Source organism: Myiozetetes cayanensis, unplaced genomic scaffold (genome assembly GCF_022539395.1).
Source record: "Myiozetetes cayanensis isolate MyiCay16 unplaced genomic scaffold, myiCay2020 scf26, whole genome shotgun sequence".
In the NCBI taxonomy this organism is placed as follows: domain Eukaryota; kingdom Metazoa; phylum Chordata; class Aves; order Passeriformes; family Tyrannidae; genus Myiozetetes; species Myiozetetes cayanensis.
Window position 1 is genome coordinate 1,040,590 of NW_026087477.1, and position 122,538 is coordinate 1,163,127.

The 122,538-nt window shown below is 49.3% G+C and overlaps 1 protein-coding gene and 2 long non-coding RNA genes across 7 annotated transcripts; all 3 read right to left on the bottom strand.

Annotated features, from left to right (window-relative positions):
- Positions 1-23,601: 23,601 nt before the first annotated feature.
- Positions 23,602-86,467, bottom strand: DNAAF9 (dynein axonemal assembly factor 9). Of its 4 annotated transcripts, none has more exons than XR_007629640.1 (38): positions 83,230-83,931; positions 77,854-77,933; positions 73,235-73,354; positions 72,359-72,483; positions 69,853-69,949; positions 68,721-68,827; positions 66,246-66,323; positions 64,403-64,501; positions 64,043-64,098; positions 63,344-63,479; positions 61,704-61,785; positions 60,885-60,921; positions 57,982-58,069; positions 57,490-57,566; positions 57,153-57,197; positions 56,639-56,684; positions 56,161-56,272; positions 55,634-55,704; positions 54,877-54,927; positions 54,045-54,132; positions 51,290-51,393; positions 48,386-48,532; positions 45,351-45,439; positions 45,022-45,120; positions 44,685-44,802; positions 43,913-44,001; positions 42,511-42,669; positions 40,511-40,636; positions 38,525-38,562; positions 35,891-36,026; positions 35,477-35,563; positions 33,956-34,062; positions 33,184-33,258; positions 32,835-33,037; positions 31,268-31,333; positions 30,803-30,896; positions 28,478-29,341; positions 23,602-27,527 (listed from the first exon to the last, which is right to left on the bottom strand). XR_007629640.1 is itself a non-coding variant. In XM_050321030.1 (38 exons), exons 1-37 carry the CDS (start codon positions 83,622-83,624, stop codon positions 29,229-29,231), a joined length of 3,840 nt encoding a protein of 1,279 aa, XP_050176987.1. In that variant the 5' UTR covers positions 83,625-83,932; the 3' UTR covers positions 23,602-29,116; positions 29,224-29,228. The 4 variants fall into 4 exon arrangements, 2 of the variants coding, with proteins under 2 accessions (XP_050176987.1, XP_050176988.1); XR_007629639.1 differs by having other exon boundaries at positions 23,602-28,405; XM_050321030.1 differs by having other exon boundaries at positions 23,602-29,116; positions 29,224-29,341; positions 83,230-83,932.
- Positions 86,468-94,578: 8,111 nt separating this feature from the next.
- LOC126642994 (uncharacterized) lies at positions 94,579-98,740 on the bottom strand. The gene is made up of 2 exons (XR_007629648.1): positions 98,448-98,740; positions 94,579-94,724 (listed from the first exon to the last, which is right to left on the bottom strand). It is a non-coding gene; the product is annotated as an uncharacterized LOC126642994 (long non-coding RNA).
- A 12,980-nt stretch (positions 98,741-111,720) lies between these two features.
- Positions 111,721-120,746, bottom strand: LOC126642992 (uncharacterized). 2 transcript variants are annotated; one of them, XR_007629647.1, is made up of 3 exons: positions 120,639-120,746; positions 119,785-119,886; positions 111,721-112,594 (listed from the first exon to the last, which is right to left on the bottom strand). It is a non-coding gene; the product is annotated as an uncharacterized LOC126642992 (long non-coding RNA). The 2 variants fall into 2 exon arrangements; XR_007629646.1 differs by lacking the exon at positions 119,785-119,886 and adding an exon at positions 113,379-113,573 and having other exon boundaries at positions 120,639-120,736.
- Between the last annotated feature and the right edge of the window lie 1,792 nt (positions 120,747-122,538).

The window sequence follows — 122,538 nt, forward strand, 5'->3', positions numbered from 1 at the left end:
AATTTCATTTTGAAACCATTTTCTGCAAATTAGAAGAGGTCCCAGAGCTGGAAGGCCGGTGGCACAGCGGCTGCTAAATCCCAAACAGAGCCAGCCCTGCACTGAGAGGGCTTGGAGAGACCCCAAAGGATCAGGAACCTGTGGGTTCCAAACCCCAGGTACAGGGAATGACCCCCTGGAGGGGTGAGATCTGGAGGGAGTTTAAATGAAATGTTTCTCTTCTTTCCCAAAGTAATCTTTTCATTCCTTTTTTTTTTTTCCCTCAGCAAAAAAGTGGGGGGGGAAAAAAAAATCTTCCAAAAATACATTTCCCTTCAGGTGGCAAACATTTTCCCTCCCTTATTATTTCCTGTCCGCTCGATAAAGAAAATCCTCAATATTTGGAGACGGAGCTGAGATGAGTGAACAGAAACAAGGGATATGATGCCACTTAGTGGATCACAGATAATAATAAAGAACAATATCCCAGCATCCACGTTCCCAGTTTTTGGTCACCTCTGTGAGACAGTGTCCTGAATCCTCATGTGTGGGGGGGGGCACTCCCCAGGCTACCATCCTGAGTACGAGGGTTGCAAAGCCAAATAAAAGGGTTACAAATCGAGAATAAAAATCCTCCCAGCCCTGCAGAGGCAGGGAATTTTGCAGAGGAGCAGGAAAAATCAGGGCTGCAGTGAGTTCAGGGAGGATGCAGAGGGTTGCAAAGGTGTGAGTTGCTCCACGAGCATCTCCCAACACGCTGAAGTCTTTCCAAGCTAAGGAGAGAGGCAGAAAGGACCACCCCAGCATCTCCTGCCTTTCCCCAGATCCCTACGGGAGCAAATCCAGGATGGTGACACTCAAATAACCCTGAGAAAGCCGTGAAAAGATACCCAGAAACGACACCAAGGCGGGAGATCCCCAGAAACACCCGGAAAACACCCGAACCATCTGCACCTCCCGCCTCCAGCAGCTGCCCTGCCCAGAGAGGGGCCAAGGACACCATCCAGCCACTCTGCCCTGCCAAACCCCGGCCACTGATGAGGGAAAGCCTCTTATCTCCCGCCTGGCCCTCCTGCAAACACTCCCTGAGCTCGGCAGCAGTGCCAGGGCTGCGGGGGCTTTGCTTGGCGGCTCCCCTGGCACATCCCTCGGTGCTCTCTGGGCTTTTTAGCCCTCCTGGCATTTGCAGGGTGCAATAAAAATAAAGGGAAAATAAAACAAAGGCAGCCAGGCTGGGTTTGGCACGTGGATAAGAAGGGACCAGGCTGGTGGGAGCCACCTGCCCTGTTGCAGGAGCCGTGGAGCCGTGGCTGTGTCGGGAGCAGGGTGAGTGGGGACAGCCCCCTTTTCCAGAGGCTTTGCCGACTCGCTTTTAGCCCCACGTGTGCTGCTCTGGGTCTCTCCAGGGACTCCTGGGGATCTTCTCCCAGGGGTTTTTAATTTATTCTGCATTCCTTCGTTTATTCTGCATTCCTTCATTTATTCTGCATTCATTCATTTACTCTGCATTTCTTCTTTTTTTTTTTTTTCTTTCCCCACCTAACGTTTACTCCCTTGGCTCCACCCCCTGTGCCACAGCAGGAAAATGTGCCACATCCCCAAGTGGAATGGCCAGATTCCAGTGTGGCTCTGCTTTGGTGGCCTCTTCATCGTGGAATCACAGAATGGTTTGGGTTGGAAGGGACCTTATGGATCCATCTCATTCCAAACCCCTGCCATGGGAGTCTTCCCCCCACCTCCTGACCATCTCCACCATCCTCACCCTACAAACCTCTGCACCCCAACAGCCCCTTTTAGGAGCTCAGCCTTTCCCAGGTCCTTTCCCTTCCCTGGCCAGGCTGGTTCCCATGGCAGGGATGTCAGATGGTCCCTTCCTGCTCGTCTTGTGGAAGTTTTCCCTTGGATCCATTTTCCCTCTGAGCTGCTGCCCCTACAGCTCATAAAGGCAAAGTAAGGAAGGCAGCAGTGCCCTGTTATCCTCTCCTCCAGCTGCTGGCAAGCAGGGATTTAGGGATTTCTCAGCTGGAGGTTGTGTATGAGGCCTCACTTAGGGGCATGAGGATGGAAAGGGGTTAGGTTGGTATCAAAGTGGTGCTTCTGGAGCCACAAATGCAGGAGCAACGAGGAACCGAATTGAAATGCGAGATCAAAGCCGACAAAAAGTGCTCAGATTGAGGAATAAAAGCGGGCAAGTGAGGATTTTCACATTTTCAGTCATCTGGAGACAACACAGAGGAGAGAGAGAGTTTTTCCAGTATTTCAGGGATGGGCTCAGTGTTGGAGAGGGGGATCTTCCACCCTGGTCCCAAACTATTTCTCTCCCAAATGCCACATGGGGAGGCAGGGCAGGGACTTGTGCTCAGAAAGCACAGCTGGGTAAAAAAATTTGGCTTAGATTCTATGTTCAAATATAGAGTGCACCCTGCAGAAGCCAGTGGAGAAAGGCTGGGGCTCTGGGCTCTGCTGGGGTTTGGGGGTTTTTTTTGAGTGGCCAAAAGTCTCAGTTCAGATCAGGTAATGACCACGAAGGATTCAGAAGGGGCCTCTTGTTGCTCACTCAGGTGAAATCCCTCTCAGCCTGGGACAGGGGTGTCTGAGCCCAGGAGCCACCACAGCTCCCAGGAATGAGGACAACTTGAATGTGCCAACATCTGGGCATGAACAGTTCAGCTCTCTGAGCTCAGATGTGGCCCAGGGGTGAATGGAGAACCCAAAACACCCCCATGGCACGTGGTGGGCTGGGCTTTAGTGCAAAGAAAATCATCCTGTGCACTCAGGACCAACCCAGGGCACGTCTCGCTGCGGGGGCATCCTCTGGGTGTGGGATCAGAGAATCAGGTTGGAAAAGACCTCCGAGATCAAGCCCAACCTTCAACAAATCCCCACCATACCCTCTAAACCGTATCCCAAAGGGAATCTGAGCACCCAGTGTGGATTGACCCGTTGGTGCTGTTTGAATCCTCTCAATGTTTGTGTGCGTGTACATCAATAAGATAAAAAATTAGGCAAGTCTGGAGCTGTCCCAATCTCTTACCCCACCTGGACGAGGCTGTCCTGCCTCTGGGAGCCTCAATCCCAAAAGCAAGAAGGAGAAAAGCAGGGTAGCAGAGACAGAGAGAGGGATGGGTGGCATCCAACTTTCCTGGAGGAGCCAGGCCCAGCGCAGCTGTTGAAATCCCAGCATGGGAGAGGCCGGATGAATGCGGAGAGTGACATTTCTGGGCTGTGCTAAGTGGCTCACAGCAGGCTCTGGCTGTTTTGCATGGCACAAAACAGTCATTTCATGATTAAAAACAACAACAGCAAATAGAAGCTAAACCAAGATAAAACCCAGCGACGTGCAGATGTCGAGGGAGCGCAAGAGCTGCCTCTGCCCACAGCTTTAACCCCAAAAACCTCAGCCATTCCTGGATTGAACCTTTCCTTCTGCCTTTTTTTTTTCCCCTCCACGTATTTCCACCTGCAGACAGGCACACCCACATTTCAAGTGCAAAGCAAGGAGGCCAAAAACCTGACATTTTCCCTCAAAACCCAACAGGCAGAAGTGAATCTGAGCAAAGCAAAAACGCAGTTGGGTGGGAGGTGGGGGTGCTCCTGGAGGAAAGATTTCCATGGAATCACAGAATCATTCAGTTTGGAAAAGACCTCCAAGGTCATCGAGTCCTGGCTCTGGGAGCAAGGAGGGATATTCCATGATTAGTCCTGGTTTCGTGTAGGGAAACCGAGGCACCCACTGATTCCCTGCACCCACCTGCAGGCCCTTCCAAGCCATGGAAATGCTTCTTTGAGGAGGGAATTACCCTGATTTTTCCTGCTCCATCCGAGTGTAGAGAGGGAGCTTCCACCAGGCCACCGCTGATCCTCCAACTGTCCCAAAAACCAAAAGCATTTACACTTGGAAATAGGGGTTCTCCATGGCATTGTCATCCCACTCCACCTCTGGAACAGGGAAAACATCAGTACTTTTGGTTAAACCCGAAAGACCAAATCCTGATTTGCTGTAATTAAGCACAGGGACAGGCAGGCTCTGCAGCAATTGGTGTAGAGCTCATTTTTCCCTGGGGAAAAAAAAATCACCTGTCTCTCCATCCACAGGTCTCTGTGGTTTCTTCACCCCCTTTCCCGCTGAACTGAGGGAGGCCAGCTATGGCAGAGGCAACTCATCCAAATCCCACCTTACCCAAGCAAACCAGAGGCTTCCCCTTGTGTCATTGCAGCAACGACAATCACCTTGGAAAATGAACAAACCCAAGGATTCCCTCCATCCGAGGTGGTTTTCACGGCTTGGGCCAACAGAGTTGACAACAGCAGCAAAACAAATTATCTGTGACCTTGGGAAGCTGCTCTCCAGCCCTCCCTCACCAGGGAAGGACCTGGCAGCTTGGAAGAAGAGAAGCAGGCTAAAAATTCCCTGGGAAAGACCAGGAGGGAATTTCTCCTCTAAGGTTTTCGGCCGCAGAGACACCCAGGTCCTACCCAAGGGCCAGCAGGTGGGTCCTGGGGTGGCTCAGCAGGAGCACAGGGGGTGCCACCAGCAGAGAGGACCAGAGAATCATTAAAATTGGAAAAGTCCTCCAGGATCATCCAGTCCAACCATTCCTCCAGCACTGCCAAGGCCACCACAGACCACTGTCCCCAAGTGCCACATCCACAGGGATTTGAAATCCCTCCAGGGATGGGGACTCCACTCCTGCCCTGGGCAGTTCCTTCCAATGCCTGACCACCCTTTCAGAGAAGAAATTTTCCTCAATATCCAACCTGAACCTCCCCTGGCACAGCTGGAGGCCGTTCCCTCTCCTCCTGTCCCTTGTTCCCTGGGAGCAGAGCCCGACTCTCCCCCGGCTCCCCCCTCCTGTCAGGGAGTTGCAGAGCCAGAAGGTCCCCCCTGAGCCTCCTTTTCTCCAGGCTGAATTTCCCCTCCTCCCTCCCCCAGTTCACATGGAGGGCTGGTTTCATCACGGGACAGGAATTTTTCAGGATCTCAAACAGGATTGCAGAGGGACCCTGGAAAACCTCCCAGAAAGGGTGCAAGGGGGGAGAGGAAAGGACTCGGAGCACAGGACACCCCCAGGCAGCACAGGCTGTGTTTATCCCGGGAGCTGCTGATTCCAGTGTCCTTCCTGCATAAAAACCACATGGATCCAGCAACAACCACAGTCTGGCCACGCCCACCAACCCCTTCCCACCTGGGGCATCCCAAATCCTGCTTTTCCTCAAGCAGGAGGCGCCGGCTGTGTCCTCCTTCCAGCCTGCCTGTCCTTACGTGATGCTCCCACTTTCCTGGATCCTCGGGAGCCCAGAAGGACAGCACAGGATTTTGTCACTCCTCCCAGTTCCCCCAGCCCTGATGGTTTAATTCCTCCCCCAGGGTCAGCACAGTGTCCTAAGCAGCAGATGCCGAGCCAGGGCAGGGTTTGCAGCTCTCACCTCAACTCGTTAGCGAGAGCCAAGAGGCACAGGGGGTAATTGTGCTCTCCCTGATTGCTGAAACCCGTAATTTGTACCTGGCCTGGGGCTAATCTCCCTCAGGAAAGAGGGATGCTTGAGGATTTCAGAGTCTACCTAGTCTATTAGCGAGAGAAGAGAGGAGGAGGGAGGTGGAAGGCAGGAACAAGAGGGTAATAAACAACCAAAAATACCTCCGAGGCAGTGGGGAGTCATAGGAACAAGTTGTTTCCCTCTTTAGTCAAAGCTGCAGCTGCACTAAAAGCCGGTGCACTTGGAATTACTGGTGCCAGCAGCAGCAGTGGAGCAGTTTGCTGACCACCTCTGAGTTGGGGTTTGCCCCTCTGGTGGTGGCTGTGGAGCTGTGGGTGGGTACAGGATTGTCCCCTCTCCCTGCTGCCCATCCCCAGGGAGGAGATGACGATGGGAGAGCCCCAGGAACTGCAGCTTGTCCAAGAAACTTGGACCTGTTTCTTGGCCATTTAGGAGCAGCCTGCAGGTTGCTCACATCCATCCATCCATCCATCCATCCATCCATCCATCCATCCTTCCATCCTCACCGTGTGAACAAGCCCTGGTGGGATCATTCCCTGCATGGTTTTGGGGGAAAACAGCCCCACCCTTCAGCCCCAAACACTGGAACCAGCAACACAAGGTGCTCTGAGCCATCTCCTCAGGGCCTGCAGGCACTGCCCACCTTGGAGTGGGAGGTGGGCCCTGCCCAGGGCAGGGGGTTGGAGATGGATGATCTTTAAGGTCCCTTCCAACCCAAACCGTTCCGTGGTCCCCTGACAGTCAAGACCAGAATTATTTGGGAATACTGGAACTCTCAGCCAGGCCTTACTTCTGAGCACCTCTGAAACAAAGGATAGCACAGCCTGGGGATGAATCTGAGACGTTCAAACGGGTACTTGGGTGTCTGATGTTGGAGCTTTTTGGTTTTCTCTTGGGAATAACTGATATTATTTCCCTGCCTTGCAGCTGCACAGCCAGAAGAGCCCCAGGACAGAGGTGTGGGGGAGCAGCAGGAGCACCAGCATTCAGGCACAGGGGCTCTCCTGGCTGCACTGTCCTTTCCAAACCCACACCCCGAGGAAAACCTGCGGGGGCAGCACCTCCCATGGGCTGAAAGAGAGGAATTTCCACCCATGTGAAACCATCCCCGGATGGCTGAGGCAGGAAAGCCTTTGAGGAATGAAATAGCAGGGGCAGGACAGTCAGAGGAACGAGCTGGGCTAAATTTAAACCCCCAGGGGAAAGAAAAGGCCGCTGCTAAAAATGCTTAAAGTGCACAAAGGAGGGAAGAGCCTGGGAATGGGAATGTTTGAATGGGAGGAAGGGGCAGGAAGGGCTCAGGTGGGGGTTTAACAAGTGAAATTTTAGTGGTGGGGCAAAAAAACAAACAAAAAAACCCAAACCAACCTTTCCACTCAGTTTGGTGCCCGGGGTTTGATGGAGCTTCACAGCCAGTCTGGTTTTATTCTGAGATGTTAATGGGGGAAGGACTGGAAACCTGCTGTCCACAGCTGAGTGTTGCAAAGTGGCACCACTGGAGAGACCCACCTCGGGGCCAGAGGACAGGCTGGAGTGCACAGAGAGATCACAAGAGCAATGACACTTCACATCCTGACCAGAATCTCCAAAGGAATTTCAAATTCCACCTTCCTTTCCTCCAGCCTGCAGCTCCAGCCCTCAGGCTTTCACAAACCCACGCCTAGGAAAACGGGGACAACATCCCATTTCACCACAAACAGTAGCTTTGCATTTGAAATTCGAAGAGTTGGGGGGCAGAAATGCATCTCTGGGGGGTTTCTGTGGTGCACATTTTCTGTCCAGCGAGCCCAACACGTGGGGTGCTCACCCACTCACCCAGTTCCCTTCGGCTCACCCATCCTCTCCATCACAGAGGGAGTCTGGGCACGCCAGGTTGTCCATCCAGGCCATCATCTCCCACCTGGTCACTGCCAAATCCCACGGAAAGCTGGAGGAAGTGCAAGGGCAATGTGGTTCTGGCTCTGCCACGACGTCTGGAAGTCTGGTCCCGTGGTTTTCAGGGACATGAAAAGCCCCCTGATCATAAACCACCTCCTGGATTCAGGCTCGGAATCACTGAGGTTGGAACAGACCTTTCAGATCAAGTCTAAACACACAGAGCAGAACAGAATCCACAGCCCTGAACTGAAATGCCCCCCTCTGGAACTCAGGAGAGTGCCTGGGGTAGGGATTGATTCCCACCATCCTGGAAAGGGCACCTGCACTCAGGGGGAGCCCCAGAGACACCAGCAAAGCCCACCTGGCCCTGGTGCTTCGACAGCCTGGGAGCCTCTTTCCCTGATCACGTGAATCCAGTGGATCTGAGGAGTGCTGGGAGCGGTTCATCCGGGGGCACAGGAATTCCAGCACAATGCAGGGCCTCCCTGGTCCTTTTCCCTACCACATCCATGTGTTTGGGAGACAATACCAGCGTCCCCTGTACCTCGCCTGAATGGGGCCGTGGCTGTTTCCACGCTCTGGGAATGGCCCCGGGGCTTTGGCAGCTCTTCCCTGGCATGGGGAACTGTCAGACTCCTGAATAAAGATGGAAAGAAGGGCAGTCGTGGCTTTCCAGGGTGGGTGGGCAGAGAAATTGGGCTGGGCAGGACAAGGAATGGGATGGGTTTGGAAAGAATAAGCCTGCACGTTGGCCTGGCATTGCGTGGCATTTTCCCTTTCCTAGAACACGATGTGGTTGGATTCTTGGGGGTCTCTCCCAGAAGATCCACACGCCAGAGAAAAGGTCCTGGAAAACGGGAAGAGCTGTGTGTTCTGGTTATGGCCATTTACACCAGGAAAAGGGCAGGGAAAACTCACCTTGGGCTTTCTTCTTCTTCTTCTTCTTCTCCCTTGAAGACCTGAGGTGGGGATGGACACCCGGCTTGGGGTTTGCCACACAAGCAGGGTCATTTACGCTGCCAGAGGGCAGGGATTGATGGGATATTGGGAAGGAATTGCTGGCTGGGAGGGTGGGGAGGTCCTGGCACAGGTTGGGCAGAGAAGCTGTGGCTGCCCCTGGATCCCTGGAAGTGTCCAAGGCCAGGTTGGAGCAACCTGGGCTGGTGGAAGGTGTCCCTGCCCATGGACAGGGGGCAGGCACTGGATGGGCTTTAAGGTCCTTTCCAATCCAAACTTTTCTGGGATTCTGTGATTGTCTGGACCTCCCACATCCCTGGGCACAGCAGCTGCCTCCCCCTCCTCCTCCTGTGCTCGGATGGAGGAGCATTTCTGGCTTTGCCAGATTAACCAGAACCAGAGATATGAGGGATGAGGGTTGGGAATTGCTGTGAGGAAAGAAAGGAGCTGGATAAAAGCTGAATTTGGCCAACAGTGGGGCCTGGCTTTGAGAAAAGGAGCTTGTCTTTACCACAGAGGTTGAGTTGCTCTCCAGGAGAGCAAGTCCAAAGTGGGGTTTGCTCTGCTTTTCTCTCCCCTGCTGACTTGTCCTTGGACAGGTTTGGGCTGGGTGGAGATCCTGGGGTTTGGCCAGATCCCAGGCTCTGTGGAGGTGCCAGGAGCAAAGGAACAGCCACATGTGGAACACCATGGAGCTGGAAGGACAGTGCTGCTTGCTGGGGTGGATGCAGGGGTGTCCACGCCCAGGTAAGACACATCTTCGTGTCCTGCACGGAATCATCGAGGTGGGAAGATACTTCAAGATCATCAAGTCCAAACACAGAGAGCAGAGCAGGGGCCCCCCCAGTATATTCCTGTGGCAATCCTGAACTGGAATGTCCCCCTCTTGAATTCAGGCCATCACTGGTCCCCAACACAAACACTGAAGGCTCATCCTGACTCTGGATACACCTCGGAATGGCCACCCCAACCTTCCCCTTTGCAGCTCGTTTTTAATCTGCCACTGAGCGTCACTCACAGGGTGGCAAACCCTCCTTTTCACAGCATTTTGTGGCTCCACATGTAATTACCTGGGATTTCTCGGCAAATAACGACTCCCATGAAAGTTATTTGTAGGGCTTGGTAATTTCCATTAGCTGCAGGATGGGATTGGGGGTTTTAATTCTATTTTTTTTTTTTTTTTTTTATTCTGTAATAATGCATAATGAGATAATTGTGGAATTTCTAGCAGGTAATTATCTCGCTGAGAGCACGCCGGTGAGTGTGGGTTGTTTTTAGCTGAGCAGGGGGGAAAAAAAGAGAAGGAGAGTGAAACATCACCTGGAGCAAGAGGCAGAGACATCAGCTTCCTGTGGATCCAACACAGTGTCCTCGAACCTCCAGGTCAACAGCAGTGCTCAGGATGAACCACAGAACTGCTAAGGGTGCAAAAGATCTCCAAGACCATCCAGTCCCCCCTGTGCCCCATCCCTACCTTGGCCCCCAGCCCAGAGCACTGAGTGCCACGTCCTGTCATTCCTGGGACACCTCCAGGGCTGGGGACTCCACCACCCTCCTGGGCAGCCCCTCCCAATGCTTAACAACCCTTTCCATGAAAAATTTCCTCCTGATGTCCAATTTGAACCTCCCCTGGCACAGCTGGAGGCCGTTCCCTCTCCTCCTGTCCCTGTTCCCTGGGAGCAGAGCCCGATCCTCTCCCGGCTGCCCCCTCCTGTCAGGGAGTTGCAGAGCCAGAAGGTCCCCCTGAGCCTCCTTTTCTCCAGGCTGACCCCAATACCCATCTGGGTGACCCTCTCAGCAAACCCCTAACCAGGGTTGATGTTGGGGAGTCCAGGTGGGCATGAACGGGAACCAAGAGGCGTTTTGTGCATTAAATCACACATCAATCCTTGGAAGAGCTTTGAACCCAGGTCAGGTGTCACGCTGGAATACATCCCCAAGGGACAGGCCCGGGTAGAGGAATCACTGGGTAAAATCACTGGGCATCTCTGCAGGAAAAACAGAGGGGAAAATGAGGGCAGGAGAAAACGAGAGGAGAAAACAAAAAGCCAGATGAGAGCTCAGTCCTCCCGTGCTGCAGTGCTGAAGCTCTGCTGGCGTGGAGGAAGCTCCTTTCCCTTCCCATCCATCCCACCTTTCCTTACTCCTCCCACGGTTCCTCCCCTCCCACCTCGCAAACTGGAGGAGGTTTTTTCCCTCCCTTGCCGACCCTGAGCTCTTCACTGAGACCCCACCGGCCCAGGGACCCCCGTGGGCAGCTCCTGCATCCCCTCCACCTCACTGCAAGACCCTGAGCAGAGAGTTTTTAAAAACACCAGAGTTTTTTTCAGGCTCCCCCGCCTCCTTTCCCTGAACTCTTCCCTCCCCAAACCAGGCAAACTGAGGGCTCAGTTTTGGGGGTATAAAAAGCCAGTTTGCCCTTAAGAAATGAAGTTTGGCTCGAGGAAAACATTTTTCCCCCCCTTCCAAAATGGCCCAAAATCTGTCTATTTTTATGCACATGTTTAGCATCAAGCAGGAGCAGGGGCACATATTTGAGCCATTTCTGAAATCAGGGCCATTGTGTGATACTCTGATTAGTGAGCTGGGAATTAGGGTCCATAAATTACACTTAATCGAGCCCAAATCACTTAAAGCCCCTTTTTGTGCCTGAACTTTTCCCATCTCAACTCACCAGCAGTGGCAAAATAGCTTGGACGTACCTGAGGCACAACCCCCGTTGTGTCCCTGAGCTGGGCAGGGAGACTCCCAGAGAAAAATCCCTGAAGTGCTCCTGCTCCAGTTTTTAAAAAAGAAGGGAGGGAGGTGGGCATGGAGCTGCTTTTCCCTGGCTGTGCCTTTATAATGATTTTTTTTTTTTTTCCAGAGGGAATCAAAAGAATATTCATTTTTGAACACCCATTCCTTCCCCTGGACGGACCCGAGAGCAGATGGATTTTTTCCTGCAGTTTATTTTAGGGAAAGATAAACTGGGAGATAAAGCAACCTCAGAGTCACCAGCCTCACAGAAAACGAGTGGGCAGCAGACAAAAAGTCCCCTAGAAAGCTTTTGAGTGAGGGAGGTTATTCCTTACCCAGAAATCAAACCCCTCCAGTGTCTCCAGGGTGCTTTGTGGTGCTTATCCAGGTGCTGGGGTGGGTTATCCCGGACCTCTGGAGCAGAGAGTGGCCTGAGCAAAGCAAAATAAATTGGGAAAAGGTTGATTCTGCCTGAAATAAAAGCTCTGCAGAACCTCAGGGCGCCCAGGGGAAGGGATTTTCCCTCCAGCCCAGGTCGCCCAACACCCACAGGGCAAAAGCAGGAGCCTTGGAGAAACTCCTGCCTGGATTCCTCATCTTGTGGAGAGGAAAGAACCATATTCCTGAATGGCTTAACCAGTGCAAGGAGCCTCAACAGCCAGCCCTGTATCAAAAATGTGCTTTAAACACCACACTGGAAACCCAGAGCTGGGGGGGGAGGAATTCCCAGATGTCTAAACCAAAGCAGATCTGGATGCAGAATTAATGATGTACCTATCTAGGTTGATGGAAAGAAGAGATCACCTCACAGGGCACACCTGAGGCAACCTCAGTCCCAAAAATGCTCAAGGTCTCGGTGCAAAATCAGCCTGATTTTCCTCTTTGACCACTATGGATCAATTCCTGACCTGTCAAATCTGAGCAGCTCCCATTTCCCTCAAACTCCTCCAAACTTTCAGCCAGGATTCCTCCCACAGCTTCCTCTCTGATGGGAGCTGGAGGTGGGACACCTTGCCAAGGGACCTGATTTTCAGGGAGTATCTCTGGCACCCGTCCCCTGAACACCCAACCCTTTTAATTCCCAACGTGGCCCAGGCCAGCAGGGTTGGCAGGGGCAGCAGTGAAGGCATCACCCACGGAATTCAGGCTTTACAAGGCATTGATTTTGTGTAGAAAGGCTGTCACTGGTGCTGTGCTCTCCATACAATAGCTGGGAATGGGGAAAAGGGAAGAGTTTAAACGAGGCTTGGAGAAATTAGAACCATGCCTGTGCTTTGTGGTGGTTTTCCTTCCCCCAAAAAACCCAATTTAATGCAACATCCATTGCCCCCCTGCAGCCCTGAGCGTGCTGACATGGGAACACACCCCCCCAGCCCCACCTGGAAACCAGGAATCTCCAAGGCATGGCTTGGATTAACTCAATAAAACAAACAAATGTTTGTTTTAAAGGCAGCAATTAATTATCTCCCTGGGTCTCCCTCCCCGAGCAAAAGGCATCGCTGGCTTCCCTCGCCCATCGTCGCTGGCTCTGCTGCATGAAATGTTCTGTTCTTTCCTTTCTTCCTCAAGATCCCAACAGGGCACATCCAGCCAGGCCAGCAGCTCCAGGAAGCAGCCCAGAGCGAATTTAATCACAGGCAAACCTGCACTTAATAAAGCCTGTCATCAGCAATGTCCCCGCTGAACCCTCGCCAGGAGAGAATTGTTTGCACTTACTGTGCGAGCCAAGTCACAGCTCTGACAGGCCAGGCACAAACAGAACCCAGCCTTTCCCATTCTTTGCACATCTCTGTTTCGAACCTACCAACAGGAACCGCGGGGCAAACAATGCACAAATCCAAAAAAAAAAAAAAAAAAAAAAAAAAAGAAAGAAAAAAGAAAAAAAAAAAAGGAGTGGTCGTGCGTCGTGTCTCTCCCCCTCTCCCCCCATTATTCATTACATTACGAAACACATTTCATAATCTAATAATTAGCGAGGGGACAGCTTTGTCCAGCGGGGCTCTGCAGTCCTTTGTCACTCGGTGTCAGCACCCCGAACAGATGGACACTGTGCCCCATCCCGGCCCCGGGAGGATGCGGAGCAGCCACACGCTGGATGGGACCCGCTCCGTGCCCGGGGCAGGAGGAGCAGCTCGGCCCGCACGGCCCCGCAGGGCGCTGGCTCCGGGCACGCAGCATCCTCTCCGTGCCAGGGACGGGCTCTGCCAGAGCTCAAGGGCAAAAGGACTCCAAGTCTTGCTCTCCGGGGTGGTTTCCCCCCCCGTGTTTTCACCTAAACCTGCAGGAAAAAAAGGTGGAAAACATCATTAAGGAGGTGTTTTCGAGCCAGGCTGCCCCGTACTTGGATCTGGTGATGAGTTTGGACAGTCCCATCTTCAGGGCTTGCGGAGCCTTTCTCTGTCTCCACTGCAAAGCCCAGCCCTCCCCGCTGCCCAGGAGCAGGGGGAATTCCCTTGGGAAGGCTCTCTGCTCCAGGAACTGCTCCCTCCTGCTGCTTGCAGGGAGCAGGACATGGAATGTGGGGGTGAATCCGAGGCAACCACGGCCCTTCCCTGGAGGTGCTTCGCTCCTGGGAGGGGAGGTGGGTCCAGGCTGGCTTTGAAGCCCGGGGGAGAAGGTTTGGTGGCTGCTGGGGAGGCCTTGGGTGATCCCAGGTGACCCCGAGCAGGAGGTTGCTCACACCCACCCCAGGAACAAAAATCCTGGGGAAGGACTGCCAGCACCCATCCACCCCCAGGCAGCCTTCCCAAAGGATGTCCTGCTCTCCCCTCCTTGGTCAGCACACACTCCAAGCCAGAAGCTCCTGAGCTGGGGGGGGGGCAAAAGTTTAGACCAAAATATTTTAATCATACTGCTACTAATGGTAAAATAAATTAATTCCTAAAACATATCAGTGATTTGGGATCTCCTGCAAGCCAGGCTGGGCTGTTTTGCTCCTCCCAGTCTGTGTGTTGGTTTGACCCCCCAGTATAAGGAATGACTCCAGCTCAGGAAGCCAGGCAAGAATTTCCCCCACACGGGGACATCGCGAGCTCTGTTTTGGGTGCCTCAGGGCCCAAGGGACAACTGTGCCTGTCCCCCTTCATCTCCAGACCTAGTGATACCTTTTCTCCCTTTCAAGAAGAGGAGGAAGAAGGTGAGGGGTGAAGAAAAATAAGGTCCTTCAGCAGATTGAGGCCACTGAAGCCACAAAATTCCTCCCTGGAGTCTGAGGGGGGGAGTGGCTCACCTGCCCCCTGGATGTGCCGGGAACGACCTGAAAAAAACCCAAGGAAGGAGTGAAAAAAAAGCTCTCAAAGCTTTGAGGACGTTGAGGAGACGTGGACAAAACCCCCAGAATTTTATGGGGGACCGTGGGTGTTCCCCACAGAGCTTTTCTCCCCTCAGGATATCCAGATACTCGCTGGGGCCTCCCGTCCCTCTCGGATCGGCACCGCCATATGGAAGGCTCCTCGTATTTTTGCTCCTGTCAGAGGGAACCATTGTTCAGCCTCCCTCCAGGAAGGATGTCTCACTGCTCATTAGCAGCTTGAATAATTGCCTGGAATGTTTTTATTTGACATTTGTTCGAGGGCTTGGAAACCCCGAGCAGTTTCTTTCTCTCTCGGATAACAACAACAAAACAACAAACACACACACACACAAACAAAAAAAAAGAAATAATAAAGACCCCAAGGAAGCCCAAACTGGAGCCAAGAGTTTCAGATGGCAGCAGGATTTTGAAGGTGGAAATGCAGAGTAAAGCATGTAAGGCCTCCTCACAGAGAAACTCTGGGCTTGGGCCGAGGAAACGGGGAAAGGAGAGTCCAAACCTCTTTAAAATCTCTTCCAGGCCTTCATTATCAGGGATGACACCTAGATATCCACTTCAGGGGATTGAGGGCTGGGAACAAAGAGAGGGAAGGAAGGCAAGGAAGCAGCTCTGCAGCTGAAACATCACTGAGGAAAAAGCACGGGCAGCTCTTCAGCTCTGGCACGGGTGGGGGCTGGAAGGCACCACAAACACCAAAAGCAAACTGAAATCCTGGAAGCAAAGCCCCTGTTCACACTTAGGTGGGCTAAAAGGAAAATGTGGAAGTGCTTCTCAGTGCTGGCACTGGATTGATGCTCGAAAGGAGGATTCCTGTCCTGCTTTCCAGGAATTTTGGGTTATTTTGGGATGCTGCACAAAAGATGGGGGGGGGGGGAGAGCACAGTTTGCTTCCTTCAGGTTTGGCAAGTTAAATTTGACCTGTAGAGAAAGTTGAAGTGGATTTGAACCTTTCCTGGGCTGAAAATCGGTTCCTGCACACGATGTTTGAGGGTTCCCATCTCACACCAAGCTTGCTGGAGCCACCCTGGTTTTTTGGGAAGGTTCCCCTGAAGAGCAAAGTGCAAGGAGTGCTCTGAACTGAGGGGAAGTGCTTGCAGTGACAGACACAGGCTGAGCTCCTGCCTCTGGTGCCAGAGGAGAGTTGAAGAAGTGCAGATCCCCAGACCTTTCTCTTCTAGACCCAGGTTCTGGCCACTTCCTATTCCATCCACGTGGAGGGATAAGGGAAAGAGGAGCAGGGCTCCTGATTCAGACTTCTTGTGTGCCTGTCAGAGTCATGGAATCACAGAATCACAGAGTCATTTGGGTTGGAATTAACCACGTACAAAATGGAGAATTATAAACGTTTAAAAATAATAACCACATAAAAAACCCCTCTCTGCTCCCCACGAGGTTGAGAAGATAATCCTGAGCCCAGCACTAAAAGCCACAGCCTGGAAAACTGTTGGTGGTCACTGTTGCTGTCCCATCAGCTGAGCACCAAACTGACTGGCAAGTGAAGTGACTGGCCCAGGTTGGGCAGAGAAGCTGTGGCTGCCCCTGGATCCCTGGAAGTGTCCAAGGCCAGGCTGGAGCACCCTGGGCTGGTGGAAGGTGTCCCTGCCCATGGCAGGGGGTGGGACTGGATGAGCTTTATGGTCCCTTCCCACCCAACCCATTCGGTGATTCTGGGATTCCACGGCTCTCAGTTCCCAGTTCCATCCTCCTCTCCGTGTCCTTTCCCCTCCCAGTCAGTTCTGCTGTTAATTTTGTCAGCTGTGCCCCCAACCCCCTTTGTATCTGGGTGTTCACACCCTTCTCAGCTGAACCTGTCCCATCTCTGCCCAAATTCCAGCAGGCAGGTCACGAGCAGGAGCCTGCAGGGAAAACCCAGCGTGCAGCTCGCTGATCAACTCCCCTTTACCCATCCTAAAGAGCTCCACATCAGAGTTACCTTCAGCTGTGGTCCAAACAGCTCGTGTCAGAATGTAATTACCTGGAGGTGCTGAGAACTCCAGTGATCCTCCCAGGGGGGATATTTTGCTCCAAGGCTCTGGAGTCAGCCTGCTCCTGTTTCCTCTCCGTGCACGCCTGGGTACAGCCCGTAACCTGTTTGAAATGTCAACCCTGGTTAGATTTACACCCCTCAAATCCCGAGCCCAGAGCTCCAGGAGCTTCTGCAACAAACAGGACCACTCCCCCCCCACCCCAAGTCTCCAAAAATAACAGCCCTGGGGTGAGAGCCACTCGTGGAAAAACAACGATAAGCAGGGAGGACAAACCCTCTGCTCCCCTCGGCCCCTCTGCCAGTTCAAATTGAAAGGATTAAATCAGGCCAGGCTGGATTCCAACACGGACCTGCAGCTGCAAAACACACCCAGTCCACCCCCCAAAGTCAGGGCAGCAAGTCAGGAGGAGGTTTCCAGGTGTGCAGGGAGCTGTGGATGGCTGGGAAAATGAAGAGGAGTGGGGTGGGGTGGCCTGGGATGGGTGTTCTCACTCTTCCCCTCTGGCTGCTGCTGCTGCTGCTGCCCACAAATCTTTGTCCTCTTTTTCAATCTCATCCCAGTGGGGCTCCCACTGTCCCTGCTGGAATCAGCCTTGGATGGCACTGGCTCCATGGACAGGGAGGAGCATCCCAGCAGCTTCACAGGAGCCACCCCTTGCAGCCCAAGGGCTACACAGGAGGATTTGGAAGTTCACGTGGGGTGAGAGACTCCCCCACACCCAAAATCTCGGAGGAGAGAGACTCCCCCACACCCCAAATCAAAGCAGGTGAATGTCTGGGAAGGGCTGAACCAGATCCCTGCACACCCTGAGCCTGTGCCTGGCCAGGGTTTGGCCAAACAGGTGTCACCAACCTTTGATCTTCCCCCCACGGACCCACAGGGGATGTCCAACAAATTCCGAGCCCCAAACTCTCCTTGGATTTGCACATTTCCCTCTCCTGGACCCGTCTGTTTATCTTGCCTTCAGTGTAATCAGTGTTAATGACATTAACATGGAATGACACCTTAATTGCAGGAGGATGTTAATTACAGTAACGTGTTCAGGCTGAGCTTATCCACTGAGGCTGCACCGGTGAGTTTTCCATGGAAATTGTGTTTTCCTCGCCTCCTTCTTGTGCTCCTGCACTCCAGTGCTGGCAAAACCTGGGATGCCCATCCTTTGCCACCCGTGTTTGGACTCCCTGGAGTGTCTTTGGTGGGGCAGTGAGGATGTTTTTGTTATCAGGACCAAACCAGGACACCGGGACAGGAGTAAAGTGAAATAAATAAATAAATAAATAAAAATAATCTACTTCAAGTTAAAACCCAAGCAGGTTTCAAACGTTTCCCTCTCTGGCCTGACAACTGGGATTTCATGGGGAAAAAAAAAAAATGCCAGAAAAACAACCAAAAAAATTGGGTACAGCCAAGAAAAACTCATGTCAAGGGGTTTATTTCTGCAGGCACAGGAGATGTTGTCAGCGAGAACAGGCTCCATCAGCAGGTCCCCAGGGATCTGGCTGGGAAGACAAGTGGGAGGGAGGAAGGGTTAAAAATATATGGCTGTGGAAGTCCCACTTTCTGCAGGAAAAAGGGATGAGCACAGGCAGGAGAGACCTTGCAGAGCCAAGGGATGGTGGGAAAGCCTCAAAGGGCACTCCTGTATCAACAGAACCCAGAGATTCTGTCCTGGGCAGGCAAACACATCTCCCAAATCCCACATGAGGAAGGGTTGGAGCTGCAGCCCCCTTTTAACAGAGCTACCCAGCCATGGATCCCTGTGAGGGATTTCCTGGCACAGCCAGGGATGTTTCATCCCCAGGAGCTGCAAAAACAAATCCCCCCGGGGCGTAAATTGGGGCGAGAACAAAAGAGGAGGAACAACTTCTCCCTGTGTGGAGGAGCAGAGTTCCTCGGGAGAGGCTTGCCAAGAGCACTGGAGTGATGAGAGACCTGGGGCATCACATTTACAGGGGTTTTGTTGCTTCCCCCAGAGCCCTCCTTGCCCTGGCTCTGCTGTTTCCCCTCCCTGGGGACACTGTGTACTCCAAACATCCAGAAAATAAAAATTAAAAAATAAATAAATAAATAAATAAAGGACTTCTGCTATCAGCAACTCTGTTCAGCAGGAATAAAACAATTCCTTCCCTGCCCTCTGGCAGTGGGAAGCCATTCCCTGTGTGCTGTCCCTCCATGCCTTTCCCCCAGTCCCTCTCCAGCTCTCCTGGAGCCCCTTTAGCCCCTTTAGCCCTGGAGCCTTCTCTTCTCCAGGGGAACCCCCCAGCTCTCCCAGCCTGGCTTCATTGTTTTTTTCCTGAAGGATTTTCTTTATTTAAAAGTGAGTTTTACCTGCTGCTGATGGATTCACGGCACTCCTGACCCTCTGGATGAAGGGTGGGGTTTTTTTCTCTCCAGAAATGCTTCTTCCCTGAGAGAACTTGGTCCCCTGAGGTCGAGGTGGCACCACAGGGTGGGACAGCCAGGCTGGGTCAGGTGGGGGGGGATGTTTTCAGGTCATGGTATTTATTAATATAAAAGTTCAGGTTTTACTCCAGTATCTCCACCAGAAATGTGCTGATTTGGGGGGCCTGGATTTATCCCCTGAATCAAAGGTTGTGCCCTCCTTGCATCACCTGCAGGCTCGAGTAAGAAGCAGCATCAGGCAGGAAGATTTCGGTGCTCTGAGCTGAACTTTTCCTCCCAGGCTGGACAGGAGATTCCCTCACTTTTCCAGCACCAGGGCTGGGCTTTTGCATCATCAGAAACCACTATTTACACCCCTCCAAACCCCATCAACTTTTCTTTCTGAACAGGCTTCTCCAGCTCCCTTTCCTTCCAGCTGCAAATGGAAGAGGAAATCTGGCTCTGTGTGATATGGAAAGAGCTGAAAGGCTCTGACACTCGGGCAGAAGAGAGGAAAAAAGAGAGAGAGGGGAAAAAAGGCAATTTAATTAAGTTACAAAAAGGAATCTGTCCTGGTTGGCAGGCTGAGATCAGTCTGCCGTGGACTTTAGGCTTGCACAGGTGTCAGAACTCTCCAAGGATGACTGAAAGCCTCAGGGATGGCTCCAAACCTTTAAGGAATGTTTTCCTCAGTAAAGCTGAGCATCCTCTACCAAGCTTCTCTTTTGCCTTGGAATCCTAGAAAGATTTGGGTTGGAAGGGACCTTAAACACCATCTCATTCCACCCCCTGCCGTGGGCAGGGACACCTTCCACCAACCCAGGTCATTCCAAGCCCAATCCAACCTGGCCTTGGACACTTCCAGGGATGGCAACTTCCAGTAATGGCAACTTCCAGCATCCTCATGGCAGCTGCATTCCCTGTGGGAGGCTGGGAGGGTGGGCAGGCCCTGGCACAGGTTGCCCAGAGAAGCTGTGGCTGCCCCTGGATCCCTGGAAGTGTCCAAGGCCAGGCTGGAGCATGCTGGGCCAGTGGAAAGTGTCCCTGCCCATGGCAGGGGGTGGAATTGAGGTGATTCTTCATCTCCCTTCCATCCCAAACCATTCTGTGATTTGCTGATTCCAACTGTAAGGAAGGAAACTTGTGGTTTGTTCCAGGAGGAAATGGGAAGAAAGAAACCCCATAAGAAGGTGTTCCCTCTGCTTCCCAGTGCCACAATCCCTCCCTGGATGTGAACACCCTGGGCTGGGAGCATTCCTGGTTCCCCTTCCTCCTCCTGCAGAGGAGCTCTGCCCTCCAGTGCTGCTTTGGGATGTCAGACCCATCCCAACGAGGCTCCTCCACGGTGCTGAGCTCCTCCATGCTTCCAGCACTGAATTCCAGCACTCCATGCTTCCAGCACTGAATTCCAGCACCCTTCCTTCCCACAATCACCAAATCACCTCCATGGTGAATGGTTGGGTTGGAAGGGACCTTAAAGTTCATCTCAGTTCCACCCCCTGCCATGGGCAGGGACACCTCCCACCAGCCCAGGTTGCTCCAAGCCCCATCCAGCCTGGCCTGGGACACTTCCAGGGATCCAGGAGCAGCCACAACCACGTCCCCAACCTGTCTCAGTGCCTCAGGATGGGTCAGGGACAGGCACGGTCTGGGTGGGGGTGAGGAGCACCCACCCCACCTCCCACATTCCCTGCAGGATCCCATGCCCTGCCTGGGGCCGGGCTGTTCTCTTTCCCTGAGCTTCCTGAGAGCCATCACGTTCCCAGGAAAGGTTATTATTGGAGCCTGCACCCCACCTCACCTTCCCAAACAAAGAGCCGGCGGAAGGGACACCCTTCCCAAACCAAAGCCAGGCCTTTTGTGTTTCGTTAGCTTTGCAGCCCCGATTTTAATCTGCAGCACGAGCCAAGCCCAGGCCACGGCTTGGAGAAGTCTCTGATCAGCCCCACTCTGTCCTGAGCACATCCCACTGCCAGGGAGCAGCTCCTGGGGCAGGGGGGCAGCAGGGATTCTGGATTTCTTTTGGGGGAGGGAAGAAAATCGTAATTCAAGGAGTTTTTTAACCCCATCTCCAGAAGAAGGGAAAGCTGCAGGGAATCACAGAATCACAGAATGGTTGTGGTTGGAAGGGACCTCAAAGCTCATCCAGTTCCACCCCCTGCCATGAGCAGGGACACCTTCCACCAGCCCAGGGTGCTCCAACCTGGCCTTGGACACTTCCAGGGATCCAGGGGCAGCCACAGCTTCTCTGGGCAACCTGTGCCAGGGCCTGCCCACCCTCCCAGCCAGCAACTCCTTCCCAATATCCCATCTCTCCCTGCCCTCTGGCAGTGGGAAGCCACTCTCTGTGTGCTGTGATCCTGGTGGTCCGTTCAGGATGGAACCCACCGAGTGGGGCAGCTCAGCCCGGACAGCACAAGACACAAAAGGGGCTCCACAATTTGTAATTCCATCTTTGTGCTCTTCCTGGTGCCAGCAAAGGCAGCAGGGGCTGTGCCTGCTGGGACAGGATGAACTTCAGCCTGATCTCAAGAGGTTCCACAGGGAAATCCAAGAGAATTCCCTGGGGACAAGGGATGGAGGGACAGGACTCCTGACCCTCAGGTATCCTGGCTCCAGGGCTCCAGGGAACCAGCAGAGGTGAAGGAAAGCCCGTGGCCAAAACCCTCGTGGGGGGCTGACAAGATAAAGAGTTAAAGCAGCCGAGGCAGAGCTTCGGGAGCACCAGGGCCCTGCAATAAATCCGATTTTTTGGAGGCAGGAAGGTGAGTGCAGGGGGGGAGTCAAAGTCAGGAACAGGATGTATATAAAGCAAATATTGAGCTAACTTTGATAACAGGGGAAAATGGCAGGGTTTTGGTGGGGTTGAGCTCAATCTGAACTGTTGGAAGCTTCCTGCTTCGCTCGTGTGGGGCGGATTTACAGCGACCCACACAATGAATTGTGTGATTTCCTAGCCCTGAATGGGGCACCCAGATTTTTCCATGCTTTTTTTTTTTCTCCCCCCACCCCTCTGTCTGCCCTGGAGCAGTAAAGCCATTGAAACCCTCCAGGCCTTGCCCATTGGGTGTTTTCTTTCCTACCAAGACATCAAACTGCCCCGAGAAAGGTTTATTTTAAGCCAATTCAATAGGAGGGATCACAGGAGCACCTTGTGGAACGTGCACAATGGGAGCCAAGCCCAGGGCTATTCAATTAACAAGTGCTCCATTTCCATGCAATTCCTGCTGGGAATTCATTCCTTTAATTAGGTTGGAGAATGATGAAGATTAAAGAGGGGGCCGTTTGTCGGGTGGACACGTAGGCAAAGAAATTCCAGAGGAATTCACAGGGAGCTGATGGAAAGCAGGGCTTGAAACCTCTCCAGATACAACCAGACTCATCAAAATGGGAGTCCCCATCCCTGGAGGGATTTAAAATCCCTGTGGATGTGGCACTTGGGGACAGGGGTCAGTGGTGGCCTTGGCAGTGATGGGGGAATGGTTGGACTGGGTGATCTCAGAGGGCTTTTCCAAACTCATCATTCCCTGATTCTCTGATTAGTTTTGCTCTTCACTGACTCCTTTTTAAGGAGTTTCAGGAGAGCAGGATGCTCCCATCATTCCAGCCCTGCCTCCCAGCATCCAGTCTGTGTTTATCTTTGCCCACTGCTCCACAAACTTTGGGTTTGGGACGTTCAACACCTGAGCACAAGTGACCAGAAAAAGCAAAGGTTACCCCAGGGATCTACAAGGGGGGCTTGGAGCAACCTGGTCTTAGTGGAATAATAATTCCACTTCTGAATAATCATCCCTCTGATCCTGCAACACAGGGATTTCCCCCAAACACTGTTTTCCTGAGGCCACCAAGAGCAGAGTCAACCCTGATCCCCCGTGGAGGAAGCGCTGCTGGTGGCTCAAAGCTCGTCGATCATCCCACCACTCTGGGAAAGGTTTCAGAGTCCTTGGGATGGGTCCTGTTTATTGACCCAACGCTGAACTGGTGACTTCCATCCATCACCAGGGAATCACAGGGCTGTGCAGGTGGGAAAAGCATTTGGAGATCATCGAGTCCAACCATCCCCCAGCACTGCCAAGGCCATCACTGCCCCATGTCCCCAAGTGCCACATCCACAGGGATTTTAAATCCCTGCCCTGAGGCTGGGACACAAATTCCTGATTTACAAGTGGAAGCTGCTTTCCCAAACCCAGCTGCACAGCCAGGGGACACTCCTGGATTTCAGGAATGCCCCCAGAAGCTGCTGTTTTCTTGTGTGCCCACCTGGAATACACAAACCAGGCTGGGCTTAACATAAACCCTTCCTAAAGATCAAATGGAGCACAAAACCTTCCCACAGGAAATCCAGAAGTGATGCCAAATGCAGACAGCAAATCATCCTCAGGTTGGATTGAATCAGCAGAGCTGCTCTGAGTCAGCTCAGCCGCCGAGGCAGGGAAAGGAGGGTAAGGTGGGATTGGCCTCTCGGTGGCACAGCCTGATTTCAGATCCAGGAACTGATCCTGGAGCTGATCCTGGAGCTGCAGCCTCGTTTTTATGGGGCTGCCCCTGCATTTGTGTGTCTGCAGTGATCAACTGACACTCACGTGCAGCTGCTGGAAGGCAGGGACAGCAGCACAAAGCAGGGTAATGCCCTTCATCCTACAATTACCTTCAAACTTCACCCCGTTAAAAGCACAAGCAGGAAGGCCTACACTGAAAACAGCAGCTAAAAAACCTCCCAGACCCTTAAATCTTTATATTCTAATTTAAATATAAACTACTCACCTTTCTGCCTGTTTAAAAAAAAACAAACAAATTTTGAATGAAAGTTTTAAAAACTCCAGTTTAGGACCCAGTGAGTTTCTGGAAGGAGTCAAGGCCAGGCCGTGGATGGATTGTGTTTATTGGTTCTCTCCATCACATCGGAGTTAACAGGTGTAAAAGTCACGCACAAAACCGCAAGGTATAAACATGTAAAACGATACAAAAATAAATGGAAAGGTCAATCTTACCCTTTACTGACTCGAGTCGTGTAATAATAAATACGAGAGGCAAAAAAAGCTCCAATCACACCGTTCAGCTGGACTGAAGTTACAGCAGTGTTGGTAAAAGAACACGTGGGGTTTAACTGGATTTCATCTCATTTTTCACTCGGAAGCTGCGAGCGTTAAAGCATCGAGAACTACCACAAAAGTGACTTTTGGCACGTTGTGGGGCGGGAAGTGTTACAAAGTGTTACACACCGAGCGCTGGGGGAGGACAAGCAGCTTTCTGAGGTACGTTTTGAACCGTCTAAGGTGAGATCGGCCACGTGGTTCTACCAACTCACAGTTTACAATTCGCTCCGCTAGCCACAATTTGTTTCTTTTTTTTTTTTTCTTCTCTTCTTTCTTTTCCCTTTTCAGAAAAATACCAAAGTATTCCAAGAGCTTGAATCTGTGCAAATTCAGACAAGTTTTCGATTAAAAAATAACAATAATTAAAAAAAAAACAACAACACAAAGACGACAACTTAGGGAGGGAACTGGACGTGCAGCTTTAGTGCCCCAGCCTGCAATCGGGTCGTGTTAATGCGAAGTGTAAATAGCGGATTAAATAACCAAATTGCACGGATTAATCTCAAACACCCCCCCGACTGCAGAGCAGCTCGAGCTGCAAAGGTTTTCCTCTCCTAAGTTTCTCACATTTTTTTTTTTAATTTATTTTTTTATAATTTATTTTTACTGTCCCTATAACTTCAGTGACCTCTGATCGCACTCATTCCTGGTGAGGAGAAAAGAGATAAAAACGACGACACCGACAGCACCACGAGCCGCTGGCGTGGAGATCAGCAAAGCGTGGAAACCCCTTGAGGACTCTCAGCACTTTTTTTTTTTTTTTTTTTTTTCTCCCCCCCACCCCGGGATCAGAAAATGCCTGGACACAAATTTTCCATCTACGTCACAAGAGAAAGGAAGCGTTAATGGCACTTTTGCTGTATCCAAACATCGGTGGGTCCCAAAGGTGTTTTTTGTTCCGTTTTTGTTTGTTTGTTTGTTTGTTTGTTTTAGTTATACAGTAGCTAAAAAATATTCAAAATTAGATCCTTGGGAGTGGCTCTGCCCTCACCTCGACTTCCAAAGAGGGAGGAATCAGATTGCCCCTTGGCTGGGGGTCGATACAGTACAAACAGCTCTGACCAGAGTACAAAAGTTACACTTTTTTTCTAAAAAAAAAACAAAACCAAAACAAAAGCGCTGCTGATTGTTAAGAAATAACTCCCAAGCAATCAGCAGCTGCTCTTGAATATCAGCAGCATCAGGCATTCATTGACACATTTCAGTCCTCAAAGAGTTTTCTTTTCAACAGTTTAACCAGTTGTGCTAATAATATTTGTCACTAGGTTAAGTTTGAAGTCCTTTCACCAAAACTGTTTTTCCTTTAAAAAGAACAAAAATGGGGAGGGGGGGGGATTCACCCCCCCCACCCCGACTCCCATTTATTTGGGGAATAAATGGGGTCACTCCAAGGCACTACAACGTTTTTAAAGGATTCCACTGTCACAGTTTCACCATTTCGGTATTGTATTTGTATTTTTTAGTTTTAAATTCTGGTTGAAAGTCACAGTTCGACAAAATAAAAAGTAAAAATTGAGGTAATTCCTTTCAATACCAAAAAATACATGAATTGAGCTCTTCCCAGTCTGGTGAAAGGTCTTTTTTTTGTAAATACACAGCTATGACCATGAACATGCAGCACAGCAGAGAAGGACACTAGGCCTTTATTCCGAGCTCTCCTGCTCCAGTTTTTAAGGAACAGCTCAATTTGCACAGTAAAACACCCAATTTTTGACATTTATTTCTTATTTGTTTTTTTTTTTTTTTGCTTGCAGGGGCTTTGGCTCAGCCCCAGCAGCTGCACAAATTGGGAGTTCTTAAAAAGAGTTCAGCAGAGCCCCGGCAGCTACAGCATCTTCAGCTATTTTCAACCAATTGCACTTCAAAAATCTACCTCTGGGCTCCCAGGAGCTGGGACAAAGCCTGCCCCGTGTCCCAGCCTCTGGAATTTTTTTCCTCTGACCTTACACAAGTCATCCCACTACTCTAGAGATATGGCTTTGCAGATGAGACAAGCGGGGCTGGCAAGGAGCACGCCCGGGGTTCTGTTTTTAAATCGACGACGCGAAGTTGATTTCGATTCCCCGGCGCCCCCTTTTTTATCGCAGCCAGGATTCCACAACTTCCAGGAGTTCTGGAATAAATAACTCCACGAATTTGAGCTGTGAACACCTGCCAACCCCCCCTAAATCCACTGCTTTGCTACCTTTGCTCTACAGGCACTACAGGATAATTAAGACTAAAGTTTAGCCATGCATAGATAAAACTCACGAGCCTTCTCAGGATGCTCCACCCCTGGGTGGTATTCCAGGGAATATCCCAGGAAGCCTAAAACACGAACTAATTGCTGGCTTTTACTGGCCTCTAACAGGACAACAAGGAGTTTATATCAAGTCTCGTGGTGTGCAAAGAAAAAAAAAACAAAAACTTAAAAACAGTATCAGCTTTTTAAATCTAGGGAGGGAAAAGCGGGAATGGAACCGTAGCGAGGTCTCCATCCCAGCCTGCAGCACCTGGAATTCCAGGGTGAAACCACCTCAAAAAAGGGCTGAAACCACCTGAAAAGCATGTCAGGTTATTGAAATTTCAGCCAGTTCATGTTCCAAAGGTAAAAAAAAAAAAAAATTCCATCTCCTAAGCGAGGCATAAACCAGGATCAGCCTTAGGTTGGACGGTGAAATCCCATTTTCCTACCACGGAATGAGACCGTGCAGACACTTGGGAAGTGTTTTAAACCCTCTGAGAGATTTTTTCATTCCATTTCTCACTGTCTTACACGGATCTGACCAAAAAAATAAGAGCTGCAGTTGGTATTAAAGGACTGAACTATCCCTCAGGGGCAGGGAGATGAAAACAAAAAAACCCCTCCTGGGCTCTTCCCACCTGAATTCTGCTCATTCCCACTAATTAATACCTGTAATTAATACCTGTAAGGAGCTGCTGAGGTGCTTTACAAACCTTCAGTCAGTGATTTACAAGGCCTGACTTAAAATTAAACTGAGTCAGGCCAAGCTGCCAACCCTCCTGTTGCAGCATTTAGGAACCGTAAAAGCTGACTCAGATCAAATCCTTCTGAGAGCCCCACAAACAAGTCCCTCCCTACTGATATTTTTTTACCTTTGGAAATCAGTGTTTTCCACGAAAAGGAAGCCTTTTCAGCTAAAGGATCTTCCCTTGCCTTGCTCAGAGGACTGGAATAGGATTCCTTCAGGGATCTGAGCAACAGCCAGGGAGTATTTCCTAGAACCCCACAAAGAGCACTGGGAAGAAATTGGGATTTCTCCCCTGATTTCCCCCTGAAATGTATAAAACCCTTTCCTTCAGAAAAGTCAGAATTTCGGGTGCAGATCAAACTGTGCAGAGGGTGAGACCTCCGAGGGCTGTGCCCTCGGGAATGCAGGGCTGGAGTGTTCCCTCACTCCCTGCTTTGGGAACACCCCACAGCTGTGGGACTGGGGGCTCTTCTGAGTTAAGTGCTCCCCAATTTCTCACTCTGGGAACACCCCACAGCTGTGGGATTGGGGAATCTTCAGAGTTCTTCCCACTGTTCCCCATTCCTCATTTTGGGAACAACCTAAAAGCTGTGGGATTGGGGGCTCTGCTGAGATCTTCCCATTGTTCCCCTATTTCCTGCTTTGGGAACACCCCACAGCTGTGGGTTTGGGGACTTTTCTGTAGTTTTCCCACTGTTCCCCCATTTCTCGCTTTGGGAACACCCTGACAGCTGTGGGATTGGGAATTCTGAGGTTTTAAAATGTTCCCCCATCTCTCGCTTTGGGAACATCCTACCAGCTGTGGGACTGGGGACTCTCCAGAGCTCTTCCCACTGTTCCCCCATTTCTCGCTTTAGGAACATCCCCACAGCTGTAGGTTTAAGGATTCCAAGGTTTTGAATTGTTCCCCCGTTTCTCGCTTTGGGAAGAACCTAAAAGCTGTGGGATTCTTCTGAGTAACTGCTCCCTCATTTCTCACTCTGGGAACACCCCACAGCTATGGGACTGGGGACTCTTCTGAGTTTTTCCCACTGTTCCCCCATTTCTCGCTTTGGGAACATCCCCACAGCTGTGGGATTAGGAATTCTTGTACATTTTTTAGTTTTCCCATTTCTCACTTTAGGAACAACTCACAGTTGTCGGATTGGGGACTCTCTAGAGTTCTTCCCACTGTTCCCCCATTTCTCGCTTTGGGAACAGCCCAACAGCTGCAGGTTTAGGGACTCTTCTATGGAAATTTTTTAAGTGTTCCCCCATTTCTCGTTTTGGGAACACCCTGAGAGCTGTGGGATTAGGAATTCCCAGTCTTTAACTGTTGCCCCATTTCTCGCTTTGGGAACAACCTCAAAGCTGTGGGATCAGGGACTCTTCTGCATTTTTCCCATTGTTCCCCCATTTCTCGCTTTGGGAACACCCCACAGCTGTGGGATTGGGAATTCTGAGATTTGAAAATGTTTCCCCATTTCTCGCTTTGGGAACAATCTAAAAACTGCAGGATTAGGGACTTCTTCAAGTAAGTGTTCCCCCATTTCTCGCTTTGGGAACACACTGACACTTCTAAGTTTTTCCCATTGTTCCCCCATTTCTCGCTTTGGGAACAACCTAAAAGCTGAGGGATTGGGGACTCTCCAGAGTTCTTCCCATTGTTCCCCCATTTCTCGCTTTGGGAACAACCTAAAAGCTGTGGGATTGGTTATTCTTCTAAATTCTTTAATTATTCCCCCATTTCTGGCTTTGGGAACATCCTGACAGCTGCAGATTAAGGGATCCTAAATTTTTGACTCGTTCCCCCATCTCTCGCTTTGGGAACATCCTCACCAGCTGTGGGATTGGGGACTCTCCAGAGCTCTTCCCACTGTTCCCCCATTTCTCGCTTTGGGAACATCCCCACAGCTGTAGGTTTAAGGATTCCAAGTTTTTGAATTGTTCCCCCATTTCTGGCTTTGGGAACATCCCCAATCCCACATCCTGATATCCAGCACTGCCCACTGATGCTCCTGTGCCACAAATTCCAAGGGACACCCAGAGCAGTTTGATTTCTCTGCACAAAGCCCAATTCCACAATTACATTCCCAAACAACCACAGGAAATAAATCAAGTTTTGCTTCTTTTCTTCTTCTTCTTTTTTTTTCTTCTTCTTCTCGTTCTTCTTTTGAACAAGTTCCCCCTAAACTCCCCAGAGATTCCAGGTGATGCTTTGGACAGTCTGGAATTAAGGTGAAGTGGAAGCAAACCTGACAGCACACACAGCTAAGCAGATCCCGTGTTCAACGCCAACCTTACAGGAACGACCTCTTAGTTTGGAAAAGAGCGCTGGGAAAACAAAAAAAAAACCCAGACAATTCCCTCACAATTTCTAGTGATGACCCAGCGAGGACAAAAGAGCATTTTGGGGTGGTTTGGAAAGCCCGAGGACCCACGTGCTTTATGTCTTCTGCTCGAAGAGGTCGTGGTACTCCTGCTCCTCCAGCTCCCTGTTGTACTTCTCGATCTCCCTGTTGGCTTCTTCCAGGTAATCGTTCATGAATTGGTCCATCACTTCGGGAAAAATTAAGGACAAACATTTGGTGCAAAGGGCATTTAGGAGAAAACATCCAGGGCTGAGGGATGTGCCAGGTCAGGGATGCTCAGGGAAAGCAGGAATTCAGTGTGTGACTTTCTGGAGTGGAGCAGTCGGAGCTGAGCACGACTGCTGTGGGAGCAGGGAATAAAGGGCTTGCACTGGGGTACTTCCCAGGCAGGAGGGAGGATTTAAGAACTATAGCAGGGTTAGATGGGATATTGGGAAGGAATTGCTGGCTGGGAGGGTGGGCAGGCCCTGGCCCAGGTTGGGCAGAGAAGCTGTGGCTGCCCCTGGATCCCTGGAAGTGTCCAAGGCCAGGCTGGAGCACCCTGGGCTGGTGGAAGGTGTCCCTGCCCATGGCAAGGGGTGGGACTGGATGAGCTTTATGGTCCCTTCCAACCCAAACCATCCCATGACTCTGTGAATATATTTACAGGTATTTTGGTGATGCAGAAGTCCAAAAATTTTTGGCCTAAAATTCAAATCCCGCTAAAAGGATTGACCAGGGCCTGGAGCTTTCACTGCCAAACACCAAGGTGGAGGGGGAATAAGGAATCCCAGAATCCTGGAATGGTTTGGGTTGGAAGGGACCTTAAAGACCATCCAGTCCCACCCCTTGCCATGGGCAGGGACACCTTCCACTAGCCCAGGGTGCTCCAAGCCCTTTCCAACCTGGCCTTGGACACTTCCAGGGATAAACATTCCTAACTTTTCCAGTGAATCCTGAAGCCCAGGTCTGCTGTTTTAATTGCTGAAGTTGTCCCATAGGACACAGAAAATAACTGTTTGCTCTTATTCCAAAGCAGCATCACAGAACCCATTTGGATTTTCCTGAAGTTCGTTGAATTTGGTGAAAAGCAAAGCTGGAACATGAAACCAAACTGGAAATTAGGAATAAAACAACGACAAAAGCCACGGGAAGTGATGAAAATGAGAGGAGCACAGAATCATTAAGGTTGAAAAAGACCTCTAAGATCAAGTCCAACCATTAACCCAGCAGTGCCGAGGCCACCACTGACCCATGGCCCCAGGTGGTAACCAAGAACAGGAATACACTGGAACACTGGCAAGAAATGCCAGAGTAACAACATTAAAGCCAAAAATAGGATTGTTCTCAGTGCAGTGTGTGCACACACAAAATTCCAGCCCTTTGAAAGCTTTATCAATCGTGCCCAGGCACTCAGGGATATTACAGCACAATTTGGGTTGAAAAAAATATCCCTTTGACAAGCTGTGGGCCCGTAAATTATTTTCCCTGGGTGAGCTCATGGGCAGTTTGGGGATTGTTTTGTTGGTTCCATTCTGCTCCTCAGATCTTATCTCGGAGGAATTCAAGGCTGAGCTGGAAATGGCAAGGAACTGGCTCTTTACCACGGGTGCTTTGACACTCTACAGCTCAAAACCTTCCCCAAACCCCCCCTGTTTTGAAAGGATACGGGGATGATAATCCATTTTGTCCCCAAAGAAATTCACAAACTGGGTGCCGTTGTAAAAATAACCGGCTGGGAGCGGATCCAAGTGACGCTTCACCTGCATGAGGGAGTAAATACCACAAACCATTAACATTTCAGACCTGATGTGGTGCAAACACAGGCCCTAAAAACTCCACTAGGTCAAAGAAAAAGGGGAGGACCATTCCAGATGGCCAGGATCTTACAGCTCCTCCTGCTTTCCAGAGGAACTGGAAGCTCGAAGATTGAAATCTGAAACCCCTCCTGGACGGCTCCAGTTGTGTTCCAAGGATCAACAAAGACAGCAAGTCTTAATAATAATTATAATAATAATAATTCAGTGCTCAGCACACTCGTTGTGGCAGGTGCTCTGTCATCCCAATGGATTTTTTTTTTAAGAAATCAGCCCAGAAAAAAGAAAAGGGCTTGTAAGGAATTGCTTGCACTCACGTGGATGTTCTTTATTTCCTGAAGGGTCAACATTCCTCTGGTTTTCAGGGCTTTCCTCTGAGGTTTCTGTAGGAAGAATGAGACAGTTGCATAAGTACTGAGTGACAAGGGGATAGCACTTTTTAAAAAAAAAAAAAAAATCCACAAAAAACACCCCCAAAACCAACCAAAATAGAAGTATTTCAAACATTGATTTCTAAAGTTATTCAGTTACACTGAGGTGCTCACAACCACGTTCTGAAAGCAAAAGTCAAAATTCACTGATCTTACAGAAAGCACTTAGGAAAGAAAAATTCAACATGTATTTTAAACACTGGGATTTAAATGCAGCTTTAGTGCAAGAAATGAAGCAAGCTGGCACAGGGACAGAAAAACAACTTCACTTTGAGCCTGAGGAGTTTTCTGATTCCTTTCTTTCATGCAGCAAGTGGTAACTCTCAGAACCACCTGAAACCCTAAATTAGGACTGGGGAGATTGCAAAGACTATTTATTGTCTTGAGCTGCTCGAAGAGGAAACACTTCATACTCGAGAGAAGCATTTAAATCCCAACTTTTCCTAAAATTAAGAGCATTCTCTTATGTGGGAGAGCAATTCTTTACCCCTGGGAGAATGGGCAGAGCACGAGGCAACCACAAAAAATCCATGATTTCCCTGAAGGGACACCCCCTGCCAGAAGTGAGGTGAGAACCTGAGGAGCCTTAAAAACTGCTCCAACAGTATGTAGGAAATATTTTCCCTCCCTACACAAATTTTTAGAGCTACTGTGTAAATCCTAAGATAAAAAGAAGTGATTGGGAGTATTTTAAATTAACAAATGTTCCAAAATTTGCACTGGCACAGGTTGGCCAGAGAAGCTGTGGCTGTCCCTGGATCCCTGGAAGTGTCCAAGGCCAGGGTGGATGGGGCTTGGAACAACCTGGGCTGGTGGAAGGTGTGGGGTTGGAATGAGATGGCCTTTAAGGTCCCTTCCAACCCAAGCATTCTGTAATTGTGTGAATTGATGATTCTATCAATCACTGGGTGCACACTGTGCCTTCTGGGCTCCTTCCAACGGGCACATCCCCATTCCCAACCCCAGCTCCTCCTGCAGGACTCCAGGCAGCCTCCCAGAGCTGCACACTCGACTAACGAAGGGTGACAGAGCGAGGAGAACCCTCCATCTCCTCAGTGGATTAAACCCAGGAGGTTTCATTTAGCAAATCCAAACAAATGTTCAGCTCTGCAGCGTTCAGGTACTTGAAGGAGATTTATTTCAGGCTGCACTCGAGCTCTTGACTATCCCAGCTCAGCTGCATCACCCCGTGTTTACCCTGGACACAATCCACACTGCTCCAGCATTCAGGGGCACAGCAATCCATGAAGGAGCTGTAGCAAGTCCTAAAACAATGCAGCAGTTACAGGAACTCCTGGTCCCCTTTCTGAAATGCATCTGCACCCTGGAATGGCGACACCTCGGCAGAATTAAAAAGGGATTAAAAATGGAAATGTTTCAGGGAGACGCTCGGATTTCTCTCGTTGGGAAGAAACGCCAAGGGCTGAAGCAAAAGGAAAACCTGCCCACAAACCTGTTTTGCTGTTTCTCTGAGCCAATCTTTGATATCCTCTTCCTTCAGGGAGCAACCAATGAACACCAGGAAGTATTCCTGTTGGGTGCTGCAGTCTCTGGGATCATTCCTGGAGTCAGGAGGAGTTGGCCCCTCCGGGACAGGCAGCAGGCTCAGGGAATTCGCTGAGGTGTTGTGACAGACCTCGATCACTTTATCAGAGTCTGACAAGGAGAAGGCAGAAGGAAGAAATGTCCTGGTAATTGCTGATCTAATTCAACATCACCAATCAGAATTCAACACAGAAATATGTTTTTAAATGGATATAGTGAGACCTCAAAACAACCCTTCAACAGTCATTTGCTCTTACCTGAAAACTTCACTTTGCCCATGATGTGATAAATGTTCCCAGAGAAAGGGCTTGGCTTGAGCAACGACTTAATGGCTGTTTGAAACAGAAGAAAAATACATTATCTCACCTATTTTTCCTCTCCTTGGTGCAGCTCCTGCTCAGACCTGAGCTACTGATATCCCTAATCCACACCCCAGCGTTTCCAAGGGAAAAGCTGCTGTGTCCCTGGAGTTCCACCATGTTAACATTTCTCTGTGCTCCCATTTCTTTGCTCTGGGGTTTGGGAAATGTCATGTATTTGGCACAAGGAAGTGGTTCCAGTGTGTGTGGGAAGGAAAATGATCCTCCTTAAACTGCTTGGCTGAGGAAAGGCATGATTTTATATCTACTCTACTTGCCTAAAACAGAGCTCAGCCTATTTTCCAGTAGCTACAAAGAGTTATTTTGGCATAAAAAGCTGATGGTCACTTATAAACTGTATTTCAACACCACCAAATAAAACTGAACAGAAAAAATAAATGGCAAATAAAAAAAATTCGAAAAAGCACAAATGTCTCAGTCCTGGAAACCAAAAACTACACGAGATTTTTATCTGAACAAAATCACGTGCCAAGTTTTCCCGAGCAGACACCGAGGAACAGAATTTACTGCACTTTTAGGAAGGAAAGCTGAATTTTCAATCAAAAAGTGGACTCGGGCAGTAAGTAAATACGTCAGTGCCTTCCTTCCCCTTCACTCCTCGGGCTTTCAAGGCTGGATTTGAGTCAAGTGGGGCAAAGTTCAGCTGCACCTTTGCACTTGCTGACGAATCGTGTCCTCTCCAGGGGGCGGCTGAACCACACGCAGATCTGCACCATGGGGGGGAACACGGGCCCAGCCCCGTATCTGCCTTCATACCTGGCACAGAAACAACCACAGAGACACAGAAAACACCTCAGCTTGTGCCTTTCACCCACCAAAGGAACACCTGGTCCCTCCCACCCCCAAGGGGGAAAAGCACCGAGCTTTCCTCTCCAACACGCCCGTGAAAATGCGGCATCAACAGCACCAGGCTGGTCAAAGGGCTCGGGGCTGCTTCTCATGGAAGAGTCAAGGAATGGTCTGGGTTGGAAGGGATCTTAAAGATCATTTCCACCCCCCTGCCAAGGGCAGGGACACCTTCCACTAGCCCAGGGTGCTCCAACCTGGCCCTGGACACTTCCAGGGATCCAGGGGCAGCCACAGCTTCTCTGCCCAACCTGTGCCAGGGCCTGCCCACCCTCCCAGCCAGGAATTCCTTCCCAATATCCCATCTCAACCTCCTCTTCTACTTTAAAACCCTTTTCCCTTGCCCATGTCAAAAGTCACTCTCCCTCTTCTTCACAAGCCCTGTTGAAGGCTGCAAGATCTCCCTGCATGTTTTGATGCTCCTCCTGCTGCCTTTTCCTTTTCCTAACACGCTGCCCACAGACAATTCCTTCCCACTGTCATCAAACAGATCAACAGCTGCCCTAAAGCTTTAAATAGAATCAGATCCTGTGATTCTATGAAATCCTTTCTTTGCCTGCTTTCTCTCCCTCTGGCTCCACACAATCCCCAGGCAGCTCCAACATCCCAAGCCTCGTGCCAGTTTTCTCCAGGAGCCTCCAATTTACAACCAGATTTATGAATAAAAAGGCACACACACACACAAATCCAGGCCTGGCAAGGTATGAGAAATAAATCAAGTTTCCAGCACAGGAGTTAGGAGGGCTGACAGGTTTTTCTATGTCTGCCAAAAAAGGTGCAGCCCAGATAACTGCAACAAGATGTGGAAAGAGCCCTGATCCATGAAAAACCTCCTTGGAGCTCAGTGGAAATCTTGGTGCCACGTGGTTTTTGTGCCCTCAGCCTGTGCCAAGCCTGTCAGTGAGGCTGTGCCTTTCGTGAATAATTGTTCTGTTAATGGCTCCACTGACAGAGCAAGTTCATTCCAGAGAGGCTGAATAGCTGTCAGGGTGAAATTACTCCAGTCATTATTGACCTCACCCATCCCAATCCTTCCCAGCTAATTCCCACAGGGTTCTTTCCCATTCTTCTGGACAGCAGCAGCAATCTTGCCACTGATGTAAATGGTGTCCAGAAAGGAGCCTTTTTCCCCATCAAAGGGCAGCAGTCGTGTACCCGCTAAGAAAACTCGTCAGCTGCCTCAAAAAATGATTTACAAAGCTGCTGCCTGTTCCAAGTGAGTAGTCTTGGGGAAAAAAAAAAGTATCAATGAAGTCAGTGAAACATTTTAATCTTCAAGTTAATTAGAAAAAGAGTTTTAATACTTCTCAGTCTAGATACTTGCCAGCCAGGGTACATTAAATACCGAGCTCTCATCATCTGAGGACTTGAAAAACTGCTTTCTGAGAGAATTAATTCAATGTCCTCATTCCTGTAAAGAGATGAAGATTTTTTTAATTTTATAAGTTCAATAAAACAGCCACTACCTCCTTACATAAAACCTAATGTGTTAGTGACAGTAAAATTAAGAGTATTTTTCCTCTGGCGGGGCAGTTGCAGTAACATAAATCACACTCTGCAAACAAAACCCATTTCCTAATCCTCTGTATTTATATGGCCATAAATCTAAAGGGGAAAATCCCTTTTGGATGGGAAGCAATTAAGAAAAAAAATCTGCATTTCCTTCCTATAAATCACCAGAGTACAAGAAGAGAACACGAGTTTTTTCAGATAAATTTTGGGCAGGGCTCGTTGTTACCTCGTTACGATCCCGTTCTCTGCCAGGATGAAGGAAACCTTGGGATTTGCTGCTCGGATCAGGCTCTGCAGCTGCACCAGGAGGGGATGTCTCTGCTCTGTGGCGTGGCTCGTGAAAACCACATTGCTCACCAGGCCTGGGGAAGGACATCAGAGCACAATTCACGTGTAAGCAGCGGTACAGAAGTGATTAAAGTGATACATCAGCCATTCTTCTCTTATTTCCCTTCCCTCTCGCTGCCTTCAGTCATGAAAGAGCAAAAACAGAGCAGCAACAGCAAAAAAAACCCCAAAGTACCTTTCATCTGACAGAGGCAATTCAGACTCAATCAAAAGACTCAATTAATTAAAAGAATAAATTCATACAGGAATCAATTTGAGCAGGACTAGTAATAAAAACCACGAACATGTAAAGCCTCTTGGTGAATTCAACACGTAGTAAAGAGGCTGAACAGCTAAAAAATCAGTATTTTGGACTCTGACAGATGCCACTTTTACAAACAAGAGAAGGGTGTGGGGTTATTTCTTGCCTTGAAAGAAAGACCCACCCCCAAATGGTGTTCAGACAACAAAGGTGAAGCCACGAGGCATCAAAAAGGTAACAGAGCAAAAAAATTCCAATTAATTTCAGTGTTACAGGATCCCTCCTTCCCAATTATACAGGATTTGAGTTCCAGCCCAGCTCCCTCAGAGAAACTGCAGTGCCAACACTCTGGGACTGCCCAGGATGTCAGGATGGTCTCAACGTGGAAGGAACGGAGAGGAAACGTAAAGGAAAGGGCCTCAAGTTGTGCCAGGGGAGGTTTAGATCAGATCTCGGGAAACATTTCTTCGTGGAAAGGCTTGGCAAGCACTGGAAGTGGCTGCTGAGGGCAGCAGTGGAGTCCTCATCCCTGGAAGTGTTAAAAAATCTGTGTGGATGTGGCACTGAAGGCCGTGGGTCAGTGGTGACCACGGTGGTGGTGCCTGATGGTTGGACTCGATGATCTTGGAGGGCTTTTCCAACCTAAATAGTTCCCTGATTTTAGGATGACTGTTATTCCTTTGCTCAAGGTGGGCAGCTCAGTTCAGACACCTTCCCATCAAGCAGAACAGAAACTCTCCAGCATCCAGGGACAACCCATCCAGGATTTATTTCTCCTGTCCCCAACTCATCACCCCTTAAAGATGTCATGAAGTTCACACCACCATCTGCTGCCTGCAGCTATTCCTGGTCTTCCCAGAAGTCCTGCAGAGGCTTCTTCACACAGAAATTCCTCCACCAAGTAATTCTGGGGCACCTGCACTGCACCAGATGCTCCCCATCACTGCTCCTTCCATCCCTGACCCTTTCAAACTCAGATTTTCGTAACAGCCCAAGCAAATCCCCATCACTGTATTTCTCCTTTTTTTTTTAAACTCCCACAGAAGTCTCCACTGCAATTTCAGGAACATCCATGTCCTCTCCCAATATCCAGCTGCTTTGGAAGGGGGAAGAACAGCAAGGATGATTCAGAATTTAAGTTCTGTGCAGGCTGGAAATGATACCGAGTTTGGGGATATTAATCATGTAATTAAGATGGAAAGTATGAATAGGCTGAAATATCAATAAGCTCAAGGATGGATCAGCTCATAATCCCATCCTGGAAGTGTCCAAGGCCAGGTTGGACAGAGCTTGGAGCAACCTGTGCTAGTGAAAGGTGTCCCTGCCCGTGGCAGGGGGTGGAATGAGATGGGCTTTGAGGTCCCTCCCAACCCAACCCATTTCTATTTACACTGTCACTTGCCATCCCTGTTCCTAAGAGATGCATTTTGGAGACCACCCAGTTTTGTTTAATTCTTTATATACTGATTTAAAGAAAAAATTCCTTGCAGCCTGGGGAACAGCACGTTCAACAGGGGCAGGAAAGGCAACAGGAGGGATGGATTAAAAATGCATATGCTTTAGGAAAATAATTCTTTATGTTCTTAATATTCTCCTTCCCTCTGCAAATTCACCCATGGTTATAACCAGGACAGTTTTCCCCCAATTTTCCCCCAATGTTCCCCCACCAACATTTTCCTCCAAATGAAAATAAAATAATGACCTACATGACAGCACCTACGTACTTTCCAGCTGCAATGCAACAGTGGCTTAAAAATACATATAGATAAATATACATATATGGATGTGTGTGTGTATATACATGTATTTATTTACACATATATGTATATATACATTTAAATATATATGTGTATATATATTTACATATATATACACATATATATGGACAACCACATCTAAACTTAAAGAAAATACAGCAAAATATGGAAACCTCTGCAAATATTTGAGTTACCTGTGAGTGTTTCTTTAAATTGCTTTTAATAAATAATGTCATTTTGCTTCTGTATTACTTTTGTTATTGGCTTGATCTATCTCACCAGTCCAGCAGTGATATTTTCATATTTTCATCCTGAAAATATGTGTTCTATGGTGAGAGGGAGCAGAGTGCCTGTGATGTTTGATAGTTTAGGCAGAGATTGTCTCTCCTCCAAGAGTTTATCCTTTGGCTACATGAATTTATAGCATAAATATACAATATAAATGCATTCATTGGGCCACGTGGCTCAGCTGCTCGTCCTGGAGGTGCTCAAAGTCAAGAAAAGCAACACCTACCTTGGGAACACTGGTCCAAGAACTTGGGAAAAAGAAGCCTAGAAAAACCAAAAAGTTTGTAAATCAAGGATGGATATTGTTATTTAAGTAAAACATGCACATTTGTTGGGACACTGACAGCTACAGCCTCGCTGACCAAACCATCTCCACGCTTCCTTCCCTCACTCCACACAGCTGGAACATCCCCACAGGTTGTGTCTCTCAGGATTTCCTCCCCAAGAACTATTCTGGTGGCTGGTTTTAATTCTCCAGTGGATTTAAGAGCTGATTGCCACCACACAACCCATTATGTGTTCCAGAGAGTCAAGAAGGGCTTTGAGGTCACCGTAATTCCAATTTAAACAACGGGAATTTTAAGCTCATCCTAAAGAATTTTGCCTCCCAAGCATGGTGGGAACTCTCCATGGGAAGACTGTAATAATGATGTCAATTTCTGGTGTGCTGTCAGACAAGTGACAATTATTTTTATAATTATTTTTCTAATTTAAAAGCTTTATCATGCACACAAAGCTCGAGGGAGAATATTTTTACCTGTCCCCCTTTCAACTTCCTCTCCCCCCTGCCCTGGTCTGCTATTCAGAGATAATTTTAGGGAAAACTTCTAAGGGCAAAGCTCCATCCCAGGCTCATGGAAGAGCTGGATCTCCACAGGAATGAGCTCTGAGGCAGGAAAGGGCTTTGATTTTCTCAACTGCAAAAGTTTTCAAGCCGAACACCGAACCCACTCTTGTCCATTCTCACGGTGAAATCACCAAAGCTGCCCAACTGCAAGAGCTGCCATTGGCACTGCTTGGTAAATTCGGATCAGAACCAACTTCAAAGCAAGACACAAAGAACCCACAGCACAGGCTGAGCCTCTTCCTGCACCTGAGGGACAAACTCTGCTGGTCAAAGCACCGCAGGCTGTGCTGCTCTAAATGCTACTCAGGACCAGGGCTAGTGACACGTTAGTGAGCCAAACCCAAAGAGAAATGGAACTTGTCTTGCCTCTAATTATGGAAAGCACGAGTTTAACCAGCACTCCAGCATCAAACCACCCAGAGTTTATAACGTGGGTTTTGTTATTTATTGCCAACCTTTGGCACGGAGACATGAAGCAGCAGCAAGATAAGGTCTATTTTACTGACTACTGCAAAGCACAAGCAGCGCACTGGTTAGTGGTTAAGAAGAGCCAGGAAACCTCAGGAATGCACTTTTGGAAACTGCCTGGGCAGTTCAGCTCTAAGCTGTGGTGCACAGAGCTGGATCACAAACAGAAGCCACGCTAACAACTCCGAAAACTCGAACTGCTTCCACTTACTTTGATCAACTCAGCTGCAAGGCATAATTGGAAAATTGCAGTGTTACAATCTCACAGAGAAATCTAAGGAATCATCCCCGTGTTTGCTGAAGTTTCTGGAGCACACACACACACACACACACACACACACACTGCTATGAAACAGCAACCAGAGCACACCGTTTGAAAATGTCACCGACTTGGCTTGGCCGGCGTTTCCTCCCCACCCTGGCTCTGCAGTAACCCAGGACAGGTTTTAACACTTGCAACGCTTTGGCTTCCGTGCTTTGTCATTCCCTTCCACTCAGTTGGGGATTGTTTCCCTCAAGTTCCACATTTACAAGCTGCAAAGTCTTTCTTTAACGCCCCAAAGCGGTGGCAGAACCAAAAACCCGAACCGAGACGAACGTCTCGATGATTTTCAGTCCAACTTCCAAAAAAGGTCTTAAGAAATCAAATGATTTAGAAGGATAAATCTGTTTAAGCAGATTTAGTTTGTTCTTTCAGAAGCTAAACTTTCATTCATACAATATATAATTATACACCAAGTGCCATCCTGATAAATCAAAGAGCACTTCCGAGTTTGATGAGATTTAAGACACTTCACTGGCATTTAAACTATCATACATCACTGATTATTATAAAAATGCCCTCATAAACTTATAATATATCTATTTTGAACCCAGTAAAACTACTTTAAAACACACCTGTGCTCCATGTAGCAGCTCAGGGGCTCCACACAGGTGTTCACTGCTCCAATGAGGAAGGAAGATTTCACATCGGGGTCAGGGTGAGTCTGCAGAGCTTGCACAACATCAATAACATCGGAGTACCTGCAAGGAAACAAAAGGAAAGGGCACGTTCCACCATTCAGGAATAAAGCCAAGAAGGTTGGATTCCCCAAAAAAAGCCCACTGAATAGTGGGAAAGCAGCTCAAAACTTGGCAAAGGCAAATTAAGGCAATCCAGACAGATCAAGCTGATGGAGAGTTACATTAAAATTAATTATTGACAGTACAGAGAGAAAAGCAAGATAAACCTGGAACTGGAAAGTCCAGCTTTCAGGAAAGCACAAAAAGCATAACGTAACAAAAATAAGTTATACTTAATGCCAAGCATGTTAAACACAATTCAAATTAAAAAAATTAAATAAAAAAGCAACACCCTCTCACTTATCAGCATCTCAATTTAAAATATGCTTCTGTAATTCATGTGTTTATTAATATTAATATAATCAAAGAGTTTATTTCTTATTCACTACTCCAGACACTGCTGGGTCCTATTTCTGTGTGAGCACAAAGTTTCAGTGAACCTGAGTTTTAATTCCAGGTGTTTATTCCTCAGCCAGCCACGACCTCCTCTCAAAACTGTGCTGGCAGTTATCAAGTTAATGGATTGTTTAGAGAATTCCAGCTGTCTGTGCCAATATCCAGCTATCCAGGAAGGATAGAACACCTCCAATGAGCTGTTCCTGAAGCCACTGCTGCTACAGTTTATCAGTTATTATACTTACAGAATATCAGTTATTTGGCACATTGCTGGACTTCACACCACTCCTGCTAACTTTGAGGGGGAAAAGAAAGTAAATCTGGCTCTAACATGGAAAAAAATGATGATTTTTAGCACTATCAGAATGGTTTATAACGAAGGAAATGCTGAGCTCCCTGTAGTGGAACAGATGAACACTCTGAATCCTGGGAAGCAAAACCATTCCAGTCAGGTCAGGGTGGTGCATCCCTCCTGTTGGTTCAGTTTGGGTCACCTTGTAATGACTCAGAGAGGAAAAGCTTAGTGCAGGTGACCCTGGTTCTCAAATGCTACCCTGGAGATGGAAATGTCAGAGTCTTCAGCTTTATTCCACAAGAAAACTGGCATTTACCCAAAACATGTCAGTAAGTGTTGCTCCAACAGCACCTGTTTCATTAGGCAGAGAGTTCTGCCAGCCCTGCTCTGTGCTGGCAGCTCCAGAGGTCACAGCCATGGAATCATGGAATGCTTTGGATGGGAAAGGGCCTTTAAAGTTCATCTCATTCCATCTCCCTGCCACAGGCAGGGACACCTTCCACTAGCCCAGGGTGCTCCAACCTGGCCTTGGACACTTCCAGGGATCCAGGGGCAGCCACAGCTTCTCTGCCCAACCTATGCCAGGGCCTCCCCACCCTCCAGTCCAGCAATTCCTTCCCAGTAGCCCATCTCTCCTGCTCTCTGGTAGGAAACCATTCCCTGTGTGCTGTCCCTCCAGGCCTTGTCCCCAGTCCCTCTCCAGCTCTCCTGGAGCCCCTTTAGGCCCTGCCAGGGGCTCTCAGGTCTCCCTGGAGCCTTCTCTTCTCCAGGGGAACCCCCCCAGCTCTCCCAGCCTGGCTCCAGAGCAGAGGGGCTCCAGCCCTGGCAGCATCTCCGGGGCCTCCTCTGGACTCTCTGCAGCAGCTCCACGTCCTTGTGCTGTTGTTCCCAGGGATCAGCCCAGAGCACAGATGGATTCTGGGCTGAGTTCCCATGGCTTCCATATGACTGAAGGAATCCTATGGATACTCCTTCCAAAGGAGCACCAAGCCATAAAATCAAGAGGTGCAGAAAAGCTGAGTTTACACATCAACCAGCACTCCCAGAGTTGCCACCCTGCAGCTTGGAATTTTAAAGGGAAAGTTTAAAAATGCTTGGAAAACAGGAAGGGAATAGAAAAATTCCCAGGGTTTCAAACACTTACCCCTGCAGGACCACCAGGAGCCTCTTGTTGTTTTTGGAGAACACAGACTGATGGCCCTCCAGGTTCTGCTGAGCCTCCAGGACCCCGGACAGGAACCTCTGGAAATGGCTGGCACTGAAACACTCAGGACTGTCCATGGTTTGCCTATAAACAATCCACCTGAACAAGAGGAAACAAGGAAAGGGGTTCAGGCTCTGTGACATAACATTTCTGTCCTCTTTTGATTTTGAACCAGCAGAGCTAAAATAAATCTGACATCCCCAGGATTCCACATCTCTCACCATCCCATCATCAGCTCATTCCACCTGACCACGTGGCAAAGGGGGATTTATTTGGCTTTCTGTCCTTTCCAGCACAGGCACATTCTTTACATTAGTGCCAAAAGGTTTGTGTTTTTTTAATTCTGGTTGGCTGGCTTTTTAATAAAACAATGTTGAACAGCTTTGTTTCCAAGCTGTACATCCCATCAGTTAACTCTGCTCACTGCCAGCGAGGCAGTAAACAAAAACGATACAGATCCAATTCCAAAGACTCTGGGAGTGAAAATATAAATATTTCACTGCAAAAAGGGAAAACAGCACTGACATTTTGCAGGGAACATGATGAAATGCATCATCACACAACCTTCAAAAAGTCACCTTCCCTGTCTGCCCTAGAACAGAACCACAAAACTCTTCTGAACAAACTTGATGATATCGAGACACGGAGTTAAAAGTGAGGAAGACCACGACTAAGATTAAACACTGAGGTGGCTTTGGCTGCAGGACTGAAGAGGATAACAATTGCTGCTTTTGCTTTTCCAGAAGCTCTATCATCAACACACAGAATGAAAAAAAAACTCCTCCTGCAGATTTATCTTAGTGCCACACAACGTCCTGAATGCACCTCCTGCTCCTGCAGAACAGGAATCAGGTCAGGTTAAAAGCAGGGATTGTCAGGAGAGTCTTTTCCTCAAAAAAAAGGGAGCTCTTCACTTATTTCCTTCAAGTTGTGACACCTTCTAGCCTTGCTTAAGGCAGGATTCATTTGGCCCTCCTAAGATGATTCCTGACTGTTGTAACCTCAGTGGCATTTCCAGGTCCACGTGAGATCTGCAGTGATTCCTGTGCTTTTCTTAACGTGGAATGACAACAAAGAAATCTCCTGGGCTATTTTTTCTGGCTAAATATCGAAAATTTAAGGGCAAATCTACCTGGAAACGCAGTTAAATGAGATACCTGAAGTCATAAACCTGAAGTAACAGACCCTACGGGACCTCAAAAATATTTAATTGGATTTATTCTTATAACACTTCTCTTTTACAAATTAGAAATGAGGTTGAAAAATAACTATTGAACCTTGATAATTTAATCATGTCAAGTTGGTTTTTTTTGGTGATTGATATAACCAGGACTGTACAAACCTTCCATACTCCTTGGTAAAGGTGACAAGGAAAGCACAGAGATCACTGGAACGACATCCTGGGAGTCCAGTGATGATGGTGATGATCACCTGGAAAACAGGGAAGGAGGGGACAATTCCACAGCCTCTGAAGCAGATCCCAGGAAATAAGTGCCACCAGGCTGCAATATTCCAGGAGAATAGCATTCCTGCTGCTTTGACTTTGTTGCTCTCAGCAGGTTTCAAATGCTGGGAAGTTACCAGGAAATATTTTCTCTGCAAGTGCTATTTAAAGCAGGCCTTAAGTTGGCCAATTGTTAATTGCCCCTATAGAGAAAGGAGTGTTCTCCAGATAATATCAGCAAATGTTAAATATCATGTGCTCCCTCCATGCTATTTAAAGGACTTTTCTGTTCCAGAGAACAATTCAGTGAAATTATTCAGCAATTCATAAAAACAAGCTGCTGCTTTAGAGTCAAAGTCTCTCTGGACAGGAGGGAGAACTTGGAAGATTTACACCTCATTTTCTGCCTTTATTTCACCAGCCTGCACTTCCAAAGACTGTTTAAGTGGGGGAAAAAAAATTAGCTGTGTATCCAGGAAAATGATTCTTATTCTAAGAAACCAGTTCAGTGGGAGCTGGTGGTGCTGGAGGAGGAGGAGGAGGCAGAGCAAGGCTGGACACCCAGCAGTGCTTTTATGACACCACCACAGGACTAATGAGAATATTTGTTCAATATTCCACACTGGGAATGGTTGTGGAGTTCTTATGGAATTACTATTACTGTCCTCACCTTCTCACTCTCTGCTTTGCTCTCAGGGATGGCTTCTGACTGGTGCAACAACACAGGCAGATGTGCCCTCATCACTGGCTTGCTGCTGACGCTGCTGATGGTGAAATGCCTCACAAACCTGGCCAGAATTAAAGGGTTATTTCCTCACAACCACGAGCTAAAAGGTTTCATTCACAGAAACAGCTGGGAAATCGTTAAAATAAGATTATCCAAAGGTCAAACTAGAGGGGAAATAACTCGTCAGAATTATTTAATAAGCAGTTTTTAGGTGACTGCAAAACAATTTGGTGTCATTTCTGACAGAACTCGTCCCTTGAGCACAAAAATGGTTTCTCACCTCTCCAGTTCTGGAAGGGCAGCAGATAATTTCAGCTCCCTGCATCTTTCCCCAGAAGGAAAGGACAAGGCATTAAAGAGCTTCTGAACACTGGAATGCCTGAAAGAAGCAAATTAATGAATTGGTTGAAGGAGAGACCCAAAAATTTAAGTCCTTTAAACCACATGGCTACTTATTAAGTGGTACCAAAAAGAAAATAAATAAAGGGAGTGTTGCACTAAGAAGGCAACAATTCTCTTTTAATTGTTATCAAAATCCATGAGTAACAGCATTTTCCTGACTGCAGCACAGGGTTCATGTGGAATTGCACTGCACTGCCATGAACTTACATTCTCTTTTGTTCCACAGACAGGAATTCTTCCTGGACAACCCTTAAAGATAATCCTGAGCTCGTCTGGTTTTGCCACGAGGAGAAAACCTGGAAGAAAGCAGAGCTGTGCATGAGCATCGTGCACATCATTTTCCCAAAATGTGCTTTCCATTTGTTCAGGGGTTGCTTCTGGCCCCATTTTCACTGGCCATGAAATACTGCACAATACTGGGCTTGCTGCAAGAACTGCCCACAGAAGCTGTGGCTGCCCCTGGATCCCTGGAAGTGTCCAAGGCCAGGTTGGAGCACTCTGGGCTGGTGGAAGGTGTCCCTGCCCATGGCAGGGGGTGGAATGGGATGATCTTCAAGATCCCTCCCAACCCAAACCATTCCATGAATTCCAAAGTCTCCACAGATGGGATTTTGTGACCTTCTCTTTGGCTGGACTGGAGCTGCTCTAAGAAGTAATTTACTGAAATGCTTTAGTTTTCCCTGATAAAAATGGAGGTGTTTACAACCCAAGTGCTGCACAGCAGGAACTGAATTAATTCAAGTCTCTTTTAAGTACCATTATCATTTTCACGAGGTGAGACTGCAGCAAGCCCTTCTAGAAATTTAAGAGAAACTTCCCAGAAGCAAAGGGAGCCCTTCATTTCCTCCAGGGGATGATGTTTTGGCTCCCAGCCACGCTGCTCCAGCCAAGGCACATTAATCTGCCTGGCTGTGTGAACCTAGAAATCAGATTCAGATGAATCACCCAGTCAGTGTTTGGGTATTTCCCTTCTTTTCCTAAGGAAAGGCAACAACCATTGTCGTTCCTCACAATGACTTTGTGCAAGACAAAACAACTCAGGAGGGGAGACAACTGCTTTCCATTAACAAATCAGCATCCCAAACACCAGGCTGGGAGATAAAAAACCCCATCAGAAATAAAAAGATGTTTCTGATCTTAACAAAGGCAATATTGCCTGTGCAACTGAAAAAAATAAACCCAAACAGCCACTTCAAAAGAGGTAGGAGAGGCTAAAAGAAATGCCTGGAAGGGATGGAAAGAAGAGAAAATGGTTTTCTGTAGGAGGAAAAGGGCTGGGGGTGAAGTGAAACCAGAGGTCAGGCAAAGAACTGGATGCAAATAAACCTTTTGGTGGAACTTGATGGAAGTTTAAAAAAAAACAGAGCTGCTGTGGCTTTGGAGGAGGTGGAGAAAAACAAGGGAGAAAGCAACACATCCCAAAGCCTGGACAAATCTTCCTCCCTCACCCATCAGAGGGAGGATGGGAAAGGTTTTGTTCCATTTTCACTGGATCTGCAAACCAGATTTCAGCTCTGTGTGTGCTCAAAAATGCTGCCACCATCTCAGTTTTTAATAAAGCCAGGTCTGCAGGAACAGGGAAGTGCCACTCCCTATTTCCAGGGGGCCTGGAATAATCCAAGCTCAGGTCCAGTCAGTGAGGGATAATAACTTGGAAGAGTAAAACCAACACCTCCATCTCAGTGAATTTTTGTAATCTGTGAGATTTGTCCCAGAGGAGAAACTTGAACTGCAGAAATTGAAGCCCAGGGTGGATCTGTGCAGCAAAAAGTGAATTTAAAGGAGGACAGGGATAAATAACTCCAAGAAAAACCAGCAGAGGCTGGGGAAGTCCAGCAGCAGAGCTGTTTAGGGAATGCCCTGGGACATCCTTTGCAGTGAATTTGGGAGGCTGAGGAGAACTGACAGCATTTTGGGGAACTGAGCTGGGAGATGCCTCATAGAAAAGAGCAAATCTAAGAATGCAAGAAACATTCTGGGAGGAAATGGAAGGAAAAGTAAGTACAAAAGTAAGAAATGTTTCCAAGATCAATGGGTAAGAGAGGAAGGACCTGAAGGTCTGTGAATCTCTGAATCCAAGGCAGAAATGAAAAGTGAAGGCAAACCAAGGGGGGGCCTCAGGACATTTTCAGAGCACAGAATTATTAATGCCTCTGTGTATGAAACAAACCCCCTCTGCAACATTCAGAAGAGAACTTTTTATATAGCTCAAAAAGGATCTGGTTTTATTTTATTGGGCCAAATAAGGCAGAAAGAATAGGTCTGAAATTTCTGGATATCTCAAGGGTGTCTGCTGGGAGAGGAGAGGAAAATAAAACAGATATAAAAGTAGAACTCGTAAAATAGGCTGAAAATCCCAAACCAAACAAACAGATTCCCAACCATTCACAGAGGGGAACAGTGGGAGGAATTTAAACACTTCAGATAAAAGGAGGGGACAACTTTATGGTGCCATTAATACTTCCAGTGGGGATTACTCACTGAGCTAGGTGGTCTTTCCCAGTGCAGTGTGACGATCCCATCCTAAAAAACCCCATTGTGAAGCCCTAAAAAATCTGCAGGCTCCTTTCCTCAAAAGCACCATTGTTCCCAACCCTGCTGATTAAAATCCTCTGCAGCCCCATGAAGGGGGGCCAACCCATTTAGGGGAATAACACAATGCCATATGGGAGACTTCCCCAAGAACCAGGAATCTCCCAACGGGTCTGACCGCAGAGAAACCCACACAATGGAACCTCTGCCACCGCCGGAGTCGCTGCAGCCAATTTACACCCACGGAAACGCAGCCCCCAGGGAAGGAGCTCTGGGGAGCACCCACGTCACCAAGCCCAAAAATTCACACACAAACTGCAGCTTCTCCCACGGGCAGGTTCCTGGGAGCAGGAGCAGTGACAGCCCCTGGGAAGGGCTGGGAGCTTGATAAGCCACTCCTTGGTAAGCAGAGTTTCGGAGTTCCCTGCTGGAGGAGAGACTCTGGAGATGTCAAAGCAGTAGATTTTATGCTGATTCTGTGATGGAAAGGTTTTGTTTGTGAAGACTGATGATAGAAAAGCCTTGAATTTTAACTCTTCCTGTATTTACTCATCAGGTATCAAGCTTCAGTGGCTCAGTTTATGTGAGGGATAAACCCCTTCTCTCCAGACTCTAGTTAAAACAGGCACCAAACTCACCCTCGTGTCTCATCCTAAATGATGTGGGTTTCCTCCACCCACACACCCAAACCAACCTTTTCTTGCCTTTACCTGTGAGTAAAAAGCTTTATAAATCTTTCTTTTGGGGAAAAGTGCAATCATCAAGAAGTTGTTGTGGGTATGGAATTCCACGGGGAGGTGAGGGAGCAGGGAGCTTTTGAAGTCTACGAAGAGAGCGGCAACGACACTGTTCGAATCCTGGAAATGGGAAAAACAGGACAGGTTATCCCTAACAGTTCTTGAAAGTGAAAAAAGGCATTAAATGGAAGAGATGAGGAAAAAAAAAACCCTGTCACAGTCACCCCCAGGCATAAAGAGCTGGGCATTCCCCATTTTCCATGGCCCAGGGATGGGGCACAAGGGTCAGCTGAAGACACTTGCAGCTCCCCTGAATTCCCACTCTGCAGCTACTGGAGATATCAGAAGCTTAAAATCAAGGATTTGAGATGGTTCTAAACCTCTAAGTTTTGTTTTGTCTTGTCTTGAAAAGAAAACCCTGCATTTTAATAGCTACTCTTTCCCCCCCCCCAAAATAGGCCTTTCCACTGTTAATGCTTCTGAACAAACTCTTCTTCATCCACACCCACACCTCTGACACAGGGACAGTGAATGAAATGCCACCTAAAACGACTTAAATGCTTAAAAAAATAACTAAAAAGACTGGAAGTTTGGTGCTACTGCAAACTTTTTTTTGTACCACGCTCTTGTTTCTGGCCTGACAGGAGCCGTTCTGGAACGAGACACAACTCTCAGGCCTGTAACTCAAAGTGCAGCTCATGTGCCTGCTGGAAGTGCCCCTTTTCTCTCAGATTCTTTACTGAGCACAAGTTCTACCAGATTTCTTGCTTTTTAATCAGAACTGTCTTCACCAACAGGACCCTGAAGCCCCAGGTTGTGTCTCCCTCAGCAGCACCGAACTGGGGTTGAACGATTTTTGTTCTATAAAACGCTGACCCTTGGGTTTTTGGGGGGTTGTTTTTTTAGTTTGTTTTGTTTCTCCCAGATTAGATCCATCTGGATCCCTGGAAGTGTCCAAGGCCAGGTTGGACAAGGCTTGGAGCAACCTGTGCTAGTGGAAAGTGTCCCTGTCCATGGCAAGGGGTTGGAACTGGATGAGTTTTAAGGTCTCTTCCCACCCAAACCATTCCCACGATCCTGTGATCATGGATTTCAAGACAGGCCCAAGCTTTGACTTCCAACTCTTTTCACACCGAAGCATTTAGAAAATCAGGACAATCTGCCAGCATGAAACATCCCTGGGAAAGAGGGATTCCATGCCTTAGGGTTCAAAGCAGAAAGTGAGTGGCATCCACCTCCCCTTCCAGAGGAGAACTGGGCAAGGAACTCCATGTAGGAATTCTTCTGGAGGAGCAAAAGCTCAGGCTGAGGAACTGTTACATAAGACATTTGCAAACAGAATCTTTATCCTTTGCTGACTGAGGGATTCATTATAAAAATAATCCTCTCAAAGTCATTGAGGTGACTGAGGAACATTTAAAAAAATATTCTCCTATGAGGGAACAAATTCTCTTAAGAGAAAACGGCTCTGGGGACTAAGAACCCACGGATCCCGGATTCTGCAGGATGGCCCAGAGATTTCCTGGGAAGTGGCTGAAAGGCCAACTCATACATCTGGGAAGTGTCCAACAAATGTGCTCCTCCTCCTGGAAAACATCTGGGGTTCCACAAAATGGAAAAAAGCTGAAAAGCAGCAGCAATAACCCCCAGGGACGTGACATTAAAAGGATCCGGTGCCAAGTTTTACCAAGACGCTGATGTTGTGAAATCTAAATAATACTTGGTGATATTTGTTGATGAATGGCCAAAATCTACTCTGTGTCCATGCCCATGAGGATTCCTGAAGGATTTCAGGAGCTCAGGAGCAGCTCTGTGCCCAGTTCCTCCATGCTGGAGCAAAAGTGCAGGTATTTTCAAGTTGCATCACTTCAAGTCTTTGGATCTTTTAATTGAACCCCAGCATTAAATCCTCCTTTCTTTTGCCATTGATGCTGCTGCTGTAACAATTACCCTGCTTCTCCTGTCACTGCTGAGCATTTAAACCCTCCAGCCCTGCCTTCTGCCAAGTCAGTGGGACAAGAATATTCCCTGTGTCAATGCTTCTCCCACAGCAACCTGGCCCCAGTTCAGCAGCCAGGGCCAGATCCCAGAAATAGCAAAAGTGTGATGAAAATTGAGTGGCTTGACTCAAACAATAGAAGGAAGGTCAGGGTTAAAACAGCTCCTTAAACTGCAAGGGGCAGCCTGTGATGCCCAGGGAAAGGCAGCTGAGGTGAGACTGCAGCGTTTCCATCTCGCTTCAGTCACACACTGTGCGGGTGTTTTGCTGCCTGCCTGGGTTACAGGATGAAATCACACCTGGAGGGAGCTGAACAAAAGAGAAACTAAAGGAAATTGGTTTTTTTTTTTCCAACCCAAAGAACCTCTTTTGCACTCTGAAGAAGGGATGGTTAAACCCAGAGTGTCTGCCTCGAGCAGGGAAAATCAGCTGAGCTGCCACCGAGAACCTCTCGGCTCCCACTGAGCCAGAGCAAGTGATACTCAAAGATAATGTGAATTGAAGGCAGCTTTTCACCCTCCCAAACACCAGTCTGACAGCAGAACACCTTGACCTTTCCTCTGTCCATCCCCTCCCACTGGTGGATGTGTCAGAAATGTCACGCTCTGCAGCTTTTCCTTTCATCAAAAGCAATTTTCCCACTGTTAACACCAAACTGCTCCCCCAGATTAACCCCAAATCCCCTCCTCTTTACCCACTAACCACGAATTTAAGTTAATCAGCACCACAAGTGTGGAGATTTGCATCAGTTAGTACAGTTGCACACACATGTAAAGCTGAAATAAGAAATAATAAGAGATTTTGTACCAGGGCTCTACAGAATTGTTGATAAAAAGAGATAAAAAGTTCATGGCAGTAAAACCAGACCAACCACTCACCCCATCATAGAGGGAGATGGAACTCATGTGGTTCTTGGAAATGGAAATGCTGCCGTGGTGGGGATGGGAAAAGAGGATGCCATCAGAAAAGAAGTGCAGTTTACCTACAGGTAAAAGGAAAAGACTTGTGTTAATTATATATCAACATTTCAGCACCTTGTGATGGAGGTCGTTCCTTTCTGAGGGGAAAAAAAAATCCATGTTCCTGCAGGATTTGGGGGTTTATGAATCACTATGATTGCATTTGGCTTCGTTTTACCCCCTGGAGCCTCTTTATCAGAAATATTCTGAGGTGATTTTTTTTTCTTTAAAAGCTAAAATAAAACTTCCATCCTGTTGAATTTCAAAATTCCAGAAATATAATAATACAATACAAGAATTTAAGAAAAGCTTACATCTCAAATAACTCAGAATTTAAACACTGAACCAACAGTTTAGGTGGCAAAACCAAACACTGTTTAAGTTTGATTCAAAGGGAAAAAAATAACTTAAAAATTAAGTCCTAAATGAAAAATTAACGTGGGATTTAAATTAAACTGAAGAGTTAATTTTAAAATTTAAATAATATTTAAATATTCCCCTTCACCATTTAAATCATGGTTCTGAACAAACCTGCACCAAGGAGAGCAGCTGGAAATGAGAAGCAGCAAGGCTGGGTGGGGTAATGGATAAAAGAGAATTCCATCCAAGGGTTAGAAAAGTGGGATCAGCAAACAGCTGATTCCTGACAGGCTGCAGAAAGCCACGACCAAATGTGTGAGCAGGGACTGCCAGCTGGACCTCTGCATTTCAAAGCAGCATCACATCCCACACACAGGGAAGTTTGTGAGTCAGCAAAAGGGAAAAGTGGAATATTTTCTTTAAAGGTAAAAAGGAAAAAAGAAAAAAACCCCAAGTTTTACTCGGTTACATTTCAAAAAAAAATCAAAGGAACTAAAATATATGGCTGGAAGGGCCTGCACAGCTCCCAGAATGAGGCTGGGAAGAAACAATAAAGACTCCAAGGTGTTTTCCTCTTGGAATGGCTGCTTGGAATGAGATCTTCACAGCTGTTCAGTATTAAGGTTTTGTTTTAATGGAAATGGCCTTCAGCTGAAGGAAGGTAGGGATAGATGGGATTTTGGGATGGAATTGCTGGCTGGGAGGGGGGCAGGCCCTGGCACAGGTTGGGCAGAGAAGCTGTGGCTGCCCCTGGATCCCTGGGAGTGTCCCAGGCCAGGCTGGAGCAACCTGGGCTGGTGGAAGGTGTCCCTGCCCATGGCAGGGGGTTGGAATGAGATGGGCTTGAAGGTCCTTTCCAACCCAAACCATTCCATGATTTTATGCACCTTTTGCACCACAGAGCTGCAACCTCAGCAGAGCCCAAGTTTGAGCACAACAGAAAGAGAACGAGCTCAACTCCACTTTCACTTGAGAGCCAAGAAAATCCCTCGCTCACATAACGGTCCTGACACCACCCCATTGCAACCCTCCAACCCCGAAGTTATCAAGACATTTAACTCCCTAAATCCCACCTACCCCAAAAAAAAAAAAAAAAAAAGGAATAAGTAAATTGCTCCACAGGTTTTAACAGAGCCTAAAAGAATCCACCATTCTCTGGTTATTTCCTGAGTGAACACCACGTGCCCACAGCAAAACAGCTGAATATCACGTTCTGAATTAAGATGGTTGCTTCAAAATCCAGTCAGTCAGAGCAAAAGCAGGTTCCTCTCTCTGACAGCTGCTTTTTAAGTGCCTTGTACCTCCTTATTTATCCTGGACACCACCTGGCAGAGCCACAAAGCTGCAGATTCTGCTCTGGAGATCATCAGCTCACCCTGAGAAACTCATGTCAGATATTCATTGTCTGCTGTGCACCAGCACTGACACAACTGCACACCCTCTGCACAGCAGGATATCAAATATCAGGCCTTAAAAATATCTGTTGGTTCAAGGCACTGGTGAGGGATGGGACGGAAAACCCTCCCAACAATCCAAATTGTCTTTAGGTGAATTACTGGGATATTCACGTGCCCTCAAGTTCTCAAAGGAAAAGGTGCCCAAAGAGGAGGAATAATCCAAGATCCCTGTGGGTAATTTTGTGTCAGGAAGCAGTAACTGGATTAAACCTGAAAAGAACCAGGATCAAGGATCTTTCCTGTAGCACAGTGAGAGCCTGGGCTGGGAAACACCAAATTCCTGAGCAGAAATACAAAGGGAAGAAGTGGGAAAAGCACCATCAGCTGTGGGAAGAGCTTTTGGCAGGAGCAAATGCAAGGCTGTAAATGAGTTGGGAACATCCCCTCCTACATCACAGGCAGTGGAAAGGTCCATATTTGCCTTCACTTCCAGAGCTGGAAGGGCTGCAATGCCCAATCTTTCCAACCTCGTGTTCATAGAGATCCAGAAAAGGCAGGGAAACATCTGGGACATCATCTATTAACAGACACTTTGGGCATGTTTTGAACATTAACTATGGGGGGAAAAAGGCATCTCCATCAGGGAAGAGCCTCCAAAGCAAGCCTAGAGGAATCCTCCTTCCAGGATTAGGAGTTTCAAGGAGAGGTTGGGGATAAACAGATGGAATTTAATTTAGAAGGAATTTAATTTAGAGAGATGTAAAGGCAATGGAAAGAAAGCTCAGGATGATGGTGCAGTTTGGCTCACCAGAAGTATGAACCCCAGAAAATATCTCTCTCTCTTATGGTTAAGAAACAAAACAAAAACCACCAAACCAAGAAGAAACAAGGGGAAAAAAATCCCAAGCACATCTCACCTTCTGCAGGCATGGCCTGGGGATTGCTGGAACAAAGGTACACTCCATCCCCTCCGGCGAGTAAAGTGCCCAGGAAAGATTTCTCTTCCTAAACAGGAACAAGCAAACAGGAACAATCACAGGCTGCATCAAGGACTAAGGACATTTCCTCATGTTTTTTGCTCCAGGAGAGAAGATTTTATTTTCTCTAATGTTTCTCTAATTTTCTATCTTCAGCAGCCCTAAGAGCTTTATAAAATTGGGGATTTATCCTGGATACAGCAGGGCAGGATGGTTTGGAAAATCCTTCCCCCCCACCCCCCCCAATTTTAGCTTTGCCAGCAGCTCCAAGTCATTGTCACAACCACAGGGCAGAGCTTTTTGTTTGCAGTCTGTCAATCCACTGAGCTGAAAGTCCAGCACAGGAAAACAAATCCACTCCTAATGAACATTCCCGGGAGCCACGAATTCAACCACAGATGTGAAACTCGTGTGATTTGAGACGTTCCCAGACTCTAAAAGCCTTTTTCTTTCTGGGGTGTTTTCCTTTAGACATTTAGCAAGCTAATTAAGTTAAAACAAAGTTTTATGTCGAGTGGCACCGAGCTGGGGGGGTGTTTGGAAACACGTGAGCTCCAGGAGTAAATGCTGAGTGAGACTTCCATGAATTTGTGGCTTTCTTAGAGCTCTTTTTGCTCTTGAGGTTTGCCATTCTTTGAAAGAAAGGAAGCCTCAAACTTCTACACACAATGCACTTTTTATAGGTCAAAGTTTCAAAGAACAGGCAAGTCTTGGGGAGAGTAATAACACAAAGTGTAACTTGTTTGGTTGAACAGAAAATGTTTAATTTTACCTTCAGCGCCTGCTGTGCCTTTTCAGAGAGTTTCACGTCACTGTCTTCAACCTGGAGCCAGAAAAGAGTTTCCATTTGCAGTGTGATTTATATCACAAATAAAGCAAGGCTAATGTCAAATAAAACCAGTTAAATGAAGCCAGTCTAAAAAGCATTAAGGATGTTTTGAGGCAAACAAGAACCTCAGGTTACCAGAGTGCTGCAAAGGCAGTTTTTGTGCTCCTAATATTGTGTTAATTATGGGACCAAAATAGGTCCTTGCATTAAATTAAATGCATCACACTCTCCCCATTAACTGCTTTTATAGACTAAAATAGTATTGTCCAGACAGAAAACAGTGGATCCCATCCAGGCTTATTTTATACTACTGGTAAATTATGGGATGCCAAAGGCAGAATGTTGTCCAGTTTTATTAAATTCATTGGAATTCTACCTCCAACACAGGGGAGCACATTAGAGGGCTGGAATAATCAGACCTTGCTTCCTGTTGGGGTGACCTGAAGTGCCTCACAATAATCAGAATTTTCCAGAAGTTACCCTGTGTGCTTGTACCAGCTAAAAATAATTTCAACCTTGGGTCAAGATCGGATCCATAACCTGGTTCCACCCATGAGTGTTTCCCTCCATGTCCAAATTCAAAAACCAGAAGAGATTCATGTATTAACATCCTGCTTCAGTGCCCAAGTTTTGTATTATCCACCCTCCCCTAAGCAGTGTTCCCTGGTGAATAAAGCCAGGTGAGGGGGTGTGGACTCACCAGCCAGGCCGTGAATCTCGGGATTCCAGCCGTCAGGATAACGTGGCTGCTTTCTGGATTGATGCTGCCATCTGCAGGGAAACCACGGGAAGCAAAGCAGGACAGTCACGGAAAAGACCTCCAAGGTCATCAAATCCAACCTCAGACCTGACACCACCAAGCCCACCAGACCATAATTCCACCCAAGTACTTCAGAGTGCCCAATAAGCTGCTTTTAAGAGCTGAAATTACTTTAGGAGAGATGAAAATGTTCTCATTACTTTAAGGATTTACGAGTGTTTAAGTGATGCCACAACAGCCCAGCTCCCAGTTTTCTGGTGCTCTGGCACACACAGAGCTGCTGGGCAATTCCAGAGAAAGCCTGATTTACTCTGGTGTTTAAATGGCTTCTTCCTTTGCTCTCCTTCCCACCAAAAGTGCTCCAAACCCACCGTGGCAACACCACCAACAACATCCACAGGAGTCCCTCGTGCTCTTCCAGCACAGCAAAGCCAGACAGAATGACAATCAGAATTCCAAATAGTCACCTTTTTCTTTGACTTGTATCTGAGATGTCAGGAAGGACTCTGAAAACACAACAGATCCCAAACATCCTCTTCCCGTGAGCAGGTCCGGAATGTCAAACACCATCATGGACGCCTGCAGCGATCCCAGAGTCGGAGGGAAGGGAAGGGAAAGCAGAACTTGAACTATTTGAAGTGAAACAGCAAAATCTCTGTGTTGAAAACACCCTAAACAACCACTTCTACATCGTGGTGGGAAGTCTGAGGTCATAAACCTTAATTCACGTTAATGTTTTATTCCAATTTCCACGGTCTGACTCAATATTAAAGCTGTTGCAGCACCTGAGACCTCTCTTTGTCTCCTCTTAGAGTGATGTTCACAGAGATAAAGATCTCAGCAGGCCCCAGAAAAACTGCCACTTGAGCTCCATTTTCCAATAAAATCATAAAAATAAAATAAAACCCAATAATAATAATAATAAATAATGAAGGGCTTACTCACCGTTTTGATCAAACTCAGGCTGTCCTCGTTATCTAACGGGGTAATTCTAGAATGACAACAATTAAATATTTAGAAGTTAGATCATTTTCAGGCACTCCAAAGCAGCCCCCCCCCCAAAAAAAAGCTATTTTATTTTAAAATAAACTCTTCTTTGTGGAGATCATTTCAATCAGAAATTGAATTGGGGGTTGAGAAGCACAAGCCTGCGATATCAACTAAGTCAAAAGCAAATTTTAAGAGGAAACTCTTGAAGAGCTCACGCTGCTTCTACTCATTAACAGGTTAATAAAACTGCTCTGCCCAATTGCTTTTTATTTTTTTTAATGTTTTTTAGGATTCCACAGAGTTACAGAGAGGAAATCATTCAGCTGTCTCATCCACAAAAGCACTTTGCACATCTCTGTGTGACATAATCAAATGCAACGTTCTCTCAGTTCTGAGAGAAGAGAAATAAGTTTATCATGGCATTAAAAGCACTAATTAATAACAAGAAGTGTAAGGCAGTGGTACAAACCTTCCATGATTGTTCACAGCCTGAATCTGGAAAGCAATTCTGGAGCTGCAGGAAGAGAAATTTGCACTGGTGAAACACGTGGTTTGTAATTCTTCTACACGTGAAAAACTGACAGGAGTGGGTTTGAAGCAAAATAACTGAAGTGTTAAAAAAAAAAAGCAGGAAAATGGGATAATTATCATTATTTTAAAAGTCTGAGTGTACCATGAAGTGTTTGGCAGCCAGTTTTAAATCAATATTCGATAGATTTTTCCCCAATGCATGTGATATTTTGATATATTTGATATTTTGCCCCACTGAGACCCGAGATCCATCGATACCTGCACGAAACACCCACCGTAAAGCAGATCTGAGCTGGGTCAAGCCAAGGGTGTCCAACACAGCCAGGAGCACCTGCTCTGCCACCTCCTTTGCCTGAAAACAAAGGGAATGGAGGATGAAACACCTTTCCCCCCCCATCCTTTCCCAAATCCCAGGAGCACCCCAGAGGTAAACGAGACACTGAACAGGAACACACTGATGCACCAGGCTAAAATTTGCTCTTTCACAGCTTTTATTTTCCTCACTGTGAGAGGGTCAGGAAAATCCATGACAGATGGAAAAACACTGTAGATGGATAACAGGAACACTGTGAAATGTGGGGGTTTTTTTTTTTAAGCAGAATTCAGACTTCAGAATTCGGAGGCCACAGGGCCGAACTTTGCATTACGAGGACGAACCATGACATGAATTCGGGTGGAATTGTTTGGTTAATTTGGGCTTGCACGTCATGGCACACCGTGAGCAATCCAAATGAACAGCGGAGAGAGACAAGGGGGGCTTCATTTACCTTGGATTCAGTGGAAGTTTTAGCATAGCACTCAATGCCAGCAAGCACAGCCTCTACAACAGCAGAATAGATTTGCGACAACAGAGCACTGAAGAGAGAACCAAACACAACATTTACTACACACGGAGAGTTTTTCTTCCTCCTCTCCCTAAAGGAGCAGTTCTCCCTCTCTTAATAAAAAAAAGGGGTCCTGGCTCAAATGAGTGCAGAAGCAGGTTTATAATTAAGCTTTTGGTTGGAGAAAATGAAATTTGAATTACGGAGTCTTTTGGGGAGGTATCGCCTGACACAAATGCAGCCCTGCTCAGGCAAGAAGAAAAACATCTTTTCCCTGTTGACTTCCACTGTAGTGGGGCTAGGAATCACATCCCAGTGTTTTAGGGAGCTCCATGTCAATGCAATCAGTCTCCTTGGAAGCAGCCTCGGAAAGGCAGCACACACAGAGCCCTCCAGGTAATTTGGGTCACTGATTGTTTGTCCAAGTGAAGCAACTCCTGAAGGCCATGAAAGGAGCACTAACCTGGCCCAGCCAGGCTGGGAGAGCTGGGGGGGTTCCCCTGGAGAAGAGAAGGCTCCAGGGAGACCTGAGAGCCCCTGGCAGGGCCTAAAGGGGCTCCAGGAGAGCTGGAGAGGGACTGGGGACAAGGGATGGAGGGACAGCACACAGGGAATGGCTTCCCACTGCCAGAGGGCAGGGACAGATGGGATATTGGGAAGGAATTGCTGGCTGTGAGGGTGGGGAGGCCCTGGCACAGGTTGGGCAGAGAAGCTGTGGCTGCCCCTGGATCCCTGGAAGTGTCCAAGGCCAGGTTGGAGCACCCTGGGCTGGTGGGAGGTGTCCCTGCCCATGGCAGGGGGTTGGAACTCGATCACCTTTAAGGTCCTTTCCAACCCAAACCATTCCAGGATTCCATGACATCCACACCACAGCTTAGTCCTGTTCCCTTCTGAAAGAGGAATTGAAAAAAATTGCCCAGAAATAACCAGAGTTGGTGGAGCCAAGAGTGACTTTCAGCCTTTACACATTTATAGCTCCAAAACAACTGGGAAAAAAACCCACCTGTGCCAACCAAGAAACATTGGTTCAAAATTCCTGCTAAATTGGGACTCAAAAGATGTGTAAATCGACCAAAAAAGTCCTGCTTGCCCAAATTTTAACTCCTCTCATTACTCCTCTGCCACTGCTTGGTGTCAGGGGAGGGGAGAGGGGGCAGGAAAGAGGAGGATCCAGGATTTGAGCCACAGGCAAAGCATTCCTGAAGGATGGAAAAACAGCCTCAAATAGACCTCAAAATGCACCAAAGCCTGACTCTGATCGTCCCCAACAGCACCAAGTGATTTGAAAGTTCAAACTTACTTCTTTTTCAGGTTTCTTCCATCTAATTTCATATATTAAATATGCAGGCAGGGTATTTTGAGTGCATCTGCTACAGGAAACATGTCTAATTCTTTCTAATTCTGTAACCATTCCCATTTTCTCTCCAATTCACATAAATATTTGCAAGAAAACACCTCAGTGGGCTGTGCTTTCCATCAGGCATTAACAGTTAATATTAGTGTATAATTACTCTTCTTCCCATTTTAAAAATTTAACGCTAACAATGCAAACCATAAAATGGCATTTTCTTTAAAAAATTAGAAAAATATGAAGTTTACCCAGTTTACCCTCAGAGTTGCAGTCAGTTCATGCACTCCAGCCCATCTGCAGTCCTGCTTCCTAAATACACCCAAATTTGGACTGAGCAGTGCTTATGAAAATATTGACAAATTTAAGAACCAGTTACAGGACTCAACTGCACAAAAAGCCCAAACCCATGAGATCAGGTTTGCCAAAAAGAAAAAAGCTAATTATGCTGCTGTTGTTGATTATTTGATCCAACACAGGGATGCTTCCAAGAAAAACAGATATTCTTATAAATTCTTACAAAAACACTGCCTTTATCAACTGCTTTGTTTAGAGCTTCTCTCCTCATCTCGGTTAGAAATGCATTTAAAGTCTTTCAGAGATAGGACAAGAAAATATTTGAGCCAAAAAATGACCTGTTGGGAGTTCAGTTTCCCATAAAAAAGGACAAATGTGCTGCTCAGGGCAGTAATTCCACTTTTATGTCTCTGAGAACAGCATTAAATTCATAAAAATCAACAGCAGTTCAGTTTTAAAAGTACTGACACATCTTTAATTTCTCTGCCAACAGGTCAGGCGGGTTTGCAGAAGCAAATCCAGGCTCCTGAAGTGATCCCAACTAGCAAGGAGGACAAAAATCTCGAAGGAAAGGGGTGGTTTGTCAAGAGAAAGAGCAGGACCAGAGCAGTTCTCTAAGTTCCTAAAGCTGGACAGGATCTACAAACACGCAGGACACGGACAGGGAGAAACACGCTGGGATCTGGAGAGGGTTAAAATGCTCTGCAGCTTCCCAGCTGAAAAAAATCAGCTTTTATCTGCCTTTCCAGAGTGGATTCCTCTGCAAGTTGGAGTGTTCCCTGTTGGTATTTCACTGCAAATCTTACAGTGAATTAGACTGGTCTGAAAATCACTTTTCCTTCTGTGTGTGGATGATGTTCCTGTTCTGTTTGAGATACTTTCCCCCTTGGTGTGTAAGTAGTACCTTTAAAAATTGGTCAAGCAACTTAAAACTATTTTTTAATTCAAATTTAGCAAAATTTAGTAGTATTTCCTTTCCTACTCTGCTGCCCAGCAGAAGGGATGGTCCCAGCAAATTCCTGATTTGCTCATTGAAACCCTCCACGAGCACTTTGCCTTTGAAACCCTCTCTTTATTCACTTTATTCTGGATAAAAACATCTCACTGCAAATGCCAACAGCCACTAAAAGCAGGTTTGATCAACTGCCACGAGGCAAAAAAAAGAGAAGAGTTAAGGAATAATATAATACAAAAAGCTTACACTTGGTCAGCTTCCTTGTGCACCTCGTTGTCATTTCCTGTATGAAAACAAAACAAAACAAAAAAACAAGGGCTGGTTTAAGCACTTTGGGGACGTTTCTGCTGCCCAGGCCAGGTGGGATTGTCCAGGATTTTATGTCAGTGCAGTTGGATTGCAGGTTGAAGGCAGAGCTTGGTGCAGGGCAGCTAAGATTGAGTCCCCAGTCCCCTAAAATCATCAGAACAAGGAGCCCTCTCCCCCTGGATCCTGGATCCCAACGTGGCCATTCCTGCATGCCCAGGAAAAATCACAACCAGAGCAAATCCCCCCTTAATTCCAATGCTCCAAGCATCTTCTCTCCAGCTGCTTTGGTTTCCAGATACACAGCGACCCTAAGGACTGGCTTTATCCAAGGATTCTTGCAGGCCATTTACAAGAGGGAAGAAAACAGGTTTTAAAAATTCCACGTGGCTTGTTTTTATTTGGTTTATTTTTTATTACCCGCTGTGTTGGGCCCAAAGCAGAGGATAAAGGAAATTAATTTATAAATAAATAAATAAATAAATAAATAAAGTCTAAAAACCTAAACACAGAGTGAAGGAATTTCCTGTCCTTTTATAAATCCTGTTATCTCGAGATAATAAAGAGTTTGAATTACTCTATTTTTGGAGAGTTTTCTCCTAGCAAACTGTAAGGAACACTGACTGAAATATTTGTCTACCTCCCACTCCTGGGGCTCAGAGGGGAATCAAAGCCAGCTTTTTTTTTTTTTTTTAATTGCTGCAAATTTTAAAATAATTCAAGAGAGTAAATGCCTTGGCATTTTTGTCACATACTCACCCAGGAAAGGAATGTGACTGGTCCCAAAAAAATAGGTCCTTGAACAAGCCAGAGGTCCCTTGGGAGACACACACTGCACTACCTGGTAGTCAGCATTAATGAGACACAAAGACACATCAGCAAAGCCAGCTGGTGCAAGGATGGACAACAAACTAAAACTCCCCTTTAAGTCCTCTAAGCACCGACAAACTACAGGAAGTTTACGACACACACGGAACTGGAGTTGGAAAAAAGCAAACTTACGTTTTTCAAAGGTCTACTTTCACTTTTGACTCGACCTGAATGGCTGAAAGACTTTGGGAAGGAGATGAGCTCTGACTTGGGTTTTCAATTTCCTATGCCAACTGCTCTTTCCATGGAGAGGAAAGTGGGTCAGGTTCCCATAACTAGGCTGGTCTTATTTACTATTTTCATGACACCCTATCACAACAGTATCACCTGTACCTGTAAATAAACCACCTGTTTAGGAACAGCATCAGAATCTGAGGAGAACAGATGGAGCAAGCACATCAGAAGAAAACTGCACTTGCACTTGGAAAGGCAACTTGAAATGGTCTCAATGTTATCAGGGGGGAGAAAAGACAAAGTTGAAAGCGTTTTCAGAGAGAGAGTGTGAGAGCAGCAGATGGAGGATGAGATTTCAGCAGGATGCCACAAGAAAAACCAATCCTTCCTCAGGCTTTTGATGCGTGCAGAACACCCACATCCGTCCATCCATCCCTGAGCCAAGTGCACATGGAATGTCGTCACGGACTCATCCCCTCACTCATCCGTCCTCTCCACCATGAGCTGGACTCAAGCACATCCACCTGGACTCACAGCACTGGGGGACACTCCCACAGCCCCAGGAGGGAGCAGGGAGGTGCCCACACTCTACCTCTCCTCCTTGGCTGCCTTGGGTGTCCTTCTGGAGCCACCAGGCCCCTCCAGCCAGAGGATCCCAAATGCCGGGGGTCGCTCCCCCAGTCAGGGCCCCTGCGCCGCCTCCGACCTCAGCAAATGTTTAACAACTACGTTTTTACTTGGAAATGGAAACAAGTTAATCTTTACAACTTCATGGCAACACCCTTGGAAACCCCACAGAGCTTTGGGACAGCATTTTTGGAACCCCACAGAGCACTGGGACAGCGTTCTTGGAACACCCCAGAGAGTTTCGGCTTCATCAGCGCTCGCCGAGCGCAGGTTGGAATTTGGAGACGTGTAAAAATCTCCTGTCTATTCACAAAATTCTGTTATCAAAAGAAAAAAAGGTGTCTTTTCCCTTCTTTCTTAAGAAATCTGATTAACATCAAATCTGTGTGTCAGGATTAAACAAGTTGTAGAAGGGTTTCGCTTCAGGACTTGGCCAAATGTCCTCACAGACAGCGTTTCCCTCTTCCCCACCCCACACACAAGTGTTTAAAAAAGTTGTGTTTTTACAGGAAATAAATCATTCATCAGCCCCTGATTAAGCATCTTTTAACTTGGAAGAAGAAGGAAAAAGAAAATTTCCTCCTTGAACTAATTGTTAAAACTAACATGTTTTTATGCTAAGAACTAGGTGTTTAACTGAGGCAAGCACAAAAAATACAGGAAGAAAAAGAGAAAATCTGCCAAAAAAAAGGCTCCAAAAATCTCAGGTAACTCCTCCAAAGCCTTACCATGTGCTTGGCAGTGCTCCCACCCAGGCCAGTGTTTCGAACGAGGTGTCCTTCTGATGGAAAATTGAAGTTCCCAGAGTTCAAGTTTTCCTTGGTGGAGTGGCTGCCAAACAGGACAAAGGGCTGCCGGCTGGGGCTGGGGGAGGAAACAGGGGATCACCACCAAAACACTTGGCAGAGAGATTAAAAACAAGGGAAATTAAAGCTTTCAAGTCTGAGGGGACTCAATTTTACCAGAGCTCACAAAGCTTCCCGTTGTAAAGACCAAGTTCCAGAATAAAAAGCTGCTCGCAGTGAAGAGATGATCATTTCTTTCAAGCACAAGAACAAATCTCAAGGCTGTTCCCAAATTATATTAGAAGGGGTGGGGGTTTTTTTCCCCTCTTTTTCAAAGTAAATTGCCCTGAGAAGCTGATTAGGCTTAAATTAAGCATCTTTGGAAAACTCTGGGATGGCTGTGTTGGAATGAAACAAAACTTCTGTTGGGTTTAGTTCTGGCTTTGGACACAAACTCAGCTGGAGAGGGCAGGGTTTTCAGCTTTACCCTCCCAGGAAGTGCCTTTGCATGTTGGTTTTATTTCAAGTGAGATGTGATACACTGAGGGGGTCCCAAAAGGAATTAGAACTGACACATTCTGGCACCAGGGATATGGGAATAACCTCTTGAAGTACTAATTAACAGGGAATAATGAGTAATACCTGTTATCTGTTATGTGGCTGGAGATCATGCCGTGGCTGAAATAACTCCTGAAGGGCTGTGGAGAATTAAAAAAAAAAAACACAAAAAACAAACCACCAAAATTATTATTTTTGTTTAAAAATCAATATTAAATTTCAAAATTATTATTATTATTAAAAAAAAATTTCAACTGAATTATCAGCGAGCAAACACTGCACTGAATTAGCCCCAGCAATCCTAACCCACCATACCAGGGATTTTTCAGGGGAGGTGGTGACTGAAAAAAAACACAACCCCAAACCACAGGTTTTTACTCCTGTGGTGATGCTGAATCCTTATTCCTTCCCCAGGAATTCCAAGGATTACTGAAGCACACTTACCTCCCCTGCCTGAGATTCCGAGAGCTCCAGGATGAAGGGAATTTCTGTGTCAAAATTAGCAAAGAAGTTGGTCCACTGGCGCTCAAAAATGGTTAAATCCTGGAAGAAAAACATTTATATATTAAATATATAAATAGGAATAATATTCAGTGTTTTTCCAGAGGAAGGAGGTCAAAGGTTGCCCAGTGAAACAATAAATACAAGAAAATAAATATATTTTAAAAGGTAAGGACTTTGCTGTTCTTTTTTTGTGTGTGTTTGTTTGGGTTTGGGTTTTTTTTGGATTACTTTTCTCCTCACTGAGAAAAGCAATCATCTCTAAAATCACCAACTTCCAGGAAATTCAAGTTGTACAAACCCTTCATTAATTGATGTTTGCAGAAGATCTGAAGGCCTTTTAACAACAACTTTTGGGTTTAAAACTTCGAAATAGGATAAATAAGCCTGTTTCAGGATAGGCTTATGAGGGGTAGGGAAAATCCCAATTATTTCTCTCTCTTCCACACAGGGAGGGGGAGGTGAAATATCAAAAAGTGATTACTCAGGCTGAGAGCCTCTGCCATTTAAATTTTCATGACAGCAGTTGATTAAACAACCAAACTGATGTAAACTATCAATATTTTCTTAATAAGGGATAATTACTGCTGAACTTGCTGCATTTTAAAAGCCTCCTCTGCTGCCAAGCTGAAAACCCGCTAAAAAATTATCACCAAAACAATATACCCTAATACTCATTAAATATATCTATTAATAAATTATAAATGCTCATGCACTGCTTTCTCCTCCTTCCCCGAGCATGGAATCACTTCCCAGGGTTTGTATTTCCCAAAGCACCAGGGCAGCCACTGAGTGTCACTGTTACCCACTCCGAGGAGTTACAAAGCAGCCTGAAAAGGGCTTTTTTTTTTTTTCTCCTGGAATCATCAATTTTTTTCCCCTGGAAGAATGGCTGTGTGTTAAAGTGGATTTGAATTCCCACTCCTTGCTGCAAAAGGAGGATTAACACACACAAACAACCCGAATTCCTGCACTCTGGACGTGAAGTCACATGTTAGGGGAGTTTTTTTGAGAATTGCAGGTAAATTAAGGAATTAAAGGAATCCAAGGAAAGTTATTTTAGTGTTTTGTGGAGTTTGTGGGGGATTTGAGGGGAGGGGGAGGAAAAGGAGTTGGAAAAGGAGGGAAAGGGGGAAGGAGGGAAATGGGGAAGAAGGGAAAGGGGGAAGGAGGAAGGAAAAGGGGGAAGGAGGAGGAAAAGGGGGAAGGAGGAGGAAAAGGGGAAGGAGAAGGAAAAGGGGAAGGAGGAGGAAAAGGGGAAGGAGGAGGAAAAGGGGAAGGAGGAGGGAAAGGGGGAAGGAGGAGGAAAAGGGGAAGGAGGAAAAGGGGGAAGGAGGAGGAAAAGGGGGAAGGAGAAGGGAAAGGGGGAAGGAGAAGGAAAAGGGGGAAGGAGGAGGAAAGGGGGAAGGAGGAGGAAAAGGGGGAAGGAGGAGGAAAAGGGGGAAGGAGGAGGAAAAGGGGGAAGGAGGAGGAAAAGGGGGAAGGAGAGGAAAAGGGGGAAGGAGAAGGAAAAGGGGGAAGGAGAAGGAAAAGGGGGAAGGAGGAGGAAAAGGGGGAAGGAGGAGGAAAAGGGGGAAGGAGAAGGAAAAGGGGGAAGGAGGAGGAAAAGGGGGAAGGAGAAGGAAAAGGGGGAAGGAGGAGGGAAAGGGGGAAGGAGAAGGAAAAGGACCCTGCAACCAAGAGCAGGTAGAACCTGCAGATTAAGTCCATACAGACTATTAAAACCAAATAAAATCACAACTTTGCTCCAACTGCGAGCTGATTCAGAACATTTCACTGCCTTCACCTCAAAGAGCAAATCTTCCAAGGAAACAGGATCCATTTTGCTGTAGGTCCTCCACAAATCAACGCTGACATCCATCAACTGCAAGAGATTTCAAAAAAAATGAAAGACTTGAAACGCATTTCTGTGGAAAACATCACCAAGAAGGGCACAAGTTTAGGTTTGAGCTGCCCTGAGAGCCTCCTGGACTCTGAATTTAGAAATATTTTCCCACCACTGGTTACCAGTTGAAAGTGTTGTGGATCCTGCTGAGATTCATCTCCTCCAGGGAGGGTTTTTCTTTGCATCTTCCAAACAAATCATTTCATAAAGTTGCTCAAACTGAGTTAATTGCAAAAAAAACACATCAGAAAGAACTGATGTTCATTTAGGCTAAGCCAGTTTAATTCAGCAACACCTTGTCCCAAGCAGTAGGATGATGAATAGGAGAGCAATATTCCCTGAAGGGACATTTGTGTCTGAATGATTCCTGCATTTCCAGGTTTCCCCACCACCCACTTAATGCAAAATGCAGCACCAACTGGGATCTTCTGAACCCACTGTTTCCATTCACACATCAGCAAATTACAGCAACTCTGACTTGCGTAGTAAGAGAGGAAAAGTCCTTAAAATAGTAGAAAAAAATCCTGAATTATCATCCTTACATTATACTCAAATCTAACAGAACACACAACAGAGGGTAAGGCAGCCTGAGGAGCCAAAAATGCACCCAAATACCCCCTTTTAGTAATGGCAGGAGTATTAATTTATAGATAATTTACAGTCTTTCCTGCCCCTGGTTTCCTTCCCCAGCAGAGCCTGACAGAGAACCTCACCCAAACACCGAGGTGAAGAGTCAAGAATGGCATTTCCCACTTGAAAGCCCCTTTAAGGAGGAAGAAAACAACAACTGGCTCAGCTGCCAGAGATTCCAGGGTTGCTCTTAAATAAAACAGGAGGCCAAGGATCTTCCCTGCTCCTTTTTGAGTGCTCCAAAAAAAAGTATCAACTCCCTGAATGGAACAGGAGAGGTTCTGGCTGGGCCACACCCGTGTCTGCACCTTCTTCCAAGGATTTGGGAAATGAACTGGGGTAATTAAAGGGCAATTAAAGAGCCAAACAACTCCTGAATGGACAAATTGTCACCGAGTGATGTCAGGCTTCAACAGGGGTTGTTGATCTTCCTCCACAAGGGTGCTCATCCCTTTGCACTCTGCATTTAATGGGGTTCACACAGGGTGTTCCAGCACCTCGGTGCAAGGAAAAAGAGGGAAAAAAACCCTGTGGAAAGGGATCAGTGGGAAGAGAGAAGTGCTCAGAAAGACCCAGGCTCACAGAGCAGATTTCTGAGATTCCTGAGAGAGTGGGTACAGTTCTACGTGTGATGGGACTTGAACAATGTGCTGATGATTCTTTGGGGCTTTTCCAGCTGTCACAAGGCAGACAAAGCCTATTCTGGCTGTGAAAAAGGAGGAGTGACAAGAAAAGTAGGACATCTGCAGTGCTGGGGCACAGGCTCAAGAGAATGAAATAAAAGGCATTTCAAACAAGCAGAGAAATGCAAAGCTGTTCTCTGAGGATGATGTCAGAGTAGAATTAATAAATGGGCAAATCAAATGGCACGAGTTGCTCATTATTAAATCCAGGAGCAAACTAATTTTGACTGCTCTGCTGACCCAGGGATAGAAAATGTCAGGGAGAGAAGCAGATGCATCTCGTGTGTCAAAACCAAGGACCCAAGAAATACAATCACTTCATCTTTTCTCAGCTCATCTCAAGGTGTTGGCCACCAATCAGCTCCTCCTGCTCTGAAGATCTTGAACCCACCTGGGAAGATCTAGAACTAACCTGTGAATGTCTGGATCCAGTTTAGGATAATAGAGAACCTGTCTAGGAATATCTAGAACCCATTTAGGAAGATCTGTAACCCATCTAGGAGGATCCATAACCCATCCAAAAGGATCCAAAACCCATCCAGGAAGATCCATAACCCATCCAAAAAGATCCAAAACCCACCCAGGAGGATCCACAACCCATCCAGGAGGATCCATAACCCATCCAGGAAGATCCATAACCCATTTAGGAAGAACTATAACCCCTCCAGGAAGACCTGTAATCCCTCCAGGATGATCTAAAACCCACCTAGGAAGGTCTGTAACCCACCCAGCAGAGCTAAAAACAAAAGGGTTCTTGGTAATGTTGACTCCAGAAGGAAAGGAAAACAGTTCTCAATCCCAGCAGGGGTTGGAGAGGTGACCCAACAATCCTGGTTTCTCCAGGACAGAGTGTTGTGGAGCTCAGAACAGTCTCCCACCAAGACTGCAGCGTTTCCTTCCTGGCACACTCCAAACTCACAACACCCCCACCAACTTCATTCCATTCAGAACCTCCCCGGAGCGGTGAGTCAGGACTTGATGACCTCAAAGGGGGCTTTCCAAGTGAAGTAATTCCATGATTAACTCCTGCCTCAGGAAGGGAATGAAAACGTGAAGGCCTCACCTCGTACTTCATGGTGAAGAAGCCGTCGCCCCCGATCCCCTCCAGAGCGAAGGCCTGGACGATCGGCCACTTCTCCACGATGAACATGTCAAATATCTGCAGGTGACCTGCAAGGGACAGGGAGCACAGGGACATTCCCTCACAAATCCCAGCAGTTTAACTTCCTGGGAGGGCTCACACTTGGTCTGGACCTTGATTATCCTGTCTTTGTACAACTGGAAATATTTTGAAGTGAAAAGTGGGGTTTGTGTTTAAGTAAAACACGGTCACAGAATCACAGAATGGTTTGGGTTGGAAGGGAAATTAAAGATCAGCCAGTTCCACTCCCTGCCATGGCCAGGGACACCTTCCACTAGCCCAGGTTGCTCCAACCTGGCTTTGAACACTTCCAGGGATTCAGGGGCAGCCACAGCTTCTCTGCCCAACCTGTACCAGGGCCTCCCCACCCTCCCAGCCAACAATTCCTTCCATCATCCCCGTTTAATTACAATTTGAGTCAGGGGAGAGAAAAACTATTCATCCTGCACTCCTTGGAGCAGCTGTGAACCACCTGAAGTGTGACTGCCACCCTCAAACTCCACACCTTCTTCAGATCCTTCCTAACACAGAACCCCTGTCCTTCCCTCCTGCCCTGACCCATTCATGACCTTCCAGGCAGTCAGAGTTTATCACCCCTTCCTCAAGGGAAGCAATCAGGAATTGGGAATAAAAAGAGGAGTGCAAGATTGGAGTGCTGAGGCTGCCAGGCTGGCTCCAGAGCCCAACAGGAAGCCGGGCAGGGCAGTTCCTTCAGCGCTAAAAAAGGGAAACGTGCACAACAAAATGTTTATTCTTGTCTTAAAAGAAAGGAGGATTTATCTGGAGCTCCCATGGGAACAGAGGACTTTCTGTGGCAGCACAACACACTTCTGTGAATGCAAATCATCCCTCTGCCTCACACTGGGAGTGTTCCCTCCTCACAAATGGAATTCAGCAGAAAGAAATCCACCTCCTCACGGAAAAAAGAGGCTACAGGGAAAGCACTGACACACTTCTAATGCTGATTTCTTCCCAAAGGGATGGGAAATCTTCATTCCCTGAACGTCGGATGTGCAAAGCCCCTCTGCTGTGAGGATGAGCCAGTCCAACCTACCCTGGCAGCTGTAGGGAATGCCGATCCGGCTGCAGTCCCGGACCATGTCCACGAAGCTGGAGATCTTGAATTCTTCTGCAGCTTCTTCATCTTCATACTGAAAGAGGCCATTTCAAAAAGCAAGTTGGATTGGGCAAGGCCTGATTTGTTTGGTAGGGAGGTGAACACGTAGCATGTAAACCACTAAAACATCACCTACAACTTCACAAAGCTAAAGAACCTTTTATTCCCTGCGTTAAAAATTCCACCGTGGCACCAACGGCACTGATGCCAATGGAAATCACCCTTTTGGAAACAGTTGTTTTTTAAAAAAACCCTTCAAAACAAGGTTTTTAATAATGGCATATGAAGGTACAATCACACACTTTATTTTCAGCTCTCAGCAAACCTTTCAACATCATCTACCGGATTTAAAAAATTACAGGTGTTTTGAGAATGCTGTGCCACAGAAAACACAGCCCTGAGGAAAAATCATCAGCACACAGAATAAGGAATAGCTGTGGGAGGGAGAGGTGGAGTGCAGGAAAAGGAGAAGGAAAGGAGACACCACCACGCTGCACCGTCTTGCTGCTTCACGGCTGAGGTCACCAAAGAGCTCAACAGACTGAAGGACAAATGTGGTGGCTCAGAAGAGCATAAAAACTACACTGAGGAGACAAATCACACTAAAATCATGCTTGGAACAGGAAAAAAACCTGGAAACATGCTGACTTTTATCTGAAAAGGTAACAGTTCAGCAGCAAATCTAGAACCAACTCCTCCAAGACCGCCTTGTTTTCTGGAGCGAGATCAGAAGGCAGTGATGCTTTGCCTGTTTTATTTTATTTATATTTTTATCCACAGTGCTCTGAACTTCTTATCAAGGCAAAGGACAGGATTATGAACTTGCTGTGTGCAGCTCCTGTGAGCTCCAGGCTACACCCAACAGGTTTATTTTAGGAGCAAGCTCTTTTAAGCCCAGCCTGAATTCAAGATGCAGCCCCAGCTCCTCCACGTTCCCTCTTCAATCCCAGGAAATCAGATCAAAGGTGCAGCCCAAAGCCAAGCCCCAAACAACTGCCACTTTCTCAAGGCTTAAAAAATGCCCCTGGGATCAAAACCTGGGAGTTTGGCAGGGTGCTAAAGGCTTGCTCCCAGTCTGCTCTTGCAGGGATAAACACAGCCAGTTCCGTGAAAGGGAAGGCCAAGACACCCCAAAATTTCCTGCATTTGATGTCACCACTTTGTCCTACTTGGCCATTTTGAAAATGGGCTTTTTTTAATAATATGAGGGTGGTTCTTTTCCCCTCTAAGGATATTCCCTGAAATTCCTGTGGTTTAGTTAAAAGCAAGTAGGAAGAAAGGAAGGAGAGGCTGCAGGTTTAGCCAGAGCCAGGTAAAGCACAGTTTCATTTATTTCTAAAACCTTATGAGCTTTTTTTGGTTCTATTTTTTACAAGGCAAGTAAAAAGTTATTCCTATCATTGAAACAAAAAAAAAAAAAAAAGGGGGGGGGGTTAAAAACCACAATTCTCCTGTAAACAGGATGTACTTAAAGGCTGGAGGAAGGTCAGTGGAAGGACACCACAAGGATGGAGCCTTTGTCCCAAAAGCTGTCCTACCAAAATACCACTGAGATGGTGAAGCCAAGCTCTCCACAGTGGTCAGGACAAAGGGAGGATTTAAAACAAGAAAGGAGTTATTTCCTAATTCTGTGATCAAACTCTCAACCAGCCACGTGGAAACACCATGAATTTGCCAAAGCCCCATCAAGGGAACAAAAGGTTTCTCTCCTTGATCTCCCTGTGCATCCTTCCCCCAGCTTCACCCTCTGCCACTGCAGCTCCAAACCCACGCCCTGGGGATTTGTTTCAGTGCCATCCTAACTTACAAAAGGAGCTACAGCATTTAGGAAGAAGCATTTCCACTCTCAACTGGAATATAAAGGTCCTTATTCTATACCTAGGCAAGCAGTATTTTCATTTTTAACTCCTCTAACTTCAATAAACACACTTTTCTACAACACCTTCACTTTTCAATGCAAGAAGGAACTTGCATCGCTCCTGTGGTGCAGTTACTTGTTCTTGAAAGAAAGATCTGAGAGTTAAAACGAAAATACATAATGAAATTTCCAGACTTTCAATTTTGCTTTCTAAGCTGATCTTTTCTAATATTCCTAAACTACTGGCAACCAGTGAATTCAAACACTGCCTTGGCAGCAAACAAGGCTGTTGCTGGAAATCTCAGTGCTGACCGTGGTGCTCGATTCAGATTTTGCATTTCTCGCAACCCACACGTTTTTCCTTGTTAAAAGATCATCAGCTCGTGTCAAAACAATAGTAATTAGCGGGAGAGGGGGGCAATTTGTCTTCACAAAAAAGTATTGACAACATATTCTTCTTGCAAATGATGGATCCCCACACAGACACCCAGATCACTGCCCTGCTGAGGAGGAAAAAGGAGAAAAGTTCCACTTTAAACACCAGTTCATTAACAAGCTCATTATCTACTCTCATTTCTCACTCACCTCATTTTCAGTGAGACAGTGAAAATGCAGGTTCCTCCAGTGAGCCACGTAGGGCAGGAGCTGGTTATAATTCACGGGGTTGCAGTACAGGTGAACACTGTCAGGTTTGATTAACAGGATTATATCTGCAACGAGCAGCAGGGAGGTTATTGCAGCACCAGGACTCCACACACGCACACAGAGAACAAAAGAACTGAAAAAACCACTTTTTTGTCGTGTCCCTCACTAAAAGAAAACTGTGGAGCTGTCTGAGTGCACAGGAAGCGCTTTGAAACTGGAAAAGTTTGGCAGCTCCAAGCACCACGGCACTTGTAACAGTTCCAGACAACTCTGCAGGGTCATTCCAAGCTCTTGCACGGCACTTGCATCAGCCTGTGCTTGGAGCAGGCAGGAATTGTGGGATGAGCCCTCCCAGAGCCCTGAACTCCAGCTGCTCTTGCCTGGTGTTACATCAGAGAGCTGCCCAGCCAAAGGGCCATGTAAATAAGGGAATAACAATCCACCAGCAGGGGGACTGGGCCACCTTCCCAATGGCCCAAAGGGGAGCTGGGGGAGCAAACCAGAGCTCCAGGATTTTAGAGCTGCAGAGGAGTGATCAGAGTAATTAATAACAGGGACACACACCCCAGGACTGAGCTAAGGGATTCTCTTCAAAGGTCACAACATCTGGGGGGCTTGTGGAGCACAAAGCACACGAAATATATCTTTTAATGTTTAAAAATGACTTAATCATCAGCATTGTTAAGAACCATTTTCAGGTGTACAAACACACACTGGGATTTAATGAATTTTTATGTTTTCTACGCCATTTCTTCTGCTCATTTTCCCTTCAGGAACGCTGAAGAGCAGGGAAAAAACGTCGGGCACGTTCCTCACCATCAAGCACCTCCTCAGGAAAGCCTGTCCTCTCAAAGTCGTTGTTGTGCTGGTTGTACAAGCCAAAGAGCAGGTAGTTTGCCAGCTCCCTGCAGCCTTCATTGTATCGACTGTCTATCCCTGAAAGACCAAAACCACAGGTCAGATGTTGTGTGAAGTAACACTGAGCACCTCAGAAAGTTGTTTTTCTTCCCCAATAATAAAACCCCACAGCAGGAATGTTAATTAACTCAACTCCCTCACACTGGGAGCACTTATTCCTGTGGGACACACTGGGAGAACAGGGCAGGCAAAAGCAGCTTTTGTAAGTTCACTGTCACATTCTGACATGGAATTTGCTTAAAAAATTAAATAAATCTATTTTTTTGCAGTGCTCTGCATCAGAAGTTCCATTTTCTCCACTAATTCAAACATCTGCCTGGATGCAGGCTGCATTCTAATTAATATGTTCTTGATTGAAGCTTCCTAACGAACTAATCCCGTGACCCAAATCTCCTGCTTTGGAATACATGATTAAACATTATCTTATCAGTGTTATGGTGCAATCCCTGAGTCACCAGAGCCAGCCCAGACTCCTGGCAAATCATGGGAAGATGTTCTGACAGAACACAGGGAGCATGAAGAGCTTCCACAGGAAAGCCCTGCCAGGTCCTTGGGAAAAATGGAGTGAAAACAACTGAAGATGTGGAGCGTGGAGAGATGAAAGATAAACACAAAGAAAGGCATAAATGCAGATTTATGAAGTATTTCCATCTCCCTGCGTGACAGTCACAGCCACAATTCCTAATTCTACTGTAATAATCCAGTTTGCTCCACAAGTAAAAACCATGGGTGAACAGCAGCCTGGACATCCCCATTTCAGAGGTCACTTGACTGCCACAGAATTCCTCTAAAGTCAGCTTTTCCTACCAAGTGACATCAGGATACAGTGAAATGGTTGCCAGCAAATCAGGATTTGTTCCCACTGTCCAGAGGAAAGATCAGGACACTGAGAATGCAACAACACGGTCGGGGTTTCAGGACCTGAATGGAGAGTCAAAAGTCAGCTGAACTTACCAGAAATTGGGACAAACCTCAGGTTTGCCTAATTATGCTCCTTTTTTTTCTTTTTTTTAATGTTATGTTTCAGCTTTAAAGTGCTACCAAGATGCTGTGCCTACATCCAGTTACTGAATCCCATCTCTCAATTTTCCCTGCTTGTTCATTAACCGGCCTTTGGACAGTCCTGGAATACTCCAGAATCCCTGGGATTTGGTGTAAGGTTCTGGAACAGGCAAATCCAACCCCTTCAAACTCACAAATTGTGCCACTGCACTCCTTGGACTTGCCCAGAGATGCTCTGGATTCCCCATGCTCGGAGGTGTTCAGGGAATTGATGCAGGGAATACCAAGGGACAGGGATATCAGCCTGTAACTCAGCTCATGGCACGGATAATGCTCAGCTGAAGGATGCTCTGACCCACTCCCTCATTTTCCCCCCTCCTGCTGTGCCAGTAATTTTCTCCATAACCAGATTTCCCTGGATTTGGGAGCCAGGGAGTTTTTAATTCACATTTTCAGCCCCAGGAAAGCAGGCAAAGCAATGTCATCTGGGAATCAAGGGACTCAGCACACCGATACTGCTGTGGAGGTGGGACCTGAGTCCCAGATAAGTGTGGAGACTCCCTGCATCCAGGAAACAACTGTCCCATTGTTTTAGGGAGCTCCATGTCAATGCAATCAGTCTCCTTGGAAGCAGCCTTGGAAAGGCAGCACACCCAATGTCCTCGGGATTATCTGTGGCACTGATTATTTGTCCAGCTGAGGCACCTCCTGAAGGCCCCCAGAGGAAAAACAACCTGGCCCAGCCAGGCTGGGAGAGCTGGGGGGGTTCCCCTGGAGAAGAGAAGGATCCAGGGAGACCTGAGAGCCCCTGGCAGTTCTATGAATTTTTTTTGTTATAATTTCTGGAAGATCAGAAGAAAAATGAGGAACTGTCCTCATTTAAAAAAAAAAAAATCAATAGTGATGATGTCACCACCACTTGAGGAGTTTGAGGTTTTCTCTGGGTGCACCAGCCCAACAGAGAAGATCTTGCAAGCTCAACACCAAAGCCCTGCTTTCTCAGGTAATGACAGAAGGAGGGGGAGAGAAAACAAAAAAGATGTTGAACAAGAGAGGCAGCTGATAAGATGAACTCCTGTCAGGCCCGGGGGGAAGGCACTGCTTTCACACAGAACCATTCACCCTGCAGAACGTTTGGGGTTTGGTTGGGGCTTTAAGCACCCGGGGCAGGTTTAATGTTACCCCTCAGAAACATCTGTTAAGAGTTAAAGAACAGGCACAGCAGCGGAAAACAAACAGGAAATGGAACAATGCCAAGGATGAGATGTCCCGGAGAGCAGATCAGGAGCGCTCCCAGGACAATGGCAAGGCCATTCATTAGGAAAGCCCGAGGCCTGTGTCCAGCTGAGCTGGGAGTTCCGTCACTGCCCTGCTGCTCCTGCTCCTTGTCCTGCCCTCAGAGCACAACAGATCTGTTAAACTGGCAGCAAAGAGTCTGCCTAAACACGGGGAGATAAAAAAATCGGCCTGCTCAGGGAGATGAAGAGGGGGCAAGACAGCAAAGCACCAGCAGCGATGCAAAATGCAGCGGGCAGGGAGGGAGCAGGAAGGGGAGGCTGGAGGAGGGACAGGTCACCATCAACACACTCTCAGCAGAAGATGCACAACAATCCCAGAACAGTCTCTATCTGGAAAAGCAGTGGGATGAACAATTGGGGCAGTGAACTAAATGGCCTCAGGGAGGTGGGAGAAACCTCAGCGAGAAGAGCTTTGTGTGGGATGGATCTAATGGAGAAAAAAAATAATTGTCTAAAAAAGTAGTAATACTTGAACAGAACCGTGATAAAATAAACCCAAAGATTTACTGGCACAGCCTGCAAAGCACCTCATGCTCTCTGGGGAGGATGAAAAGTAAATGCCAACCTCCAAATTGCTTTTTCCTGTCACTTGTGATGTCTTTTCTCCCCAGCAAAGAATGCAGGAATGCTACCAGGCAACCACTCCAAAATCAGATTAGGGCATTCTTTTAAATAAAAAAAAAAAGACCAGCTGTAAGTACATTTAAAGACTTGTATCAATACCAGGTCAGTTCTCACCTCTCTTTGGGATCTCACAATGCTGGGTTTAATTTCAATACAAATATTAATGAACTTGAAGCGAAGCTGTGAAGGTTTATATTGGTTTTAACTTCACAGCCTGGTGTGAAACCAAAGCTGGGGTGAGGGGAGTGCATAACTCGGGTCATTAAAGGCAGCCAAGTGAAATAAAACATGCCCTGACTGTAAAAAAAAAAAACACAGTTAGGAGTATCTGCTTTCCACACGAGCCAACAGGACTCAGGATGTAAAACTACATGTTTGGGTGGTTTTTTTTGTCATCTGAAGCTTGTATTTGATGACAGGTTTAATGCATTTACAGCATGCCATGGAAGGTGTGCCAGAAATCCTGCAGGCCCCACCAGCACAGGGCAGAGCACACAAGAGCCCCATTGTGGGTGCTGAGGGATCAGGGCAAGGCACAAACCTCCCCACAGCACACAAATATTCCTGAATTTCCACCCCACCAGGGCTTAGTTATTACTATGAGTGGAACAAATCCCCCATGTGACACTGAGGATTACACAGAGCAGCTCCTTTTGCCTGCAACACTTTTCCCTGAGGCTGTGGAAGGTTTGGAGTGTTCCTTGCTTGGGATTTGCAGCCCAGAGCCAACACCACTCGGGAAAGGCTCCAGTTTGGGCCCAACCTGGTTTATGACACTCAGTGAGCAGCAAAGGCACAGCCCAAGGAGTTGATCCTGCCTGATTAAATGCCACTGGGAGGCTGACACAGTGACCTCACAGACCTTCTGACTGGCCAGCTGCTGCTCAGCCAGAGGTTTAGACCCTGACCCTGGAAAATGTGGGATGGCAGCAGTCAGGTGGCACAGTTTGCATGGACCACGGGACAACCTGGTTATTGCACCCATCTACAACTTTTGTGTGTGTGTGGCAGTAAAGAAGCTTCAAATTTTCTTGCTGCTCTATCATTTCTCACACAGAGCTTCTTTAGGGCTACATTTCTCCATCTTTAACTGTAATACATTGTTTAAACAATCCCTCCTCAGTCCTCTTCTCCAATGAATTTCAATTATCATTTCTGAATTCTTCCTTTAGCATCCTGGCACTGATTGCATAAAAAGAAACCAGAGTCAATGTTACATTATAATAATTATATTAAAGCAGCACAAAGCCCTGTTGCTTTCCCACAGCACCCTTGCAAATGCTCCTTTATTTCCTTACTGCCCTGTTCTCCCAATCCCAGCAGGAATAAATAAAGCCCTGAAGCTGTTTCTGTGCCAGCAGTTCAATCCTAACTGCTCCTGGGTTTCTCATGCAATATTTGAAGTTCTTTGCCTTATTAGATCAGTAAACAGGCTGAAGAATTTAGGGAGAGAAGAGAGCAACAATCAGCTGTTCCTTCCCTGAGAAACCAGGCTGGGGGTTGGGGCAAGCAAAGGATCTTCATTTTTCTGGAATTTGTGGTGTCTTTTTGAGTGCAGCGAGAACAAAAAGGGGGGGGAAATGTCAAACTAACCTAAAATGCAGAGGATTCCATCAGGCTGGGATTTGCTGCTCTGTGTCAGGATACTCTGAATGTTTCGGAGGCGGCTGCAGCTGCAAAAGAAAGGAGAATTTGTCCTCAAGGTCACTGTTGAGAAAGGTCAGATTTGGAGGCTCAAGAGCTGAGTGAGCTTTTTCCTTTATTAAATAAACTTCAACTTGGGTATTCTGTGCTTGAAACACGTTTAGACCTCGTTATCAAACCATTTTTGGGTTATTTTTGCCCACTAAAAGCTGAAATCCACAGCCCTGAAAAGATTGGAACCTGGAAGTGTCCCTTCCAACCACGTGCTCTGTTAATCCCTAATCTCCTGCAAAAACTGCTGGGCAGGTTTGCTCTCACCAGGGCACCGGGAATTCCTTTCCCTGGAACGTGGGGTGGGTGATGCCCACACAGGAAGGTGCCACTGGGACTGCAGGAGCACCCACATCCCAACAGGAGTTTGGGAAAGAGGAGTTTCAGCACCACCAGGGCACTTCCACCCTTAAAATCCAGGCACATCCCAGGCCTCTTATAAGTGCAATCAAAAAAGCAGGAATTTTATCCCCTCTATGCCCAAGGAAATCACTGGATTATTTCCATAAACCACAAAAATAAACAGGAAAGCCATAAACCTGTAATATATCCTTGATAATCTACATCAGGATTGTTAAATTTGGGAAAAAAACCCCTCCAGGATCATCAAGCCCAACAGTAAAAAAAGAAATGAAACAATGCCAAGTCCTGCCAAGATTTTTCACAATCCAAGTGAAGAGTTCATGATATAGATTTCAATTCAATTGTTCAATATCCACCTTTAAACCAGGGAAAAATTCCACCTACGACAGGCAGGCAGAGAGAGCAAAGCCATTTGTGCTTCCAGGCAACCTTCTGTGAGCTTGTTTAAACACAGAGAAAGGACAAGAAACCTCGCTGTTGATATCCCTGAACGTGTTTTCTTGTTTATAGTAAAGTGTTCAGCTCCAGGAAACAAATGCCTCTTACAGAAACACTCAGAGCGAGCTAAATTTACCAGCAGTTCAAACAAACAACGAAAGTCAGGTCAGATATTTCTGTTTTCATCAAAAAAAAAGCAAAGAGAGCTTTTCAGCAACACTGAAATTATCGTGCTCTACTTTCTCTGAAGGGCAAAAAAGGTTTCCATGATGGCCAATCCAAGGGAAATCCCAACATCCACAGGGAAGGACAGACAAATATCTGGAGATGCTTTCATAGAGAAAAATCAGTGCAAGCCACTCCAGCTTTAATTCTGCCCCTTTTCAGGTCACCCTCAATTATTGTTTTTGCCTCCAAACTTCCTGATTGCTGGGCTGGCTCAGCCTGCTGGGTGCATGAATGGATAGTCTGATGTGAAATATGGAATCAGGAATTAAAGGCAGTGATGACAGCAAAGAGACACTTTATCAGGTGCTATCAGATGGTTGCCCACGGAGGGGGTGCCAGGAAATTAATGCAAACAACACTGAGCTTTCTGCTGCACATTTTAGCAACTTCTCATTATTCACTCTCCAAAACCTACCCTAAAACTGTCCAAAATGAAAGGGGTTATGTTATGTTATTCTGGGAGATTTGTGGCCCATCATGGAGCAGGACCCCAAATCAGCTGGGTGAGACGGGACAAACTGGGCGTGGGTATTTTGATTTAGCGCTCGCATTTTCACGCTTCCCACGTCACAAAACCGAGCGCAGAAAACATTCACAGTGGGCACAAATTGGATTTATTTCACTGGTTGGTATGGAAACAAACCCACAGTTATTTCAGGACCAGGAGAGCAGAACTGTTAAAGCCTCTGCAAAACCAAAAAAGACCCAAGAAAATGAAGTAACTTCATGTACATCAATGTGTGAGGAGAGAAACTGTCCCCACAAAGGGTGTTACAACCTTTCTATCCCAGGGCACAAGGGGGAGATTTTTCACTCAGCTCCTCAGAAACGAGATGCAATAATCCCTCTGCTCCCTGTGTTCAGCTCTGAAGGCAAATTTAAGGAATTCTCCAGCCAAACACAGGTTTTTCTGGAGAGTGAAACGTTTTTAAAGCCTCTTATGCATCATATACCTGGCAGGAATACACACATTGAGTTTGCTTGAATATTTACCCCCTATCCTGATCTTTTTATAAAAAAGAATGATTAGAACTCTATTTGACAAAGAACAAGGTAGAAACCTCATCTTTCCATTATTAAAAACCATTACCATTATGTATATATTTTATATATATATATATGATACAAGGTAAACTATTCCCAAGATCTTTACATTTTAATTTTTGCACCTTCCACCAAAGGGTGACCCAACCACACTTATCTTTTAAAGTAAGATTTTATGACCCAGAGCAGAGGAAAAGCAAAATACACGTATTTTGTTGCCTTCCTGAGCTCTGTGAAAGTATTTTCTGGGCTGTCCAAGTCAACTGCAGTGGGAGGGAAAAGGGGAGAGGAACTTGGGGGGGGAAACATGTTTGTTTTGGGGTGGGTATTTCTTTTCTTCCTTAAAAATATATTAAATTCTCAGATTAAGCTGCTCAAATACTTCTTGCCAAGTAAATCTGGGTGTCAGCAGAGAGTCCTGACACAGAAGGTGAAGGAACAGGACAAATGACAAGTTCACCACTTCACAACGAGATGTAATGACATGAAAACGATGTTTTCGTTTCATTCTTAACCCCCTTCAGCGGCAGATTTTGCTTCTCCTCCTTTAAAGAAGAGGTTTCTGGGAGAGGATTCTTCGCCTAAAGCTCCTGCCCAGAAATATTTCCACCCTCATTTCAAGTGTGGCTGAAGCACCGCATTCAAAGGCTGGCAAGAAGCACAGCAGACTGGTGTGTGTGAAGAGAGAATCCTTTCAGAGACAAGGAAGAGAATAATTAGAATTCTTATGACATGCTTGTAAACAATACAGGCTAAACTGGGTAGAAAGTCGGGGAGGGGTGGGGAGAGGGGGGGAGAAGGCGTTTTCTTGCATTTCACATTAACCAGCCAGCTGACAAAAACAAAGGGACTGCGCTGGGAACAAAAATCCACGGCTTTTCCCGACTCCCAGGCAAGCTCCCTGCAAGGGCACTCGCTGACTTTTAACTCCTTTGCACGGCTTCGAACAGAAACAAACTAGGAATAAACACAACAAACTGGAAGTTGCCACCCCACGGCACAGCACTCCGGGATTTGGGCTTCTTCCCCTGGAAGATGTGGCTCTGGAGCCACCACACACGTAATACCCACAATTCCATTAATTTGTCCCATTAGGGGCGTTTGGAAGGACAATTTCACGAAGCCCCCAAAATCTTTCCATGAGATTCTCCCCTGAACTCAAGTCTCCATCTCCGTGAGTTTGGACAAGACAAGAACTGGGAGCTACTTATGATTCCACAGCCTTACAAAACAACTTCAGAACTTGCAGGAGGGGAAGTGGGAATTTTCCCGGCGCTTTTGGCCAGGAGATGGGATTTCTCCCCGGGTTTTCAGGCAGGATAAGACGCTCCAAGGGGCAGCCTCGCCCTTCCCGCTGCCTTTGTGTCTGCACTAACGATCCCGCAGCCATGTGTCAAGTCGGATCAAGCTTATGGATCCAAACAGCCTCCAGGCCGGGAATTAGAAGGAAAACAACGCTTCCCAAGAGCAGCAAAGCTGAGCTGACTGCTGATGAAGGCAGGTCAAAAGGCAACGCCACCGTTTGGGGTGACATCTGGCAATAAAAGGGTGTTTGGGCCAATTAAGGAACTGTACCTTGAGGTGCTTGATTTTCTGCTGATCTTGGACTAGATCCAAAAGGAAAAAAAAAGGAGGGGAGCGGATGATAATTGACAATCATTAACTTCTAAGAATTAGCGCTCATCTGTTGGCGTCTTCACACTAATTATGCAAAGCACCTCTCCTTCCAAGAGCCGGGCTGTCACAGCTCGGGGACAGACACGGCGCTGCGAGGCACAGGCTGTCGGCAAATAAAGGCAATATTAACAGCTCTGCCTTCCCCCAGCACAAAGAGCAGGCACGTTTCCTCGCTGCCCGATTTTCCCCGCTGAATTCCGTTTATTTTCCCCCACTTTCCCTCGCTGCCGGCTGGAATTCGGCAGCGGCAGCGACATCAGCATCGATCCGGCCGATCGCCGATAGTGAACACCCCACCCCGCTCGGCTGACAAAGGGTGGGATGTCCCTCCGTGTCGCGGCAGATGTTCCGCTGCTCCTCCCCCACAAAGGCTCCCAAAAACCCGCACGTGGCCGAGGTTTGATGGACGGCAGCGAACCAGGGGGGGGAAAAAAAAATCTGCTATCCCTGAATCCTCACGTGGCCAGGGCTCATCTGCTGGGAGTGACTCGGCCAGGTCCCTGCTCGCCACCTCACACAGTAACTGCTCGATTTAACATCAATAAATAAATAGGGAAGTTATTTATTCCCAAATCTCATGTCTTATTAACTTGTTGTTACGACCATCTGGTTCCACTCTGCCTCCCCCCCCCCTCCAAAAAAACCAAGGTTATTTTCAATGGGCCTTTTGTTGACTTTCTAATTTCTACCTGAAACATTATTATTATTATTATTGTCTGATATATCAGAGTCCAGGATTTCCCCCAGTCTGACATTATCACCACCTTACTGGAGCTGTGAAAAACAAAAGTCAGACCGTGCTACAAAGGCTCTGAGAATTCCAATAATTTCAAAAGTGGACTATTTGAAATTTAATATTTAGCTTGAACAGTGACATACTTTCTCAATTTTTTGTTTTGTTTGGGGTTTTTTGCTGGTTTTTTTTCATAGCTCACTAAAATAACTTTTACTGCTCGGCCTTCACAAAAGACAATGGCATTCACCCACCTTAAAACACATTTTTTAATGTACTTGAATGTAATGAAATTTAATGTATTTTAATATGTATTGTTACATATTTTAAAATACAAAATTTTCCAGCTATTTCCCAAGTTTCTCTAAAATGAACCTGCTCAGCAGCAGCTCCAGGGGGATTGTTCTGCCTGTCTGGCACCTCAAAAATCCCAAGTTAAGCTGCGGGTGCCTCAAATTTGCCCTTCCGAGCCCGTCCCTGGAGCACAAGCTGTGCAGCCACGTGGCCACGGAGCTCCGAGACGCTTTTCCATCGGCTCAATCCGAACATCTGCAAAGAGGGGAACTTGAGCTGGAGCTCCAGGGGCGGCTGAGCAGATGTGACAGCTCTGCTCTGCTCGGCCCAAATCTTCCTTCCACCTCTCTATTCCCACCACTTCTTTAATCCCACCTCACTCCTAACTTTGGCTGCAGTCAAGCACAGACCTTAAGCCACCTTATTTCACCAAGGAATGACGTTTGCTTCCCTTTTTTCCCCCAAACCTCCTGTAACTTCGGCGAGTCAAAAATCACCTCTCTGCCTTTGCGTTGCTAAAATCCGGAGCGCTCCTTAAAAACTCCTTGAAAACAATCCAGTGGAACTGCGCTGTTCTAAAACTCCTGAACCTCAGCGTGATTCCCGTCGGGTGCAGACTCAATCTTTCCACACAGAGCCCCCCATTAACAACCGGTTGGGAAACCACAACGAGTCCCTGTTTCCGGCCCTCCCGGGGCTCCTCTGCAGCCGCAGGGAAAAGCCACATCCTCACCCACGCTGCGAGTTCAGGGGGGGAGAACGGTAAGCACGGAGGAGGAGACAGCAGGAAAATGAACCCAGGGCCTCGTTTTGCATTTCCCCGCGTGGGGAGAACTCTCCTGTGTGCTGTTACCAGAATGAACACGGAGGGTTTGCCCGCTCTGTTTTGCATAAAGGTGATTGAAACTGGGAGGGGAGCGGAGCCCTCCCAAACACACCAAATCCACGTCGATTTTCAGGGGGAGATACTTAAAACAAGCATTTAATAGGCAATTTGCTCAGAAATGAAGGAAAACGCTCATTCACCACCGAGCACAGGCACAGGAAGGATGACATCACCTTCCAAGAAGACATCCCCTTTTTTGGGCAGTTTTCCTCTCTAAGCTAAGGGATTTTTCATTTCTATGTCCAACCCCCACCCTTCAGTTGCTGGTGCTGTTGAGGGTCGCCAGCTCCCCACATGGCACAGCAGAACTCCAGAGTATGTGGAAGAACTCCAAGAATTCCCTGTGGCCCTTACTCCAGCCTTTATATAGTCTGAAGAATTTTTCCATTCCCGTTTGGGACTCGGGGGGGGGGGCAGGGCGAGGGAGGGTCACAGATTGCTTTGTTTTAAGTTATTTTTATGAACTGCCTGCTATCTGCTGAGTGCTTGGGGAATTTATTGCAAACACTGGCCTCCATCTGGGCTGAAAATCCAAAAAAAAAATCAAAAAAAAAGGAGAACACAAGAACGAAACGTTGAGGAGGAAAAAAAATGAACAGACGACACGGCTCCTTCTCAAGTGCCACATTCCAGATGCTGGCTGGAGCTCCCAGTGGAGCTCAAAAGCTTGCAGATGTTCCTAGAGCCTAAATGTTCTCATGACAACTCTAAAACGGGCTCTCAGATTACAAAAATCACTCAGGAAGAGAGAGGCTTGAGTGGAAACCATTTTCTTCTGCAGCGTTTTTTTTTATGTTGTTCCCATCTCGGCGCTTTAGGTGCCCTAAAGAAACAACTGAGCTCCTCCTAAACAATTAAGATTCATTTATTCAGTGACAAAAAATTATTTGCAAAGGTCACTTTTGCATCTCTCTCATGAGCAATTCCATCTCTGGGGGCAGGCAGAGAGGGAACACAACCGGCACGGCCACGTGTTCCCAGCAGAACAATCCCCATTCCTCTCCCCTCGGAGCAGAATTCCTCCAAAAAGTGAAAATGCTTTTGTTGCCTTCTTGCGCTGAACATAAAAAGCTGTTTGTTTGTTATTTGTTTGGTTGGTTTTGTTTTGTTTTAATTGAAAACCTCCAGCAAAACGCAGCCCCAGGTTGGTCGGCCGAGTGTTTGTCTGCAATTCACGTGCAACGTTCCCTGTTTCCCTATTCTCCGGCTTCCCACCGGTGAATACTTCCATGTATTGTGCTGGAACTATCGAAAGCAGCCAGCACTTCGGCTCCTGGGCTGTTCTTTGTGGCATTAAGGGACAGAACCGTGAAGGTTGGAAAAGCCCTCCGAGACCAGCGGGTCCAACCTCGCCCCAGCGCTGCCAAGGCCACCACAAAACCCCACGTCCCCAAGGGCCGCAGAAATGGCTTTTAAACACCTTTTAAATACCTGGTGACTCCGCCCCCGCCCTGGGCAGCTGTTCCAGCGCTTGACAACCCTCCCAGTGGAGAAATTTTCCCCTGTTATCCAACCTAAACGTCCCCTGGCACAAGAAGAGTGTCCCCCCTATTCAAACCCCTCAGATAACGGGGCTGCTCTTGAAAATCTCCTCAAGGGAACAGAGCCCTGGCAAGCCCAGGACACCTGAGCTGACACCTGAGCTCCCAGAGCCAAGGCCACCATCTCACATGGCCTCACACATTCCAGCTTTTCCAATCCCTCCATCCACAAGGGTCACCTCAGGCCCCTTGCCTCTGCCCCCCCTGCCAGGGCCACCAACACCTCCTCCTTGGTGGCCACCTGCCCAATTTGCCTGTCCCTATTGTGCCAATCCCTTCCCTCCTGCTCCCACTGCTCCAGCCCCACCAAAACCTCCTTGATGACCCCAAACCTCCCCTGCAACACCCTCCAAAACACCCCTGCATGCCAAAAATAAAACCCCTCCTCAATGCCCCAACCCCTCTGTCCCACCCCCAAAGCCCTGCACCGATCCTTTCCATCCCAACGCCCCCAAATCGGGGTGTCAAGCCCTATTTTCTCCACAATCGGCACTATCAGCTCTCTGAACACCCCAGTCTGGGTCACATCAAGCCCCTTAACACGCCCTCATCTCCCTTAAAACCCCTCCTCAATGCCCCAACCCCTCTATTTCAGCATCCTCAAAGCCCTGCACCCCCTTCCTTCCCATCCCACCGCCCTCAAACAGGCGTTAAAGCCGATTTTCTCGACAATTGGCACAGTCGGCCCTCGGAACACCCCAGATTTCTTCCACACCTCGCCCCTTATGGCCCCATCGTCTCCCTTAAAGCCCCTCCCTAATGCCCCTTTATCCCAGCGCCCCCAAAGCCGCGCACCCCCCGCCCCTCCCCATCCCAACGCCCTCAAACCGGCGTTAAACCCTATTTTTCTGCCCCATCACCACAGTCAACCCCCCGATCACCCCAGCTTGGGCCCTAAAAAACCCCTTATCAACCCATCATCTCCCTTAAAGCCCTTCCTTAGCGCAGCTCATGCACCTCCTCTATCCCCCCCCCCACACGCACCCCCATCCTCCCCATCCCCACGCCCTCAGACAGGCGTTAAACCCCATTTTCTCCCCCACCAGCTCTCTGAACACCCCAGTCCGGGCCACATCAAACCCCTTATCGCCTCACCATCTCCTCGACAGCCCTCATCACCCCCACCACCCTTCCCCTCACGCCCTCCCTCAGCGCAGCCCTCCCGCCGGGCTGTCAGCCGTTCTGCCGTCCCTGCCGGGTGTTGCCGGCGGTACCTGACGGAGGCGGCGGGGCGGCGGGGCCGGGCCGGGGGCCGCGGGGGCGGCGGGAGGAGCGCGGCGCGGCCGCTCAGCGCCATGGCGACCGCGATGCGCCTCAGGGACGGGGCGGCCCCGCCGCGGCCGCGCCGCGCCCCGCCCCGCGCCGCGCGCACCACTCCGCGCGGGGAGAGGGGGACATACACACACACGGAAAGCAGACAGCGACACCCGCCTCGCTTCCCTCGCTCCGCACAGCGCCCATCTTCAGATTTCATCTCGTCTCGCAGCGAGTGCGGTGGGGAATTGGCGGACGAGCCGCGGGTTGTGGGAGGGAACGCAGCGCGGGGTGCCGGTGGCCACCCCCTCCGGGCGGGAATGGGCTCGCCCAACTCCAGCCCCCGGCGCGCACACCCCCCGGTGCCATCACACATCCCACCCCCCCCGCCCCTCATGGGCGCGTCCAGCTCCCACCGCTGTCCCCCCTGCGATGGGTGCGTGGCTCGTCCGAGCCTCCGGGAATGGGGGTAAAAAGACCCCCCAAAAAACCCTTGGGAAAGGGGGACAGGGAGGACCCCGGAGCGCCTGGGAATGGCAGGGAAGGGGTGACACGGAGACCCCGGAGTGCCCCGGGAAGGGGGGACAAGGAGACCCTCGGGACATCCTGGAAACCCCAGGGAAGGGGTGGCACGGAGACCCCCGGAGCGTCCCGGGAAGGGGTGACACGGAGCCCCCTGGAACCTCCCGGAGTGGGGAGATACAGAGACCCCCCCGATGTGGGAAGACACGGAGACCCCCGGAACCCCCAGGAGCGAGGGGACACGGAGCCCCTCGAATCCTCCCGGAGCCCCAAAGACCAGGGGGACGCGGACCCTCCTGGAGCTCCCCACTTGCCCCTGGGGTGGGGTGACACGGACCCCTCGAGGTCCCACGGAGGGAACCCCACGGAGCCCCGAGGGACGGCGTGTCCTGGATCCCGGTGTGGAACCCCGAGGGATGGTGTGTCCCGAATCCCCCGGAGCCCCACGAGGCCGTGTGACACAGACCTTCCCCCCCCGGAGCATCCCAAAGCCCCCGGAGCAGCGTGTCACCCCAGCTTCCAGGGAATGGGATTTTTTTTTTGGTCCCACCCACAAAACCTCCAAGGATCCGTGATTAAATGACTGAGGTCCACACCGTGCAGGAGGGGAGGATCTGGAGCCAGGATTTAAGGAACTGTGAGGGGCACACGTGGCTTGGAACCCGTTCAATCACACATCCCCCAGTGACAGGGGATGCTCCTCCTGCATCCTCAGCTTTTTCCTTCCCAAAGGGAATGGGGAGCAGCACGGGGAGGGCTCCAGGAGGCTCCCTGTTTTTGGAGCCCCCGGACACACTTTGAGGTTGCTAAGGCAACATCAGCAGCAGGAGCTGAAGCTGCGAAGGGAAAAGAGGAGACCTTTGGGATCCAGCACTGCTAAAAACCCTTGGCTTCCCTCCAGGATTCTCCTAAAACACATCCCTCCTGCCCCTCTCTTGTGTGCTGGGGGGGACAGTCTCCTGCTGGTTGTCCCCATCCCAGTCCATGGCCCAGCAGCCTCCCAAAGGCCTTTGGGTGCTGTGCTGGCTCCTTCCATCCCCTCCTTGACCTGCATCCAGGCCCCTGATGGCCGTGGATCCATCACAGGTGTGCAGAGCTCCAAAGCCCCAGCAGGGCGCTCTGGTGGGAGCAGAGAGGGAAAAGGGACCTTTTCCAACATCCACCACCCAATCTGGGTTAAATCTCTGCTCCCATGAGCTCTTCCTTGCTGTGCTTTCAGCTTGGGTACCTCAATGTTGGCACCTGCCCATGGGAGCAGCTGCCCTCACCCCCCCTTCCCTGGATATCTGTTTGTTTTTAGTAAATCCCTGCTGCATCCATGGACAGAACAATGTGGACACACAGAGGCCAAAAATAGCTGTGGAGGTTCTTCATTCCCCCACCCATGAGGAATCCCTAAGCTTCTCACCCCGGGCTGATGGTTGCTCAGAGAGGCTGAATTTTATTCAAAATTCAATGAATTTTATTTTAAAAATAAAATAGTCACGCTGGGCTTGTGGGGTAAACAAACGAGGGGATCCCTCGCTGTGCCCCCTGAGAATTGCTTGTCCTCCTTTTTGTTCGGATTTACGGGATCCTGCTACATTTATGGGATCCCACAAATGTTTCAGAGGAGTCCACCCTCCAGGCACTGGATGTTGTTCATGCCAAGAAGAAACCTGCTGCCCACAGAGCTCTTCCTGAAATATTTATGGATGGGATAAAACCAGCCTGGAAGAAAAGCTCCCCACTTTTACCTGAGGAGGGGAAAATTAAATAATAAATGATGATGGGGATAAAAAAAAATAAAATAAAATAAAATTAAAAAAAAAAAAACCACCACAACAAAACCCTCTCCTACTCCATTTGTCCAAGTTCTTCAGCCTAAAAGATCTTAACTCTTCTCCAGTGCTATTTCAGGAGGAGAGATATCAAGATTTCCTCTGTTGGTGAAGTTGCTTTTGGAGTCTCCAGTGGTGGTTGGAGCAGAGAGGGGTTTAATTCAGGGTCGTGGCTTCTTCATCCCAAGGTGGGCTGGGACATCTCCAGCTGGGACATCTCCAGCTGCTACAGGGACCTTAAAGAGTGTGCAATTCCAACCTCTGCCACGGGCAGGGACACCTTCCACCAGCCCAGGTTTCCAAATGTCTGCCAGCCATCATTTCCATGGAATTATTCTGCCTGGCACCAGGGGATAAAGCTCAGCTCTCTCCCTGTGTGACAGTGGAGGTTCAGGGGCAGCTTCTCCAAAGCTGTTTGGCCGTGGCAGATTTACCAGGGTGGGGCTTGTCAGGGAATTCCCATCTGCAGTGATGTTCTGGCTTCTCCTCCCTAGCACTCTGGATGCTCTGGGAAGGCTCTGCAAAGGAGGAACAGCCTGGATATGTCTTAGGATCACAGGGAAATTCGGGTTGGGAGGGACCTCTGGACGTCTCTGGTCCAACCTGCTGCTCAAAGGAGGGGCACCCATGAGGTCACACCAGGCTGAACTGAGTTTGCTCCTGGGAATCTCCAAGGATGGAGACAGTGCAGCCTCCCTGGGATCCTGTGCCCCCCTGGGTGCCTCCCTGGTACCCCAAACCTCAAAGACTTCCCTGGGACCAGCCCATCTTCCAGTGCTTTTCCACAGCCACCACCTACCCCACCTCCGCTGCGCTCCAGGTGTGTGAGCTCCAGCTCTTGGATCCGACCAGCCCCACACTCGTCCTTCTGTTCCCCTTTTTTCTGAGCCTCAGCTGAAGGCAGGACCCACAGCACTTGCTGTGTGGCCTCCCCTGCACCTCGTTATCTCCAGGAACAGCTCCCCACCTCTCCCATCCCACTTCCTCCGGGGCTCCAATCCCTCCCCTCCTGGCGCTTCAGCCTTCCCAGATCCTCCTCTCGCTGCTGCCAGGGGATAATCGCTGCTTAAAACCTGATTGAAGCCAAGAGCAGCTGATTTTTACAACTCTCAAGTCTCTGCCTGTCGGCCTGGGGTTGGGAGAGGCCGAGACTTCAGGCACAGCAGCTTCTTCCAAGGTTGGGACGTGTGAGGGAAGAGCATCTCCCTCTTGGCCTGAGCTGCTCACCTGGTGGGCCTGGAGAGCTCTGGGCTCCTCCTCAGGGGCCCCACTGAAGGTGATTAAGAAAATTAATTCGTGTAACTCCACGGCACGACACTGGAAATCTGGGAGGGGATGTTTGAAGATAGGGATGATAGAATTGTGGGATGGTCTGGGTTGGGAGGGATCTTAAAGATCATCCAGCTCCATCCCCTGCCATGGGCAGGGACACCTTCCACCAGCCCAGGTTGCTCCAGCCTGGCCTTGGACACTCCCAGGGATCCAGGGGCAGCCACAGCTTCTCTGCCCAACCTGTAGCCAGGGCCTCCCCACCCTCCCAGCCAGCAATTCCTTCCCAATATCCCATCTATCCCTGTCCTCTGGCCATTCCCTGTGTGCTGTCCCTCCAGACCCTGCACTAACGAGCCCTGAGCGATCCATGCTGTGCTGGTGCACCTTTCCTCTTGGTTTTGCTCTCCCAAACACATCCCCAGGAGCTGTTTCTCTCTCTCTGTCAGAGACCATTTCCCTCCATCCTTCAGCCACCACTTTTTCCCAGCAAACAGCCAGAATTCCTCCTTGCCAGGAGCTCCCCATCCTGCCCTGCCCGTGCCCAGCTCGCAGCGCTCTCTGGCTCAGAAACGTTGGGAGCTGCCAAGGCCAGGGATGTCAGGAAGGGAGAAATCCACCTCAGCTTTTCATCTCCTTTTGCCAACATTTCATTTGAGTGGGATTTTCACACTGCTGCACCTTGAACCAGCTTCCCACCCGTGCTCAGTCCACGTTGTGTTGCAGGAGGAGGGAACCACCAGCCCTGCAGTGGGAACTCAACTCCTCCCAACCTTCTTTCTCTTCATTTTCTCCACCAAAGGGCATTTACAGCCTTGGATTCCATCCCTAATTCCCATCCTGCAGGGTCAGCGCCGCCTTTCAATCTCCTTTTGAGCCTCTTCCACGGCAAAAAAAGCAGCTCCCGGGCAGGTTCCCTGCGGCGTTTCCCGGATATCCCACGGAGCTGAGCACTCCACTGAGCACTCTGTTGGTTGGCTCCAGGGGGAAGGAAACAACAATGAGATCACTGGGAAAGCTGGCATTTTTTTGACGTGCCCGGAGGAAATCCGGGAGTCTGGCAAACGGCTGAGCACCTTCACCCTCCGTGGAAAATGGAATTAAACTCGTCCATGAAAACAGGGTGATGATCGTTCCATCCAGCAGCACTCCAGCCTCCCTTTCCCCCTGGTGGCAGAGGGAGGAAGGCTGAGCTCGCATCTGCTGGAGGGACTGTGGGAAGCAGCAGGAGCAGAGCTGGGACAAAAGCGGGGCCCACGCCAGGCTCAGCTCCCGGGTTTTGTTCGGTGATGGATGGGGACGAACACGCCGTGCCCCCCTCCCCGAGCCGTTTAATCAGGGATTTGATGGCTCCTGGCGCTCTGCTGGAGGCAGGCTGGGATGGAGCTCCTCAGGCACCTCAGCGGGGCAGCATTCCAGGCTCCGGAGCCGCCACATCCCTCCGAACCCAGGACAAATTGGAGGAACAACGGCTCATTTTGTGACTTGCTCCGCGGCAAAAAAAAGATCCTTTGCCAATCCAACACGTGAAGATGGAGATTTGGAAGGGAAAACCGGGAAAATCGTGGCGTTTGGTCCGTTTGCCGCCCTTGGGCCCGTGGAGTTTTTGCAGCTGAAAGAAAGGAAAACAGAACCCCTCATTTATTGGAACAATAACCAGAGCCTAAAACCCAGCCCTGGGAAGGAAAGCTGTGCAGAGCTTCCCCCTTCGCATTTATTGGGAATTCCATTCCAACACCACTGCCCCCTGTCCCCAAGTGCCACATCCACAGGGATTTTAAATCCCTCCAGGGATGGGGACTCCACCCCTGCCCTGGGCAGCTGTGCCAGGGCTGGACAGCCCTTTCCACGAAGAGAATTTTCCCCAATATCCAACCTGAACCTCCCCTGGCACAACTCGAGGCCGTTTCCTCTTGTCCTGTCCCGTTTTCCCTGGGGAGATTTCAGACTATTTCACTAACCTCCCCCGTGTTGTCACACACAAACCCACATCTTCCACCAGAAAACAAGAAAAATCCCGATTCCATAAGGACAAGCATCCCTGATTTCTCATCCCTGGGACTGTGTCACTCCAACAAAAGCCTTTGCGGGCTCTTTATCCCTCGCACTAAACCAGCACCAGCCTCTACAAGACGGTGATTTACAGCTCTGCCTCCCCCGGGGCTGTCCCAGCCGGCGCGGCAGCAATTCCAGCAGGAATGGCTTTCCCAGCGGGAGGACGGGGGTGTGTATAAAGTGCCTGTCGCACCGGAGCGATGTCCCAGTGGGGAATCCCTCAGCCCTTAATTTATTGATTACCATCCGCAGGAACAGCACTGAGACCGCGGCGGGAATTAAAACCCTCGGCACAGGGAGATTCCCAGAGCTCGGCCGGCTGGGAAGAGGCAGAGGGAAGGGGTGGGGGGCTCGCTGTGAATTGGTGCCACGGCGCTGCCTTTTTGCGTTTCACCCCCAAACACAGGAGCTGTCGCTGTCACCCGAGGCCACCCGGGGCGCTCGGCATTCCCGGCTTCTGACCAACCTCCTTCAGTGGGAGAGAGGGCCGTGAGTCAGCTGAGCCCGCTGGAATCTTTCCTCACGTGAAAACAACTCGTTCCTGCAGACACTGACCATGAAAACACAAAATGAACGTACCAGGCTCTTTTTTTCCTCCCACCACCCCACGCAGCTGTACCTGATGTGCAGCTTGGCACGGCGTGTCCACCTCCCGAAGTCACCCCAAACCAGGGAATACAGCATTTATTAGTTATTTTAGGGTGGGAGCTGCCTGTGCTTGTATTGAACAACGTCAGGGAGATTTGTGGTGCCAAAGCATCAGAGCAGCTGTGGCTGCCCCTGGATCCCTGGAAGTGTCCAAGGCCAGGTTGGATAGGGCTTGGAGCAACCTGGGCTAGTGGAAGGTGTCCCTGCCCATGGCAGGGGATTGGGAAAGATGGTTCAGTGTGCCAGGGCCTCCCCACCCTCACAGCCAGCAATTCCTTCCCAATATCCCATCTAAATCTACTCTCTGTCACTTCAAAACCCTTCCCTGTGTGCTGTCCCTCCATGCCTTGTCCCCAGTCCCTCTCCAGCTCTCCTGGAGCCCCTTTAGGCCCTGCCAGGGGCTCTCAGGTCTCCCTGGAGCCTTCTCTTCTCCAGGGGAACCCCCCCAGCTCTCCCAGCCTGGCTCCAGAGCAGAGGGGCTCCAGCCCTGGCAGCATCTCCGGGGCCTCCTCTGGACTCTCTGCAGCAGCTCCACGTCCTTGTGCTGTTGTTCCCAGGGCTGGGGGCAGCTCTGCAGGGGGTGTCCCCTGAGGGGGCAGAGGGGCAGAATCCTCCCCCTGCCCTCACTGTGGGATCAGCCCAGGGCACGGGGGGTTTACGGTGCCAGCGCTCGTGGATGGGACATGTCCAACCAAAAGGTCTGGTGTTTGGCTTTCCCAAGGAACCAATTGTCCATCTTGACTTTTAGCGGCCTCCTGGTGACACCCAGAAGTCCCAGGAGAGATGTGGGTCCCTGATGGATGGATGGGGAAACACCTGTGCAGATCTCAGCAGGTGTGAGGACACTGCTCCATGGTAGGGCCCTTTTGAAGGCAGGAGCTGGGGGACAGGGAGGTGATTTGGGACAGAGCAGTGGCAGATCCCTGGAAAAGGACCAAACTGATGCCCAGGTCCCGCTGTGACCCCCCCCAGCGAGCGGCACAGGCTGCACGGCCCATCTGGGGGCCGAAAGGCACCTCCCCAGCGTCGCTAACTGGGAAATAAATCCCCAGTGGGTGTCTCGCCTCCGCCGCCCGGGTTTATCTCTGGAACTAATTCCGTCGTCATTCCGATGAGTGACGAGATAATCGCTGCAGCTGGGCTATTCAGCCGGCTCCAAAGATCCCCTTTTCCCGTTAATTCAGGCACTGGTTCCACACTCCCGGCCAAATTTCTGCGGCGTGTAACCCCATTAAGGCAGCGCCTCTCGCCCGGGGGTGGGCTCAGCCCTCGCTGTTTAAATAGTGCGTTCGCCTTTCTTTGTTCTACGGGAGACAAAGGAGATTTTTTTTTTCCCCCCTGTATAAAAACCAAAAAATAATTAGGGAAATCTGATGTCTCCCTGCGCAAAACACGGACGCTTAAGCTGCAATCACAGATAATTAAAAAGGATCCGTTCTTGCCCCCGCAGTGAGGAAAAAGGGCCAAATTGCCGCCTGCAAAAATACCTCTGAAATATTCAGTGTTCTCCGGAGAGCGCCGGGTGAGGGGGGAGAGGAGGAGGGAGATGCTCGCCTGGCACGGCGTGACAGGGCTGGGGACAATGACCGCAAACTGTCCCCAGAGCAGCTGGGAGAGCTTTGGACTCGAGGAATGGCTTTGTGCAGAGGAGGGCACCGCACAAAAGCGGGACAAGAGCTAAAAAAGGAGGAGGGGGGGTGGGTGAGGGCTGCCCGGGGTAATCGCTGCGATGGCATCTGCAGGAATGTTCACAAAGCCTTTTCTTGTGGATACTCTTTTTTTTTTTTTTTTTTTTTCCCCTGCTCCCCCGCGCTGTGGTGGCAACGTAATAAAACAAGGGAAAGTCTGAGGTCTGGGCTAAAAAGTGTGGGTTTACTGATGCTGGTTTTCCTACCCGTAAAATAACAACGTGAGGAAGAAGGATTGTGCATCAGGTTGGAAGCATCTCAAGCGGGGTTTGCGTGAGCGCAGCTCCTCCTTAGCCAGCGCGATATTCCCTGTTTACAAGTGGAAAAGGAAGCTAAAATTAGGATATAAAAGCGTCCCTCCGCCGACAGGACAGAAATAAATCGCCCTATTGTCAGGAGAAGGGCGTGGGGAATCTCCCGTCTCTGCCCTTGGCTTTGACCTTGTCCGCCTTTTCCCCCCCCGTGTCAGCCCGAGCTGTTCATCTTCACCTTGCGCGATGCTCACACCGGGAACAATGGGAGCGGAGCTGTCGAGTTAAATGGCAATTTAGAGCTGAGACAAAGGAGTCGGGGTTTTTACACCGAGGCCTCGGGCAGCCCATTAAATGAAAACGAGCCAGTGATCTCATTAGCCAAGGGCCCGGCGGCTCCCGGCGCTCCGAGGGAGAACCATGGGGATCTCGGGAAGGAAATACGGGAAATAATCCTATTTATTTTTTTTTTTTTTTTGGTCAAAAGGTGTGTTTTTATAATCAGACCGCAAAGTCACAATCACAGAATGGTTTGGGTTGGAAGGAGCATTAAAGATCACTCCGTTCCACCCCCTGCCCATGGGCAGGGACACCTTCCACTAGCCCAGGTTGCTCCAACCTGGCCTTGGACACTTCCAGGGATCCAGGGGCAGCCACAGCTTCTCTGCCCAACCTGTGCCCGGGCCTCCCTAGTCTTATAATACGAAATACTTTTCCTTATATGCGACTTTTCTGGTTCCATATCGGACAATTCCGCTGCTCCGGAGCTCGGGCAGAGCTTGCGCTCCCACCTCGCACAGGGGACTCTCCACCCCAGGAAAGTTTTCACCTCCCACCGCCTGCATTTATCAAAACCTCCTCTCTCCACAGGTGCGCCCGGATGGGCTTTTTAAAGAGCGCCAACAACGCACGCCCCAAATTTGCTGCCGAGCCACAAGACACGTGAGAGCTGCGCGTGTTTTTGGGGCCGTGAGCTGCTCTTTCCACCCCCACCCCGAGCCTTTGGTGCCCGCCCCGAGCTGAGCTCCGCGGCTCCTGCTCCGCCGGCACCAGGAGGAGGCAGCAAATCCACGACCAAGGTGCAAAGGAGGCGATGGAAACACGTCCTGGCTGTTGCTTTGCCTCCCGTGGCTCTTGCCGGGCGGGGGAAGCGGCAAATCTCGCCCTCGCCATCCCGGTTTTAATTGCAGCGGATCGTTCCTCTGGGTCTGCTCCCGCTGTGCCCTTTCCTTCGCCTCCAGGCAAAACCTGGAATTCGCTGTGGCCCGCAGCGGGAGATGCTGAGAGGAGCAGCCTGTGTCCTGGTGCTGGAAGCTCTGCAGGAATGGGGTTTCCCTGCTGGGAATTCCGTGGGCATGGAGCTTGCTGCTGGGGGTGGGAGGTGCAGGGGCTGTGGTGTCACTCAGTGTCTTAAAATTTGGGGATTTGGTGTGTGATTTACTCCTAGGAATGCAAGAACAGCTGCTCTGGACTGAGAGAAGTTTCTGTGGCCTCCTTTAGATCAGTTCCAGCAGCTCCATGTCCATCTGATGCTGGGGATTCCAGCAGCTGCAGGCAGCTCTACAGGTGGGCTCTGACCAGAGCAAAGGATTGTTTCCCTTATGGAAGTGCCACACAGGGATGCCTCATCCCTGCAGCAGGAATTCCCACGCTCCAGGTGCTGTGCCAGGATCTCTGGGAGCACAGCATCTGGGACAGGGCTCTCCAGCTGCACGAAAACTGCAGGAGAAATGGCATTTCTGACCCAAAATGCAGAGTCACAAACCTGGAGGAGAAGCTTGAAGTGCAGTGCCTGGAGCTCCATCCCTGGCCAGGGAGTGATATTCCCTCCTCCCTGTGAAGATTATTATCCTCCAGCACAGCTCCAGGGATCCCATCAGGATGGCTGAGCCTGTGGCCCGAGTCAAGTGGGATGGAAATGCAGGAACTCTTTAGGATTCTGCCCAACTTCTCCCGCCGTGTAATTCGGGCTGTCAGCACAGGATAAAACGAGCTCCACTAACGTGATGGATGTCTCAGATCATCTGCAGCCTAAACAGATGCTGTGCTGAATAAATACACCTGCAGCTTGTGCATTTCTGTGTGCTGAGTGGCATCCTCGGGGCAGCCAGGGAGGAGGGAAGGGGGGAGTCAGTGGGAGAGCTGCTTGGGGAGGAATGCCCTGGTATCGGTGCTGGATAATGCAGGGAAAAAACAGATATAATAACAGAATCATGGAATGGTTTGGGTGGGATCATCTTAAAGATCATCTTGGGCAGGAACACCTTCCACTAGCCCAGGTTGCTCCAACCTGGCCTTGGACACTTCCAGGGATCCAGGGGCAGCCACAGCTTCTCTGGGAAGTTCATTCCAGGGCCTCCTCACCCTCACAGCTCCACGTCCTTGTGCTGTTGTTCCCAGGGCTGGGGCAGCTCTGCAGGGGGGTCTCACTGAGGGGGCAGAGGGGCAGAATCCCCCCCATGTCCTGCTGCCCACGCTGGGGGATGCAGTAAATGTGCCCCTAAGCTTTTAAACCCATTACTTAATATATTTTTTTGAGTATTTCAGCCTTATTTCCAAAGCACAGCCCTGCTGGAATGAAGCAGTTACAGGGGGAGGAACTGAAAACTAAAGGTGCAGTGGAAAGCAATGAGCATTCACGACTCTTTCTGGCATTGCTGAGGTCCTGGCACTGCACTGGATTTATCTTCCCAACCCAGGCATGGCACAGATTCTCCCACCCCACCTTACAGAGCTGACCTAAAGGTGTTCCAAACAAACACCATGTTTATCTAAGCTTCACTTTCTCCTGGATTCACTCGGAAATGAGGGAAATGTTCCCTCAGAAATGTACCCAAATGCTTTAAAGGATTAGTGCAGAGTGAGAGCTGCAGCAGCTGGGGGGGCACTGAGCCCTCACTGCTGGAGGAGTTGGAGGCTCAAATCATCGGTGCTGGGGTCATAACTCTGCAGCAGCTTTGCAGGGATTGAAAATCCAATTTCGACTCATTCAACCAGTGTGAAGCCTCCTCTAATGCTTGCAAAACTCAAGGTTAAAAGGGAAAAAAAAACAACAGGCAAAGAAAGAAAAAGAAATGAGGACAACACACCGGCAGCTTCTCTGCTGGTGTGGCAGGATAAAGAAACCCAACGGGGGAAAAGCAGTCAGGTGTGTGTCTGACAGGGCACAGGGCTGCTGGCTTTCCAAGGGAGAGGAATCACAGAATCCCTGAGGTTGGAAAAGCCCTCCAAGACCATCCAGTCCCCCCTGTGCCCCATCCCCACCTTGTCCCCAGCCCAGAGCACTGAGTGCCACGGCCAGGCCTGCCTTGGACACCTCCAGGGTGGGGACTCCAAACCTCCCTGGGCAGCCCTTGCCAAGGCCTGACCACCCTTTCCAGGGACAAATTCTTCCTGATGTCCAAACCTGACCCTCCCTTGGCACAGCTGGAGGTCGTTCCCTCTCCTCCTGTCCCTGTTCCCTGGGAGCAGAGCCTGAACCCCCCCAGCTCCCCTCCTGTCAGGGACTTTAGGGAATCACAAGCCCCTGAGCAGCAACCAATCCACCACTGCATGGCCAAAACTGGGATCTTCAGCCTCATTTTGGGTACCTGGAGGCAGAAACCCCCAAACGCCCTCGGTGCAACCCAATATCCACTGACCCCATCTGGCTGTGCCGTGAGCCGGGTCCCTGTCCCAGCCCCTGAGTCTGATTCACCCTCCTCAGGGTGGTTATTGAGCACAACCATCCTCCTCTGTTGCCTCCTGCATCCCCCTCAGGCACCTCTGACCCCCATCTCACCTCCTGGGAACTTGGCAGTTCCTCGTGAGCTCCCTGAAGTTCACGGCTGGCTTGTGCCAAAATCTTCAGCTTCCGCTGGTGGCACCTGGATCCCAAGGGAAGGTTTGGTCCCTGCTGGACCCACAGGGAAGGGATTTCATGGAACAGCTTCCTCCTGCAGGCTCAGGCAGTTTTTCTGCTTGGTTTTTGTCACCTGTCCCTGCATTTCCCTTCTTTGCTGCCAGACCCTGCACGTGGATTCCCCCCAGGCTGCTGCAGGCAGGGATCACAACTGCCCAAACCAACTCGGGGCTTGCCCTAGGGAAACAAAAGTCATCGAAATGAATCATTTTAATGCCAAGAACTCAGTGAATACAGCACTTAAATACAGTGAATCAGCATTTAAGCCCAGGCCTACAGCCTGGCCTTGCAGGGCTCGGGAGCTGGAGAAAACAAGTTTCAAGTAATGAACATGTTGTGTTCATGCTTGGATTTTAATTATATCCACAGGCAGGCACCACCTGACATTTTATAGCACTGCTTTTAAAGGCATGAGTCTGGGATAACCACAGAAGCCAGGGGAGGCAGTGAGTGAATCCATCCATCCATCCATCCATCCATCCATCCATCCATCCATCCATCCATCCAGGAATTAGGTTTGAAGGTGATTTCAGGACCCTGTGTCTCTTTACCAGTCCCAGCTCAGCCCAGCCCAGTAAATCCTGTGGGAAGTCCATGGGAGTTGAGCCAGCCCTGAAGTGCAGGGGCTGTAAAGGAGCTCCCAGGCAGCTGCTCTGTAAATCAGGGGCTTGCCTGGCCCCATAAATCACCACCCCAGTGGGGGGCAGAGGCTGCACGTGCTGCTCCAAGCCCTGCCTGGGGCTCTGGGATCACCAGGATCCCGTGGGAGCAGAGCCAGGGCTCCTCTCCACAATCACTGGAGCCTGGCACTGAACAGGATAAATCCTGGTCCTCCAGGGATTCTGCTCCCACCTGGGGGTCTGTCTCCAGGGGGAGGGGGAGAAAAGGAGTTGTGGCTGCCAGATTTAATACCTTGTAAAGCCTCCACTTGGAAGCTGCTCAGGGCTTTGTAATGGCACAAGGAATGCCGGTGGAGAGGGATTAGCAGGAGGAGTGCAGGTGGAGGGGGGGCAGCCACACGACAGAGGAGCAGTTCATCCAGTTCCTGAGGCCCTGTGGGTACACAGGGACATCAACCAGGACATTTTCCATGCCAGGATCACCCTCAGCCAGCCACCCACAGAGACTGTCAGGCAAAAACCCCCTTGGTTTGTTGGAAGCCAAGGAAATGGGAATTAGGACGAGATGAAGCCAACCTCGGTCACCTGCTCACCAAACCAGCTGGGCTTCGTTTCCACCAAACACATCCATCACCCCACAGAGGGCAGGTGGGCACAGACACCCAGGCCTGCTGATATTCCAGCGGGAAAGGGAATATGTGGTTTATTTGATCTGGCACAGGTTAACCACTCTGGTTATATCCATCTGCAGGGTTATCACCCTTGAGCCAGGCCAGACGTGCTGCCTGGGAACCAGAAACGTGCTGCCTGCTTAATATCTTTATTTTCCTGTTGGTTTTCTTGTTTGTTTTCTTGTCCCCCTCCCAGGGAAAGCTGGAATTCCCCAGCATTTAATGCTGGGCAGGCAACATCCTGTGGTGTCATTCCATGAGCTTCTCCAGCTACGCGGAGCACGGAGCTGCTCTGTGTTAGCCAAGCACAAAAACAAGGAGGCAAAAATCGATCCAGAAAGGTGGATTCACCCGTGGCTGAACACAAACAGCCTCTTAATTAGCTACAGGGATGATGAAATCACTCGGGCACGGAAGCAGGAAGGTGTGCACACACAGAATCCCAGAGGGGTTTGGGTTGGAAAAGACCTTAAAGATCATCCAGTTCCATCCCCTGTCCTGGGCAGGGACACCTTCCACTAGCCCAGATTGCTCCAACCTGGCCTTGGACACTTCCAGGGATCCAGGGGCAGCCACAGCTTCTCTGCCCAACCTGGTGCCAGGGCCTCCCCACCCTCCCAGCCAGCAATTCCTTCCCAATATATACACAGCTTTTCTTTGGGAAGCTCTGCCCAGGGTCACCGGTGGGAAATGTGTGGTATCCTACAGATCTGCCCTGTGGGGGACTAATAATTCTGGAGGAAAGAAGGGCCCCCAGGTGGAGTTTAACCCCTTCCAGTGCTTTCCAGCAGCAGTGATTGGTCCTCTGATCTTCACTGAGCTCGTGAGACCAACCCAGAGCTTTGGAGGGAGCTGAGAACAGCAGGAACCTCACCCGGAGCGTTGGGATTCCTCTCTCCTGCTTCCCTGCCCTCCTTGGGATTTCATTTTTTCGTGGTTATACCTCAGGATCTGCAGCCTCACGAGGCAGAGCTGGATCCCTGCACAGCTGAGCTGTCACCTGGTCCCACTGTGCCATCTGTCCCCTCCCCACATTCCCAGTGCCCCCCCGGCCATTCCCAGCTGGCACCGGTGTCAGCTGAGAGCTGGTGGAGGCAGCTCTGCCCCCTTCCCCTCTAACAGCTCCTCTCCAGGCTGCAGATTGACATGCAAGACAATTTATTTACAGGCCAACCCTAAAATGAAAGTCAAGATCCCCTAAAAATGAAAGTCAAAAGCTCCTACAACTGCTTGGGTCCATCCCACAGCTCCTCTGGGAGTGGAATCCCACCCCAGGTCCTGCTCCCACAGAGGTTGGGATGAATATCTCGTGGGCTCGTGGGAGGCCACTGAACCCTGCAAATACAGCCAGGGTCCTGGAGGACAAGCAGAAATTCCCAGTGTTTTCCCATGGAAAAATACAGATTCGTTTTCTAATGAAAATTAAGCATTGGAAAAACGGACTCGTGGTTGGAGGGTGAGTTTTTGTGGGGGAGGACGCTGAGAGGACAGGGGGGAGTGGCTTTAAACTGAGAGAGGGGAGATTTCGGTGGGATGTTAGGAAGAAACTCTTCCCTGTGCCACGTCCTGTCCTTCCTTGGACACCTCCAGGGGTGGGGACTCCACCACCTCCCTGGGCAGCCCCATTCCAACATCCAATCACCTTTCCTGGGAAGAATTCCTTCCTAATGCCAGAAAGCACCGCAGGAGAAACAAAAGGCATCAACTCTCCCTTCCAAGGCTGGAGGAGTTTTGAAAACTCGTTGTTTTTGGGAACGGGAAAACCACGGATTGTCCAGTTTGGGTCACTCCAGGCCCCATCTGGGACCTGCTCCACCTCACCCCTCCCATCTCCAGCGCTTCCAACAGGCCTGACAGGGGATGAGGGAGGCAAAGGCAAAGGCAAAGTGGCTTTTCCAGGAGCCCAGAGCTGTCAGGGATATTCCTGGCCTTTTATGCTGCATTTTGGGACGTGCCATTCCCCGTGTTTTTGCAGGAGTGAGAACAATCTCGAGGAAGAATTAAATAATTAAGTGCCCCAAACAACAGCCCTGCTGGTCTGGAAATCCTGCCTTTTGTCACTCAGAGAACAACAGGGCAGGGTTTGCTCCCCACTCCTTGGAACACACATCAGCAAAACACCTGGAGGTTGAAGTCAGTGATTAAATAAACCTATAAACCTCTGTGCATCCTTCAGGGGGACAGTTTTAGGGAGTTGCTGTCTCGGTAAATAACCCACAGAGACAAAATGTTGTTGCATAAATAAAGGTATCCCATCTTTCATCTTCTGGGTTGTTGTTTGGTTTTTTTTCCTGTCTCCTCACTAGGTGGCATCTGCAAAAGCAAAATGCAGTGGGTTTTTTTTTTTTGTATTCTCCCATTAATACCAGAGCATAAAACACAAAGGGGAAATCATTCCAGTCCCAGCTGGGCACGGAGGGAGCGCTGCCAATGGGGGATCTGGGTCGATTTACATATACTGAGATTTTCAAGTGACAGATTAATTGGCTTGATGACAATTCACTGAAAGCAGGGAGAGCTGGAGATGTCACATTCCCCAGAAGCTCAGGCACATCTCACACAAGGGCTCGGATATTCCTGGGGTTGTCCCATCAGCTCTGGGAGAAATGAGGGGTTTTCACATCACCTCAGCACACCCCACCTGGTTTCTCCCCACAACAGGAAGAATAATCCCAAATTACCCAGAATAAACACTGGTTGCAATCATTTAAAATAAAAAAAAAAAAAAAAGAAATTACCCTGGGCATCATCGCAGGCAGGTTTGGGTGCAAGGTGGGTTTGGGGGTGCAGGGGTGAGATTTGCAGCCCCCACAGCTAAAGGGGCTCCAGGAGAGCTGGAGAGGGACTGGGGACAAGGCATGGAGGGACAGGACACAGGGAATGGCTTCAGAGTGGAAAAGGGAAGATTTAGATGGGATATTGGGAAGGAATTCCTGGCTGGGAGGATGGGCAGGCCCTGGCCCAGATTGGGCAGAGAAGCTGTGGCTGCCCCTGGATCCCTGGAAGTGTCCAAGGCCAGGTTGGAGCACCCTGGGCTGGTGGAAGGTGTCCCTGCCCATGGCACGGGATGGAACAGGATGATCTTTAAGGTCCCTCCCAACCCAAACAATTTGTGATTCCATGTTATCAGCCCTTGGCCACCACTTGGCTGCATTTTTCCAGCCTTTATTGCATTGTCTCCAGGTATTTATTCCTCACATGTTTCTTTTTCAATCCCTTTCTTTGACCTTTAAATACCAGAGATCCCCAAACCACCTTCCCAGCCCCCTTCCTTAGGTGCCTCCCCACCTATCCTTTCCCCACCACCATCCTGATGAAAGATCCCTGCCCTTCCTTCAAAATCCACCCCTCTCCTTCCCTTTGGGGTCACTCCACACCTTCCCTTTCCTCCGGGAGTTCGGCATCCAAACGTCCGTGCGATCGCTGCGGCTCCGCCAGCCTGGAGGTCACCCCCGGCCCTGTTCATAAATAAATCATAAAGTGTTGTTATTTATGTGGTGTCAACAGAGCGAGAAGTACAACATGAGGCAAATTCAGCGTGGCAGCCAAATTCCAATCTGCTGCTTTTTCCCCCTGCCGGTTTCGGATCCGGGGAGCGGAGCTCTCTCCGTGCCTTCGCTCTGCTCCTCTGGGAAGGGAGATTTAACCCCCCCTGCAGGGATTGGGATCTGGCCAATTAGACACTTCCAAGGAGTTTTTCCTCCCCAAAAAAGTCCTTCCTGACATTGCCTGGGAGAGGCAAGGGCAGCAGGTTGCTTATTTGGATTGCTTTGTTTGGCCTGTGCAAGTATTATCACAAAGTGACCTTTTAGCACGGGCCAGCATGGGGTGAAATCCTTCCCTGCCCAAAAAGCTGCTTCCCAGAGCCTCTGAACCACTCACCTCGTATTGAACTCACCCAGCAGGTGTTTCAGTCCCAAAAGGGCCAACTGGGAACTTGGAAATAACTCACAAACCAAACATGGCTGGGAGGGTGGGGAGGCCCTGGCCCAGGTTGGGCAGAGAAGCTGTGGCTGCCCCTGGATCCCTGGAAGTGTCCAAGGCCAGGTTGGAGCAACCTGGGCTAGTGGAAGGTGTCCCTGCCCATGGCAGGGGGTGGAACTGGGTGGTCTTTAATGTCCCTTCCAACCCAAACCATTCTCTGTTTCTATAATTCTATTTGCTGAGGCAAATCAAAGAGTTGACCCTCCTCGAGACCGAAGGTTTAATTAAAAACACACCTTGAAAAAGAATCTGAAGGGCTCACAAGGGTTTTAAAGGTACCAAACCTTTAACAAGGGTTTTAAAGGTACCAAACCAAAATATTTTAACATTCAGGAGCGAAGCCTTTTCGTTCCTCATTTCAGGAGGGCTTTTTATTTCGGTCTCTTACGTGCTGGAAAAGAAAACAGTCAAAATAGAAACAGAACATTTTGATTGACCAGAAGGTTTGGGGGATTTTCTGTGGTTCTCTCCAGGAGAGGCTGCAATGTTTGCTCTGACTCAGAGCAAGGGCCTGATTTGGAATTGTGGGGTATTTTCATGCTGAAATTGTGCCCTCCCCGCAGCCCACCAGTGATTAGAGATGATGTGACGTGGTGGAGGAACAACACTCAGTCATTTAAGGCAGGAAACTGTCTCTGCTCTGTGGTGAGCAGGGACAGCACCCAGGGAAGGGCTGGAGTTGTGTCAGGGGAGGGTTAGGCTGGATTTTAGGAACAGGTTCTTCCCCCAGAGGGTGGTTGGCACTGCCCAGGCTCCCCAGGGCAGTGGGCACAGCCCCAAGGCTGCCAGAGCTCCAGGAGGGTTGGGATGATCCTCTGGGGCACAGGGTGGGACTCCTGGGGTGTCTGTGCAGGGCTGAGGGTTGGACTGGGTGGTCCTTGTGGGTCCCTTCCAGCTCAGGATATTCTGTGAATTTATGGCTTATGGTTCTATGATTGATTTTATCTAAACAAGACAGTGATGGGTGCAAAATTTGGCTCTCCAGCTTTCTAAATCAATGTGGGGCTCTGTCAGCACTGTCCAGCCATCAGAGAAACACACACTGCTCTGCTTTAGAAGGGACTTGAAAGCCCATCCAGTCCCACCTTCCACTAGCCCAGGTTGCTCCAAACTGGCCTTGGACACTTCCAGGGATCCAGGGGCAGCCACAGCTTCTCTGCCCAACCTGTGCCAGGGCCTCCCCACCCTCCCAGCCAGCAATTCCTTCCCAACATCCCATCCAGTCCCTGCCCTCTGTCGATTCAAACCCAGCTTTAGACTGAAGGTTCAGACCAAGCCCTCAGCTCCAGGCAGAAGCAGAGCAGGCCACAACAACCCCTGGCAAAATGCTGAAGGGATGAACCTGCACGAGCTCAGGGGTCACAGTTTCACAAAGTTTTGGTGTCCCAGACTTGGTTCATGTGACAGCAAATTTCCTCCCCTTTTCTCCCCACCAATTTTCTCCTCAGGCTGTTGGCCACGATGTGGTCCTCGTGCATTTTCCTCCTGTTAAGGTTGAGCAGGGAAGAAAAACAATCCTACAGATCTGATTTTCTTCTTTTTTTTTCTTTTTTTTTTTTTTTTTTTTTTTCTTTTGGACAAGCTCAGCTCTCCCTGCATTGCAGTTCTGCAAATTAATCCTGTGGATGCTCCTGCACACACAGGCTCGGTATCATCACAGACAGGAGGGAGCTCAAGGGGGGAAGCAGCAGCCAGAGATCAATTGGCTCGAGTTGGTGGATGAAAAAGCACCAGAGAGAATCCCATCAATAAGGAATGAACCACAAAACACCTCTGGCTCCCTCCCTCCTCAGACATTTGGTCAGTGAACATAAAACACACAAAGGTCACGGGAAGAAAAAGCAGCTCCACGGAGCTGGTCAGGGAACTGGGAAGAGAAGCAGCAACAGGGGAAGAAAACAGGGATATCAAAGGAAATTCGGAGAGAATCCCAGAATTGGTTAGGTTGGAAAAGGCCTATGAGGTCATTGGGTCCAGCACTGCCAAGGCCACCCCTAACCCCTGTCCCCAAGTGCCACATCCACAGGGATTTGAAATCCCTCCAGGGATGGGGACTCCACCACTGCCCTGGACAGCTGTGCCAGGGCTGGACAGCCCTTTCCAGGAAGGAATTTTCCCTCACATCCAACCTGAACCTCCCCTGGTGCAACTTGAGGCCATTTCCTCCAGAAAGGATAAAAGAGAACCTCATCAGCATCCCGAAAAACCAAGGTTCAGGGTTCACACTGTGGATGTCAGCAGGCACCTCCACCACTCCTGACCCACCTCCTCCTCTCCATCACCCAGCAGAGGGTGGCTGGGTTCAGACCTGTGGAATTTGTAACCTGTGGAATTTGCAGCCTGTGGAATTTGCCCATGGAGCCGATTGCAGCCAGTGTGAATTAAAATTCCAGTACTTTCCCCTATGGGTGATGGTCCCAGAATAAAAAGTCACGAGAACCTTTGAGCCCTCTTGCCCCTCCATCAGCACTCGCAGGAGGATTTGAGCACGGACACGATGGCTTGGATGGGGTTTAAAGTGGAGAAACAGCCCTTTGGATGTCACAAACAATATCCAAGACACCAAGCAGGACTGGGAAAGGGATGATCTGAGGAGCGACAGGAGGCGAAGAACGAGGAGGAAACATCAGAAGTGACAAACAAAAGAAGGGAAGAGCTGAGGAGCCCGGTGACATATTTGGGTGAAAACCACAGCAACAATCCCCTGCCTGCACGTCAGACACTTCCTAGGTGAGGAAAAAAAGGGATGGAAATGGAAGCTGAACCAAGTAATTGCATATTTTATCTCCTGTTTTCACTCCTGTTAGCTCAAAAAGAAAGAAAGAAAAAGAGCACCTAAACGCAACAACAACCTCCTTTGTCTTGCCCTGCTGAATATTCTGCCCTCACAAATCGATGAAAACAGAATTCCTTCCTCTCCTTCAGTTCTCTGCCAGGTATTTTCGCCCTCTGTGCCGGGGAGAGGGCTGTGAATGCATGAACACAGAGACGCTCCCGATCGATCGCTGCCTGAGCAGGAGGCGCGGGGCTCTCCCCGGCACGGGCTGCGAAGTGAAGCTGGAGCAATTATCACCTCGCAGGTCGGGAAAATTGGGCCTGGGAAGTGAAAAAATAATAATAAAAAAAAAGAGATAGGGAAAAAGGGATCCGTGTCTTGGAGGCAGCTGGGTGATGGCTCTCACTGAACACGGAATAAAGGTCCAAGGCCAGGTTGGAGCAACCTGTGCCAGTGGGACGCGTCCCTGCCCACGGCAGGGGACTGGATGGGCTTTAAGATGCTCATTATCCTAAACCAAATAATTTGGGGATTCTGTGATTGAACAAGGACATCACCGGGTGGAATACTTTTTGCAAGATCCCGGTTCATTTTCTGCTCATCTTGGTTTTTTCCTTTCTTTTTTCTTTTTTTTTTTCCCATTAATTTAGAGGATTTGTACGAGATGCCTTTCCCATCCCCTCTGGAGGGTAAATTTGGCAGCCTGGGCAGGATCTGCCACTGGCTCGCTGTTTGCATCTCTTAAAAGCCACTAAAGCTGCTGCAGGGAGGGAAACCCACCCCACTGGCTGTCAGTGCCACGTGGCTCCTCAGCCACATCCCGAGGGTGCCAGGACTGCCAGAGGAGCAGGGAGGCCACAGGGACCTCATCCTGCCCCCCTGTCCCCTCTCCATCCCTTTCCCCTGCTGGACGAGGATTCAGCTTCCAACCTGCCCTAGGGGTTTTCAGGAGAGGAAAATCAGGGAAATAACAAACAAACAAAAAAAAGCCCAATGAAAACAAGGCAAGGAGTGTATTTTTACCTTTCCTCTTCCAGCACAGGGGATGTGGCAGGTCTGGACAAAAATAGAAGAGGGAGGTTTAAAGAAAAGGCTGAGCAGGAACAACTTGTGTTTTAATGAATAGGTTTCATAGGTGCTGCAGAATCAGACTAATTAATCAAACTAATTAAATGCCTGAAAGACAGGCACGGCTTGGTGAAACGAAGGGGAAGGGGAGAGGCTGGAAACTGTGTGCCCTCTCTCCAGAAAGATGCTGAGTTTTGTGTCCCAGGCAGGTCTTTAGCTGCAACCTGCTCAGAAACCCTTGTTGCTGTACAGACGCAGCAGCCTGTCTTTATTTCCCCGGGAATTCCAAACTCTTTGGGCAAACCCTTCCTCAGGATTTAAGCTGTGTTTTTAGTGGGTTGTTTGAATGGATGACATCCCCCTGATTTCGCCTTCCCTCGTGGGAACAAGCAGGGCGGTGTGTCATAAATGAGTTAATCTCCCTTCACAAAGGGGACATTTACTATTTACCATCCCTGCTGATATCTTGCACTGCCTGGGGATGAATTAATTTAATGCCAAGGTCTTTATGCCACCCTCTGACTTGCCGAGGCCACGAGAGGGTGTGAATGAGGGCATTAATTACAGCAGGAGAAAGGAAAGGCTGGGAGAGGTCAGGGAAGCGTCTCTGCAGGAGCCCAGGAGCAGCAACAGCAAAACATTGGTGATGAACACGTTATTTCCATGGAAATGAGGCAGCTCAGTGGAGCAGGGAGCAGCTTCACAGCCTGGATTTCAGTGGCAAGGGCTGGCCTTGCTGGGGAGAAGGGATGGGCTGAGAATCACGGAATGGTTTGGGTTGGAAAGGACCTTAAATATTATCTCATTCCATCCCCCTGCCATGGGCAGGGACACCTTCCACTAGCCCAGGTTGCTCCAGCCTGGCCTGGGACACTTCCAGGGATCCAGGGGCAGCCACAGCTTCTCTGCCCAACCTGGGCCAGGGCCTCCCCACCCTCCCAGCCAGCAATTCCTTCCCAATATCCCATCTCTCCCTGCCCTCTGGCAGTGGGAAGCCATTCCCTGTGTGCTGTCCCTCCATGCCTTGTCCCCAGTCCCTCTCCAGCTCTCCTGCATTTTGGGCTGCATTTCAGGAAATCCCTCAGGTTTATACTTAATTTTAAGGACAGGCTTAACTCCCTCCCCTGGGCAGCTTTTTCTTTCTCCAGCGGGAGCCGAGGAAAATCTTCCAATTTCCAGGGGTATCCATCCAGAATTTTTCATGAGCCCTGAATTCAATAAAAGTGCTTTTCATTTCTTACCAGCCAGCAAGTTTTCTGTGGTTACTAAAACATGGCTCCACCTAAAAGGACCTGAGGCATCCTTGGATTTGTGCTCCTGGAGCAGGAATTGAGTGGCCCTGGGTCGTCCTTGAGAAGGAGCGGTGGAAGGGGCCCAAATAACTTGATACAGCTGCTGGCAATAAATTATTAAAAGCTTTATGAATACAACATATTATCTGTCCCAGTGCCCTCAGGCATTTTCTGTTCCTTTTGTGCTTTCAAAGCAATTAATCTTGCAACTGCTCCTCACTTCCAGAGCCAGCCTTGCAAGTCTGGAAGGATGTGTGAAAATCGGAGAAATTGGAGCGAGCCCCGAGTGCAGGAGCTGAGGATCCACCAAGTGGGGCCTTGCAGGAGGGGACCATCCCCAGCAGGATGTTTTATGGAGTTTTCCATAGGAAGCTGCAAATTCCCCATGCTGGGACTCTCATCTCTTTCTTGGAAAGCTGCTCCTGGCTGCTGAAAATGCACCTTCCTCGAGAGTCCCTTCCTGCTCACCTTAATCCCATCATTCCCAGCTGGCTCATCTGTCCCTCATCTGAATCACCTATTTCCTGCTCTCACTCCTTGTCTACTTCCCAAGTGCCAAGCAGAAAATTGTGCTGCTTTTTCCTTTTCCATTGTCACAACCCCCCCCCCCCCAAAAAAAAAAAATCAAACCCTTCATTTATTTCGGCGCTTGATGGAAATGTTTCAGTTGACATGAAATCACCTGGGAAGCACAGGAAAAGCTCAGCTTTTTGTATCCTCTTCCTTATTTATCTCCCAGTGGGAGACACGGCTCAGGATGCTGCCCTGGAGCCCTGTCCAGGGAGATCCTGAACTCCCAGGCAGGGGTTGGAGCTGGGGAATGCTCCTCTCCACCTCTCTGCCGACTCCAGGGCAGTTTTGTGTGAGTAACAAAAGAAAAAGAGCAGGACGCTCCAACTTTTCCCCTTTCCCGGGAGAATGTTCTGCTCCATCAGCTCGGGCTGTTCCCAGCATCACTTTGGTGAAGACTTCAGTGCTTCACACTTGAACAGCTCCATCAGGACACACCCCGAGAGGGAGCCCTGATCCATGGCCAGATCCCAGATAAGCCTTGTTTGCCATGGCAAGGGAGAAGGGGGTAAATTTAAGCAGTGCTGCATAAATTTTAGGGCCCCTCAAGCTGCCCCCATAGGCCTAAGTGTGGGATTGAAAGGATCCTATGGATCCACAGGGTCACTTTGGTGCAGCCACCTCTGACATTCCCTGGCTTCACCAGTTCCTCCAACTGACAGGAGGGGGGAGCTGGGGGGGGTCGGGCTCTGCTCCCAGGGAACAGGGACAGGAGGAGAGGGAACAGTCACAGGGTGCGCCAGGTGTAGTTTGGATCTTGAGAATGATTTCCTCATGGAAAGGGTTGTCCAGCCCTGGCACAGCTGCCCAGGGCAGGGGTGGATCCCCATCCCTAGAGGGATTTAAAATCCCTGTGGATGTGGCACTTGGGGACAGGGGTCAGTGGTGGCCTTGGCAGTGCTGGAGGAATGGTTGGACTCCATGATCTCAGAGGGCTTTTGCAACCTAAAAGATTTGGTGATTCCATGGCTCGTGACGGGAGCACATCCTGGGAAAAGCCCTGGCAATTGGGATGTGGTTCCACAGCTCTCTAGGAAAAGGACAGGCTGTGTGGAGAGGAGTCTGGGAGGGAGCAGAGGTGGTGGTGGTGGCAGTGCCTGCCCGGCTGGTGCTGTCCCTGCTGGGAACCAGCCCGAGCAGAGCAGCAGGGCAGGGGCACTGGGGTTTGCAGAGCAGCCAGGAGGTGGAGCCCACATCCAAGACATCCCAGCTTCCACCCCTGCCACGGGCAGGGACACCTTCCACTAGCACAGGTTACTCCAACCTGGCCTTGGACACTTCCAGGGATCCAGGGGCAGCCACAGCTTCTCTGCCCAACCTGGGCCAGGGCCTCTCCACCCTCCCAGCCAGCAATTCCTTCCCAATATCCCATCTCTCCCTGCCCTCTGGCAATAGGAAGTCATTCCCCCTTGTCCTGCCCCTTCATCCCTTGTCCAAAATCCCTCTCCAGCTCTCTTGTAATCTCTGGAGTAAAGGGACAGCTCTCCTGTCCAAATAGAGGGTCCCCCACTGTGGGGTCACATCCCACTCGTGCTGTGACAAGAGGGTCGGATTTGGGGCAGACTTTGCCACGACACCAAGCGCAAAAGGAGGAAGAGCATCACTCCTCAGAGTACCTGTGGGGTTTTTGGGCTCACCCTGCAGGGTTTGTGGCCCAGCAGAAGGTTCCAGCTGCTGTTCCTCTCCATCAAATACACCCAGGGTTGCTCTGGCCTGTTTTTTTTCCTGGTGGATAAGTAGGAGTGTCTGTGCCTGTGCTCTGTCTGCAGCAGCAGCAGCCCTGGCTGTGGCTGTCACACAAACCAACCTCCTCCTCCTCCTCCTTCCCCTCCTCCTGAAAGGCTGGTTTGCTCAGACTATGGACAAGGTGATGTGTCCTGCTGTGACAAGCACGTGGACAGGATTTGGGAGCTTCCTCCTCATCATCTCCTGGCTCAACAAGACGCTCCAAGATAAGGAGGCAGAGAAACATCCCTCTTTTTTTCCTCCTCTTGCCACGGCTGGGAATGCAGCTGCACCTCAAGGCAGGTGGTTCTCCAGCCACAGAACCAACAAAGGGAGACCCCACCCCACGGGACACCACGTGTGCAAGGCTGGGATGAAGCCAACTTTATTTTATCCTTCTTAACACACTCGTGCCTCCCTCCAGAGGGCACTTTGTCACGGCTATTCCATCTTCCTCGTGCTGCCAAGTGACCACAGGCAAGGAAAATCCTTTCAAGAGCCCAAGGACCTGATTTAGGCTTGGGATACAATCAAGAATATCCCACGAAGCGACTAGGACTGGATTTCACCAGGTGTTTATTTTACCACTTTCACAGGAAAGGAAGATCTTCTTGGTCTGGGATCCACCCCAGCTCCAGCACAACCCACCCCCTGGAGATTCCTGCTTCCCGCAGCTCCCCCTGGGGAGGATCACCCGGCACAGCCCTCCCGGGGGGCCCCCTGCTCATAATGCCCCTTTATGAGGCCTCACAAAGCCCTCCTTGGTTCATCTCCAGGCTGCCCTGAGGGGTTGCCAAGGGTGTCCCTGCGAACAATGAGGGGCCTCTCTGTCTGGGAGGCGGCTGCAGCCTCGGCCACAAATGCCTTTTTCTGTGACCTGCAAGTGAAAATACCTCCTCCTTTCCCAGCAGATCTCCTTGTGTCCCCAGTCTCCACTGGGGGAGTGAATCCTTTCCCTTTGCTGACGTCCTTCCAGCTGAGTCCTGTGCCAGGAGCTCTTTCTTTCCTGCTTGTGCAGCCCCAGAGGCTCAAAGCACACTTGGCATCACCTGGAAATGCTGTTGGGTGATGTAATTCCATCGAGTGACTCAGCAAGCTGGACTCCTGGGTCTTTCCCAACCAGGCTGCTCAGGGCCAAGGAAAGATCCCAGGGAAAGGATCTTGGAGGAGGCTTGGATACATGTCCTGTCCCACGTGGCATTTCTGCTCCAAAAATCAAGGCTCTGAGAGGGGGAAAGTCGATGCCACCCAAAGGATTTGGGGTCTCCAAGGTGCTGCAGCGCTGGGAGGTGTCAGAAGGGCCTTGCAAGGAGAGGATTTACTGTGCAAGGGAATATAGTAATTATATTCAGTAAATGAAACATTCACTGTGAAATTCTCCCCCGTGAGGGTGGGCAGGCCCTGGCCCAGGTTGGGCAGAGAAGCTGTGGCTGCCCCTGGATCCCTGGAAGTGTCCAAGGCCAGGTTGGAGCATCCTGGGCTGGTGGAAGGTGTCCCTACCCATGGCAGGGGTTGGAAATGAGATGATCTTCAAGGTCCCTTCCAACCCAAACCATTCTGTCATTCCATGATTTCCCAAGCTCTGCCTCCCAGACACCAGAAGAAAAAGAGTCTTCTGGAAGTCTCATTTCTCCTTCCAGCTCCAGGAGTGGATCAAATACTGAAAACTCACCGTTATTTAACTTTTGAAGCCCAAAGACACTTTTGGGGTGAGGCAGGAGGAGATTTGGTGTTGGACTAGGCTTAAAAGCCCTCACAGCACAGCCAGGCCACCTTAAGAGCACGGAGAGTGTGGGCAAAGCCTGCCCAGACACAGATTCCTCTGTAACCACAGCCTGCACCGAGACTTCCTCCCTAACCACTGCCCTGCTTTGAAGGAGCTTGTTTGCAGATATTAAGGCACCTTCCTGGAGGCAGGTACCTGAAACAGGAGCTCCTTCCAGAGCTCAAAGCACCCCAGGCACGTGGCCCTTGGGAGGGAAGGTCTATGTGTGCCCACCAAGGTGGTGGTAGGAGCGATTTGGGGGAAGAGGCGGCCAGAAAAATGAGGGATTTGTGGCTCCACGGAGGAGCTGAGGGACATGGGGACAGTCTGTGTGACTCACCAGGGTGTCATGGCTCAGCTAAGGCCTGGGCAGTGCAAACCATCCCAGGCATCCTCGGGCTGGAGTGGGGAGGACACTGAGAGGCGCAGGCAGAGCACGGGCAGCTCATCCACACAAAACACGCTCTGGCTTCCCAGGCATCCAGCATCCCAAATCAACCCCACAGCCTGGAGCCCACAGAGCAGAGAAACGGGCCTGAACACACAAAATAAATGCAAGTAAAAGACTTGCAGGATGGTTGCTGTAGGATAAAACCACCCCCTCAAAGGCTGTGTGGATGGAGAGCTCCTCAGGACAAACCTGCCCCTGCTCTGTGCTCCTTCCCAGGAGCCAGCTGAGGTCTGCTCTTTCCCCAGGAATTGCTACGTGGCCAGTGCATCAATTCCTTATTTTCACATCTCCAGATTGAAGGTGGGCTTAGGGAAGCAGAGATATTTCATAGAGCTTGTCTAGAACTGGCCATACACAAATGAATTTTAAAGAGACCCTTTAGAGCCTCCTATTACCTGGTGCAATCAATCACCTTACCTGGTGCAATCAATCACCACCTTCCTGCTCAAAGCCCTTGAGAACCCTGGCCTGACTTGGAGGTTGGCTCTGCTTTGGGCAGGGCTTGGAATGGAGACCTCAGAGGTACCTCCCAGCCTCGGGAATTTTCTGGATCTCATCCCAGTTCCCTGTCATCACCGATCAATTATCCCAAAGGGCCCAACATTCTCCCCTAGTAGGGACAACAAACACAACCAGGTGCCCCGTGAATGAAAACATGAGGTGGTGACAAGCTCTGAGCAAGGCTGTGATGATAAGGAGATACCCTCAGAGCAGGAGGGATTGTCCTGCAGGAAAAGGTCAGGCCCAGGAGTGACGGACTGGGCTTGCAGACCCAGCTCTTGAGCAACCCTGATAGGGGCTTAGTTCATTAAATCACTGCAAGGATTGAATGGGGGGCTGAGGATGGACCACAAGGGGATCATCAGCTCGGTGTGATGGGTTTGTGGAGAGGGACTGGGATGATGTGACTGCTGGTCCTAAACACTGAGCCAGGTCTGGCTCAGGCTGGGAGGTTGTGGCTGATCACAGTGACCCAAAAAGGGCAGCTTGGCTGATCAGCCCCCACAGGAGGGAGGGTCCTGTCTGGAGTGGCATGGCCAGGATGTCCCACCCTTGTGGCTGGGACCTGAGATGCTGCTGCAAAACCAGTTAATGTCAATTATCATGGACTGGTTTGGGTTGGAAGGGATCTTAAGGATCATCTCATTCCACCCCCTGCCATGGGCAGGGACATCTTCCACTAGCCCAGGTTGTTCCAACCTGGCCTGGGACACTTCCAGGGATCCAGGGGCAGCCACAGCTTCTCTGCCCAACCTGTGCCAGGGCCTCCCCACCCTCACAGGGAAGAATTTCTTCCTAAAATCTAATCCTGGAAAAAAACACTTGTGGGATTGATCCAGGGACTCAGGACAGAAAGAGAGCAACGCTGGTGGGATGGATGAATCATCTGGGTGGTTACAGAAGATGTGAGGGACACAGAAGATGCCAGGGGGGTCATTCTGGGTGCTGGCAGAGCCACTGGGATGCTCTCCATGTATCCCACTCAGCAGTGACGAAGCTGGAAAGCAGAGAACCTCACAGGGCAATTTCTGACCATCTGCACGTTCTTGGTCCTGGTTCTGTCATTCTGTCACCCTGTAGGGGGGCCAGGACAAGACTGTGGTGACCTGAACAGTCAGGACCCAACAATGACCAGTGTACAATGGCTTGAGGCAGCAAACACACAGGGCAGGGCCCCCCAGGGGTGAGGAGCCCAAGACTCACACATTCAAAACAGGTCCTCTCCTCCAGCACTGATTTGCAGACCTGGTGAGGAAGACCACTGGCACAGGGAAGGGATTTTCCAGCTATACTTTGAGCCTTCCCTGCGGGGTTGTGGCTGCCCCTGGATCCCTGGAAGTGTCCAAGGCCAGGATGGACGGGGTTTGGAGCAAGCTGGGCTGGTGGAAGGTGTCCCTGCCCATGGTAGGGGGGGGTTGAAGGACTGAATTAGATGATTTTAAGTCCTTTCCAACCCAAGCCATTCCATGACTCTGTGATCTATCCCGTTCTGTGGTGGTTGTCATTCCTGCACTGGGTCATCTCCACTGACGTTGCCTGCGTGGATTCTCCGCCCTCCCGATGTCAGAGCTTCATTATCTGACCAGAAATTCTCCTTCCCTGACCAACTTGGAGCTCCTTAAATCTGTGTTTGCCCTGTTGACTGGGGCATGGAGGACAGTTTTTCTTTGGAGACAAGAGCTGGCCAATGATCCACGAAATCCTTCACCCCAAGGACCGTGTCCACCACTCTCTCCTGATGGAGTTGGAGCTCATGTAACAGAACTAAGTCCTGGATGGCAGAGATTCAGACAAGTTCATGATCTCAGTGTCTCCAAAGAGAGAGGGAACTTCCCTGGCAGCCCCTGAGTCACCCCATCCACCCTCCTGCCTTCCCTTTATCACTTTCTAGGTAGGCAGGTGACTTTTACAGCATCACCTCCCACAAGGCAAATCCTCTAAAAAACAGCCAGTGGAGCATTTAATCGCCGCCTCCACAGTGACTCCCATCCAAACACAAGCCCAGCTCCCCTCTCTAAGCCTTTTTAATCCTTTTCCTCTTAAGGTGAGATAGCGGGCTGAGGGAAATAACACCGGCAGTCAGAAGTACTGGATTAGGTGTTCCTCAGCGGCTCCTGCAACTCTCCCAGCCATCAGGCAGGACTTTGGCACGCTCTGTGGGCTTTGGGCACAAGAAGGTGAAGGTATTTTCACACCAGGAAAAAAAAAAAGGATATAGAAATGGGAGGGAGATGTTGAGGTCCCCCCCAGAGTGGCTCTTGCAGAAATCAGGGCAGCCTGGACCAGTGAGTGACATCCCTGCTCGTGGCAGGGGGTGGAAATGGGTGGTCCTTAAGGTCCCTTCCAACCCAAACCCATCTGTGATTCTGTGATCCCATGAAATGATCCCTCTCCAGGGCAGAGAACTCCCTAAAATTATGCCAGGCCTGCCCTGCCCACACCGTGGGCAAATTGAGGGGTTTGGGGAGTTCAAGCCACGGCAAAAGATGTGGGGGACGGGTTTCTTTGTGGCTGCTTGCTGTCAGGTACTTCCTCTTCACCTCTGTCCCCACATTTTGATAGGGCAATGTAAAAATTTTTACGTTCAGCAGCCGTTCTGTTTGCTGAAGGAGCAACAATCGAGGTCAAAGGCGTTTCCTGGAGACGACCTCGTGGCCAGGAGCTCCCTCGTGGATCCCCCCGGGAATATCCTGGGCTGGCACCATTACTGAGGCTTCCCCACCATCACTGCTGAGACTTTAATGGGATCACTTAATGGTAGGCTGTTATTTTTCAGCACTTAATTACGACGAGGTGCTTGTTTTTGTGTGGTTGAAATTACTCCAGTGTGAAAATCCCTGTTTTTAACCCTACCCTGTTCCCACTCAGAAATCCCCACACCACCTTGAGAGTTATTTTTCCCTTTGTGCCCCCTCAATCCTTGACCCCAGTTCTCTGTACAGGTGAACCATTTAGATTTTGCTGGGTTTTTCCCCCCCAAAGTAATCTGTTCATTTCTGAGCTAAGGGAGAGTGAAAAAAAAAATAGTAAAATTAAAAATCAAATGGGGCTCGTGGAGAAAAAGAGCCACATTTTCCCATGGTCATGGGGTTTCTGTGTGAGCTGAGGGGATGAAAGCTGCCCTGAGGGGCTGGGTTATTTATGACACCTCTCCAGGAGCATGTTGGGACTCCTCTGTTGCTGCTGGGATCATCTCCCCAGCTGATCCCCCAGACACACTGCCCTTGTGACTCCAGCCTTCCCCTGCCTCACACTCTGAGCCTGCACCAAACAAAGCCCCTTCTTTTCCACTTGAACTCCCTCCTCTGTGTAGCTGCAGACTTTTGCAACCCCCAGAGTTTGACATTTTTGTCTGCTTTTTCCTTTAATTCTCCCCCTCCATCTGGCCTTTGGAAAAACACCTCCCAGTGCTTGGAATTTACCTCTTGCTCAAGTCTGCAAACTCCCAGCTCTTCAGTTTTATGCCCATTATCCTTCTCCCTTCCTTCGCTCGGCTCCTCCACTGGCTGAGTCCTTCCTGCCCCTTAGTTCCGAGCTTCCTGCAGGGGAGATTGTTTGGCTTTGCTTAAAATCCACCCCCTCAAAGCTCTGATCCTCACCTGGGGCTCTGACAACACATCCAGGGTGTGTCTGAGGAGGTCTGACATGGATGGGCACAGGCTGGAGCCCCTGGAGAAGAGAAGGCTCCAGGGAGACCTGAGAGCCCCTGGCAGGGCCTGAAGGGGCTCCAGGAGAGCTGGAGAGGGACTGGGGACAAGGCCTGGAGGGACAGCACACAGGGAATGGCTTCCCACTGCCAGAGGGCAGGGAGAGATGGGATACTGGGAAGGAATTCTTCTCTGTAAAGGTGGTGTGGCCCAGAGATACCTGGATCCCACTCACACTCATCTGCAGACCAAAGCATGGCAGAGTTTTGCTTTCCTCTTTCAAAGACAAACTTCACTTTCAAAGTTTGTCCCAGTCTTTCTTGGAGCCTCCCTGCAAGTCCTGAAAGGCTGCAGTAAGGTCTCCCTGGAGGCTCCTCTTCTCCAGGCAGAACCACCCCAGTTCTCTCAGCCTTTCCTCCTAGGAGAGGTGCTCCAGGCTTCTGATAATTCTCTACTGACTGCAGAGAAATCCTCAGGGATGGGCTCACATGGAGACATGGAATCACAGGGTGGTCTGGGTTGGAAAAGATCTTAAAGCCCATCCAGTGCCACCCCCTGCCATGGGCAGGGACACCTTCCACCAGCCCAGGGTGCTCCAACCTGGCCTTGGACACTTTCAGGGATCCAGGGGCAGCCACAGCTTCTCTGCCCAACCTGGGCCAGGGCCTCCCCACCCTCACAGGGAAGAATTTTTCTCCTAGTGCTCACTGCTGGAGCACAGTTCAGCCCAGGAATGCATTTTCTTTGGCTCTCCCTGCCCGTTCAGGGCTGAACCACAATGATCTGTGCACGTTACCAAACACGCCGCTTGCATCGACCACCGAGGCTCAGAGCTCCTCCTGTGAGAAGGGCATTACCCCCTGTGCTCAAAACAGCTATTCATCTGCCAGCCCCAAAGCCAGGCTGACTCACAGATCCTCAGATAACACCTCCATCCAGGGCTAGTTCTAAAACACACAGTCCTGCTCTGAAGACACCTCTGGGGAGTGCCTGGTTGCTGAAGAACCCGCTCTGTTTCCCCGTCGTCGGCAGCAGCCACCCCTGTGTGCTCAGGGTAGATCCTTTCAGCAAACAGAGCCTGCACAAGACAGCCCTGCTCCCTCCAAACCAACATTTCCTGTTTTGGCAGGTGTCTCATCACCTCCTAATAGCCCTGAACCTGCACTTGCACTTGTGCTGAATGGGGGTTGTGGGGTTTTTTTTCTCCCATTCCTTTGCCTCCCACTTTTCCTCCTCCTCACAGCTGCCTTTGCTCAGACTGGACACTGCCAGAAATCCCCCACAAAACAGCCCCATTATCCCATCTGCTTCCTGCTCTCCTCACTTCCCTCTCCCTTCCTGCCCCCTCACAGCCCTCACCGGGTTTTGCAGCAACCACGGAGCCAAGGCTGCTGCAGGTCTGCTCCAAGTTTACTCCTCCAGCCTGTGCCTCCCAAAAACCATGCCCTGGTGTTACTGCTCCTGCTGGAGTTACACCACGGAGCAACCAACAGCCTCCCAAGGTTCTCTGGCTCCTAAGACTGGTTTAATCCTCTGCTTTAAGCCCTGGAATGTGTAGGTATCTGCAGCTCTGCTGCACTTCAGTTGCATGAAACCATTTATCTCGATTTAGTGGTCAGAGGTGTTGATTAGTCACTTATTTGCAAGCCCCAAACATTCCTCTGAGGTGGTTTTGAGCTGCTTGGAGGAAGTGGGGGAGGGTTGGACCCCGAAGATTTCTCCCACCCTCAGTTCTTCCGTGATTCCACAATCCTGCTTGCTCTCTCCATAAGAGTTCATCCCTGTATTCTGTGTGTGTTCTGGATGTTTATCCCCCTCTCTCAGGCGTTTCTTACTCTCCAGTGCAACCTCTAGCAAAACACCTGTTCCAGGGCTATTATTAGGCTGGGCTTTATTATCCCAATTACACTTTGCCCAACCATTTTGTGCCGAGGCGCAAGAGGCGTTTGGGGAACTGGTTCCAGTTTAAAGCCAGTAGCTCCTTACTGGTTTGTCCTGTCATGATAGGAGGAAGCAAAATGATGATGATACAATCTCAAAACCAAGTTCCTTCTGTGCTGCTTCAAGAGGGCACAGAGGAAGTTCCACTCTCCTTGGGCTTCAGGCACTGGTTTAACTCCACATCCAGCCCCTCCCACGGAACTCACCCGGACCTTTCATCCTCTTAATTACAATCCATGTGTAAAAGTTTGGATAAAGAGGAGTTTCATAAACTTTCTATAAAGGTGAGGCTCTGGGTCCCACAAGATCTGTGGTGGAGGAAACTTGATTAGCCCGAGGTGGCTCAACAACAGGGTCTGCATCTGTTCTGCCAACACAGTCCCCAGCCAGGTGTTAAGTTGATGGAAACCAGTGTAACTTCACCCAGGGAAGCCAACAGCCTGCCCAGGTCATGCTGAGGGCTAAATGCTGCTGCCACTGTACTCATTTGGCTTGCAGAATCATAGAGTTGTGGATGGTTTGGATTGGAAGGGGCCTTAAAGACCATCTCATTCCACGCCCCTGCTGTGGGACACCTTCCACCAGCCCAGGGTGCTCCAACCTGGCCTTGGACACTTCCAGGGATCCAGGGGCAGTCACAGCTTCTCTGCCCAACCTGTGCCAGGACCTTCCCACCCTCACAAGGAAGAATTGCTTCCTAATATTCAATTTGAATCCCCCCTCTTTCAGCTTAAAAGCATCCTCCTCTGTGCTGTCACTTGTCCAAAGCCCCTCTCCAGCTCTCCTGGAGCCCCTTTATTCCCAGAGTGTTCACAGAAGGGGGCAGGTTGGAAGGGACCAGAGTTGGCTCAGCTGGTCCAACCTCCCTGCTCAGGCAGGATCATCCCAGAGCACATGGCCCAGGACTGCATCCAGACAGTTCTGGAATATCTCCAGGCACTGGAAGGGGCTCTGAGATCTCCCTGGAGCCTTCCCTTCCCCAGGCTGAACAGTCCCAACTCTCTCAGCCTGTCTCCATAGAAGAGGTGGAATATCACCCTAAGAAAAAGGAGCAGCTGACCTGCAGGTGATGGTGGGAAGCTGGAGCCAGCTCCAGGCAGGCTCTTCCCGAGCTCCCAGAGCTGGAGCCTCGCGGTGCAGTTTGTGACACGTCTCGGGGGTCACACCTGTGAAAGGCAAGACAAGATAATTAAACATAATTTAACTCAGTTCCTCAGCCAGGAACTTACACATTCAGTGCATTTCTGCTCCAGCACCTTCCAGTGCAAGCCTGGCTGTGAGTAATCAACTTGTAAGGTACTCCAGGGGCATCCCCACTGATGGGGAGTGTCCAAAACAGGTAACAGGCTTTGAAAAGAAAGGTGATACTGATGGAGAGGAGCCCAAATGTTGGACTGAGGCATTTCTCTTCTTGCAAATGTCAGGATGAGGTCTTCGTGCTTCCATAGAATCACAGCCATTTCAGTTGGAAAAGCCTTCTGAGATCATGGAGTTCAACCGTTCCCCCAGCACTGCCAAGGCCACCACTGACCCCTGTCCCCAGGTGCCACATCCACAGGGATCTGAAATCCCTCCAGGGATGGGGATCCACCCCTGCCCTGGGCAGCTGTGCCAGGGCTGGACAACCCTTTCCAGGAAGGAATTATTCTCAATATCCAAACTACACCTGGTGCACCCTGTGACTGTTCCCTCTCCTCCTGTCCCTGTTCCCTGGGAGGAGAGCCTGACCCTCCCCCGGCTCCCCCCTCCTATCAGGGAGTTGCAGAGCCAGAAGGTCCCCCCTGAGCCTCCTTTTCTCCAGGCTGAGCCCCCCCAGCTCCCTCAGCCGCTCCTGCTGCCCCAGCCCCTTCCCAGCTCCGTTCCCTTCCCTGCACACGCTCTCAGAATCATTATTTTTTTAACTTTCTCTCTTTCCTCCAGCACAAAGCCAAGTTCCCAGTAGGTCCTTCCAGCCCTGCCTGAGAGCTCCTGGAGAGCTGGAGGACCAGCAGCCCTGAGTGGCACTGAAAGGTGACCGTCCCAAGCGCAGCAGGGTCCGAGAGGTGGAACCCTGGGGCTGTTTTTGTCGGGAGTGCCAAGGAGTCAGCTGTGGAAAGGACTTTGCACCGAGTGGCTTTGTAACAGGGTGTTTTCATGGGGAGTCACAGCAGCTGCTTGGCAGGAGTGGCTCTCCTGGAAGCTGCTAACGAAGGTGCTGCCTCAGCCCCTCAGCCAAGGGGGCCAAACCTCCTCAGCCAGCTCTGCTCCGTACCCCAGGGAGCACAGCAGGGAGGACTGGGTGTGCAAGGGGTGTGTTCCAGCCGGGATTTTTGACAGGGAGTCACCAAAACAGTCCTGAAGCCCGAGGCTGGTGCCTCCTGCCACAGTTGCTTTCCTGGTGGTAGCCAGGGAAGGTCATTAAGGCTTCAAGCAGCTGAGAAAATGGAGCTCAGTACCTTCTCCCATTCCAATGTCTTTCTCAAGAGCTGGAAGGAGTCAACTTCCAGCGTGAGCCAAGAGGAGACAGAGAGAACTGGTGGGGGACTGCCCCCAGCAGAGGTTGGACAGTGCACAGGGTCTGTCTGTGCCGCAGCCAAAATCCCACCGGCACCCCTGGAGCGGTGCCTGCCCTCCCTGTGACCCCTCTGACGGTCCCCTGGCAGTGAGAGCCACCACAGGCACGGCGGTGCCAGGGGCCGATTAGGGAAGGTGTTTCCACCCCAGGAACATGAGCCAGGCAGTGCCAGGCACGCGGCAAGGGCGGCAGTCACGTTCCCTCGTCGCTGCACCAGCCAGGGTTGGGCAGCAGGCAGGGCAGAGCCAAGGAAGCCAAGGCAGGCATTGGAACCCCTACAAGTGAGCAGGGAAAAGGTGAGGATGGGGAAAAGCATCTCCTTCCTCTTCTTCCTCGCTGTGGGAGACGAGACCTCCTCGAACGCACCCGGCACCATCTGCCTGCCTGTCGACGGGTGCGAGTGAGC

What these genes read in the sequence shown, in the direction of transcription:
- DNAAF9 (XM_050321030.1), bottom strand. Translation starts at nt 83,624, where the DNA reads ATGCAAAACAGAGCGGGCAAACCCTCCGTGTTCATTCTGGTAACAGCA. An exon ending in AAACTTCCACTGAATCCAAG is followed by an intron (nt 57,567 to 57,981) that starts GTAAATGAAGCC and finishes CTTTGTTTTCAG; the next exon opens with GCAAAGGAGGTGGCAGAGCA. An exon ending in GGGCAAAGTGAAGTTTTCAG is followed by an intron (nt 33,038 to 33,183) that starts GTAAGAGCAAAT and finishes TCTCCTTGTCAG; the next exon opens with ACTCTGATAAAGTGATCGAG.